General features: G+C 38.8%; 3 protein-coding genes across 8 annotated transcripts; 2 read left to right on the top strand and 1 right to left on the bottom strand.

The window, feature by feature from the left end:
- Positions 1 to 1,166: 1,166 nt before the first annotated feature.
- LOC115632031 (CUGBP Elav-like family member 1) lies at positions 1,167 to 87,317 on the top strand. Of its 6 annotated transcripts, none has more exons than XM_030528978.1 (9): positions 1,167 to 1,208; positions 15,328 to 16,415; positions 21,332 to 21,600; positions 23,229 to 23,311; positions 29,506 to 29,554; positions 71,526 to 71,704; positions 75,088 to 75,634; positions 85,595 to 85,750; positions 85,811 to 87,317. In XM_030528978.1, exons 2-9 carry the CDS (start codon positions 15,616 to 15,618, stop codon positions 86,080 to 86,082), a joined length of 2,355 nt encoding a protein of 784 aa, XP_030384838.1. In that variant the 5' UTR covers positions 1,167 to 1,208; positions 15,328 to 15,615; the 3' UTR covers positions 86,083 to 87,317. The 6 variants fall into 6 exon arrangements, with proteins under 6 accessions (XP_030384838.1, XP_030384837.1, XP_030384843.1 ...); XM_030528977.1 differs by lacking the exon at positions 1,167 to 1,208 and adding an exon at positions 10,126 to 10,401; XM_030528983.1 differs by lacking the exons at positions 1,167 to 1,208; positions 15,328 to 16,415; positions 23,229 to 23,311 and having other exon boundaries at positions 21,453 to 21,600.
- Positions 87,318 to 88,924: 1,607 nt separating this feature from the next.
- LOC115631355 (polycystic kidney disease 2-like 2 protein) lies at positions 88,925 to 92,302 on the top strand. Its single transcript, XM_030528072.1, has 8 exons — positions 88,925 to 89,468; positions 89,667 to 90,537; positions 90,591 to 90,822; positions 90,880 to 91,107; positions 91,168 to 91,410; positions 91,481 to 91,734; positions 91,951 to 92,004; positions 92,064 to 92,302. The coding sequence occupies exons 1-8, from the start codon at positions 88,925 to 88,927 to the stop codon at positions 92,170 to 92,172; spliced, it is 2,535 nt and encodes an 844-aa protein (XP_030383932.1). The 3' UTR covers positions 92,173 to 92,302.
- Positions 92,303 to 96,725: 4,423 nt separating this feature from the next.
- Positions 96,726 to 98,321, bottom strand: LOC115631601. The gene is made up of 2 exons (XM_030528403.1): positions 98,304 to 98,321; positions 96,726 to 97,797 (listed from the first exon to the last, which is right to left on the bottom strand). Exon 2 carries the CDS (start codon positions 97,651 to 97,653, stop codon positions 96,970 to 96,972), a length of 684 nt encoding a protein of 227 aa, XP_030384263.1. The 5' UTR covers positions 97,654 to 97,797; positions 98,304 to 98,321; the 3' UTR covers positions 96,726 to 96,969.
- Between the last annotated feature and the right edge of the window lie 3,921 nt (positions 98,322 to 102,242).

The raw sequence follows: 102,242 nt of genomic DNA on the forward strand, positions 1-102,242 counted from the left end.
TTCTGAATTATGCGAAACATGAAAAGTGTCGCAAGAGCCGTCTTCAGTTGGACAAGTGGAAAGCTTAAATTAATTATTAATATATAAATATTTGCGAAAACTTTAGCACCCACAACGGCCAACTAAAATAATAACAACAACAGCAATGGAGGCAATGTGCAATATTTTTTTAATTTTATTTATAAGTTTTTAATAATTATATTTTTTTATGTATTTGTATATTTCAGAAAAATGATTTTTCGCAGCGTTGGCGTTGGCCGCGTCGCTTTGCGTTGCCTTTGCTGTTGTTGATGTTGCTGTTGTTGTTGCTGTTGCCTTCTCCATGGGGCTGTCTAGTTGATCGGATCGGGGCGGATCGGATCGGATCGGCAGTTCAGTTCAAGTTGGACGTTGTCGCCGTGCGTTGTTCAGCGGTCTGTGCTCCTCCTGTGCGCTCAGCTCGGTTTGCGTGCGCGTCTTCGTTCATCCGCTTCGTGGTGGTGACGTGGGCAGAGCCATGTCGTACAAACACGTATGCGTATATATGTGATATAGTCGTATATATAAGTATATATATATATATATGTACAAGTATATATATTCATTTTATATGGCCTGTGCATTTTTTGGAAATCATGTCACTTGCCGCGCTGCGTGCATTTCATTTACTTTTGTGAGCTGCGCGGAAACGTTCGGGAAAAAGTTCAACAAAAAACAACAACAACAAGTGTTTTTCTTTTGATATTCCAGAAAAAATATCGAATTTAAATATATTTGAGTGCAAAGAGTGGAATTTATAATTCAAAATGAAAAGCATTTAGCGAACGAATTTATGTCCGTGTTTGTCGCCTTTCCTACATTGCCATCATTTATCATTGTTTGTTTTTATTGTTTACTATTGTGCGGCGTATGTGTGTGTGTGTGTGCGTGTGTGTGTGTGTGTGCGTGCGCTCTTTGTGTGAGCTGAAAGATTTGACCTCGCACTTCACCCATCAAGTGAATTAACATAGAGTCGCACGATCGCCGATCATTGTCGTCACTTTGCCCGAACAAGTGACCACCACAGCGAGCCACCGAGCCACCGAGTCCCGCACCACCCTCCCCCCCCTGCAATTTGTCACACAAAAGGCAATTTTCTAGTCAATGCCTTGGACTCGTATATGCAATGCGGAAGCGCAGGCCTACGAAATAGCATAAATGCGTATATAATTCGCGTTTGATTGAGAAAAGTAAGTTGGATTTAAATATACTCGTAAGTACAGATGTATAATACATTTATTTATAAAAGCTGCACTGAAGTGGAGGACCGATTTGACACTCAAGTCTTCTACAAGTATAGTACGTGTCTATGTAGATATATATGTACACATAGTATGTGGTTGTTCGAGCAGCAAAAACATCTTTGGCAGCTGTATAGATACGCCCACACGTCGCCCATTTGGACGTATAACAAATCAGTCTATAGAAACAAGCCCCCTTTTTTATTTTCCATACCTGAAATGGGTATATGGGCATAACAATTTTATAGCGCGCTGCACGGCCGTCTAGAAAAATGAATTAAAAAGCTCATTAAGGTACAACAAAAAAAAAAATGCAGGAGACTGTCTAGCTGGCTTTTTCTATTATTTTGAAAAATTATTCGTTTTCGGGCTTTCGGAGCATAGTAATGGGGTGGTTGTGTGTTGAAATAAATACTTTAAATAACTTAAGGATTCAACTCAGCTGTTTGTCAGAATGTGTTTTCCAAAGGGGATCAGAGAACTTTCCATTTCTTTGAAAATAAATAGCGTGTTGAGGATGTGACAATTAGGTCTTTGGCGCTGCTGGACAAACAAGAAGATACATTTTTCTTTGTTTTTAAATTATTGATTAAACTTAACAGCTAAAATGAAGAAACTGTCAAAACAATGAACTAAAGAGAAAGAATCGTCTTCAAAGAAGACGAAGACAGGTCATGGTATCAGCTTTTGGGAACACACGTCTGGTAATATTTAATTAACAGGCTTCAAAAAGTTAAAGCAATCTCAATCGTTCATGAATTAGACTTGCTTTCTAAATCACCCTATTTACCAAACAATTATATTATTTGGTGGAAAAAAATTCCCCCCTAATGAAGAGGTGGAGTCTAAGATTTCCAGCAACAAGCAGGTCATTCATTTATTTGTGTTTTCGTTGTAAGGTCGTCCATCCTCATGGATATTTGGTAGTACATTAGAAGTTTTTTAAGCGAAATTGTTGCCTTATTCTGCTTGGTAGAGTTTGCGGAATAACGATGACACTATTGATAATGTCCCTTAGCTAACATTTTGTCCAGTATCGATAGTTTCGTTGCCAAATATTTCGATAGAGTATTTAAACATGTTATGCGCCATGTGAGTATTACGGCGCCTCCAAACGAATCTGAAGGCATTTTTTAGCAAAGTGAGGCAAATTCAAAACGCAAGAATATGCTTTATCGAATGTTTTTATTAACAACAATTTAAATTAACTTTTGTTTAAATCGGTATTATGCATTTCTTTGGATAACTTGAAATAGATTTATTTATGTTCAAGCAATATAAGTTTTTGTCTCTTTCACAGATTCTTCATCCAATTAAAAGTAATTTTCGATAGTAGCGATAGTGTTCAGAATAGGAAATCGTCAGAACCTTTCAATTTTTAAAGGATTCACAGTTGATGGACTGAGCTGTTATATCTTGTTCCGATTTTAGTTGCCACTACGATGTGAATAATTTATGGCACACTTTTATTTATGGCTTCGGTGTGGGAGTGTGCGGGTGTGGGGGTGTGTCTATGCCTCTTGGCTGATTAAATATGATCGCCAAAGTGCTTGGCATTTGGTCGGATATAGGCAGAGCACGAAAATAGTCGGCATTGAAAACGAAATTAGCGCCCAGTACGTATTCCAATGGGCTAAAAATACAATATATGAACTGGACGAGCGAATATTATTTATTGGATATTCTTTGGACAACTTGTGCGTGCGGAACAACATCGAACTCAGCGGCAAGATCGTCCGACGGACAGACAGACAGACAGACAGAAAGACAGACAGGCAGACATTGTGGATAAACAAAAGCTGTAGCTGAGCAAAGACGAGGCGTGGGCGCTGACTATTAAAATTCCCAAATGGGCAATATATCATTAACTGTAACGATTGACTGACAAATCAGAAGGGAAATGGTGCTAAAAAATTTCAACATTTTGCAAAATAAATAAAATCTACACATATTTCCCCACTTATGCTTGCTATGTTTTGCATTTTGTTTATGCTTTTTTAGTTGGATTTGTTTTTTCAGTTGACAATTGACTGGCGCTTGGACAAATCAATTAAACTTCAAGCCACTTTCCAGCTGTTGCAAAATCCAATTAAAATTCGAAAGCTGCCACAGAGCTGCCCAATCCTCCAAAAACGAAAGCAATTTGCCGGCCATGTGGCATTTGTTACATTTCGCTTCGGTTTTGTCATTACGGTCAATAATTACCGCAAGCATGTCAACCGAAATTATTGCCTAGATAGATTTAAGGCCCGGCACACAACTACTCTACTCCACCCACTCTGGCCCCCACTTTACGGCTTAAGTGCCCGGCCATGTGTTGCCGCAGTGCCCTTCGCAGCCCACTCTGCCGGAAGTAATTACTCAGCTAAGGTTTCTGGCCACTCAATACCAAATACCCAATACTAGCCTCCCTCCCACTCCCCTCCCCACAACGATTTCTACACATTTAATTTATATTATTTGTGCTTCCTTTTGTCTGTCATTTCCACTCAGCTCTCCACCTGTTCTCCTCTGTCTTGGACTGGCTTTGTTGGTCATTTCGTTTACCTGGCCACCAGGCGAGCTTTATTAGTAATTGTTGTTGTTGCTGCCTTGTCTGAATTGATTGTCCTTTTGGCTGTGTAAGTTTTCCTGCTTGCCGTTGTTGTTGTTGTTGTTGTTGTTATTCAACCACTAAACTGTGTTTTGGCTTCTGTAGCATTTCAACCACATTTTCGTGGTTTCCACTCCTTCGATTTTATAGTTTGATTTCTCATAATATTATCGCCAGTCGCTGCTACGTGTCCTCGTTGAAGTCCTGTTCTGTTCTGTTCTGTTATGTTGTGGCTATTGTTGTTTCATGTGGTTGCTCGCCTGAGCTTCTCCGGACTATAATATAGTCGATGGTCGAGGCGAGTCCAGTTTTGTGGGCTGAGTGTGCCTTTGAGCCTCAGCTTTTTAGAACTTAAGACAAAAATGCTGTAATGTTTACCTTTAAAATCCACTAAGTGTTTTCAAGTGACTGGAAATTAATACTAGGGAACTTATTTAGAGGCATTGCCTGATCGATTTTGTGTAAATTCTTAGCTTGTTTAATGATTCAATCATTCAAACTTAATTTAATTTAATTTAAATTAAAACTTAATTTAATCTTTATTATCGAAGGTTTACTGAAGCTTTCTTCCTTCAAAATTAATGTCCTTTTAGGGGAATTGTTTTTTAGAAACTATCTATTTTCTATCGAAATATTCACTAATTCACTATTCTTATCGTAAAAGTAAATGGATATAACGACTTGTCTCTTAGTTGTGAAACAAAATCAAATTAAATAGATTTAAGAAAATGTAAGCCATACTCTACTTGCAAAATGTTTCCAAAATGTTAGCTGCAAGCAAATGCGAGTAAATATTTTGTAAGCACTTCTCAAAAAAATAAAACAATTTTTCTGCAGCTGCCAGCTGTGCTCTCTCTCTCTCCCCATATCACTCTCTTTTACAGAATTTCAAAAAAATGCAAGCAAAGAGTCTGAAATCGTAGCTGTAAATGAGCTTTAGCAATTGGCATATCGGCAGGGGCGTGGCAAGGATCACAAGAAAGGGGATTCAGTGTGAATATTCCTACAGATCTCATTAAATGAATAGTAAGGTTATTTTTATGAAAAAACTTTTTCAATTATTCATATAGTATGTGCAAAATATTATTTGCTTATGGTAATCTTATTTTTTATTTATTTAATCTAACAATGATTTCTACCTTACATAAGTATGTAAGTATTCTTATTGGTATCCCGTCTACAACCATGCATTTTTGTCTAGCAGTTTCGGCAGCCGTCTATTGATTTACTGTTATTTTATTTCTCTGCTATCCGTTTGATCTTAAAAGAGAGCCACTCTCACGAGAGCGTGTGTTTGTGCAAAGGTAGTTTTTAGTTGACCCATGTCGTCTGGCGTTTCTATTTAGCTAGGCAAAATATTAGTAAATGTTTTAATACTAAATTTAAATAGTATTTTAATAAAATTATGCCATTGTAGTGTGTGTATATGTGTGCGGAATTTTGTGTGTTTCTTTTTGTTTCATCTTGTGCATGTGATTTGTGAAATAAAATTAAAAATATAGTACATATATAAATGGAAATCAATCAATATTGTGTGCATACATCTGTACATACATATGTGTAAGTTAGCAATAATTAATTACATTTTTTATTAGGTTAATTTGAAATTTGTTTGCATGTACACACATACATATGCATGTATTGGGACGGACTCGTATGCCAATGTATAACAATTGGGGCTCATATTTGCAGCGAACAAGTCGACACTGCGAATAAAAAGGCACATTTTTAACATGCAGATCAAATTCACTTGTTTTATTTATGTGTGAAAAGAAAATTCATTTGTTTTAATATTTTTACTTTAAGTGTTGAATTTTTTTGACAAAGCCTTTTTAATAAATACTAGTAATGTGTTTGCTTCAAACTCCCCTTTTATCTGTGTGACTCAGAGAGTGGCGCCCTCTTGTTGTGAGTAGCTGCAGCAGTGCTGCCAATTTGGATAATCTTTTTAGTCAGCTTTGAAATTTTTAAAAAGAGTCAAAAGAAGTTTTGGAAGTTCGTAAGAGTTGGAGTAGAGTAATGTTTTAATTAACTTTTTCTAATATTTCCATGACTAAATGGAAATAAGTGGAATGTTCGCGCACAAAAGCAGTGCATTCAAGCACTCAATTGAAACAAACCATCTCTTCTCCCCATCCTGCTCCTGCCTTTTTGAAATTCAAAATGCCACAAGCAATTCGTTCTCTGGCTTTGCTGTTCTTTGTTATAAATTATTAAATTTTCCGCTTAACTAACACTTTCACCGAAACCCGCTCTCTACACACATGAGCACCTTGATGGTTGGCCAGCACATGAGTGTGTGTGTGGGGGGCAGGGTAACAATTGCTTAAATCCAATTTAATATTGATCGCTGCGCACAGCAAATGAAAAGAAGGACAACACACGACAGCAGGACAGTCTGGTATGTGTGTGCTTGTGTGTGTGTAGGAAAAATTGAAGTGCGGCCCAAGTGGATTGAGGGGGAGGGGAGCTCGTGGCAAAAGGGTTACAAGTTACGACGCATATAGAAGAATGAATGGCGATGGCTAACTGGAAACATGGCTGCGAGAAAGTGTATCTGTGTGGGGCACGCACATACACTGATTTAGTTGAGTGTATGTGTGTTGGTGGAGAGAAGGGGGAGGAGGTGGGCGGTGGGTGGTGGATGGTGGATGGTTGGTGTGCATCGTTTGAAATATATTGCGGGCGTTCAGCGGGCAGGTGACCCATTAGCGATTACGAGTACTATGTGCTTTTCAATACATAGTTACAGAGAGGGAGAGATAAGATTTACAGATTAGATAAAATGATAAAAATGTGAGCAGATAAGGAGCTGAAATAGAATTAAAATAGTTGTTTTAGTTGGGGTGCGCACTCAATTGCTATACAGATAGCAGATTCAGATCAGATGGCATGACTTTTTGTACAAATTTGAGATTTCCAAATTGGAATTTCTTGTACAAACTAGTAGCGATGGAGCTTACACGTTCAACAAACAGAAACGGCCGTAAATTCCTGAAGTAAAGTGCATAAAAAACAACAAACAAAATCAAAAGCAATGAACGAACGCAGTAATCGATGTATTTATTCTTCAAATTTGTTGGCATTTGTTTATTACTTTTGGTTTAATTTTTTGTTAAAAAAAGCACTGTTTTTGTTATTATCTTCTGTAGGATATAAATAATATAAAAACGTATATTTGTAAGAAACATGCAAACTTAAATCTTAAAACTCTGCTTTCCTTTTGACAAACAACATTTAAAGCAAACTCTTTGCTTAATCCGCAGACAGTTTTAATTTGATTTTATCAATAGTAAGTTTCTTTTAGCTCAAATTTTTACTAGCGCTCTTCAAAGTATAACAAATATTAAAGTTCGGAAGGCAAATTTGTGGTAAATTCGACTCAAAATTGGGCGAAACTTGAATTGCACTACTTGCTTGTGAAAGTAAATATTTGGATGAAACTTAAGAGACAGGAATTGGTGTTAGTGTTTGACATTTATTTAAGGAAAATATTGTATTTTTGTTACTTCTACTACCAAATAAAGCTTAAAACTGTTAAAAATTGGAAAGACTCTAGCAAGTTGCAGAATTAAAGCACATACTATAAGGTTTTTCTTTGACATGAACACTAAAATTATATTTTCCGACATGTTGTCTATTTATTGTCTATTTGACATTTCAAAGCTGCTCAGTTTCAAGAGTGTTTCGCTCAATAGTCGCGTGTAATTATCCTCACGGATATTTTAAATGTGCCACGAAATTACCAAATTACCGCATAAGGCTCTTCGAGCTGTCTTTCCGGTCAGTTCTAGGTAGCGGAGTTACATTTAAAAATGCATTAATAATTATTCACTAAAAGGTCGACAGCATATGTGTGTGTGAGTGTGTGTGTGTGACACACATTTTACCATTAAATAGTCGCACATTATAATTTGATGGCACAATGACAAACAAACCAGGGACCCTCCGAGCCAGGTCCGCCGATCCAGCGATTGAATGTCCAGACAGAGTCCACACATATAGCTGAATGGCTGTCTGTTTGTTGGTGAGTGTAGGGCTCTCTCTAACCCTTGTGCTATGGCCTCGTCAAACGGCTGTCCGGTCACACGACCCAAGGCACGCACCCCCCCGCACCCCCCTCCCCCTCCACGCCAATGACCACAACAACAACCGCCACCACCCACCATTAGAAATTCATCGATACTTTGGCTACGTGGCATGTTCATTGGTCTGTTTCACTTTATTTTGTACAAGTATATGTATATGTATATAGTATATATATCTATTTTTTCGTGAATGTGCATGAGATTGTTGTTGTATGCTACACACACACACGCATACACAAACGCGTATTCACACACACATACATGTTCGCTGACAAGTGCTGGTATTTGTGTTTACCGTCGGCCGCTTGTCCGTTCGACTTCGACTGGCAAACTGACAAACTGACAAGCTGACAAACCGACAAACAAACAGATACACATGTACCGAACAAGAGCAGCTCCACTTTGTATTTGTATCTATGAGTTTAGTTCATATTTATGGCCATTATAGTGCGCATATATCGGTCGCTCGCGCGTACGCCTCGCAATGAATTTCCTTTCAGTTGTTCGAAATCAAGCGACTCGTCTCGTCATGTTGCCGGCTCTGATAAGAGATGGGTTGTAAAAACTGGTGGACGGCACAAGTGCGCGAATGTTTATGCCCCAAATGTTGGGTGTATACGAGCATACATACTACGAGTATATCTATCTACAGATATGAGTTTTATGTTTCCTCAAAGTACGTTCAAAGCTGCGACGAGTCTCATAAAACGTGTTCAAGTTTCTGAATGCAATTGTTGTGCCGAGCCACAAAACGCAAACAAATGAGTGAGTCAATGGTTTATAATTAGAAGAAGTTAAGGCGCTTAAATGGCCATTTCAATATTTAACAATCACTTGAGTAATTAAATGAATATCGATCGAATCCTGTGGACATATGTCGCTTTCTATTAAGTTAGAAATGTCATTAGAGTGCGAGCAAAGAAACTATAGCGAGCTGTAAATAATTGATACAATATGTCAATTTTAATTGCTCGCAGTTTTTAGATAGATTCAAAGAACTTGCAACACTGCAATTAATTTATGACATGCCTGGCTATATAAATAAATTGTATTAAAAGAAGACTTATCGAAGAAGGGATAAGCTTTAAAAGAGGGAGAAAGGATATCTCCCCCCTATGTTGCTTAATGAATGCAAAAACACCCTCTCCCTCGTAAGTAGATGCAAGATTGAAGTTCAATTTGGAATCAAAAGGTGCCCTAATTTCTTCGACTGTAGATACAAGTTACAATTTTGTTTATTGGTAAGCGTATAAGTCCGATGGAATGTCCCAAACTTGCAAGTACCTGCAGATAGGTATGATATAATAATTACTTTGAGGAACTGTAGGTTAAACATTGCTTTGTTACTGTGATGTTTACATGAGCCAGAAATGCCCATGGACTGACCTGTACTAGTTTCTTGTGAATAAATAGCTTATACTTATATGTATTTATGTAGAGTTATACTTTCTCAAGTTAGTTTCTGTATCTGTATTCTAAAGAAATTCATGCATTCATTCACTCACTGGCCAAGTATTTGAAATGAAGAAGTGATGCTTTCTTCCATGCCGATTGATTCGTCATCAGCATGCACTTCACTTGCCTGCAAATCGTGTTGTGTTTATATATGGATCTGTGTATATATAGTTTGTATATACAAGTATACGACGCACATGTTTGATCGCACAAACACAGATACACAATGAACAGGCAACTCGTTCTGTGGGATTCGCTTTTCGCGGTCTGCAAAGCCACAGTAGCTGTGAGGGAAAAGAATGAGTCACAACATACAAGTATACATAGCTATCCACAAATATTTGGGTAATGCTTTGTGGGCATTTGTTGGTTACCTGTGCCCCAGCTCCAGGCCTCGAGTCAGAGTTGGAAAATCGGGCAACAGCGAAAGGAAAAGCAACAATAATCGACAACAACAATCAGTGGGCAATTACTAGATAAGCACGCGGTTTTATGCGCTTATCAGCGAGCCACAGATAACGCACACAGGCGCAGCTCTTATCTGCCAGACACACACACACACCCACACACACCGCATATAGAGACATATAGGTGTAAAAGGCAACAGATATCGCTCACCAAAAGCATATATAAATTGTTTTTTTTTTTTTTTTTGTTGGAATTATGAAATCCATTTTAGGGCCGTTAGTTGCGTTTCGTTGGCGTTGTCGTGCGGTTGTCTCTAGAGAATCGAGACTTGAGTTACTGTGTCTTGTGTTTGCTTGTGATTGATGAATTACTGTCGTTCCGAAACACTTTTGTACACCTATGTATATGCATGTGCCGCCAGAAAGTCATGTGCTCTAATGTGTGATTGAAGCCCGAGCTGAAAAAGTGCAAAAGCTTAGATAAACCCAATACCACTTACCGCACCTATGAGTCATCCCTTGAATGTGATGAGCCGAATATATAGCGCGTGAAGTGTGCTCCACAAACGTATATAATATAGTTACTGCTCTTCTTTCGGGTATGTTCCAAGTATTGTGACTTTAAATGTAAAATAAAGCAACGCACCAACCATGCTGAGAAAAAACATAAGGCCTTTTTAAACGGTCATACCAACAATACGCAGATAAGATAAGAACTTTGATCAACAAGTGAATGCAGACATGACGTACAGGCTCAGTGCCTATAACGAACAGAAACAATGTGATGTTTAAGTGGAGTTTGTGGACAGAGCTGTAGGAAAGACACAAATGCTTTCGAATTAGGGGAAATTATTCGCTTTTTCCAAAGTAATTTGTTGCAAATTCTTTAAAAACTATTTTAACATACAAGTTGTTAGAGCACTTGATTAAAACCTGAATTATATTATAAAACATAAAGCCTTATTGCTTATTAGCACTGTTTTCGGATTCTTCGGAGCTTATTCTGAAATATAACCAATTCTGAATGTAACCAAGTCAATGGAACTGGACGCGTTGAGCCAGTTGTTGGGTGTTAAAAATTAAAGGGAATTCATAGCCTTAACTTTTAACTCGGATTTTTCGATTTTGACTCCCCTTTGGCACGCTAGTCGCTTTTCCCGATTTTCATCTTCACGTACTTTGCATTACATCTTGTCAGTCTGACTAAGAAGGCATTGTTTTACAGGCTTAAAACAGACGCTGTTTTGCCAACAAAAAAAATGAGTTTTCTTTTTAACGAGGCGCAGAACTCATCACTTAACAATGTCTCTAGTTGTTAATCAAATTTTGGAGCACAAATTCTTTGATTTGCTTAACTTGTTGGTCATTAGTTAGTTGTCTTGATGGTCTTCAATTCTTTCTGGATCCTCTTTATGACATTCATAAGCGAGTGTGTTGTTGAAATGGCCTGTGCTGCTTAAAAATATGAAGATATGTACCGATTGTCGAAACACTCTTCAATTTCAATTCAAGATTTATATTTAATAATTGTCCTCCTTAGGAGAGATCTTAAATAATGAATAAAGTTTAAAAAAATAATAATAATATATTTGTACACTTAGTTAGTTGCAACAATTATTTGCAATTCAATTTTAATTATTAATTTATGAGAAGGTAGGCCGGTTGTGTATCTAGTCTATAGCCTCTGTTTCGCCGCCTGTCTCTTGATCTGGAAATCTACAGTCTCCAGAATTAGGAATTATTATTGAGAATGACGGATTCTTAAACAATTCTTTGCAGCAAGTTGAGCTTCTCAGGTAGCTGTTCGAAACTAGGCTCCCTGTAGAGCGCTGCTTTATTAAAAAGTTAACAAAATCAATAGCTCCACGGCAGCACAGGACTTACAGCAAAGGACTTACTCGTTTATACACAGATATACACACACTCTGTAGGACATCATGTGCTGTCAACAGAATTGTCACTGTCAAAGTGTTGGGCAGACAGGCAGGGAGATTGGAAGACAGGAAGGCAATTGGGGTCACACACTGGCAGAGCCTGAATGCAAAAACAAATGCCGCCACACTAGACACAGTTTGATAATCTGTTGCAAGGGCAGGCAGCATGCATTGGCCAGGCTGGGGGGTACAGACACAGAAATAGGGCGACCAAAGGCAGAATATTGTCACTAAAGTTAATTAAAAAACAGCCAGAGGCACAAAGTGTGTGCACACGCAGACAAACACAAACACACACACACACACACACGCAGATACACAGATACACGCAGATACACGCAGATACACACAAATATGCAGTCTATGCTTTAATAAAAACAGTGGCCAAAGGCAAGCTCAATAGACTGGGATGGGCGGGACGGGGGAGTGGAGGCCCAAAGCTGCTGGATGTCGTCGCCAGAGCCGCGTGTGTAAACAAAGGCAAATAAATAGAAAAGAGATACTCAATAATCAATAGATAAATAAAATTACAAGGTGACAGGCAACACTGACGACAGCAACAACAAGGATGCCAGCAAGGAAGCGAAAACAGACGCAGCAGCGCAGCATCATCATCATCATCATCGTTTGATGGCCAGGATAAGCGCAGCATGCCGCTGGCACAGCGAATGACTACCCTTGCAAGCTGCCTGTCTGCCGGTCCGTCCGCCTGTCCGTCTGCCCGTCTGTCAGTCTGGCTGTCTGACACGTTTGGGTGCAACAAGCGTTATAGCAGTGCGTCAGTTACACGCGCCACGCCGCGGCAAGCGAATGGGGCACACGAAACGGGAAACAGGCAAAAAGCGAACGCGCGCGTGGAAAGCCAAACGAAAATAGAAAAGTGCGACAAAATATGCGAGCGGTGCAATTTATTAAAAAAAAATATGCTATAATAGAAAAAGCGCTGCGAAATTTTTCGCATGATTATCGCAAGCGGACGAGCGCATCAACTGCCAAACGGGTGTGAAAATTGCTTTAAGCTTAAAGCGTTGCATAAATTTATTGCGCATACGCCTCCGGGTGCACGAAATTGGGCGAAATTATCGAAATAATCAGCAAACAATAACATTGCATATGTCTGAGTGCTGCACATTTATATTTGTAGTAGAGTCGAAATCATATAGAAGGTGTAGATGATATACAAGTGGACCTATTAAGCTTTCTTGCCGTACTTCTTATACACAAAACTTTTTAGACATTTGCAATCAAATTAAAGATAGAAGCTGTACGCATTATACTACACGTATGCGTCTTAAAATCTATAAAATTAGGTTAATTTAAATAAATAGAGCCAGGCGGCCGAGGACTTGGCTAACAAAATACTAATAATAATAAAAATACACACATGTATAGGCTTGTGTTGTTTGTTGAATCCAAGGCGGAAAAGATATTTGAAACTTTAAAAAAATGTCCGTGCTTTCAAGAAAAATAAATGCTTTCTGATACTATGAAATATCTTTATAATTATGCGTATTCTCATTAATAGAATAAATTGCTTTTTAAAACAAAAAATTTAAATAAATTCCTTTATTTTATTTGAAGAGAGTTTGATGTTAAACGAAGGCCAAATACTAAGCGATTAAAAATTGAAAAAAAACGTGAATTAATTGGAAAATAATATTAGAAATGGAAAAAGAAGACTTTTAAGATAAAGATAGAAGCAACATAGGTCCTTAGTGCTGTTTGTTTTGAGCACAAAAACGAAATTGTTGACAAGAACTTAGTTGTAATTTTGAATTTACGATTCGAATGAATTGATATCTTTATAAAAAATGTGACAGTTTCTAAACAAAGGAAAGGGGCACCACTTCGAATGCCAAAAAGTTCTTCGAACTCTGCTAAACATATGCGATATCGCTGTGTAGAGCGAGCATAGTACATAAAAAATGTTCATAAAACAGCATTGATTCTCTCACATACGGGTAGAGTACGAGTATATGTGGTGACACATAAAAAATATTGAACATCCCGAGTGGCTATAAAAAGTTTTATTACGATTAACATTTGTGAGGTTTAGGCGCAAAGCCCATAAACATTGTTTATGTCTTCATCTAATTCAACATGTTTCCACTAAACATATAGCACGAGATTAGATGGCATTAGCCAATCAGTGCAAATTCTAACAGATTTTATTAAATTTTAATTACATGTCGAGAACCGCAGACAAAATGGCTGCCGCTGTGCGCAAATGCCAAAAGCATAGTGTGGCTTGAACTCGCATTTCAATGGCCACATATTGACGAACTAACCACAGTGCTGAGCACTTGACTGTCTGCAATGAAGTGCTGCTTCGATAAAGCACTCCATACCGATGCACACACACACACACACACACTCGCCCTCACATGAATGCACTCGATATGAACAGCCAGAGCTGCCACTAAGCAGATAAGCATTAGAGAACGACACACACACAAACACACACTCATACACACGCATTATGTTGGAGGCCTAGCTAATTAGCTAAATTGAAATCAAATTATTTGTTGTCGCACTTGACTTGCCACAGGCATGGCGCCTTAATTAACGCGCATTGCACAAAAGCCCACATATGATGGATTCATATACCAACACATACAGCCGTGGAAATGTGCCCAGCCTTAAAGCCTACGAATATTTCCATAATGATTTATTCTTCACCCTGTTCTACATCGAACTATAAGCTTTAAGTTTAGGCCTTTACCAGCGTTCATTAACAGTGTTCTCGAAAGCTGCTGACTCAGGTGGAAAGGAATGGGCGAAGCAATACAGACAAGTTGCTGTGAGGATTCAGAGATTGGCTGAAACATGGCTTTATCACTTAACACCTGATTTGAGTTAACAAATAAAACCAAGCACTGAAAGAGAACTATCACCTCAACAAAAGGTGAAGGCAGTTCCACGGCGTCCACTTTCTGAAAGATATATCAGGAGAAATAGAGTTAATTCTTCCCCAATCCATTGGCTTTCAACCATCGGTGAATATTAATAGATTTTCATAACACTTTACAACTATCCAATGGCGATTCATTTCTTAAGTTTTATGTTTAATAATTATAGTTGGTACTTCCTGCATAGCACATTATTTAATTATATAAATAGTGCACCTAAAATTAAGTTAGTTTTTTTTTGTTTGCGAGTCATCTTTAAAAATATTGCAATATCATATCAAATATTACGTGTTAAAGATAAAGTGCTGCAGTAATATTTTCCTAAATTAAAACACAAAGACACAAAGCAGCACCTAAGGAGTACCACAGATATGGGTAGAATCGACCCGTAATCCACTATTAATTAATAGTAATGGAGTTGTATAGCTATAATTCCGTAGTATTGCCACCAAACCGTCAGTCAAGTCAGAAAAGGGCACAATTTAAATGTCTCAAATGGAGGTTTTCAGTTTGTATTTGTTTTAGGGTTCTATATATCTACTTGTGTACCTCTATAAGCTTCAACAACTTGCAACAGCTTACTAAACTGTCTGTAAGCTGTGGCTTCAGTATTTTGCTGATATACATTTTTGCTTTTTACGCTCGTGATTAATCTTTCTTACCCACCATTGTTTCATTACAGATCAGTTGTTAAGCACCAACCACAAAGTGGGCTTATAAACAAACAACAGTGAGATAAAATTGTGATAAGCCAGCGAGCGACGGGAGCAAAAATAAAAAAATAAAAAACAAACGAAACATTTTTAATAAAACTAAACCGCAAGTAAATAAAAATCAAGTGAATGTGCAGCAGAAAAAACGCCATAACTTGGCTAAATGTAGTGGAAGCAACAGCAGCACTAAAAGTAATTAGGGCCGGCAACAATAACATTGAGATTAAAAAAATAATAACACCGAGTAAATAAAACAAATGATGCTGCAATCTTTGAAACTGCACGCGGATAAACTGAGCGGCATAGCAGCAACAACAACAGCCAAGGACAACAACGAGCCAGTGGCCGGCGAAGTGCCAGCAACAGCAATGCTAACGGCACCTGTTGCAATGCTTCCTAATGGTATGCCCAATGGCAATGTGTATAATTTAAATAACAGTGGCAATTCAAATAATAATAATAATAACAGCAGCAGCAGCAGCAGCAACAGCAGCAACAGTGTGGATAATAACAATTTAAATAACAATAACAACATACAGCTGCAACAGCAACAGCAGCATCTGCAGCAGCAGCAGCAACAACAACTGCCGCCAGCAAAGTATTTAGAAAATCTGACACCCGCAACGGGCGCCATTGCGGCCGCAACAACTTTTACAGGTGCGGCAAAAAGTTTTCATCCCTACTCGCGCCCCAACACCAGTCCCAGCAAGCCACCAGCAACAGCAATAATGGCCACCTCGTCCTCAGCCGCGCCAACGACAATTGCCAAATCGGCAGCAGTGGCTGCTGCTGCCGGCCTGTCGGCAACATTGTTTGAAACACTTTTGCAAAACCAAATAAATTCCAATGCAACAACGGCCCTGCCACCACCGCCTCCAACAGCAGCAGCAGTGGCAGCAGCAACAACAACGGCTGCAACAGCAGCAACATACACCGCGCCAACCACAGCGTTGCTGCTGAATTCCAGCATTAATTCCAGAACTTCATTAGCCGAACCGAATGCTGCTCTCGGAGTTGGAGCCAATGGCGATTCCGACTCCACAAACAGCCAAAATCGGTGAGTTGCCAACCCCCCTTTTTTATTATCCCCCTTTTTTTATTATTGTTATTTCAGCTAATGACTGTCATGATTTGGTTTGTAGTCTGTGTGCTTGCTAATGCTTGCCAGGAATTGGCGATTTTGAATACCACGAACAAAAAGCAGGCAGCTGAAAATATGTGTCCGAAATTGTGGCAGAAAATTGAAAGCAAATGCAGGAAAAAGATCATTAGATTACAAAAGTTCAGTCCAGAGTTTCACGATTATTTCTTTTATGAAACCTTAAAATGTTTGCAAAGTCCGACTTCCATGCGAAAGTTCGCTAATATTTAAATCCAACTTCTTCGGGCTTTAATCGTTACACAAACCCTAAACAGTTGGCGGACTCAAGAGCAGGTAGAAGCCAGGCAAATGACTTAAAGGGTGGCCCAAATAGTTGTTGATTCAAATGATATTATTTGAAATTTAAATAAAAGTATTTTAATCATTAGCAATCAAATGTCAGAGCACTTATATCTCAAATGGCAGCTAGATCGCTGTATAGAATCTCTCTGTAATGTTTAATTTCAGAATGCTCTTTAATGTGCTTGCCCCGCTCCAGTTATTCAATCACAAGAAAACTTTGTTGCACCAATCACTCCAATGATTGTTTGATTGATGATTGATAATTGAAATTGTCAACGAAACTATGTCGGCTATGCTCTCCAAATAGTTAGTTTCTGATGTCCTCATGGACTTCCTCCACTTTACAGTGCATTCAGTGAACAAATAACTTGCCTTTCCTTGTTCTATCTGCAATTTTTCCAATTTTCTTTTCTGAATTATGTTCATACTTTATATTAAAAAAAAAAAAAATATATATATATATGTTAATTTTCATAAGGGGAAATAGTTTTCCAACATTTTACTTCTGTGCCAAGAAAAAATGACAATACTTGTAACAAGAAAATATTTATTTTTCATTGTGCGCCATTTTCCATTTGCCAGCTTCCCCTGAGCGGAAATTATGAAGAATTAGAGCGTTCTGGCACAGCTATGCCACTCGTATATGAAATGGCGGCAAAGAAATTCAATTAAATTGGAAGACAATATGCCAAATATCTGACTAATGATAATTGGCGTTGACATAAATATTATTAATTAGCAATGACGGCCAGGCTAATAAAGCCATCAAGGGATATATATTTTCACATGATACTACCCCATCAAGCAGAGCTCTGATAAGGCTAATGATCATTGCTGCCCATTGTAATTACGAAATGGTTTTATCTGAACGATAAGACGATGGCACCGCCTCACTCAACCCCAAGTGGTAAACATTCGGGAAACAAAGACCGCGCAGCTTAAAAATGCAAACACGTAGAGCAGCTGAGTTCGTTTCACTCCAAAGGCCGGAAGCAAGTTTCAGCTAAGAGCCGTGCAAGTAAAATGTTTCGCTGCCATTAAATAATAAAGCAAGAATATTAAATTTATGTTGGGTCATTTTTATGAGGACATGCCGGCTGCTAACCGATGCCGATGCCGATGCCGCAGTGCTGGCCGCTGGGTCTGCGAACAACGCGTCATGCTATCTGCTTTGACTCTTGGGCCGTTTTCTATCTGGCGTGGTCTGGTCTGGTGTGGTGTGGTGTGGGCTTTTGTTTTTGTTGTGACAGACGCGCCATAACAAACTGCCATCATAAATTAAATGCCACGTCACTGGTTTGTCGTCGTCGTCCTCGTTCTCGTTCTCGCAGTCCCTGGGCTCGCTGCTCGCTGCTGGCTGGACGCTGGCTTGCCTATCTCTGAGGTGTTGGTGGCGCGTCAAGTTCTCCGTGGGGTGTTTTTTTTTTGTTTTCCAGTTTTTTTTGCTTGCATAACACTAGTCGGCATAAGTTGTTGCCCGCGATCTTTAATGCTATTATTAATTTTGAAGTGGAATGGTGAAAATGTGCTTTGCAGGACTGCATCGTTACTTTTTTTTGTTTAGAGTCTAGATTTGCTTGTTAGTTGGTTTTTGCAATGCTTTATAAATTTTTTTAAGTAGGAATTATACGTTTTTATAGCCAGACCTTTGGCCATATCACTTATTATAATTTATTATCTCAGAAAAAAAAAAAAACACTTAGTTTCCTTTACATAAGATATGTTAATAGAAGGAGCCATAATGCGAAACATCTTTTTTATGCTAGGTATAAAACTTTTCTAATCATTACTGGATAGAAACACGTGTAAGCTTCTGCACATGTTGGGCTTCGAGATTGGCCGAGGACACGCTTGTTACGCCTATTTTCAAGAAGCTCTCGCAAATAGAATGCTCTTATACATTATCTAGACAATACAAATGGATAGACTTTTTTGCTTGTTTATATAAACAATTGATAACTGAATTAAATAATAAAATAAAATAACTGAAAAGAGCAACCCCAATATAATATACATGCACATGTATTAAATATTTTATTTAGCTTTTCCTCAAACTGCATTCAGCTTAGAACAATTTATGTTACCTAAGAATAATTGATTACCTTAATATTTTATATTTATGTTGCAGTCCTCATTTATCTGCGTACGCATCAACTTAAATGTTGTAAGATTTTTAAACACACAACAGCATGTACTATAGTTGTCCAAAAAGGGAAAATTCAAGCTAGCTGCGCAGTCAGAAAGTCATTTCCTAATTCAAAATTTTGTGACAGCAGCTAAAACGTTTTGAAAGCTCGCACCCACCACACGTTCCCAGAGCAGCCCTCGAACGCATGCCGCAGGCGATTTTCTCATTAAGCTCGCGCCACACTTTGGAGCGCATTTAAACGAAACTGAATTATTAATACACCAACCAAACCATCCAGCGCGCCGGCGGCATTCTCGCAGCTCAGACACTGTGCCACAGTCAACCACTAACTGGCAGCTAGTTGGCTACCGCATCCACTTCCACATTCACATCCGCAGCGGCATCAGCATCGGCATCCGCATCCGCGTGTTGATTTCGATTTGGGAGCGCGCTGACTGATTCCCCAGCGGCTGTGGCTGCCGCCGCACTGAGACGGCTGTGAAAATTTGAAAGCAAAATAATTGCCTGGTGGCTGTGCGACAGGTGCGTCCCGCCGCCGTCTGCCATCTGCCGTCCGCCGTCTCTTCATTGTCGTCCTCTAAATATGTGGCACGCAATAAATACCAGCGAACGAATATTTTTTCTCTCTCTCTCCCTCTCTCCAATAAATTGGGCGCGCTGAAAAGTAGGCAACAAAAACGCGCTCCATTTTGATTTACGCTTCAGGCTGCGCCATCAGATTAGCCTTAGCCCTAGCCATAGCCATAGTCCTAAACTCTCCATTACACCCCGGCCCATTTGCATATAACTTGCAGCAAAAATTTATCACTTTGACAGCAACAATTTGGCTGCGACCTCGCCCTCGCCCTCAAATAGATTGAATTTGTTATGTTTTTACGCTCGCCGTGTACGTGACACCGCCTGCCATCAGCCACCTGAGGCAGCATTCAAATGAGAAGAGCTTGGCCCGGTCACATGCATTAAGATGTAGATTATGGTTTGCCATTTACATATTCTAGCAGTTCATAAATGTTGCAGGTGCGGTACTCGTATTAGAACATTCTGACAATTATAGCAATTTTTTTTTTGTGATCGCCAGCCTTTAAAAAGAATGCTTCATTTTGTAATTGTAATTTATTTTCATCAGCTTCATTTTGTAATTGTAATTTATTTTCATCAGCTTTAAGTTTTAATGTGAAAACCGAGGCAAAAACTTGATAGAGTCTTCAAAGAGGTTGTTCTTTTTGTTCCCAAAACATATTCTAGCAGTTCATAAATGTTCCAGGTGCGATACTCGTATTAGAACATTCTGACAATTATAGCAATTTATTTTTGTGAGCGCCAGCCTTTAAAAAGAATGCTTCATTTTGTAATTGTAATTTGTTTTCATCAGCTTTAAGTTTTAATGTGAAAACCGAGCCTAAAGAAACTTGAGAGTTTTCAAAAATAATGCCCGAATTGCTGCAATTTATTTTTAAAGCCAAATTATTTTGAAATAAGCTTTTTAAGACTTGTTATACTTATGAGCAAATAAATATTTTAGCTCATCTAGTTGCATGATTAAGCTTTTAAATAACAAACAAATATTTGAATAATAACAATTATATTATTTTATTTATAAACTGAAATTGCACAAAATAATTAAGTCGGATTCTTTCGCTCGATTTGCAACGCATTTAAATATTTTTCGCATTTTCGAAATCAGCGGCAGCCATTGCCACAACAAGAGTTAACCCGAAACTCAATTAAAGCAAAATTTAGTGTGTGACAACCTACGATATACAGTTTTCTGTTGTTACTGTTGTTGTTGTTGTTGTTGTCAGATGGTTGACATCAACCAAAAGTCAATTTGTTGGCCATCAAAGGCACCCAATAAACCCCAACAAAGTTTTGGCAGCCCACACACACAATCGTCCTTTGCTAACTGACTTCTGAATAGCCCCATGATTGTCCATGGCCAGCCATTACAACGCACACCAACACATACACATACACCCTGCTCTCCCTTCCGCTTGCGCCTTCTCCTGACTGACCAACCACAGAAACAAAACGAAGCGAAAAGTAAAAACGTTTACAACTTTTTAGATTAGATTAGTTTGCTAATAACAATTAGTATTTGTATTTTATGTGCCCAACTGTGGCACTCGCTGCTCATCGTATCGACATTGGCTGGACAGTTTGGCATTCGCATTGTTGTTGTTATTGTTGTTGTTATTGTGTTTTCTGGTCATTAGCAAATGAAGTTAGCCAGCAATGCAGCACATTGTCACTATGTCCGGGCAATAAAAGTTCAATAGAGTTGTAAAAAGAGTTGCACACAAAATTTGGCAAGTGTTGGAGTGCCAGGAGCTGTCCACAGATCCGATTTAACAAAAAATTTATCACATTTCTGTCTTTGCAGGGACATGGAGCAGGACACGAGTCCAGCCGGTGTTTGTGGTGAGGAGAACGAAAAACAGCTGGCAACTGCCGATGCTGCCAAGCTGGAGCCCATGGATACGGGCGGCAACGAACTGGCCAAGGATCAACCCGATGCGGACAATATTAAAATGTTTGTGGGTCAAATACCCAAGACGTGGGATGAGACCAAGCTGCGCAAAATGTTCGAGCAGTACGGTAGCGTGCACACCTTGAATGTGCTGCGCGATAAGGTCACATCGATTAGCAGAGGTGAGTGCTAGAAATCAGCCGCCCACGTGTGAGAGTGTGGGTGTGTGTGTGCGTCCCACGCATACAAATGTGGGATCAGCCGAGAACCTGAACCGAGAACCGACCACTTTTCCCGGGGCTTTTCATAAAATTTTACAATGCCCATGAATTCGAGAAGCACCCTTTTCGGGTGTGGGTGGACGGGTGGAGACTGGCGTCTAATGCGACGCTATAAGCATTAAGTAATATGATTATGTTGATGATGTGCTCGCCAACAACAAAACTTGCCCCCAGAATCCCCAGACCACCATCCACCACATTCAGGTGTTGGTTCTGTTTTATTTTTGGCAAACTTTGCCGCCTGCCTGCGTAATTGGCCATAATTGTGCGTGTGTTACACCAAAACTTGCCACACCCCCCCCCCCCCCCCACACACACACACACACACACAGACACACATATGAGGCAGTGCCTAAGTGCCTTTGTATAGGTTATGGATATGGGTACGAGTGTGGTGTGGGGGCGTGTGTGTATTAGAATAATATGCACATTTGCTTGCAAACTTTTACTAAAGGTAAATTGTATTATGCATATTTATAGGCCTGCGTGCTGCTCGGCTCAATGATTGGATGGTGGTGCCCCATTCATATGCAATATATTCGCGATGGTTGGGTAAATGGAAGAAGAAGCTTATTAGCTAGCTAGAAGTTCTCTCTGTGCAGCGGGAAACCAAATATGAAAAATAAGCAAAACTAGATGTGGGGGAAAACTGTGGAAAGCAAGTTGCCTGCTAACTATAACACATTAAGTAGTTCAGCTTCTAGTATTTTGGCGAGCCTTAGAAACAAGCTAAAGAAGTCTACAAATTGGAATTATCTTCAATAAGCGTCAGATTTATAATGTATGGTGTCATTATGTGAGTATTGAAGTTGAACAACTCATCCAGTATGTTCCATAAGTGTATTGATTCAAATGCAACCAACAAGAAGCATTCCAAGACACGCAGGCAGGTTCCACATTTAATGTAATAGAGTCTTGTCGATCCTCCTTATCCAAACAATCACGATATATTGCGCGCAACTGGTGAACAGCTCGATGTCGAGATACTAGGCGAGGCAAAGTAATCCTTATTAAAATTTTGTTGAAACTCCCAGTTCTCAGTGCGCTGAAGTGCCAGAAACTTTCAGTTAATGCTAAGACGTATCCTGGTGTTCAATAGCGGAATTTGTAATCATAAAATTAAGTGGTAACCCATCCATGGGGCAATATGGAATCGAATCGCCTCCTAAACACTGTCTCTTTTTTTTAAACTGGCTCCTGTTTGCATCTCATTGTTGATTGGCTTGCGCGCTCGTCCCGTCCCTAACATATAGTAAATACGTATATAATATTCGAGAATGAAATTGTGTTCCGAACTGCATGCTCCGTCTATTTGTAGTGCTAGTCAAAAATTGTCCACGCCCACTAAACATGTATCTACATATAAGTATAAGCTAATATATCCTTAAATTATAAATATACTTGTAAGAATGTTTTGGTCCCTAGCTGCTGCCTATTGAGCATTAAACGTATTACTCGTCTGTGCCTTTGTCTAGTAACTGTTGTTTGTTTTCCTTTTGCCAATTTGTATCCTTTCTGTACACTTACAGGGTGCTGTTTTGTCACCTACTATACCAGAAAGGCGGCGTTGAGGGCGCAGGATGCGCTGCACAACATCAAGACCCTGGACGGGGTGAGTAGAAAAGCGCGTCTCCAACTATACATTTATATTTATATAGCACTCTAAGTATTCGTGTAATGCCTGTTGTTTGTGTTCGCGACATGTACGATATGTGTGTGTGAGTGTGTGTTCCCTGTAGTTACCTATAAATACAAACATAACTCGTAGCTCATGTGTGCTCGTTCATTTTTTTCTTTTGAATTTTATTTTAAAACTCTGTCTGTGCTTGAATTATGCAGCTTGAGAAAGGCAGCCGCTTGTGTTTTTAGCTGCGAAATGCCGCCCGCTCGTCGATCGATAGCCCATGACATACAAACTCACAAACACATGCAAGCACATGTGTAATAGTGTGTGTGTGTGTGTGTGCCAGAGAGAGAGCGCATGTTCTAATCGATATGGCAAATAAATTCCTAATGACGAAAGTCCATTATAATCAGCCCCCAATGCTTCTAAGCCAGCCAGTGTTGTGTACTTTATTGGCCTTTAAGATAATGGTAAGCTTACGAACTAGTTCCGATATACAAACTGGAATATTAACATGACGTGATTTATTCAGAAACCACACACGGATTTTGAAGCACAGCCGATGGTCATTTAATGCTTTGCTTTGGAATTTCATGAACTGTTTCACTTCATTTCTTTAGTTTCTAAAGCTTTTTTGTGTGCTTTCAATTCATTTAAATAAATTAGCTTACCTTAAGGATCTTAGCAGAAATAAAAAATTAAAGTGTTAAAAGAAGAAATGAAGGAAAAGTACACCTAACGCGATAAGTATGTAGACCGTGCCCATGTGCTCGAAGAGGAGTATAATATTTAGAATAGAATCTCGTTGGGGTAAACATTTAATTGCCATATATACTTGTGCATTATATTAATAGTTTTTATATTGAAATAGAGGTTCACAAAAATGTAAACTTTCCCTAATTAGCATTTTCAAAGCACAACAGAATTCTGCTGAAACAAAAAATGCTCTCCAATTGGTCTCCTACAAGTATATGTGGCAACATTAATTTCTAATATTCACCGAACTTCAATTTATAATTCAAAAGAACTTAATATGTGAAGATTTCACATTCATTCAGAATCCACACTTGCTGCTTTAATGTAGCATGTTGAGAATGAACTAGGGGGGAGTGACATTGAAAGCACGTCTTAATTCATTTAACATAAATGCTGAACAAACCTTACTATATTCCTTAAAACTTACAATTCCATATTCGTATAATATTTTTAAAATATTAAGTGAAATGTAATGAATTCTCAATGATCAGTAGCTAATGGTTTCGTAGTAGTACGTGGAACCTCTTTCTTAAATCTCTTTCGCCATTAATAAGTCTTGCATTTTTAAAACTGATTCGTTTTAGTAAAAGCTCCATCTGAAGCGTTTGTTCAAGACCATTTTTTTTTTATCAGAAAAACTACAATATAGTTAGCTGCTCAGAACGACTCGATTTGACGAGCTCGAACCTCATCGATGCAGCTCCAACTGAGCATTGCTTGGACCTTCTATTGTGTGACCAACACAAATGTAATCATCAGTCAATTAGTGGATTCAATTATTGAGGACAATCTCATTGTTAACGTATTAAATGAAGCGTTCACGCACAAGTAAACACATACACACACACACATACTCGCAAATGCACGCTGATAGTGTTTGTGTGTGCGAGTGTATGTGGGGGGCCATTTACATATTCAAATTGTTAATGGAAAATCCATAGCACAGGTTCAAATAGGCCAGCACGAAGGCAAGTCCAGTGACGATGCGATGCGATGACGATGACGACGACCACAACGATTGCAAACAAAACAAAGGCTTGCGCCCGAATATCTACAATTTAAGGGTTCGGTGGGGGGTGGAGGGAATTTGGGGGGGCCAAGCAAATGGCGCCACGTGTGTAATTGTCAAAATAATGACCACATGCTAGCAACGTTCCGATACATACATACATATGTACATCCTAGATGAGTGTGTGCTTGGGAGTGTGAGCGGCAGAGATTTTGTTTGTACAAGTAAGTGGCTGCCTGGCCAGTTATACAAATGTGTGGGTGTGGGTAGTTGTGGGTGATGGAGTGCGCTGAGCTTGTCTGATCCTTTAATGCATTTGGCAGTCAGACTGAGTTCAGGCGTCTGTTCTGTGCAGCAGCAAAAACGGCAGCTACTTAATTTACCTGAAATAATCGATAGGTAAACAGAAGTTGAAGCGACGGCATTTTCTCACACAAACACACCCAACCACACAACCACCCAACCACCCATACATACATAGTACATATGTACTTATGTGTATACGTAAGTACGCATGTAGCTTTGTCAACAGCTACAATAAATATTTTGTTTTCAAGTGGGCCTCCTCTCTATGCAGACAATTGGTTGTATCTGTGTGTGTGTGTGTGTGTGTAGGAGGGGGGGGGGGGGGGGGAAGGAGGAGTAGGGATGTGGCAGCCCTTTTGGTTTGTTTGTGTGGCGCTTTAAGTGGCTGACAGCATTTTGGTCACTATTACCTTAACTCGTGTGTTGCTTACATCATGTGTGAAGATTGGCAGTTGCTTTACAAACTCATATATACGTACACTCATATATACATAACAACATGTAAATATATGTGGTTGTAAGACATTAATGCCCCCTCAGCAAACATTGCTAAAGCAGGGTTTTCTTTCCCTAATCGAAGCAAACTTTGATGTGCGAAATATATATATAGTAGTATTGTTATTCATTTCCTGCTTATCTTTTCCACATACTTATATACTTTGATAGTTTCCTTATATCATTTAGTTTGCTGCCATTACAAAGCTCTATATGGTAAAGGAAAACAACTTAAGCTTCCACAAAAATAATTTAAGGCAAAAAACAAGAAATAAAAGATAAGTTTATAAAAAGTTAGTAATAAGGTCTTGTTGAGGCAAAGAAAGAAAAGTCTAAGCTTTATATATAATTCGTAAATAAATATTTTACTTCTTCTTCTTCAATTGGCAACTAAACTCAACTGCTTCCTTATCGATTACTCCTCCTACCCTTGTCAATACAAAGTTTATTAAAAATTTATGCAAAAATATTTCAAAAATTACTCTAAATACAAAAAAGGAAATATAAATAAATATAAATATAATTAACAATACAATCCGAACCTATGACAGTAATCAATTAATATTCCACATATTATTAATTAATTAAAATATGTCCGAAGTAACAGAGTTTTCTTGAAACGATATTTCAACAACAGTGATTGGCTAACTAAAAAATAATAATAAACTAATAAATAATATGTAAGCGATTATCTAAGGATTATTTTTGTTTTAAAAATGGCTTCCAAACAAAATGTCTTTTTGTTGCCTTACTAAATGTCTGCTGGGTTGTAAGATATGCTTTTCAGCCGCAGCCTGAAAGTATGCTACAAAAATGTACACAGAGCTTAGATTATTTTTGAAATTCAATTCAATTCAATTAATTTTTCAACTTATAATTTGAAGCAATTTGTGCCACAAAAGACTGCCTATAAGAGTGCAAGGATCCACAATTGGACAGACAGGAGGCGTATCCTTCCTACTACCTCTTATATAAATTATTTTGTAAAAACGAATAATATTAATGGCCGCAACAGTATGTTGTTTCCGCTCAGCTTCAAATTCGGAAAATGCTGCTGCTCTCGATATCAGTCTCTTAAATAACTCAAAAACCCAAAAAACATCCTAAAAGAAAACTTGTGTGTCCATTTTTTGAGGTTTTGGCTTCACAATAAAGAGCTCTTGCAATTGTATTGTCGCTTTGTTTTCTACGCCCACGCTACTACGCCCAACTTTGAGTTAAGTTGTTAGTCATTGATTGGATAAAGTTATGAAAAGAAAATTGCTTCATCAACCCATCCCATAAAGCCATAACACTAATTTACATAGGGAATTCACCTGCGCTTAATCCCCATCATGACCGTTGCTGTTTTTATACGAAAACGCTTTTAAAGCTTTTGTGCTTTGGGAAAACAAAGCAGCGAAAGCAATGTTTTGACAGCTAATTGACAATTTTCACAGCCCTACTACTACATACATGTAGGAAAACACTCACACATGCTGAGCGGCAAGCGCCAACAAATCGCTTTGTAGCTCAAATGTCATTTATGTGAAAAGGGTAAGGCCGCAGAGTTACAAATGATTTGTATTTGGAACCTTGCGCACTGCGCACTACAAAGGCAGAGACGGACAGACGACAAATGAAATGCCAGACTATAGTATATGAATAGATGTTTGTGTAGGGAAGGGTGTGCGGCACAAAAGAAGCGATGGACAAGGGTAGGCGGACAGGGGACGGGCTTTGCCGCCCTGGTTGGCCACTTTAGCAGTTCAACTGTCAATTTTGAATAATAGAGCAGCAAAATGGTGCAACAATGAGCAATTTGGACAGTCTGGCTAGCTGGCTGGCGGCATGACATTTTCTTGTAATTTGTGCAAAAGCCTTTGGCCGACACACAGACAAACAGACAGACAGAGAGGCGGACCGAGAAGACGGCGCGTTGACGGGTTGGTCCTGCATTTCACTTCAATTTCATTTCAGCACATCAGCAGCATTGCAGCCAACAGTCAGTCAGTCAGTACGTCAGTCACTCAGTTACCCACTCATTCGTTGCTCTATTCATTTATTTATTGCACGACAGTTTGGCTGCAGAACTGGCTCTTCAAACGGACAGAGAGAGAGAGTGTGAGAGAGAGAGAGCGAGCGAGGGGTGAAAAAAGGAAAATAGTTCCAAGTGCTTCATTTTCTAATATGCTTGTAAGTACCTTCTCGTACTGCCATTATTATCATTTGCGCTTTGATGGTTCGTCCTCTCTAGAGCGCAATGAATGAAAAGTTAATTGAAATCAAAGTAATGCCAACCCGTTGGCCATTGCAACTGACAGACGGACAAACGGATAGACGGACAGACAGGCTGAAATGCTGAATTGGTGAAGGGCAAGCTGACAGGCAGGCTGTCCTGCCAGCCATCGACCTTATCAGTTTGCTCAATGAATGTAAAATAAATTAAAATTGTTAAAAGCATCCAATTGCCAAGTGGTAATGGCAATGTTAATGAAATGGCCTCCTCCCCCTCTCCTCTCCTCTCCCCACCCCTCCCCCACATTTGCTCACCATTGCTATCGTTGCCCGCATTCCATTAGTTTTATGCTAAAGAGAACTTCACTTCTCCCTCCTTTTCTGATCAGTTTCATTTCCTTTGATGGGCTTTGCAGTTTTTTTCGATTTATGGTAACAACATGTTTAAATTTAATAGAGGATTGTCTACTAATGATTGTACTAATTAATTGGTATATTTTAAAAGAAATATTGACTTGGGATTGTAAATATATTTATGGATATTTTGCACGTAGGTTGATGCTTCAACAAATTCTGTTATCCCCAATATATTTATATATATATATATATGCCAGAAAAAGGCATCCTAAATGTCTCAGAAAGAAAAAGAACTCATGCTCCTGTTCATCCGTAAAGCTGCTCGAGGAGCCCTAACCGAGTTACCTGTTTTCATTCTCCTCATCCGGTCCGTTCCATTTTTGTCTGGGCACCTAAGCTAGATTCAGATTTTAGAAGAGAATGAGAGGCGTGTTAATCGTAGAAAATTAAACTAAAAATATAGAAGCAACTTCCGCCTTTTCAGGATATTATTCTATTTTAAACCACGCAGAGCTAAAACCACTTCCTTCTTATGAGGCGCATTTTGTATTTGTCGTAGATACAAGAATTTTGAATTAGTACTTTGTGATTCAAATTCTGGGCGCAGCTTGAAATCTAAAGAGTGCCAAGACTGGCATTCTGTCAGAAATTCTGCTTTTGGTTGCAATATGATTGCAATTGCTACTTCAATTAAAGTTCAAAGCACCTGCCCAATTGTGACTTGGCAACCATTTTACGATGCCTTCAACACGTGAACACAATTTTTCACAATTTCTTTGGGACACGAGCATAACTCATATATGCATATGCATGGCTGCATGGAAAACTAATCAAGGCGGCAATTGCAGACTGACATTCCTAATGCTGCTGCTTCGAAGCACGTGAGTGGGATTCGTTATTAGAATGAATGGAAATTTGCCGCCTGCTGCTGCCACAAAAGGCAACTAACATAAGTAATAAAAAAAAGTGACCACTTGCTACTCTTGCTCCTGCAATTATTGTTGTTGTTGTTACTTACTTTGATTCCGTTTCTCCATTGCAGATGCATCATCCGATTCAAATGAAACCGGCCGACAGTGAAAACAGAAATGGTAAGTCAAGAAAAAACTCCCCAGACATGTTTTCCTTCTATATGCGAGTATTCGTACTCTACGCGAAAGGTGGGGTGAGGGCTGTTCAGGTCTGCCGTGTGTCTGCTCGACACAAGTGGCTGGCTGGCTGGCTGGTTGGCTGGCTGGCTGACTGTCCTGCCCTGCGCCTATTGGGTTTAATCACAACTTGTATCTGAACGGCATTGAATGTGCGCGCCTGGATTTGATTACAAAAGTGTGCAGTTAGGGAAAAATAGCCGTGTCTGTGTGTGTGTGTGTGTGTGTGTGTGTGTGTGTGTGTGTGTGTGTGTGTGTGGAAAGCAATGAATAATGCTTAACTGACAACTGATTTGAGGCAGCTACAAGGCTATTGCTGTATTAGTTTGGATTGCATGAATCGATTAGCTGTGTCTGGCCAACTGCATGAAAGGCTTTAGGCACTTGATTCAAACAAAATATAACACTTTTATTTTCTTAAATAAATAAAAACAAGTCAAGGCTAAAAAACAGGCTACTTATATATGATCAGCATAATCATCGACTACCTTCATTTCTCCATTTCTTTCCTTCCTCGTTTAGTCGCGTTAGTTACACAAACGCATACAAGTATTATTCTTTTCCAATTGCCATGCATGCAGTAATCCAAAACAATTTCAATAAGCGCGCCAAAGCCAGCACTGACTGCCAAAGAAACAAATGGGGAAGCCAGCAAATACTTACTTGTCGGAGCACAAAGTGAGCCACAAAGTTGTAAACATCAAGACCCTCTCCCCCACACACACACACACACACACACACACAAATGCTGTACACGTATGTCCCCCCACTTGTGTACGCACACAGATAAGAGTGCAATAAATTGTGGCACTAAAATGTGTGCCCCACATAGCCCCCCATGGCCCACTCTGTCCGCTGCTGGCCACAGCACGCGCAGTTTATTTAATTCCGAGCAGGCAACAGTAACTAAAAACTTAAAAGGCAAACACTAAAAATGCCAGAGCTAGAGCCAGAGCCAGAGCCACAGACAGAGCCGCAGCCAAAGCCACAGCCATTGTACATAAGAGCAACAAACAAAACCCAACTGGGCAACGAGACAAGGTGGCAACGCTGGCCGAGAAGCAAGAGCAAGTCAAACCCAACAATAACAACAATAGCAACAGCAAGAATGACTTTGCTCGCCTGGAATTTTTCTCTAATACGAAAATCTTTATTGAGCGTTTAAGCATTCGTTCGGTTGTTGGCCATGGCCGTCATGCAATGCGTTTCCGTTTCCGTTTGCAATGCTCGCACCAGCTGCCTGTCCAGCTATGTACCTCTAACTGTGTGTCTGTGTGTGTGTGTGTGTTTGTGCTGAATTTGCTATTTCTTGTTATTTTTGCATTTCTTCAACGCACAACAAAACGGCAACGGAAATGTTTTCAAAGTCGTCCTCGTTGCCAGTCTGACCGCCATTTCTTTTGTCTGCAGTCGTAAGTGATTATGTGTGTGTGTGTATATGTGAATGTGTGTGTGTGTGTGTGTGTGTATTTGTGCATGCATAATTGCTTTCCCTCACTTTTGGTGCCACAGTTCTCTCAAGCGCTTCAAAAATACCATTCCCTGCTATTCCCATGCAGTTTATTGTTGTCTTTAAAAGATAATACTACGAGTAGCTTGAGATCTTACACGTGGAAAAAGAGCACATATAAATAAATAAGCAGTTAGTTGACTAAAAATTCTGCAATTGTTGACATCGTTACATCGCATGCTTCTAGAATGTACGTTGCAAGGTGAAAGTTTTCTCCCTGCAGTGATTTATGGCTGCCTGCTTGACTTAAAGCGATCCGCCCAGTTGTAGAAATCTTAATCGGAATGCAAGCAGTTGCAAAACCCCATCAAGTACGATAGAGACAAGCGATGAATTTCTGGTTATCCAGCACTATCGAGTGCTTTCCAACTACCATACGACTAAATGATCTTCGACTGGCATTGCTCTTTTATGGCAATAGCTTCAAGAATTTGATTCTAATTAAGGTTTTTCATATTTTTTTTTTTTTCCTATCAGCATCTATTTTCACTTTAAAGGTCATTTCCAGACAAGAACTTCCTGTATTCAGCACTGAGTATATTTAAGTTGATCTCACAATACATTAATTCAAACAAGATGACCATTTTGTATGCCGATGCGAAGGTCGAAGTACCCTTTGAAGTCCGCTGCTGATGGCAGAGCAACAACTACATAGGTGTTCAGTCATAATTATAATTTAACATTTATAATTTGTATAAATCTGTTGGGAAATGGAGTCCTGGCTCACTTCTTTACCTTCTTAAATGCCTTCAAGCTAGAAGATGGATTTCAAACTCAACACTCCAGCAAGGATTTCAAGAAAGTTAAGGAAGGCGAAGACAATCAAGAAATGCTTACAGTTCCTGTTCAATATATTTGCAATTAGCTTTACGAAGTGACGTTCAACTTGGAATGGACGGTTGGAAATAGCTTCCTTCGTTCGTTTGTTTACTTCTCAGACAGCCCTCGTCAAACATTTTGCTTTGTTCTTTGAAATCCTCAGCGCTGTTTAGTTTTGATTTATCTACACATCTTGCAAAGTTATGGCTCTATATACTTATACTATATAGCATACTCTTCGGTTTACTCGACTGAGCTCTCAATTCGTTCTCTTCCGCGACGACTCTTTTCATGTTTTTAACGGGTTCTACCTATTTTGTTGTTGCGCGAGCATGTCAAGCGGTACGCGTGACAAAAATAAATCACAAAATTAAAAATACGTAACACAGAAATTTTATGGTAAATTAAGAAAAAAATTGGCAGCCAGTCGGGCATTGCGTGTTCCTCGGCCACAACGAGGCCTCGTCGCGTTGCAATCGTGGGTGAAGCCAATTGCTAAGTGCATCTCAAATATTAACCCATCCACTAGCCATTAGCTAGAAAAAAAGAAAGAAAAGTGTGAAGAGGCCCGCAATCCGTCAATTGAACGAAAAGTGACAGCTCCGATATGTGCAGCGTTGCATCTGCAGATAACTGCCTCCGCAACCTGCTCGCAACTGCCAACAAATTAATTGCAACACGCCACAGCAGCAACACAGACACAAGGCGATCAAAAACAAACTAGACACGCCGATGCCACAACAGCGCAAAATGCAATGCACACACACACACACTTATGTATGCATGTATTTGTGCAACAAGTGAAAATCTTTGGCAACTAAGCGAGAATCTCAACAATGGCGCTAGTTGAGGTACTAGTACTTCGAACTAGTTCCTTTTCCACAACAATTCAATTCTAGGTTTGAATCAAGCATTTCTTACATTTGAAATTAAATTAGGACTGGTTTGGGACCACGATTCACGATTTACTCTTTTTTTTACTACGAACAATAAATCTGTAATTTAAAATCGAATAAAAAATGGGACAAGCTAGGAATCGGCTTGTCGTGATTTTGTAGTTCTATGATTCTAGACGTGGACTTTTGCTGGAATTTAAAAGTATATATATTATGAGCTACCCCTAACATGAATTTAATATGTAAAAAATATATAGTTAAATAAATTAAAAATAAAACCGTAAAATAAAAGGAAATGAATTTCCAAACATTATAAACTGGAGAAAGATGCTATAATATTAGGAATAATTGCAAAGTTATTTATAACCAAGACATGGAGGACACATTATAAACTAAAGAAAACATTATAAACTAAAGAAAGATGCCATGCTATTACGATTAATTGCAAAGTTATTTATGACCAAGACATGGAGGACCACTTTTCTAGCACAGTTTTTTCCTACATAGAATTTTGCCAATGACAGTAAAGCGCCCCCAATTTCGACGTCAGACGATTTTATGCATTAGTATGAGCTTCGAGCTGGAAAAGTTTAAAAAAACTTAAATTATTACAAAGACAAAAGTCGAATTGAAAAAGTTAGCAACCGACCAGTTTTGATATTTCAGTTTAATTTAAAGATTTTAATTGTTATTTTATATTGCTTATTTTCCGGATATTCATTAAAAATCTGGTTACGCCCCAATTATCAACCCTTGTTCCCTACTTTCAACTGCTTTCGTCTATGTATTTGTGGTTCCAGTGTTGCCAGTGCGAAGGACTGCAGGGTTGTTTCTCTGCCGCTCTCGTTGTATGGCACATACATATAGTATTGGCGCGTACGGGTGTGTGTTTGTGTGTTTCATGTGCGAAATGTTTTAGCGACACTTGACAAAATGCCAGAAATTCTAAACACTTTTAGCTGCTCGACTCTCGGCTGCCCTTTGGGTTTTTTGTTTAATTTTGCTTCGCCTGCAGGCAGGCGGCTGCTTAGAATTTTTGTCAAGTGTTTACATTTTGAAAGACAGCGTTGCCCACCCAAATACCAAATGGCAGAAGTGCATTTCTCTGCGATGCATTCATGCTTCTTTCTTGCTCTCCCCAGCTCTAGTTAATTAAAAGCACGCGTGCCCGAAAATTTATGTTCACTTGTTTATGAGACTGTACTTATTTCGATTAAGACACGCTGCGTGGCTCGCTAACAAATGAGTTCCTTAATTTGCCAAACAGTAAGGCGTTGACAGGCCACACAAAATCAATTGCGTGACGTTGGCAATGATGAAGACAATGATAATGATGATGACGTCAATGCAGTAAGTGCAGAAATGAATGAAGGAAAGCAACATGAATGCCCGCCATAGTTTGCCTCGCAATCTTTGGCGTCTGCAGCGTTTATCTTTTGTGTGATCTGCGCCGCCAAAATGCATTTTCATGTAAGCAATTAATATTATGTGGTGGCCATTAAAGTGGCATTTTTGAGAGGCACATGTCTATGCAAAGCTGCTGGCAACATTAACACACATTTTTCATTTCAATTACCTAACTGTGCGGGTCGAACAGATATACTTTAAAAGCATAAATAGGCACACAAGCCCGTACATTGCCTTAGAAACAGCTCGATCTTGTTATAGTTATAGGCAAACAATATTATTAATATAAAAATAACTAAATTATTATTATAACAAGTCTAAATTATAAACAGGCTTAGTAGATATCGAAAAATATTTTTAAAATTAACAGGCCATGGCTGTTAAAAATCTTACAATTTTCTACAGTAAGTGCAGGACTATATTGAAGATACGTATGGAAATGAAATTATTAATTAGAGCTGGCAACATTTGAAAGTTGAACTTGTTTAAGAACTTCATTTAAGAATTTTAGTCCCGAATAAAAATTGCAGGCTAAACTTTTCATACTCGACTACAAATTTAGAAAAATTGCATATATTTTATTATTATTGAAATGTTTCCTTAAAAGAATAACTTCCCAAAGTATATTCAAGTATTATATGTGGCTACAAATAGTTCAACAAATCAAAATTAAGAAATTAAGATTAAATTATATTTCCCCAGGGGTCCATAAATATTTTGTATATACTCGTAGTTGTTCAAATATTATCTGTGGCTACGAATAGTTCTTCGAGAGTTTAAAATGTACATACTTATAGTGATAGCGAAATTATTTTATTTTCAATAAAATTTCCCACTTGGTTAGGTTGGTTAGGTTAGGTTAGCTTTATCCGGCAAGTCTTTAATGCTGTCGTTACAGATTTTCTGAATGAATACGCATAATTCGTATTTTTGATCTGAAATTTTGAGGAAAGTATTGACTTTCTCCACTCCTCCGCTTCTCCTATTCAAATGTACATCGGTGTAAGCAGGGCGTTCGAAAACAAAGCGCGTTTCTTTATGCGCTTCAATTGATTTTCGCGCTTTTTCATTGCCTGTCGCTTGTTCGTTTCCCTATATGTTTGTAACTATGTATTTGCATGTACAAACATATACATACATACATACAAATGTATGCGTGTGGTTGTTTGTGTGTATCTTACGGCTCGTTTAGCACTTGCCGTGATTTTCTGTTTAGATAGTTTTATGTGTGCCAAGTGCTCCAAAGCTGGGCAGCGACTTGAGTTTTATTTCCGTACCGCTAATTGTTAAATCTGTTCGCGTCGCGATGCTTCAAATGTGTTAAAGAAAATACATACATAGATACAGGGTGCGCCATCTTTTATGTCGGTATGTAAATTTTCAAGTATGAGATATTTTTATTTAATTTGGTTCTGTACAATTTCTTGAGCTGAGGTTTTCAACACTGGTCTACTCAAGTCAATCGGTTCACTACTGACAAAGTTATTCAATATTTACATACCGACATAAAAGATGGCGCACCCTGTACATACATACTCGTAGTACATATGGACGAGTATATTGTAAGCTTAGTTGGTTTTAATGAGGTTTTTTGAAGTGCGGGCGGAATTCTGGATAAGCGCAAAATTAAATTGAAATACAGTTTTGTGTTCTGTGCTTATGTGTATGTGCATTGAACACATTTTACGCTAAATACCGGCAGAGTGGGCTCGTGCCCTGCTGATAAGAGTGCGGCAAATACGCTGAGTCAACCACCAAAGCCATTCGAATAAGTTTTTATTCAAAACACACATCTATTTATGTACATTTTTAGTTGAAATTTTTCTTATTTCCAAATTTGAAAGCCACTTTAATTGTTTTTTCAAATAAAATATAATTATAACCAAATAATATCAAGATGAAGAATATATATATCAATAAATATTAAATAAAATATAACACACACGTATAGCTGAAATGCTGCCGTGTAACATGCACACCAACGAAACTGTAATACCCCTTCACCCTTTCGGGAGTGCAGTGTATAAACAGCACTCAATGCGAACTCCAAACGTAACCAACAACAACAAGCAGCCGCATGGAAATTAGCTAAGCGGAAAAACAAGAGCCACAAGTGTCAGCGTGCCTGAACTGAAGAGCAGAGAGCGTCTAAACAGCAACAGCTGTTTCTTTGACTTAAGAGCACCACGCAAGAGAGACGAAGACTGATAGCCGGCAAAGCGAAGGCATTGCCAGCCACAAAAAGTAAAGTGCAGCGCAAGTGACATACTCACACACACTTGTGCATGTGTTTATTGTTCGATCAGCCGCTGCTGGCGTCGCACACACAACAGTCATTACTCAAAACCTATTCAATAGAATTTCGAAGCGTTTTGTAAAGCTAAGTTCGCAGACGGCCCGTCATTCATTCAGTCGGTCAGTCAGTCTTTCAACGCACGATCGTTGACGCGCACGCTCGCCGCAACGCGTATGTGTCTCAGATAATTTCTCTATATATCGTATGCGCGCCAATTGGAAGTGGAATTTGAATTTGAATATTGTATTTGTCAAAGCCAAAGTGCAGAGTAAACAAAATAAACAATTTCTAAATTGAATATCGACGTTCGCTGAATGCAAAAACGACAGCAACAACAGCAACTGAGTGAAAGGCCTGCTTGGTATTTTGCTGATCTGACTAACAGGGAAAATATGTACATAAAGATATATATTGGTATGTTTTTCGATGTATACTTTTGTACATAAAAACAACCACCAGCAGCACTTCATGTCTTCAACTAAGCCAATTCAATTGATTCCACGTACATTCAATTGCCGCTGCGTAACTCAATAAATACCAACAAATACGTAATCAATACGATGCCGTTGCCATTGTTGTTGTTGTTGTTGCCATTTAATGAATGCTTTTGCGGACGACAATTTCAGTGAATGATTTGGAAATGATCTGCAAATGAAAATAAAACATTTATTTTGTGTGTGTGTGTGTGCCGGCTGGTAGTGCTGGAAAACGATGTAGGACATTTTGAAAATGTTCAAAAACCATATGGAAGTAATGTGAAAACCTAAAGCTTCCGTATTTATATAAACAGACAAATAAAACAAATGCCGCTTAAAAGGGAATTCCATTATCTTCAAAAATCTGGCTCAGAAATACGAATAACAAAATTTTTAACACATAAGGAAGTAAACAAAAAGTCGGGTTGGGGCTTATTTTTGAGAAGTTCCGAATTCATGGACACCACACGTATCCACATTGTCTAGAATTTCGCGCTACTCTATTGATTTCTTTATTTTGTTGTTACGTAAATTGTCATTGTCGTCCTTTTTCCAAGGCCAGCTGAAATTAATTTGTTATAGCTTGTTGACATTTTCATTTATTTTTTTTTCTAATTCATTAGCAGCTGTCGCTGTCGAGCATTATTAGTGGGATTAACTGATCCACAAATACTAAGACCAGCTTAATTTTACCAATCAGAATTGCGTGTCAATCAGTTATCAGTAATAGCTAATCGGAACAACCTGATTTATCAGAATTAACTGACTGCATACAATGTTATTATTTCTTTTGTAACATAAGCAATTAACACTTCAGCTTCTACTTGAACTGAATAACATGACTTCCAGAACGGAGTCCATTTCTACTGAGCTTCCTCCTTAAATTTCATTTTACGCAGACAAAAATATTGGTTAATTTTTTATAAATTCAAGATTTCTTGAAGGTTTTCGGTTTTCAAGCAGCACATTCATCGTCGTTCGTTTCATAACTCATTCCTTAAATTTACTTGTTTTTTGAATCAGGTAAAACTTTTGAAAACACCATCACCTTTATTATTTCAAGATAGGTATTATTATATATTTTCTTCACATTTATTTTATTCAAACTTTTAACCGATCTTACTTGTTCACTTCAATGAAGGTTCAAAGCATCTTATTTGTATTATAATCGTTTTTAATTTGAATTTATTTACTTTTCAATAACAGTAATTATTGTTAATGTGCGTTTTTGTTTTTGCCTCGCAACACCTACAATTTCAATTATTCGAAAACAGATTTTATTATGCAAAGCAACGTCGTCACGCAATAAACAAATATTGCCAGAAATTCGATAAAAGCTGACAACAATACAAACAATGAAGTTATTGCAAAAATAAGAAACGAGAGGAGAAGAGTATAAATAAATAAAAATGCCAATTGGAACTGTTATGCTGGCTCCGAGCTTCGAGTGCATCGGACCAGACTTTTGAGTCATGCCCCGATCTGGCTAATTATCTTCAACCGGCCACGCTCGCACAACCTGTTTTCCTAATCATTTTGCCAAGAAATTGCTGTGTATGTGTGTGTGTGTGTGTGTGTGTGTGGAGACAACTGGGAACTGGAACTGCGAGATATTAAATCAGCTGTTTGATGTTTTTGCTATTTTGTTTTGCTTTGGCGCTCCAAAGCGTTGTCTTCCAATCGCCAGCAATCGCTGTAATTGTGGCTGCAACAACAATAGCTGCAACATGTAACAAACAAAAAAATTGTAAGATTTGTAATTCTAGCTGCGCGTGCGTGTCCGGCCCCCCCCAAAACTGTATCTGAGGAATGCCAAACCACGAGCCACGCAGCTGGCATTGTCCGCACTAATGTTTTGCGATTGCGTGCAACACAAAGTGCGTTGCATTCATTGCCTCTAACAACGCATTAGTCGTTGGGCGTAACCTGCATTGTTGTTGTTGGTGGCAGTTTGTCACAAATTGTCTGGTATTTGTTGGCAAATACCGCCACATCTAGATAAACAGCTTAGGAATTTCATTGCAATGCATTTATCCAAGTACTGTTGTCGGACTCTAGAACAAGCCCATCTATTCATAATTGATCTTTTATTTTATGAGAGCAGGCCATGCCGCATTGCCTGAATTTTTGCTGCTAATCGTTAGCAGATTGTGTGTGAATTCAACTTAAAACTGGTCTTGATAGATTGGTGTTTTCAAAAATAGAATATTCTACATTCTAGCAATATTCTAGCACCTCCTTGTTTCCAACTGTCAATTTATTTACTTAAAAGCAAGTCTTCTTCATTCGCATCTAGATAAGCAGCTTAGGAATTTGATTGCATTGCATTTATCTAGTATTGTTTATTTTTTATTTATTATTATTATTAAACTTAAAACTGATCTTATTGGGTTGGTGTTTTCAAGTGTAGGGTCTATCAGTTTCACACTTAGAGTTGCAGTTAGACTTTAAAATATTCACCTCCTTGTTTCCAACTGTCAATTTATTTACTTGAAAGCAAGTCTTCTTCATTCGCATCTAGATAAGCAGCTTAGGAATTTCATTTCGTTGCATTTATCGAGTATTGTTTATTATTATTATTATTCAACATACAGCTGGTCTTATTGGGTTGGTGTTTTCAAGCGTAGACCCTTATTATAGGTTCTCACTTAGAGTTGAACTTTAAAATATAAGCAGTTTGGCTACGGCTCTGATTCTATTCTAAGAATAAGGTGGTTCTTCTTCTCAACTGTCAATTCACTTACTTGAAGGGAAGTTTTGTGCGTTCGCCACTTTTAAACATTTTTCTAAGCAGCCCGTCTTCCAATATATTCTAACAACTACTTCTTCTTCTCAACTGTCAATTCGCTTACTTGAAAGAAAGTCTTTTTTAAAATTTGCTAGCACTATTCAAATGCACCCAATTAGTAGGAACTTTATATCGCCCATTCAATTCACTGTTCACAGTCAAACATGAAGCAGGCAGGCAATCGATGACAAGTTCTTTGCAACTCTGCTCCTCCTTTCCTCGAGCTCCTCTCCCACCCAAGTCACCCCATTTCCTCTGCTCAGCCTCCACTCGACTAATCAAGCATAATTATGCAAAGTATTTGTGTTTACGAGTAGATAATGATGTACTTAGTGAGCGATGAAGAACGATGTATGCAAAAACTATGCTTGAACTTTTGTCAAACAACGACTTAGAAGCCAAACAATGCAGCTGGCGGCCAACCAGCAACAACAACAACAACAATGCTGAGAACGACAAACGATTGTGATTTTGTGAGTTCGAGTCCCGTTTAGTTCTCAAGCATGATTGTGCAATATGGAACGACAGTGCAGAAATCGGACAATGCCGTGCTGCCGGCAATTAATTGAAAAAATCACGCACACTTCTGACTCCGAGAACTCTGTCTCTGTCTCTGTCTCCGCCTCAGTCTCTGCCCCTGTCTCTGCCTTTGTCTCAGAGCCTCTCTGTGGCTTGTCGGTCCAAGCCAAGGCGAAAATAAAACTGCAATGAATGACAAGCCATTGCGACCATAACAATGACAGCGATGTTGACTTCTTTGGTCGCATGCACAAATACGGCTAACGGCTAACAATGCGCCATAAGGAGAGATAGCAGAAGAAGAAGAAGAGGCAACAACAGCCGATATGCATATCTACGATCCATTGGAGGGCGACAAGTTCTGCATATTAAAGCAACAATTTGAGACACAAATTACAATTCTGAATGAACTTTTATTATGCAGCCTGTCGCCTTGGGCCTTCCATGAACATGGAATCGAAGAGGGGAGTATTTCCCCCACCTTCTCTCTCTCATCCCTCTCTCTCTCTCTCTCTGTCGCTGTGCTGCCTCCCTACAAGTGCTTGACGCGCGACTCGGCGCTTCAATCAGAATTTTAATTATTGTTTTCAATTATCGAAAATGGTTTTGTTTGGCTGCGCGTCTGTTTTGTCGTTTTTGGCTTTTCAAGTGTTGGGCGTCTGTTTGCATTTAATGCGCCCCCTCCCCTTCCGCCCTCTCCCCCTCTCTCTCTCTCTCCGCTGCCACTTGTTATTATTATTGTTGGTTTCATTAAAACGAAGGCATTTTTATGCGCTTGTACTCGTAATTAGGGGCGTTTTGTTTTCAAAACGCTTGCAACTCAATTGCGGCATATGGTTTATTTTAATTAAATTTCTAGCTGATATGGCAGATATATATACATATGTATCTCTAATGTGGATGCAGCAGTATAGTGAATGGGGGCGTATGTGTTTGGACAGCCAGCGAGAGCTGAGAGTGACGTTTGGCAATGGGAATGGGGCTTTGGGGCTCAACCACGTTAAGTCTGCGCATCAATCATTGTTGCGAGTTCAACGTTCCCAACACAATCTTGACCTACCATATGGCCAGACTTGGATAAATAATGCCTGATCGTTCCTGATTCCAATAAGGAGTCAAAACTTGCTTTTTAATTTGCCTGTGCCCTGAAATTTCTTGCTAGATAAGTTGGATTCTTACAACATATTCAATATTATTTCAAGATATATTCAGAAAGCCTCTCTGAAACAGCCTATACTTGTACGTAGGCTTACAGTGATTATGCATTGCATTACTCTAGAGGTCAGCTGACAATTGTTTGCTCGTTAAAACTTGGGTACATACTCGCATGTAGATAAAATAAATATTACGCCGACCAATGTCGCTGTCAGCAACAACAACAACGGCAACAACCACTGGAAAAAAGTACAAAATTTCCACAGCTGGGGCTAAGCACAAAAAGAAGCCCAAATGAAATACGAGCGCGAATATAAAATGGCTTGCAACTGTAGCTTTTAGCAGCTAAATGCAAAGGCAAAAGCCAAAAGCTGTTAACTGATAAATTAAACAAATGTCGCGGTTGCCGGCAAGAAATGCGAAACGAAAACAAACAAGCCAGCCAGCGACAAAGAGAGAGAAAGAGCAACAGAGAGATAGAGAGAGAGAGAGAGACAGAGGGGAAAAAGCTAAAATCGTGCCAAGTCAGGTAGTCTTGCATATCTGAAGCGGAGCGAGAGCTGGAATAGACTTGACTGTGAAATACCCTCCGCCATATATGGGTTATGCGTTCAATCTTCTTATGGCAACGGCAGAACGACATTCTTTAATATAAGGCATATCGGAGACTGAAGATGAGATGGCATTAGTTATGCCTAATGGCATCCTAAGAGGATCATATAGCTGAGAATTTTTCGAGAATATGTATCAGAGCTGCATTCCATAGTTCAAGTTTTTCAAAAGTACATGTTTTTTGGTTGATTTCAATATTTGAGAGCCCGTTTATTTATCTCAATGATGGAAAACTGAGTTGCGGGACAGGAAATAGAAGAAATGGAAATTCTGAACAGCTTTTCCACAAATTTGTATAATTCTTTCATTTTCGAATTCCATTATTTGATTAGTTTCCGAGTAATTGAAATCTTTCTTAAAATGTGTGTTTGAAATGAGATTATTAATTATTAGTATTAAAATTATTTGAGAAACACGAATAAAAAACGTATTTTTCTATTACACGTTATATAGAATATTAAGCCATATATAGAATTTTACACTCATGCATACCTTGAATTTTAAGAAAATCCTTCAAATAGAAATCAAATTCAGTGAAAGTCCAATAACATTTTGGTTGTGGAATCAGCATTCTTTCAAAAATCAAAAATTTAAAAGAGTTTCGATAATAATTTCTATTTATTTTATTTCACATTCTTTTATATTGTAACCTTTCAAATGATATAGCTTAAGAATGGAAGTATTATTTTCAAATCAATTAAATTTTATTGGCCGTGTAATCCGAATCGTTTAAATATACGATTGAACATGTTTCGCTAAGCTGCATTCGTCCAAGTTTGGTTGTGTGTGTGTTTTTTTATTGAATAAATAAAATGTTATTGTTAAAATCCTTTAAAAGATGAATTTCCACCTCCTATTAATTAGTGAGTTCTGATCGCCAATAAGCATCCCTTTAAGAGTTGGCAGTTTGGGTTTTTTATTTTAAGCTCTAGACATTTGTAGGTAATTGTTGACAGCCATCAAAACAATTACCAATTTTAAGAAATTATGACGGATTTCATCACATGATTTAAGCAAGTCATCTGATTGAGTTGTGCAGGGCGAAATGTTGCAAAAATATTGTGAGTTATCAGCAGAGCCAGCGAATGCATTAAATCCCGAACGCTTCTGCTTTCAAATATTCTGCTAGCATGTGGGTGAGGTATTTGTTTTGTATCTCGCGGATACAATTGCCATTGCCCAGCATTTTTCTAGCACTAAGCTGTTGTCAACGTGTGTGCGCAACAATATATTTGTATAGTCCCCCTCCCAGCACACACGCACACACTTACATGCTTCTCTATTTACACATATCCAACAACAACAATAATAATACAATAATAATTTTGTATTCGAACGCTGCCGCTGCCGCTGCCTTTGCCGTCATCGTGAACTGAGTACACAATGGCTAAAGTACATACAAACATAGATACATACATACTGGTAAATACATACATAATGCCCGTACGTATGAAATGTGCTCGATACATTGGCGCTGTCGCTGTTGCTGTTGCTGTTGCGACGTCGACAGCGGCAGCGGCAGTGGCAGCGGCAGCAAAAGCAACAAAAAAGCTAAGCAGATCGGGCGGCGCGCAAAAAGTGGCAGAGGCAGCAGTTTGTCATTCAATCGTCGCTCGCGCAGTCACAATCGCGTTTTCAGTTGGCCGACGTCGACGTGCAAAACGTTTAGAACGAAACGCCGGCGCATTTCGCTTAGCAGCAGCAAACACGCGCGCATCTGTATCTCACGGATACACACAATCGCACGTCTCCATCTGTAACTACTTGTACTATTCCGATATCATTGACTTCACTGTTTAGCGCGCTCAATTCGCGCGCAATTCAAACTCAAAGCCAAAGTGCAAGCGCTGCTTTAGTAGTAGCTGTGGTTGTTGTTGTTGTTGTTGGTGTTGTTGGTGTTGTTGTTGTACGAGTACATGTTCTTGTTGTTGTAATTATTGCAATTAAAAGCCCAAAGTGTAGTGCATAGTGACGCAAAAAAGTATATCCTATTGTTTGAAAAACATAAAGCAAATAAATGGGTAAATATTGTGACAGCCGCTGGAAATAACCAGCAAAATAATATTTACTCGCACTTCAAATAACAAATACACAAAAAAAGTTAAACAAATTACTAAAAAACAAATTTAAAAATAACTAGAGTTGTTAAATTTACTTTACTTATAAAAAATACGAGTATACATAAAATAGAGGTATACTTGGCTTATGTTCTTGGCTGAACTAAGTTTCTTTGGAATAAATGTGGCTCTCAATCCTTCTTCAGCTTCCTGTTTTCTTATCCTCTTTAAAAAAAATGCTACCATATCATAAACTATCTTAGCCAAATGTGTGAAAGCTTCTTTACTTTTAAAAATAGTAAGCAACTTAGCACTAGTTTTTGATTTATTTGCAGGAAAACTTTTTACAGAAGACTCCATTTGTTAGATTATTAGTCAATAAAATCGAAAAATAAATGAAACTAAACCGCTGTAAGAGACTTGTTAAATGAAAATATTTGCTCTACAAGTTCAAATTGATTCATTTCTGTGGTCGTTGCTGTTGACTTTATATTTCAATGCATCAGACATTTTTCTCGGAAATTGAATGCACTATTTTGTAAAAGGTTTGGAAAATGGGGGGTTTTTTAAGAATGGTGAAGGGGACTGCTGGACAGCCCTTGGAGAAATAATTCAACAATTTAGTAAACATTATTCAGACAAGACAACTATATTGTATTTATTTTTTTGTGTAGATAGAATATTCATTATTAAACATTGTTTGTTTTTATGAACATTTCTTTACTGTGATTTATGAACAGTTCTTTAACTTTAAGTCTTCTCTATATGTCTGTAGGGTATTATTGGTGGCTTGCTGCTTCTCTAAATAGCTCCTTAATGCACTTCAATTTCCAGTGACAACTGCTTGACTTTCTCTATTACTTTTCACAAGTACATTCTACAACTATTAATATATGTATTTCCTTTAGTCGCAAATTCTTCATCTGCTTTAAATAACTTAAAGTAAGAAAACCAACATCATTTTATTAATTAGTGCTTTCAACATTTGTGCGAATGACTGCGTGAATGAATGAATTAGTTTGAAAAGTTGACTATTCTGCACTCTTGTCAAATTTTTCAAACAATTGCAAATGTGTTTAAATTTTCCATTCATTTGGCAAACTTTCTCAAAATATAAGTATTTTCATGTTGAGTTTATTTTGTTGGCCCATAAATCTAAAATGCATAAATCAGGTTATTTTTGATGTTTTTTGTTTGAACAGAATTCTGAAAAGGGGCAATTGGCTCTTTTGCCAGAGATAGTCGCAAGAATTGGCTGCGAAGCGGTTTCCAAACGCGATTCTAACACTCTTATTGAGCATTTCTCTTAACAAACGTGACTATCTGCTGTATGCAATGTATATATTGGCGCCTGAAATAGTCGTCTATTAGCACACGCCATGCCTATTAACTGGCAACAACTATATATAGACCCGTCACCTACCTACCTGTGCCAAATGTGCGCTGGAACTGGAGCTGGGAAAGGGGTAATGTGTCCAATTGGTTTGGCTATACTTCCAGCTGATTATATCACAGATTGTACATATATGTACATATATAAATGAAAATATATTTACCTTTCATAGTGTGTGCTCTTATATTGCTTTGTCATGCATTCGAAACTTTTCACAGCATTATGCAAAAGCCCAGCAACAACAACAGTAATACTATAATACAAAAAAAAAAAAAAGGCAAGCAGCTGAACATTTATATAGAATATTGTATTGGAAAACACTGCGGCTAGCTGTTGTTGAAACAATTTCCGATTCATTTGCGCATTTCAGTTCACGCTTCAGTGCAGCGAACGGCAATGACAACAATACAAACATATGTATGGCCTGTCTGTCTGTATGTCTGTCTGTCTGTCCATCTGTATGTCTGTCTATCTGTCTGGGTGTGTCCCATAACGAGCCATCACATAAATGGCTGGGATCAAGGTTGTAGATGCGTGCCAGCCACACATATCCAACATAATCATCTTCACAGCTATGTGTACTTACTTGTATTTCGCTCAAAATATGAGCAATAATGGGTTTTAAAGCGACTCATGCGAAGGTCGCTGCGCCCTCTAGTCCAAACATTGTTATACAATACTTAATTCTATTGCTAATTAAAGGCCAAAAACATGTGTGCAAATACAAATAATATCGGCAGTCACTGAGCAAGACAAGTGTTATTCAGTCAAGTCTATTCAAATGGAAAGTACATAGATATGAACTACAAGTATATGTTATATTTAGTCGACATTCGTACGTAATGCTTCCAACACACGCCTCCCCATTCTGCCACTCACGTAATGGATTTCTTGGCGGCACCTACAATGAATCATTTGGTCCATAGCCAGCATCCCAAAAGCAACAACAACAACTCGTCTTGTTGGAACTCGAGAAAAATAATCAAACCCGCTTTTGTTGCCGGCCGCGACAAACGGAAATTGTCACTTGTCAATATTTTTGGTCTCTTATTTTATTTTAGCTGCTCCCCGAATATTTTGAGCCGTCAACAACAAAGTGCTGGCCATATTGAACACAAACTGCCAACAGCTCGCACAGAAAGTGTATCCCAAAATATTTAACCGAAAAGGTGAACAAAACTGAAGCGCACAGCAATGAAAACAAAATTTGACAAAAGCTCGCGCGAAAATGTTTCAAAAGTGTTTTCTGTTTTTCTTTTTTTTTTTCAAAGCTGGCTAAAAACACGTGTGACAAAAATCTATTTACGCAAAAAAAACCACAATATTTGGCTTGTTGTTGAGAAACTTTTTCACTTTGAAAATGTATCGCAAATGTGCGTTCAAAATACTTATGACAAACACTTTTCACACAAAGTTGGATGCAAGTTACAGTTTCCTAAACATTTTCAGATAAGCCAGATGAAAAGGTTGGCAAGTCTTTCCGCTTTTCAAATCTCTTAAAAATAATTTGTGCATTCGAAAAAAAAAGAAACAAAAAAAATGTGGCCACAATTTTTGTTAAATATCCCTCACCCCATTGGTTAGACAAGCTGCGTATGTATTTTGTGGCAACCAACTGTCTAGTGTAGTTTTGAAAAGCGTAGCTTTACGCTCTGAATATTTTCATATCGCTGCAACAACAACAACAACAACAAAATAACAGCAACAACAACAGCAACTACAAAACAGACAGTTGAGCTCGAGTGGCACCTAAAACAAAGTTCAAAGTGTAAATGTTGAGTTTTTATGCGATAATTGTTGTTGTAGTTGTTATCGTTGTTATTCCTGTTGTTGTTGTTGTTGTTGCTGTTGTTGCTGCCGAAGCGCGCCAAACAACACGATAAAGTTCAAAGTGTGTGTAAATGAAGGCACTAAAGCATGTACAGAGACCATAAATGCTACGAAATTTGCAATTTGCCGTTTGCCGTTTGCTGTGTTGTGTTCTGCCTTCCATACTTGAAAAGAAAATTGAGTGCAAATTTAAGAGCTATGCGTGGACTTAGGTACTCTCTCTATATATAGAACCCCCCCACATGCGATGAGCTTTGAGCCGGGCTAATCAAACTCTAGTGGGCTTCATCGGAACTCGTTCAAAGGCAAACATGTGGTAATTCGTATCGCTACATGAACAAAAAACGAATAGTGCTCGTATAGAAAAAAAAAAAAACATGTTAAATTAAATTGAAATGTTCGTATTGTCGACAATTTGGTGTGTGTTTGGATTTGGCTTTTTTCTGTCTAGTTATTTATTTGTGAGCGGAGTGCAGCGGAGCGTAAAACAAGTAATTACGAGTAATGTCAAAGCACTTATTGTTGCGGCTCTTTCACCATTACCTCATATAGGAGTTATTACACTCAAAGAAAAAGGGTTTGCATTGCAAAGACGTCTCGTTCCCTGTAGATGAAGGCGCAGACTATATTCAAAGACGCAGGGGTCCCTACTACTGTTGGTCTACACTGCACACGGCCTCTAGTTCTCTATTATCAGCTCGTCTTATTCATTGTTTTCTTTATCATCGATAATCCCCATCAGATATCTTAGTCTCATATCCTTAAAAGGGGATCTTTTCGCTGCTAAGCATAGGGCACAAAAATCAATTCTTAACAAAGCTTCGCTCTTTTTAAGCAGACAATCCTTGGATCACTGACTTATAAAAGTTATTCATAGTCTCGGAAACTGAGTGGAAATGCGAAATTAAGGTGTAGTAAGAATTTCAACAGCCATCAACTATTTTACTTTCTATAGAAGACAAAATTCTATACCCCTAATCGGCGATTCCCAAACAGATTAATTACTTATTCTATTTGAAAAGTTCTCACTTAAACTAACCGCCCAAATATCAAGATTTTACTTTCTATTAAAAACAAAATTGTATGCCCTAATCGGCGATTCCCAAACAGATTAATTACTTATTTTATTCTATGTTTATGTTTTGTTTTTTAAAACATATCAAGAAATGTCTTAGAATTGTTTTAGAATGAGAAATGATGTTGCATTTGTTTCTTCAAGTGCATTTGCAAGCCCTACACTGCGCCTGAATCAATTTACGAAGCACATGTGTGTCATGTAACTTGGCAACCAATCATGGGGCAATACAAATGAACTCTACAATTCTGCAGCTACATACATAGTGTATGCATACCAGTGTACACATATACGAGTGCATACATATATACATAGGTATGTGTGTATCTTGTCACAATTTCTGCCCGATACGAGTGCTGAGAAAAGCCAAAAAGTCGGACAATATTTGCACTTTCTTCTGACTTACAAAACACATGACAAGTTTTGGTTTCGATGTTGTCTTTTCCATTGCCACACACACACATATATAGACACATATTCAATATGCATGGGCTCTATGGTTTATTTACGCATATTTATGTCTATATGTGTTGGCCATGTACAAACAGCAACTCATCAACACTCTGTCAATACGGGAAGACCAACGTCAATTTGGTTCGGTCAAAGAAATTGAAAATAGACAGCCCGGCTGGGCAGAGCAGTTTGTCAGAGTTTTGAAAAAATAGAAAATGCCATGAAGAATGTTTCAACTGCCACACACACACACCCAATACCCAATGCAACATAAATATTTTACTTGGGCACAATAAAAGTTAAATAAAGAAAACAAAAACCCGAGACGAAAACCAATTGCGACAAAGAACGCGTCTGTCCGAAAGAGTCGGCCACAGATATGAGTACCACAACAACCACTATTTGACCAACACGGCGGCTCTCGGGTGGTTTTTATAAATTTATTTTCCCCTGCCCCCCTTGGGGAGAACGAGCGAGAGAGAGAGAGAGTGAGAAAGAGAAAAAAGAGCGAGCAATTGAACATCGAAGCTGAAGCAAAAGGCTAGTATAAACTAAACGTTAGGCATTTAATACCCTTTAGCCACATCAACTAAGGTGACGGTTTTCATTATGAAGGTATTAACTTGTCTTCTGTCTGTCCAACTGTCTACTTAGATTGGGAAAACATATCAAGCTTTCCACAAAACAAAGCAATTTTATGGATTATTGTTTGGGCTCTATCCTTTTACAGATAGACAGAGATGTCCATTATTCATTATTTAAAGAAAACTTTACAATTGTCATTTGTTAATATGTCGAATCTGATAGAAACATATGGCTGCCAAAGAAACAATCGATTTTAGAAATAAATCATTGATTGGCAGTCTTAATATTGACTTTAATTTAAGCAACATCGACTGATATCTTATATGGAATTCCTAAAAAGTGTTTAGATCCGTTGGAATAATTTAAACAATGCTTTCCTAAGAAATTATTCCGATTTATTGAAACAATTTGATTGTCTACTTTCTTTATCAGTTAGACGGAGGAATACCTTCATTGTCATATTCCATCTACAAAAGCTGCTCTCTTTTTCGCTTTTATGTTCAATATAATAAGAATTTGGGAATAGTTTTGACAGTATTTAGACTCGATGGCCATTTCTTTATAATTTTTATTCAAAGAAAAGTGATTTCTCTCTCTGGCTTTCATGCGCAGATATGATTTAACTGATTAACTGAATTTGTCTTCCTCTTTGCTCAGTTGCTATTTATTCGAGCAGTTTCTTATTTTGACAATTTCGACAAATTGAATTCAAATCGGAAATGGGAACAGGCCTGCATACTCGTATGAAACCCAATAGCTTGACAATATCATATAGCACGTCTATCTGTAAGAGTATAGAGTGTTCGATTCGCAACAAATTTGTATTTATTTATTTCTTTGTAACGGCAGGCCATCATTACAGAACTTGTTGTTGTCACACAGCTCTAGCTGATGTTATTGTAAATAAATGAGCTTAAAATTTCACAATTATTTGGTGACGCGACGTCAGTTGTCTGCTTGTTTAGTTGGCTCCAAGTATCGCATTATACTATATTGTGTTGAAGCTGTTGTTTTTGTTGTTTTCGTACACAAATATAGGTATGTTAAAGGTACGGGTTCTTGTATAAACACAGACAACCATATTTAAAGTTTATTTACCTTTTTTCACTTATGAGTTGATACGCAAGCTATTGTCCGACTGATTAGAGCTATAGATACAGGTGCTAAATATAAAGGTACAGTCAACACTCAGGCAATTGAACCAACAACAAAATCAACCTATAAAGTGTTTAAACTATTGTTTTAAGCCATTTGTATATTCTAAAAGAATTTTAGTGCATTTTTTTAAATAAATTATGTTAATCGAAGAGAAGTGAAATTTGTTTAATATTTCATTCGTAATTTTTTGTAGTATTTTTAATTTTTATTTCCATGATCATAGTTTATGGAATAAGTTCGAGTTCCCTATGATATTGGAGCCTTCATCATTTAATGTGCAACTTGCGAGCTATAAGTCAGCAATTGACTTTGCAATATATGTAGATTATGATGATATTGTTCTAGGGTCCAGGTGTGAAGTTTGTAAAGTATTGTATAGGTTTTTGATAAACTGATATATGAATATTTGAGTCAACTTGCAGCTCTATTTTAAGTTGGATGCATTTAATAAGAAGACATACTTAGAACAGACGAACTATAGAACAGAAAATAATCAGCTAAACCTAAAGTTGTATAACTTTTTGATATAACTCGATACGTTAAGTTAAACACACTCTGTGTATGCCCCTTCTTCTTGATTTGACTTAATTCGACTACGCACTGTAATCGTCAAATGTGAAAAATTGGGTGTGGCTGCAAAAATTATGAGTTGTTAGCAAACCACAAGCCTGGCTGGCTCATCACAAAGCCAACTCATTGTAGGTACTATTATGTGTTTCGCGTTAGTTTTTTAAGCCGTTCCCTGTAGTACAATTTCAAAGTGAAGTGTCGTCGTCGTCGTTGTCTTTGTCTTTGTTGTTTTCCACAACTACGCGCCACACATAAATAAATGAATGCAATATTTTGAGCGAAAGTCGTGGAGGGGACTTAACAAGGCATCGAAATCAATTTAATTCAATTTTATGTGCAGGTAATAAATACAAAATCAAATAACAATAAAAATAACTCTGCTATGTGATCGCCATAATAATAAAGGCAAATACCGATACAATACCGCAACAAATACCGAAATGCATTAACGTTAACGTGCATGTGATTTGACCAAAATTGAAAGTTAATAACGAAAACAAATAGAGGAGCCCCAAAGAAAGGGCCACCCAGCCCATATATGGCAAATTAATTAGTTATACGAAATCGGATAATGCGTAGAAAATTGAAAAAATAAATATTGCGGCCAGTGCTTAATACGAAAGTCAATACGCGTCTCAAATGCATAAAAAAAAAAACTGTGCAAAGCTCTGCTAAATAAATATAAAAAGTTGCTGTATTTTAACAATGAAATCGAATACACACAACAAATAAATATATATTTTATTGATGTGTGAATAAAAGGGAGTGCTAAAATATGAGTCAAAATTGCAAATAAAATGCAAATGATGCACAAGTGAATAATTGTGGGCTTTTAATGAGCAATAAAAGCAACAATAACAACAACAACGGCAACAACAACTAAAGCATATAAATAAATGTTGCAGCTAAATAAAAACACACACAACTAACAGCAAACCAAATTAGTTTAATTTTAATGCTGCCCAAGTGGCTCATAAAAGCAAACAGCGCCAAACATATAACACGAGGAACAATATTTTTAAAACAAAAAAAAGAACAGAATAACAATTTACATACGTGCCGTTTTTTTTTTGCTGTGCTGTGCAAGTGTCTGTGGCGCCATCTAGCGGCTCATAAATCGTTGCAATGAAAAATCCAAATATCCAAATGGAATGCGCCAACAACAGCAACAACAACAACAGCAGCAGCAACAGCAACAGTAGCAGCAGCAGCAGCAGCAATGGCTTAAATGGCCGCCATAGTCCACAGTCAGGGCCGGGCTCTGGCAATATCAACGGAAACGGAAATGGCAATGTTAGCGAGCTGCGCGCCACTGCAGCGGCAGCGGCAGCAGCAGCAGCAACAACAACATCAGCAACATCGAGTGCCGCAATGGCAACTCCAGCATCGCATAACAAATTGAGTAACGCGGGCACGCCCCACTCCCCGCCACCGCCGCCCACAAACATGACCACAAATGGCCATCAGTCGTATCCGGCGATAACGGCAACGTATTGGCTGCCGCCACCAAATCCGGCGCCATATTTAGTTCCAGGTAATTAGTGTGTGTATTACTTTACTCGCCCCACAACAACACGGCGCGTCGCTCGTCGTTCGGCTCTACCAAAGCCGCTGTCGATTCCTTTGATACACTAACTCTTAGTTGGAAAATAGAGGCGAAGATTAGCTTTTCATGGGTTCAAGTAAATCTGTTCCTTTTTCTCTCAGCTTTTCCTAACGAGCATCATTTCTTTAAGTGTCTAACAGTTTATCCAGTATTAGGCTTATCAGAAATTCGATAAAAAGAAACTGCAAAGGAAAAAAAAGGGTCTTTAATGCTACTACATACTACTAATACTTAAATCCAGTTCTTCTTTTTAAATTTTTTATTAATTGTTGTTGAAGCAAAACTTTTAAATATTCATTTTCTAAATATTCAATTATTAGCAATACTACATACTTAAAACCAGAGCTCCTAATCGTAGTTAACTTTCTTATGCAACCCAATCGTTAAATTCGACTTATGCCCCTCTTTATATTCCACCCATATCAAGAAAAAACTTAATCGGCAAGCCATAGAACCTTAATTGGTTAATTATTAATATCAAACAACATATATTTCTGTATTTCCTTTACTTGGTGTAGTTAGTTAGTGAAATTTACTTGAAATATTCATTTATGCTGCACTATGTTTAAAAATATATATACTATATGCTTATACTCTAGTATGGTTTCCAAAAACAAATATATAGTTTGGAATAAAATCCATTGAAATAAAATCGTTGCAGCTGCTTTAAGAATACTTTGCTTAAACTATAATGCATTTTATTACTTAATATCGAATTTAACTTGCAATAAAGCTATAAAATCTAAGATTTTGATCTATAATATCCAATCACTACCAATTAAGAGTCTATTAAGCCAAAGGCTATCGAATAATTTTAATCTAACGCCTGAAAACTTGTAGAGTTATTGATACTTCAATTTTGTGAGTAAAGAATATTAGTAATATTAAATGATTATTAGCAGTATTGCCTTTATGTAAACAAATTATTACTCCAAATTATTTGATTATCAGTTATATATGTAAAAGAAAAAAGGTTTAATTTTTATTCCAAAAGGATGTCTATTCTCTGGAGCATCAATGCAAATGCGGAACCTCTCAATTATATGGAGACTTATGTTGCCGGCCTTATTGGAGCGTGTAAGAGTATGCGTTCGTTGGTGTGTTGAAGAATTGATTATTTTCTTGTTGTTGCTGTTGTTGTTGGCAGTATTGCAGCGGAAGTGCTCTCTGCAAATTATATTTTCGTGTTTATTGTAAAGCTCGCGAGGATTACAAACATGCCAGTGTCGTGTTTCAAACAAAAGCAGCACTTCACACACACGCACACACACATGGCTAAGTGTGTGTGTGTGTGTGAGTGTTAGAGAGCACTATGGTGTCTCTGTGTGTGATGTATTTTATTTCCTTTTTTGCTTAGCTCGCAACTAGCGTCAAGTGGAACATGCAAAGCCTGGGAGGGGTGTGTGGGTGTTGGTGTGCGAATGTTGCTGCCAATGGCATCTGTGTTGCATCACACTCTGTCCTTTGGAATATTGTTGCTGTGTGTGTGTGTGTGTTGCTCATGTGTGTACATTTAATTTCATTTGCAAACGCAACTTGCCGCCTGCTAATTAAATTTTAGCTTTGTCAAGGGATTTGCAGTTGGCTGCCATTGTTTATGCCTCTGTTTCTTCCCATCTTCCTTGTTGTTTTGTTGTTTCTGCGGGTTTCAAGTTAAACAGACAACAAGTGGCACTTTGTTTGTCATTACAGACTTGAACGGAGAAAAATAAAACGGATAAGGAAACTTCTCTCAGGCTGGGCTCAGTTTGGTTAGAAAATTAGAATGCAAACAAATTGATTTTTAAAAAAACTAGTTGCACATAAGTGCCATAAATAAAATAGTTCGAATAAACTAGAAAATCGTTATTAATTGCTGTTTGAAAGAATTGGTGGCTAAGAGTAAAGGATTCAGTCGCTCATTGAGCCTTTAGCTCCCTTTTAAATTTTGAAGAAGTATTTCTCAGCATAAATTGAATTAGGCTGAAGCGAATTGGAAAAGCAGCTTCGTTTCTTCTTAAAGAACGCATTTACAAGAATTTTCAATCAGAGAGTCGAGCTTGTTATTGAAACAATTTTTAAATTAGAGTAATGTTTCCGCCAGAGTGTTCCATAAGTGTCTGAGCGCATCCCTCTTTCAGTTTTTGCTGCCAGAGCGAAAAGTCTGACACATTTTCTAATCGAAACGCATGCAAACGACCGTGCTGGGCAGTTGAGGCGGCAACGTTGCATTTTGGGATTGGATGAATGGGTGAATGGCGGAAAGGGGGTAGAGAAATGGGGGGAATGGGGATTTGGGAGTGCTGTCAACATCGACATTGTGGTCTTCGTTGGAGTCGTCTAACTTGCGCATGACTTGCATATTTATGTGATATATGCGAAATGAATTGTTTGCTGCTGCCGTTGCCGCTGCCGTATGACCAAAATGAGAAAGAGGCGACAGCCAACAAATAACGACAATAAATATACAGCAAAAGGCAAAGGCAAAGGCTATAAATAAATAAATAAATAAATGCCAAGTCGATAGCAACTACACAGTATAGTATATACAGCAAGTGTATTGCAGTATATACTTAAAACTTAAAGTCAAAAAAGCAAACGTCGAGCAATTTGTCGCGCTGCAGCAGAGGCGTCATCGTCGTTGTTGGCAGCACAACTAATAATTTTATGAGCAGATCAAATGACGACGACGACGACGACGACGCGAGACTCTGCCTCCGACTGGGAAGGCGACGCCGAAAGGCGGACCACGAACGGGCCCAGTCAAAATGGCTGTCATTCAAAGTGAAGCGAAGCAACTGTCTGCAGTTGAAGACCCATAGTACTAAAATATACACTTGTATCCACATACTACTCGTATATGCGTTACATAACACGCCTGCCTTAGAAATTCGACGGAGAATTATTCGCAAGTTTCTAGATGGGCCAACCAACCAAACTCTTGAAGCCGACTACGTGTGCAAAAGCGTTAACATAAATGTAACACGTTTCGTTGTGGCAACGTTGAAGATGCTGATGCTGATGACGATGACTCTGACGATGAGGACGAGGACCAGGACAAGAACGACTGTCAGGGACGATGTCACGTAGCTTTTGCATGTCAACAGCAGCACTGGCGCCCCAAAGACTTGGCCAGAGCCAAAGCCAAAGCCAGGAAACGAAACTGTCACATCAAAGTGCCAAAATTGTAGCCAAAAGGAAATTACTGACTTTTACCGGCAATGTGCGGGTTTTTTCTTCTCTCCACTTCCACTTGAGCCATTCAGGTATCTCCACATCTCTGAACGTGTATATCTAAATGAAGCGCGTTTTTAGCGATAGCTTGCTAATTAAAACAACACGTAGAATCGGCCACAATTATGCAATAGACTATTAAAACTGATATGAAAATGTGCAAATAAAGCAGCGGAAGAGAAAGCGAAAAACAGAGTGAATTAGAAAGACTCAAAGAAATGAGTGTTTAGAGCCATGCTTTATATAGAAACGTGCAATTGTAAACGCAGCAACATATATAGCAATGTTTAAAATATACAAGTATTTTCTATTTTTAATAAATCAAATCCAAATCAAACACAAAAGTATTCAATTTGGTACCGATGATATGCATTATGTTTGAAATGATGTTAATGAAGGCTCATCATTAGGAATAATGTTGGATTGCTTATTTATTTATGAAGAGAATAAAAATGGCTTATATGAAGATAGCTTATCTAAAATCTAGAAAATAGTAATGAATGAATTTATGTTGGGACATCTTTTAAACTTTCCAACTTTATTAATAGTTTTATGTTATGTCATTGAACATTGTATGTCAAATGAACAGTCGGAGGATTGAAAGCTCCTGGATTTCTTATCATGAATTGAAAAAAAAAAAAACAATCATTCTTTAGATCGCATCAGGTCTCTGAAGATACCTCAGCAGCTACAGAATTTTCAAAATGTGGAGAACAGCACTTACTGCCTCCGCATTGGCTTCAACATTCTTAGATGTGGCTCTTATTTATTCTATTATAATTTAATTGTTGTACAAATTTGTTCTTTTCCACTTTATATATTGTTTTATTGCTTATAGCTTTATTTTAATGAAATATTTCGTATTTAAAATTATGAAAGAAGAATTGAAAGACATTTTCTGCCATAAAGCTTATCTTCGTAATGCTTAATACTCTGTAAAGAAAACACAGACTTGAATATTTTTATGGCTTTACAAGCCTTTGTTTATTTTGTACTTTTTGTTATCATTTACATAATCAAATGATAACATTAATTTTCTAACTAATCTTAATATCCTTGACTAATATTTTATAGGCATATTTAAAGTACATTTATAAACGTATGTCGTGTTCTTGCTTTTCTTTTTACTTTACTTTTTACTTTTTACCTTTAGCCCCAGGCTTGCCAAAATCGAAGATTGATTCATTTTTAGGACAACAAGTTCAGCTGAAGACTCTATAAAGCTCTAAATGATCTTGTAAAAGATTAATTCCATATCAGTTAAATTTATAAAATAATAATCAAATGAATGAGTAGCCCAAAAATTGTATCTGCCACTTTTCTTTGCTTCTTCCTGCTATGCTTCAATCGTCTATAGGGTATTAAGATTCTGTCGAAATAGGTAAAATGTTTGGTATTACGTATTTTCTTTATCTATAGTTTATAAGTGTTTCTGCAATCCATTGTGCCTGCTTCGATTCAGCGAGCGGCCATGTGAGTGTTCGCATTCGCATTCACATTCGTATTGCTAGTCAATTTGTTTGCAGCTAATTTCCTGAACTTTTAGCCATTTGACAATTGCACTGGGCGGTGTCGGCATTGCCTCCCCCTCCACCCCTCTGGCCCCACCCTCCCTCCTGCCATCTGCTATCACTTGGCTCTGCGTACGATGCATACAAAACAAACGTCAAATGGCAGACAAGTGCTCAGTGCCCGTCGAGCAACCGACGAGGGCTCTGGCCTCATGTACGCAACAGTTTTTTTTTTTGCCTCTTGTTTTGTATGTTTTGCATAGACAATGGATAGACGGAGCGAGTGAGCGAACCAACAACAACAACAACTTTCAATGCGTTACAGTTCAATAGCGTGCTGGCCACAAATATACAACACCACATTGATCCGCAGCTGTGTGTCAAATTCCGCTCAACTTCTCAATTCGTAAACTTTCGAAAATCATCAGTGAACATCATTTCTTCAATTTAGAACATTTTCAAATTTCCCTAACAGCTCTGGAGTTTAGAAAACATTTTGGGCAGCCAGAGCTAGCTTATCTCATAAGCCTTCCAAGTTAGTTATATATAAAAAACGATGAAATGTTTCAGGTTCCGATCAGTGTTCTCAATTCCGCAAAACTGTCGCATTTTGCGGTTTCAAAAGTCATCAAACTTTTGAAGTGCAAGTCGAAATTAGGGAGCAGGCCTGATGTTAAATAGAAACAAAGAGGAGGGAAGCTCGTATTGACGCCTGTCTGCTTGCGAATTCATGTGTTTGTGTTGTTCTTTCGTTTGGGGTGATGCGGTCAGGGGGGCCAAATGTTTGCTCGATCGAACCAATGTGTGTCCCATAAGAACGAAATTAAATTCTGTCGCGACAATACAACATGCGGAATACGTAATCAATTGTGCAAGCGGCCGGCATGTGGTATCGATAGATGTATATATGTACAAGTATGTAGTATATGCCTACCATGTAGACAGATATAAGACATACATACGTGATATATGTATGTATATAGCACATGTATCGCTCGACTCGGCTTGGCTCGGCTCGGCTCACTGTGCATATATTTACATTGCATTGTACATAAAACAAAAACGCACAGCACAAATAAAAATACTTTTTGAACTTCGGCAGGCGACAGCGAGAACAGCTCATGCACATTTATTGCCTATTTATCTGAGCACACTCAAGAGTGTGAGTGTGTGTGTGCGAGTGTGTGAGTGAGTCCACAAATGTATGCAGCACATTGTTATGGATGTAGCAAGCGCGCTACTACAGGGCATTGAGGTTATAGGCATTTTGCATATGCACGAGCCCGCTCTGAGGTCTGAGCTATGCTCAGTGCCTTCTGCAATCGAACTTGGTACTCGAAATGGGTGAGGAGGGACGAGATTGGGAACATTAGGAACTGAGGTCTAATGCCTGTCGCATATTTAGCATAGATTGGCAAACAATTTCGATTGAGTACGCACACATGTGTGTGTCTGTGTCTATGTCTATGTCTGTGTGTGTGTGAGTGCCTCTAATGACAGGGAATGCCTGAAATGAAATCAGTGGCAGTTTCCCAAACTAAATACTACGAGTGCTGTGCTGTTTATTCGAATATTTTCGAGTGAGCTTCAGGAGAGATGAAAATTCAATTCAATTCATATTTAAATTGCATTTCAACTAAAAGCTGAAAATGTTGAATGAACAAGTCGTTTTAAAGTTCTTTAATGCGCTGTGAAGCAAATATAAAAGAATTGTAGACAGATTGCTATTTGTTAGTTAATATTTGTAATGAAATTTTAATTAATTCCAAATTGAAAAGCGTCAAAAAACACACTATTTGTATCTATAGTATGATATTATATGTTTTTCTTTGCACTTAAGGGTACAAAGAACTGAAATGAAAGGGTTTCCTTTTTTCATTTTTTTAAAAATATATCTGGCAAATGATTTACGGCCGAAATTTCAGCTGCCCGCGTTTACACTCTGACTTATCCACATACATATGGCAGGCAGTGTTTATTTGCACAGATGACTCCGTTCATTTGTTAATTAATGTCTGTTCTTGTTATATTCGACTTTGCATTGTTGACTTGCCTGTTTCTGTTGTACTTTTTGTTGCTCTTCCATTTCTCATTACTGCTGCTCATCGGAATAGTTCTTGTTTCTGGCGATGTTGCTGTTGCTCTTGTTGTTGTAGTTGTTGCTGCAGTATCTCAGGTAAAAACAAAAACTGGTTCTATGACGCACGTGCCTCTACGGCATAAACACTGCGAGCTGAGCCACTCGGCGCATGTTGGAGCTGCGTATTCAAAAGATAAACATAAAGTACACAGAAACCCGACAGCGTATCTTGTGTCATTTTATAAACACGCCACGCCATGCTGCACATTTAATCTTGAGGTGTTTTGCTTATTTGTGGCACGTCAACCGCCTGCTTGTCAGTCAGTCAGTCAGTCAGTCAGTCAGTCAGTCAGCCAGCCAGTCAGTCATTTAGTCATTTAGTCTGCGACAGCTTCGAATGTGCCCGAAATTCCTCACGTTGTCTGTGACAGTTGTAAACTATTTGAATGCTTACTGTTTGTCGCCAATCTCTCCCTTTCTCCCTTTCTCTCTCTCCTTCTCTGCATGTCTTCTTTTCTGCGTTTCTTTGTAAGTTGTGCCGCCACGCCCAGCTAGAGGCGCACCCCCAGTCGCAGTCGAAGTCGAAGTCGTCATCGTCACTGCTTTCTGATTTGCCTCAAAATTATGCGCCATGCGCTTTGCATAATAAGCAGCGAGCATCTCTGTGGTGGCGGTTCTGAATAGTTTGTGGCTTGCCAGGTGATTACTTTGTTGCCGGATTGTGGTAAGCCGCAGAAGGCGTAGGTATTGTGGTGCCCTTCCTTCGATTTGGCACGCAGCCGTGTAATAAAGTCATTATATATGATAAAAAGGGTTAGCCTAATGATAATGGCCACATGCACTCTCTATAGTATACTCGCGCTTCCCTTTCATGAGTAACGATTCACGAGTATGAACATAAAGGGCCGTACATCTGCACATATACTTGTATTGCAAGCTAGAATTGAATTAATAATATGCTTAAGCTGCGGTCAGACAGACAAATTATTTGCATACATTCTGCGCAAATGAACAACACAAGTTTGGAGATGGAACATGCTAACTAAAATTCTTTATTACAACGACCCAAATGTTAATTAAAAATTTTTGAAATATTTTTGCTTTATTAATAAGTTTGTGTTTATGTTAAATAAAGATATGTTTAATAGGGCTAAGAATTGTCCCTTATAAGACTTTTGTTCCATTATAATAAGAAAGAAGGTTTTTTAAAAGATGAAAATATTTTCTAAAAACCAATATTAGATTTATATCGATTAAGTAGATGCTCGTTAATTTTAACATAAATTTCGATGTAACATAAATATCTTTTAAACAACATACCCAAGGTTGACTCTTAGAGAGATGAATGGAAAATAGTTGCAAAAGAAAAACAATATAAGAAATTAGACCACATTTTGATGTCATTGTATATAAAAGGGATTATTATTAGAATGGTTTTATAGCATTCGCCTTAAAAACAATTAATTAAAGCATTTTGTGAAAATTGGGGAAAGGTTAGGTTGTTAGTCAAAATCCTTAAGCCTCCGAATTACTTCCGAAACGAACTAAAATGAGCATTTAAATTTAAAAATTAAAGATTAATATGGCCACCTATTTTATGTGAAAAGCCATTTACATGCAAACTCTAGCTGATTATTGTTATATACCTACTTCTATAGATATATGCACATAGCTACCCATACATATTAGAATGGAATAAAGCATTTCACACACACAAATGGAGCTGCTTATGTGAAGTTAAGTGGCCGAAGTATTAATAAGAGCAATCTTCTATGCAAATGCAAAGCCAAAACAAACTTGACAAACACACACAGTTCACATACTCCACATATAGGTAGAATTGAAGGGCTTGTCTGGGAATTAAAGGAGAGTCTGAATTGGCTTACTAGCATTCATTTGCGGCTCTGTGGCATTTTGTTATCAATTTGTTAAATATGTACGGAATTAATGGATGAGCGCTTGCGTTTGCAGAGCAAGTAGAGCCACTCATTGAATATCTATTGAAAATCTATTGAAAGGCCAAACAATTGCGGTCGAATGTGTTGATAAGGCAAAGCTTTGATGTTTCGGCAGCACAAGCGGGCCGAGCCGCAACTTAAATGCTAAGTAGTTTTTCATTAAATCATTTAAGCTTTTCAGTTTTAGTTTTGGCCCCATTGCTGGCAATGGCCGGCCAACCAACTGTCAGGCACTTGAAAACACAAAAATGCACTTCATAAATGCAAAAGAAAAAGCAGAAAGAAATGAATCAAGTGGTCGCCAGCACAAAAATAGCAATTGAGATGTGGCAGATACATATATATACTATATATATATATATATAGTATGTAGTACGTACTATATAACAAAATACATGGAAGGGAAATGCTAGCACAGGGCATAGGCATAGCCATTCAATTCGTGCTGCCAGTCTGGGGCAGAGTCGGGCTAGGCAGAGTGCCAGCCAAGCACTTGAGTTGAGCAATTCAGAGGGGGCGTGGGAAGTGCGCACACATGAGCCGCCCAAGGAGTGAATGGATAGTGCAGTGGCAGGGGGAGGGGGAGGGGGAGGCTGAGGGAACGCCACATTTGGCATTGCTGGCGGCAGCGGTAATTGAATGACCGTACAAAGAATTGAATTGAAGCATCGCAGCGGCAGACGAAAAAAGAAAAACACACAAATGAAGCCATCAAGCAAATGAAATGAGCAACAGAAAAAGCAACAGCAACAGCAATAAGAAGGCCGAACCCGACAGACGGACTTTGTCATAGAAAGCCGTTGGCACTTTGCCTACATATCCAAAAAACGAGCAGCACCATCACGATATAATTTTCGCATCCTTTGCGCTGGAATTTAAAGCGCAAAGGAAATTCTGGCGCTCGCGGCAAGGAAGTGCTGAAAACGTAATCGAAACGTGTTCGTTGCCAACGCCAACGCCAACGTCGCCGCCCGGTCCAGTCCCATCCAGTCTGGTCTGCTCTGGTCAAAGGGAGCGATATTTTCCCTTCATCTCCGCTGTTTTATATTTTCGTTTTTTTGCATTAAATTCCGCCCTGAAGGGTCCTGCTGAAAGCCAGCACTAACTGAAGGGGCAGCTGCTTTTAATGATTCCGTACATTAATCGCTGCTGGTTGGTCAGCTCATTGCTAATGTCATTAGCTTTTATTATCGTTAATTGTTTTTTTTTTTTTTTTCTGAATACATTGGCTGTCTGTTGGTAGATTGTCTAACTTATATATTTAAAGCGCCAAATAACGACGTGTGAAGTATTTTCAAGCAGAGCTAGATGCAAACAGATAATAAATAAATATTTTTGGGTAAAAATGGGAAAGAGAGACATAAAATAGAAGCGTTGGGCAAAATAAGAGCACTCCACACGACCCTCAAACAATAGATGGGCAAGGTAGAAAATGAACAAGCTTAATGGCACATGTGAAAGGTGAAGATATCCTGAATTCTCGACCGAGCTGCCTCAGCAATTCGAAAGATTGCTGTTCCCAAGTCTATGGGCATTTACAATTACAATCAACAAGGCTCAGCGTCAATCATTGGGTTCTGTGGCCTAGATTTACACACGGATTGATTCTCTAATGTATATCTACCCAGACAAGTATTCAGGAATCAAACTAAACTTTGTTATATTACTTATTTTCCTTTTTATATTTATGAGCTGCTGGTTATTTATATACAAATCTTAATCAGAATGCTTATGTTTAATGACACTTTGAATTTGATATTAAATACCTCCCTCTATTTTTGAAGTCGCTTAAAAAAATATATTTTGAATATTATATTATGTAGAACTTTCATAAACAAGCTTAGAGCGCTCTGATCTATAGACATCCATTCAGTAACTACAAATGCTATTAGTAATGCAATAAGGGCGTTTTTTTTTCAATCACTCGATTAAGAGTAAACTAACCAGCGAATTGCTGAATGCCAAAGCTGCTACAAAGGTTCTTATCCTATTTTAATAGCATTAGTTGACTGCAAGTATAGGTCTTCTAATGGAAGAAACTTGCTAATAAAATTCTATCAACTGCTGATACACCTTTCAGTTTATATTTCTCAACTTTTAAAGCTCGTCAACTTCTGTCCTGTGAGTGCCGTTCTATTGCTTTTATCTGCTGTAGAGTCGCTGTGCTTTGTAAATTAAACGATTCGCTGACTCCGACTAATATCGCTTTTAATTTTTGCCAAAACAAGAGACGCAAAACACAGTGAGACTTCAAATTTGCAATCCAAACAGCGTTAGTTGCTGTTAGTATTAATAATACCGTCATTGTTGTTGCTGTTGTTGTTATTGCTGAAGCTAAGTGGCAGCGGCCGTAACTTTATTTGCCTGCACTTGACGTTGTTGCTATTGTTGTTTTAATTCCGTTCATTGTTTGTGTGTGCGCTTCGTATGAGGAGATTATGCAGAGCGAGCATAATAAATGAGAGAGTGTGGTGTCTGTGTGTGCGAGTCGACGCCATGTTGAAGTGCATGTGTATCTGTGTATCTGTGTGTGTGTGTGAGGGAAACGAGCAACTTTTCACATATTTGTATCTGTTTGTGTTTCCAAGTACTTGACGTTGTTGTTGCTGCTGCTTCAGCTGCGCGCTGCATAAATATTTATTGCATATTGCAAATGAGTTGCAAAATTGTTGAACAAGCCGTGCAGGGAACTAAATTTTCCTTGCTCTTGCAGCTTTCCAAACACTTGATGATGATATTGGGTTGTTCGCTATTATTCGCCCTCTTGGATTGAACACTGAATTAGAGGTTAATTAAGATCGGCTACAACAGACGGTGCTTTCAAATCCAGACCATTCGGCAATGTTTATTGCCTATGCCCAAGGGGCGTATACGCAACAACAACCATTTTTTTTAGGTTTTTAATTCAATTACTCGACGCGTCGTTCGAAGCGAAGCTGGGCATCCCATTTGCTGTGCATATTTTTGTCTCTCTTTTTTCAGTTTATTTATTTGTTGTTGGTTGTTTTTTCTGCTCAGCTGTCGCGGCTTTCTGCCAACGTATTTGCATAATTTTGCAATAATTGACAAGCGGAAAATGTTCGGCGGAAACGGAAATTAAAACGCAATTTCAACTAATTTTTGTGCACAATTGCGTTGTAAGTTATAATGCGCTTATAATTAACATGCAAATGAGACGACAATATGAAAAAACATAAAGAGAATACATTTGAACAACCGTGGATTTGCAAGTTGGAAACGAAAATTGCTCAAGAAAGCAAAGTGTGGGCATTATTAAAAATTATTAAAATTAAAACAACTGTTTATATCTGAACTACCAGATAAAATATTTAATTTCATAAAAATGTTGGGGGAAAAATAATGAAACGAATTGCTTGGAGAAGGCACAGTAAATAAAATTATTTCAAAAACTAACCAAGTATTTAAATGTATTAAACAATGAACAAGTGAATATATAACAAAATTAAGTTAAATATAGCTTAAAACCTGTTTGGAAATTTATAAAATCTGTTTTAATCATTAATTAACAATATTTATGAAGCACCAACGACATAAAAACCAACCAGAATCGAATCTAATAATGCTCCAAATAAATAAATAAAAGGTCTGAATGTACAATAAAATAATATTTCATTATGGGATAAAGCCTGATTTGAAAGAAGATAGTAATCTTTGGTAAATCTAACCACAGTCGACCTTCGAAGCTGTAAGAAGCATCAGCCACTAAGTGTTTATCGAGTTATAAAGACACTCATGTAATTTCTCAATATTTGTTTTGATAACTAGCAAATGCTATTTATAATTATATTGCCTTTTATTAAAATCAAAAGGCGATGCTAGAACAAAGTGCTGTGGAAAATAAAGCTATACAAGCGATTATAAAAGTTGATAAAGTGCTAAACAAACAATTAAAGCATTTAATGGAAATAAATTGAATATGCGCCCTGGGGGCGCCAGAAAACAAGCAGATAAATAAATATATGTACACACAATTAAAACTCATTTAGTCAAAAACAAATGCTTAATTTTTGGGGCGTTTATTGCCAAATCGTTATCATTACATATGCATTACTTTATAGCTTACAACGGGCCTGCGGCTACGCTTTACTTCACTAAAAACAACTGTAAATTGGCCTCGTGCTGCAAAAGCCGGGAATGTGTGCACATGTGCGTGTGTGTATGTGTGTGTGTGTGTGTGTGTGTGCTTAAATCTGTTTCACATGCACAAGCATATGCCGTGGCATGCAACGTTGCTTCGGATTCAGAGCCAGATTCAAATTCAGCTTCAGCTGCAGCTCCACCTTCGAGCGCATTCTGTTGTCTGCCAACATTTTGCATAATAACAAAGCAGTTTAATACGCAGCGCATTAGTGTGAATACTTATATATATATAGGAGCGTGTGTGTGTGTGTGTGTGTGTGTGTGTGAGTGCGTGTGACAGCTACGATGTTTGCCAACTCTGTCTGCATGACTGCCAGGCGTATTTACTTCGCCTTTTGTGCGTGGAAAACTATGCAATTGCCATAGTTAATGCGTTGCGTTTTGACTTATAGTTGTTGTTCTTGTTGTTGTTCCAGCATATCATTGTATTTGCCTATTTGCATGCATTGGCATTAAAGCCTGCTGCTGCCACACAGCCAGTTCTCACGCCGAAGACTGCGCCTGAAAGTATGCTGCGAGTTTGTCGCTTAGCTCGTAAACATTCGCATTGCCATGCTCGCCTAATTTATTTATACTTATCCAAGTATTTATGTTTGTGTGAGTGTGTGTGTATGAATTATGAATTATGTTAACTTGTTGAAATAGTAATTAAGCCGACAATGCTGGCTCGTTGCGCACAAAAGGAACGGAAAGTTAAAGCTGTCACACTCCTAAACAATAACAGCTCTTAACTAAGCCCAATAATCAATTTTAGTTTTAAAAATATTTTATAAGCATAAAACCATACAATTTTTTGGCTTGAAAGCAGCATTGTTATGCCGTTGATAGCTTTAAAGAAAGGTGGATATAAATATTAAATAAATAAATATTTCTATTAAAATTATTACTTAAATGCTTTATTTGTACAGATATGTTTGTGGTCTTCATGTCACACATAAAGCAACAATATAATCACAGAGTGGCCCGCATATAATTGACATTGAAAGGAATAGAAGGATCAGAATGTTGGCAGATTACTAAGCCTAGAAACTAAGAAATATGTCAATTTTATTATTAGTGGGTAAACTAGCATTTCATTTGCTGTTTTGATGGCCTACATTGTATGCAGAAGTGTATTTAACTCGTGCTTATAAAAAGAGAAAAAGGAGTTTCCTTTTTGTATTCAATGAACAAAGTAGAGTGTATAACGAGTTAGCTTAAATGAATTCAAATCAGTTGAGCAATATTATATTATTATTATATCATGTAATATGGATATTTCAATTGGGAAGCAATTTTCTAGACCAGTTATGCCGCTTTGGTCAAAAATGACCTTTTAACTCAATTATAAATATAAAATAATTTGTGTCTTCAAACTGAATAAGTTGTGCTAGTTTTTTAAATGTTTTTTTTATTAAACAATCGTCCTGCCTACAAGTTTAATTGCACAACAAATTGAATACAATTTCGGCTTTCTTGGTGCTTCGCCAACTGGCACAACTGCCATAAGATAGTAGATTATACTTATAAAAATGTTCGCATGACAAACTTTTCAACACCATTTCCACTCACACATAGTCAGATATATATGGACAGGACGACATTTTGGGCAGCAGGGCAACTTGACACAAAAGTTGATGTCTCAAGTGTGAAGTGAAATATATGAGCATACTCGTGCTTACACAGAGATGGAGGCAGTGGGCGGGGAAGGAGGCGCATAAGTGCAGTTTCCGCTTTTGACTGCGCATATAAATCTTAAGACAGTTAACGACATCATATGGCAAGGCAGCAGCAGATGAACTCACAATGCCGCTTACGAACGAGAGATGCTGGAAAGCCTGCAAGCTCCCAGTTCCGAGAGCTGTTGGTTGCCATCTTGGTTGTTACCAAAAATTACACGCCGCTCGGCATTGCAACTTTATGAGAATTTCATTTGTGCATAATTGTAAAGCGGAAAGCACGAAATGTGAACAGTGTCGGGAATGCTGTTCGAGTATGTGTGTGTGTGTGTGTGTGTGTGTGTGTGTGTATGCGCATATATCTCTGTGGTGTCGTCGCAGTTGAGGAAACCAATTTGTGGTAATTGTCGTGAAATTGCAATTTTTGCAACTGTAATGGGCTGCATCTTAAGTTGCTCGGAGACAGGCAGATGAGAGCACAAAAGTAGAAAAGGCAGGCAGAGTGAAGCACGAGTAAGTGGGGCAGAAGGAGGCACGGAAAGTTGCTGCAAGCAACTGCTGTGTGGCAGTTGATGCGAAGTTTGTGGCAAGCAGCTGATATGATAAGGTGACCAAATGGAAATGGCATGTTCATTTGTTTGAAATGTGTTGGGTTGTCAGTTGAAGGTAATGAAATATTTTATTTTTCCGTATGTATTATGAATAGTTATTATAATTTAAAGACATTATAAGGCATCTTTCCATACCCTGCTAAAGTCTTTACTAAAAGCGGTTCTACAAGTAATACATCCTCTCTGCATATACTTGGAAAATAAATTCATTTCAAAAGAAGTGCTAGCTTCCAATTCATTAACTCTACTTGTAATGTGACGGAATCGATATGGTGTCCAATGGCTCTCTCATTATCTGAGTTTCCAATTGCCAATACACTAACTTGCTGTTAAAGCTGATCCGATTGCCATTAAATTGACAACTTGTGTTGACGATTTCTCATTTATGTCGCAACGCAATGCAGGTGTGCCAACCAACAGGTTCATGGATAAAGCAATGGGTGGGAGCACTGCTGGCAGGCTAACCTCGTCTGGTCCACTTTCGCAATAAGTATTCAATGCAACACCTTTGCCGCTGCCTCCCTCTGCCAATTTGTGGCACGTCAAGAGCAGCATTGCGCATTCGCAGATACCCGTACATACTATATAGTACTGTACTCGTATTTTCTCTTTACCGTCTTATCGAGCAGAATCACGTGCGCATAAAACTTTGCAATCAGCTGCAATCTTCGTGTGAAATACAAAGGAACGAGCTGCTTAACAACCTCTCATCGCCATAGTCATCGTCAACGTTGTTGCTTTTGTTGCAGCAATGCAATAAGTTCTTTGTCATACTTTCGTTATCTGGCCAACGAGATGGTGCTACCGGCTGGTGGAAAAGTTTCAACTTAAACTACCAAATCCATACAATAAATATATAAAATGTTACTTTTTGTGTCACACCTGAACTAACCTCAAATAAATTTTGCACATGTGGCAGGACCAACAAGAAGAATAAGGAGAAGTGGAAAAGAAGAGGAGCAAAGAAAGGCGTGCGTGGAAAAACTTTGCACTGGATAGCACAGTGTCGGAGGGAGAGGGCAGGAGCAGGGAATAGTATTGTTGGCCAGGCTGAGTGCTTTGGGCCACGGAGGCAGCGCAACAATTTCCAATCACTTCCGTTGCAGCGACACCATTTTCTATATTTATACTTTGCGACAGGAAAAAGAAAACAGCAATAGATAAAGAATGGGGCAACACACGCTTAGTTTGTTTTTAGGTGGCCCCACATACAATCCCATGTGTGAGTGTGTGTGTGTGTGTGTGTGTGTGTGTGTGTGTGTGTTGCAAAGTTGCGCATAAAAGTGTGTGTTGCAAAATGAAAAGTTTGCGCTGCTGCTACAATGATTCGATTTGTTGCAATTGCGTTTTTAGTCTTTTGCATGTGAGTGCGCCGAAACTTTCCAGCACTTGTTTCGCCAGCAGATAAAGCAAACACACACCACACACACACACACCACATACACACACACACACACTCGCACAACTGAGCATTCAAAGTTTGTAGCCAGTTTTAAGTTCCCTGTGACCGAGTTGGTTGGCGAAAGCGAGGAGGCGCGAGTCAGGGAGAGACTACTGATAGAGCAAAAGGACTGAGCATTTTACAGCGATTTATTGCTGCAGCTTAAAGCTGTCCCAGCTGCTTGTCAATGGCAATTCGATTTGAATGTGCAGTTGACTTCGAGCAATCGGAAATTGCGGCACACATCGAAACGTTCTAGTGGCATTCCACAAGGCCAACGGTGGTATGGGGAGCCTACGCAGAAATGCACGAGCAACTAGCATAAAAGAATAAAAACTTCACATACATAGTTATTAGGAATTAGCTTCAAATGTTTTATTGTAACCATATATTTGCTATACATTGCATAATATTACAAAAGATTGTTTTCAACGTTTTTTCAGATATGAGTTTAACAAAGAAAAGGCAACAATTTTGTACAATTTGTATTTGTCCGAAAATTAGTTTATTAGTTAGTAAATTGTTAGTGTGGCTCTTCACAACACGATATATACTGAAGATATAAATATATTACAGTTGTGATTCGATATTTTAGAAAACCAAATATTATACAAAATTTCAATACGAACACGCATTCGTAATAAAATATTTAAAGTAATTGATTATAACAAGCACAAAGTATCATTATATAGCTCTTTTGAGAAAGAAATAAAAGCGAAAAGCTGTGTGAATGGAAGCCAGAGCTTTGGAACTCAACATTAAATATATACAAGCAACTACAGACTTCATTTATTCTTCTGTGTTATTTATTTTTTCTTCTCAATTTCTCATTTAATTTAATTTTTAAAATTGAAAATAAAAGTTAAATTTGTAGAAATGTCAGCCACTCATAACAATGATTTTTACCGCAAAAAAAACAATGCAAAAAAGGTAATAAATCTGAATCTTTAATCTTTTATGAGCAAAAATAACGCAAAACAAGTTATGGTTTTGTGAACTAAATCAGCGAGTTCATAAAATAGCCATTTCGTTCACAAGTCAGAAAATAACGTAGGCATTTATTCATTAAACTGAGCTCAAATCTCAAATTACAAATACACAGCTAAGCCAGACGATATTGATTTCGAAGTCGTATAAGTAAAGAAGGTCATCATCAAAACAATTTAATTCGATTTAATTGTAAATATTTATGCGGCAATTTCGATTTCAGGAATTTGCCGAAGACTTCATTACGCATACGCCACATGTGCCAAAATTATGCAGCCAAGCAGTAACAGGCATAAAAAAATGCACATTAAATTCTCAACACCAGCAAGTTCATAAAAATGTGCAGCATAAACTTTACAATTCGAATTATAAAAGAAGAAGAGAAGAAGGAAAACATGAAAGGTAGCGCCATAAGCCGACAAGAGTCTTCAGCATATAATCCTTAAACACACACACACACACACACGTCTATGTAACGGAAAGTGGTGTGCGTGTGTGTGTGTGTGTGTGAGGCACTTTTAATGCCACTTTTATGACGCTCATTTCATAGCACACACACACACACACACACACACACACATACAGACACATAAACAGTCGTCAGGCAGTCGGCAGTCAGTCAGCCATTTCTTCATTTCTACATGGCAGCACTTTTTTATAGCCATGTTGAACAGCCATCGGCCGCCAGGAGCAGCCAGGTGGCAGCAACACACACACTTGCAGGTGTACATTTTTTTATAATTGTAGAAGTAGTTGTTGTTGCTGCTCATTATAGTTGGACCCACATTACCGGCCCTATTTGTCGCTTGTACGGGCCGCATAATGTAAATTATTTTGCTCTCTTCGCATTTCGCATGATTGTTATTGTTGCTACTTGTTGTTGTGCTGCTGTTGTTCTTGTTGTTGTTGTTGTTGGAACATTACAATTTCTACTTCTAGGAGCCGTTTCCCATTTTAATAATTTCAACGCAAGCAAAACAAGAACAACTACCTCTTTATTTTTTCCATCAACACAATATTTTACGTTGTTTTTATTTAGTTTTTCGCAACAGTTTTTCAACTCAACATTCTTTTGAATTTTATTTACAGAGCGTAAACTTTTTGTTGGCATGCTGAATAAAAAATATACCGAAGCCGATGTGAGGCAGCTGTTTACGGGCCATGGAACCATCGAGGAGTGCACCGTTCTCAGGGATCAGGTGGGCCAGAGCAAGGGCTGCGCATTTGTAACATTCGCAACGAAACAGAACGCCATCGGAGCGATCAAGGTGAGTGTGCGAGTGTGTTGTGATGCCAATCTTTAAAGGATAGACAATAGTCACCTGCTTAATAAGTTAGCTTTAAAGAGTTGCGCCATGCGTGTCCTGAGACGAAGTTTCATATTTTTAGTCGTTAAAAGCGGTGCACGGAAGTTGCAATTTAACGAGCTACTTTTCAGCTGAAATTTCATACCTCATACCTATTCGAGCGGAACGTGCGCCTATCAACACACTACTAACCAAAAATACGCTGCCCGGACAATTAGTTACGAAATTGTGTTAAAAATATGTTCTTTTCTAAATGCAATTTCCATGCACTAGGTTCTTAAGAATGCTTTTAACTTGCAACCGCATTGCTTATGTCTTACTTATTATTGGACTTCATTTAAAAGTTTCGATTCAAAAGATTTAATATATACTTGTAGATGAAGAAAGCAGTTCATGTATAAATCGATAGAGCGTTCAATGCAGGAGCATAGGTATTTGAAACTTACTAAAATCTATCAATGAAAGGCTTTCTCGAGATATTTCTGAAGAGATATATAACGACTGTGGTCGAAATCCATGCGAAGCCAAGTACAGAGTACTTTATTTACTCTGTAAATATTTTAAGCTTCCAATGCATTTCAGAATAAGTGCAAGTCCATATTATAAAAAGCTTTTCGATCTGCCAGCAAGTAATGTCATTACAGAACCATTTGCATTGGTTAACATTTTTTGACCGGCAGTGTGAGTAATGTCCGTGTGAATATGTGTGTGTGTGTGTGTGCGGCAGCGCGCAAAACTGTCGCAATGATTAATTGCTGTGGCGGCAAGAGTCGCGCATATAAAACAACGTGATGCCAGCCAGACACACACACACACACAGAGAGGGAGAGAGACACTCACACACACTCAGTTATAAAAAGGCGTAGAGACAGACATGCATGTAGCAACAAAAACCTCATGCAGCTGCAACAATAATAGCAACAACCACAACAACAGGAATGGCAACAGGAAGTAGAAACGCAAGCAAGACGCCGCCACTGGCACCGGAAGAAGTCAACGGCAGCCATTGCCCGAGCAACTTCAGCTGCTCCCTTCGCTGGAGCCAACAGTCGACAGAATGCTCTGCAGGGCTGAAAGGGCGCACAGCGGCGGCCACACTAATGCAAGTTTTGTGCCGGAAACAGGCAAAATTACAAACTTCCGACAGCCAAACACAAACACATGTAAAGCACAAAAGCGCACCACACATACACACACACACACAAACACATATGTATATGGAGAGGCGACATGGGACAGCATGTTGTCTGGGTGTATTGCACATAATTTGTCGCCTTTGCAAGATGAATGTTGTGGGTGGGCAGCTGCATTGCCCAACATTTACACACAAACACACACACACACACACACACACATATATATAAAAGGCTTCACGTGTGCCTGTGTCTCTGTGTGTGTGTGTGTGTGTGGAAATTTAATGCATTTGAAGTCAAATTACAGCATGCCAGGCACGCACGCAATGAGTTTGCGTGCGTAGCCAAATGAATCTGCAAACAGCAGCAGCAGCGGCAACAACAACAATCACAACAACAACAAAAGCAAGTACAGTAACTGCAACATCACAAAGTCATTGCAGTCTATTGACGCTTGAAAGTATGCAATGCCAGTGACTCAGCCCAAAGCACGCTGCGAGCATTGCATTTAATATTAATGTGGCCAGCAATTTATTTTCGCATTTAACCCTTACAGCGCAACCAACTCTCCCCCTCCACCTACCTCCACAAGCCACCACAACCCACCCACTGGCATGCCAGTCTGCATCTTTCCTCCATTTGCGGCTGCTTGAATGAACTTTTTGCCGCTGCATCTTACTAGCTTTTATTTACCGAAACAAAAAACGAAAAACAGCCAGCGAGATAAAATGCATGGAAAAATGTAAGGAAAATGATAACATTTTTCATCACATGCAGATTTCTTTCACACTGCTGCTGCTGCTGCTGCTGCATTTGCGCTAATTTGTCAAGCAGCGGGCGGCTGCCGGTTGCTGGCTGGGGCGGTAGGTAGGAGCTGTCTGCGCTGTTTTCTATGCCACATGCACAACAGCTCTTAATGCTTCATGTTGCATGTCGGGTCATTTAACTCATTTATTTTGAAGGACTTTGGCAGCGCAAAAGTTGCTGCAAGTGCAGATATTTTGACGCAAAATTAAAGAATGGAGTGTGGCAGCATTAAGTGTTTTCTCTCGTGATTATCGTTCTCTGATATTTATTTACTTGTAGTTTAAAAATATCTGCACAAACTAACACTGTTATGCGAAATTAAGCAAACTATAGAAGCAATAGAGCGTTGCAAAGGTTTACAATTATCATCGGGAATTTGCACACAGCTAACTAACTTGCTTACGCTTCTTAGGCATTTATAAACGTTAGCATCAGTAAGCTCCCTTTTTTATTGATGGGCGCTTCTGCCTGCAACTCCGGCTTACAGCCTCAAAATAATGACCCGCAGCTAAGTCGCTGAACAACGTCATCCACGGCAGCAGCCACAACATTTGCTCACGGCGGCTCCCAGCGACTTAATTTACACCTTTTGCTGAGCCCAGCAAACAAACTAAGGCAGGAACGAGGCCAAAAAGCGCAGACACATTTAGCGGCCACATTTAGAGGCAGAGTGCATCGGCAGTCGAATGGGCCGCCCGCCCGCTCTTGGCAAGGCACTTTAGTCACTTTCCGGTTTATGTAGACTTTATCATTGCAGTTGGGCAGTGGCAGCGGCAGCGGCAGCAGTCGCCGTCATGCAACTTCCGCTAAATTGTGGCAACACTGTCCCCCACTTCTCGCAACCCATGGCCAGGCAGACAGCAGCCAGCAGCCAGAAGTGGTCTTTAATTACATTGACTATAATTCTTGCGGCTGTGGTGTAACTTTTATGCACAAACTGGTGCGCCAGAAGCCCAACATTGTGCTTATTGCTGTTGTTGTTGTTGTTACTGTTGCTGCTGGCAACAAAGTAATTAGGCAAATTTCCGAGTTTTAAAACAGGTCGTCGTTGCAAGTAGTCTCTCTTGTTGCCGCCATGTAATTTATACAAGTAATAAGACGGCGAGAAAACTACAGTGGATAATCGCAATATATAGTATATATACTGACTATACTTAAAGAAAAGGCGAGTGTATGCAGCTTACTTGTCCTTCGAAATTCAAGCTGTAAAATTATTAACTAAGCAAAAGTATATAATTGAAATCGAAAGAAGACATTAATTTATTGTAGTTTGCATAAAAATATTTAGTCTCGATATAAGTTTTAAAGAAACAGTGAGAGCTTCATTTTATTGTTTTTCTCACTTTATATATAGCCCATATAGCCGATATTGACTGTAGGAAAAACTTGTCCACTTTATTGCAGGCGCTGCACCAAAGCCAAACAATGGAGGGCTGCTCGGCCCCGCTGGTGGTTAAGTTCGCCGACACGCAGAAGGAGAAGGATCAGAAGAAGATGCAACAGCTGCACGCCATCTGTGGCATCAATGCGCTGACACAGTCGCCCAGTGGCGTGGGCGCCGGCGCTGGCGCCATACCCACACCCACAGCGAATGCCAGCAATGGGCTCAATCATGCCACGGCATTGATTGCTTCGCCGCCAACTGGGACGCGTGCGAATCCCTCTATGGCCGCCGCCTTGGCTGCCGTGGGTGCCCCGCCCCCACCACAGAGCGCAGCAGGTGCTGGCGCCCAAACGGCCCTGGTGCCCACATCTGCTGCTTTGACTGCCACCTTGGCGCCGACTCTGCTCTCGAGCAATCCGCATCAGCTGGGCGCGCATGCGCATCAGGCGGCGCATGGCCCGGGGGCGGCAACCGCCTATCTGACGACAGATCCGACGGGCGCTCTGCAGCTGTTCCAGCAGTTCCAGCATCCGGCTTATGGACTGCATCCGGCCCACTATCTGCAAGGTGAGTGTGATGGGGTCTAGGCTACCAGCTAGTTAAGTAAGCCTTCCAGTTCTCCCAGATCCCACATACGATCAGTTCAGTTCAGCTCAGTTCAGTTCAGATCAGTTAGTTCTCATTGGCACCAACTCGAAACCAACAGTGTAAGCCACCCAGTCAGTGTACCGCCACCCAACTCTCAACTCACCATACTACCCACCTACTTATCTTCTATCTTCCCATTGTATCTCTCTATGCTCACCCATTTGCTCGTTTGAACCTCTCTCGTGTGTTTTCTGTTTTCGCGCGCACCTTTGTGTTTACAATAATTTATGATTTCCTCTTTTTGTGAATTGCAACCAAAATTGTTTGTTTAGTTTAATTGCGTATTTAATTTTCCAAATTATTATCGTTTCTCATTCCGTGTTCTCTCCTTTCTGTGCATATTCTTCATTTTAATTAGCTAGCAATTAGTAATTGTGTAATCTGTTTTTGTGTTGAGCAATTGTTCGAAACGAACACAAAACTAAGCTAGGAATGTGTATTGTCAGCTTAATTAGTGACTGCACTTTGAGTGAGCTGCAAAATTCCTTATAATAATTAATTCGATTAACACCTTTAATTAACATATTATTAAGCGAGATTACATCATTGTGGAAGCGCCAAGCTGCTTATCAACTTTATTTCCACATTACCAATAATCAATTTATTTCGTATTTGTATTTATTTATAAACTTATCCTTGCGTTACAAGTGCCAGATTACTTTTAAGTTTTTACGCTTTAAGTATTAATTGGAGCTTTAAATTATTTTAAATAAACTCTTAAGTATTTCATAACATTATTAATAATTATTATTAAAAGGCATTATTGAATAAGCTATGACAAAGGAATAGCAAGAGATTTCAAGTTTCAAAGTTTATCAGCTTTCAAAAAACAGCAACTATATATAAGAATGTAATTCGAAGGCAAGGACATAATTTCTGAAATACTTGTTATTATTGTAAGGTATTCAGTACCAAACAGCGATGATAAGGACTCTAAAAAGGGCTCTTGTTTTGAATATAAACTTAGCTAAATTTTTTGGCTTCGCAAAAGTCCTAATTGTATACAATTCCAAATTATAACTGACCTAATTAATTTGTATCAGAACAAATTAAATGCATTTCAGTTAACACTGAAGAGCTGGCAGGCGATATTTGCTTTCATTCTTTAATAATTTCCCATAATATTGTCAACCTCCTAAGTAAATACGAGGAGAAGGAACCGTTTATTTAGCAGATCAAGTGACTTTAAGTCTAACAAACTTAAGCCATGTAGACATTTGCTTAACATTTAAAAAAGTAAGCAGGACAACGTTCATATATCTGTGTATGTATATTTTGTTCGTCCTCTAAACTTGTCGCTTCATTTATAACAAGTGACCCGAGCGTTGGCACAAAGTCAACGCAGGAATGACAATGACAGCGAGATGGAACGAGAGGACATCCAAAGGCTGATGCTTAAATAGAAGGAGGGAAGGCAGAAGGCAGAGCGCAGAGCGTAGAGCGTAGAATAGGAAACATGGGCGAAAACAGTCGGGCAGTCATTTGCAAGCGACAACTGTCAAATAATTAATTTCAATTTAAACAACAAAATTTGCATAAATGCAGAAAAACTGAAAGGGATGCTCCGGCCGTGTAAGGGTATGGCTAGGGGAAGCTCCAAGGCAAGGGTGAAAATGCCGGCGTTTTGACAGCGGGCCAAGAGCATGATGAATAAAACAAAAATTCTAATAGGATTAAAAGGTGGGCTGGCAGAGCAAAGCAAAGCTACGAAAGTGGACAGTGATTTTTGCCACAGTTAAGAAAAGGGGAGGGCAGCAGGAAAACGTTGGCACGCAACACTTGTGTAAATACACACGCACACATACACACATACATACACGCTCGTACACAGACAGACACAAACGTGGAAACGTGGACGTGGCGTCAATGTAAACGTGTTGCATATGCAATTGCGCTTCATTAGAATGACCGACGCACAGTGGTTCAAAAGTCAACTGCATTTGCCAAAAAAACCTTTGAAATTGTAGATAAACAATTCAATTATTTCAACTGAATGTCTGCTGCAAACATTCTTCTTATATAATGTTTTTAACTATTCTGCCAGAGTTTGTGTTAAGCCTAAAGAGGGAGAATGCACAAATGGAAACATTCCAGAGTAAGACTTTGGTAGTACAGAGCAGATTCTGCTGCCTTTGAAACAATTCGATATAGAGAGCCTTTTACCTTTTACCTTTTACCTTGAAATATATAATCAAGGTTAAATGGAAGGAGCACAAGGATGAACAGCCAAGTTCGCAGTTAGCTTGTATTCTTTAAAGACAGCTTACAAAATTCCGATTCATGGACAGTAGTTCTAGCAAAGCGAAGTTATATTTGTAGACTAAATTAGATAAAATGGGCCAGCAATAAGATATCAGCAGTGGACAGCAGTTGACGGCAGCAACACAATTTCTTGAATGATATGACAAATGTGGTAGAATATAGTTATTAGCAACAGTGGCAGATAGATTAATAAAGGTTTGTGTAGCGCTGTTATCAGGAGTGGATGCCGATGTATTTGTAGGTACATCAGATTAGTATTTATCGTGTTGGCAATAGGTAGCTGGAAAGTATAGCATAAGGCGATAGACAGTAGCCATTAATGCATAGGAGAGCAAACATATTAATGCTTTGATAAGGGTGGAACCAGCTCGAGTCCAATAGTTTCTTAATCTAAAATCTAAAAATATTTAGTATGGGAGTTCAATACAAACATACTTGTAAGTCTATATAGTTGAAGCATTCGATCTGCACACCACAACCTGCTTAAGCTTGATTGAAATGAGTATACCTTAAAAAATTGCAATATTCAAGTAAATAAAACCCACTATATTTGTTTCAAAGGAAATAGTTTCGATTACTTGTATCAAATATTATTTATATTGGGTTGTTGTCTCCTCTGCAAGCACTAAATGGCAAACAAATCGTTTTATTTGTTGTTTAAAGGCAATATACTATACCTTTTAGACCAAATGCGATGTGGTTTCAGACCACTGTGCGATAGCACAACTGCTAATGTGTGTGTATATATGTTCGTATATGTGTTGGTATGTATCTGGCCAGTCTCGACGACGTGGATATTTTGCGCATAACAAATCGAGCGCAAGGCTTGCAAAAAAGAAGCGGCGATAGCAACAAAAATAACAAGAAAAACAGAAAGTAAGAATCACGGACATCCACAACCGTTGAGGCGCGTGATGCAGTCGTAAAAAAAGGGACAGACGGACTGAGAACGGGGGTCGCCTTCACTTAGAAGTTAGCAGCGGCGTTGGCAGCGCTGGATGCCACTTGAATAACAAATGGAGTTTTTAAATGTCAGAGCGAAGCTTGCTGATGGCTACAAAATGTGCGACGTGCGCACTAAAACCGTTAAGTGTGCGACCTGTGCGCGCTGATTTAACCAATTTGCCAAAAGCGCCAAACTTCTGCGTCTCTCTGCGCATTAAAATTATCTTACCAAACTGTCAGCAACCGGAGCAGAGGTCCAAAGACAGACACAGAGACCGGGTTGGAGACGAGGAGAGTGGCAGGCGTGGGCGGGCAGTCTAACTGCCGGCAAAATAGTTGAAAAGTGCAACAAAATGTTTTGCCATTTAGTTAACATTTTCATTTGTATGCAGCATACGCCCCATTCGCCAAGTTGCCTGTCGCTGACAGAGCAGAGACAAAGACATTGCCACAAAATGGGCAGGCAATGTGCAGTTAAGCAGCCCAATTACAAGTTGTGCAGCATTCGAGCATTTAGTGTCTGCCGTCGCACTGCAGTTACTAATTATTTAAAAGTCTGTTTGCAGAGGTGGCTCCCTTCTGATGCTCACAAAAAATTCTATGCCATGCACTCACCAGGCATTCAGTTTCTTGCTCGTACGGGTGGCATTTTCATGAGACCAGCCATGCCTTTGGGGCAGATATTTCTTGAATGCATCAACGCCATCAAAGCAAAGATGTGAGCTCTCAAGCCCAATAGCCCGAGGTGCCGACTCCCATGCCAATGTCTCTCCAGAATCGCCTTCTTTATGTTGATAATTCTTAAGGTTGAAGACAAGCAGCCAACTTAACGAAGCTGGTCATCTACATATATAAATGCCTCTCCAGTTTAATGTACCAGTTCTTAAGATATATATACTTTCAGCCAATCTAATGTTTCGTTGCAATTATTTGTTTTCATTCGAGCTTTCGGATGTTACAAGAAACAAGAATAAAAAAAAAGAAATCGTTTTATTATGTTTGTTTTGAAGTAACCTTACAGTCCAACTAAATAAAGTAGTAGTAGTACTATTTAAGTTTTAAATCTAATCAAATATTAAATGCAATACTTCTAGGCTTGTTCTGTTTAAGTTGCAATTCAGTAAAAAAAATTCACAGAAAAATTCGTAAATAAATAAGTTAGGCACTACAAGTAGTTTTGGTGCAGATATGTAATTTATTTTTATATATTTTTTAAAAATTTAGTTGATATTTCTCCAGGTTGTTCAAATGCAGTTTTCTAGAATTCAATTTCAGACTATCCTGGGGATAAGACCTCATACAGACACAATATTTGATGAACTTTTAAAGACACATGTTAACATATCAAATACTGTATAGTTTTCTTAGCCTGCCTAAGAAATAAGTTTCATATTAATTTAACATTTAAGTACGCATAGTCTTCATAGACTGTCTAGGAAACAAGTTAATCATACATATAAGTACGTATAAGTGCTTGGGAGTGCTTGCACACCTAACCATACATTTTAATATCAATGCCGGAATAATAACAAATATTTTGCAGTTCATTCAAAGTCTTGCACCGAAATTAGAAATAAAACTTATATTATATGTTGCCTGTTTGTTCAATGTCGTACAGTGTCTGTGCTCATTCTTTGTGTAGGCTGCCCAGCATCGTACTCTTCTAGACACACACAATCACACCCAATCACACACAAATACACACACACTCACAGTCACAGTCACCGACACACACACACACACACACACACAAACACACACACACACAAACTGTAGTCTTCTTAGCGCGCTCGTTTGGTCGTTATGACGTATGTGTTTAGGTTTTGATTTGTGTAGAGGCTATGCATATTAATTTACAACTAAAACCAAGTGCAATAATCGAACATATGTATATGTATATGTATGTGTGCTAGCGCTGAAAAGTATGCAATGCCGCCATAGCTAGAGCTCGCCAGCATTGCCTCCATCACGAGCAGCCTGTAGTATCAACTGCAATTGCAAATTCTTATGTTAATTTCTACATAATTAGTTTTAATTAATTTATGTCTAACTGCATTCGAAAAATTTGCAATGTTTTACGTTTATTTTATTTTGAATTTTCATTTTATTTCCCAAATTTCCTTTATTATTTTTGTAAAAATTATTTTATTTTGTAAATTATTATTCGTTGTAATATTTTACATTATCCACTTTTTTATTTTGTTGACTTATCTGATCAGAGTTTTATGTTTTGACTGCATCCCCTAGTTATAATTTTTTATTTCCCACATGTTTTTGTTTATGTTTAATTTTGATTTTTGTTCTGTTATGATTTTTTGTTGTACTCGTATGTTTAAAGTTGACAAAATTTTTACAAAAAATCGAACAAATTAATTTTTAATTTTTTGTAAATGTAAATAATACAATTGGGTGTGTGTTTTCTTCTATGTTTTTTATATATAAATATTCGTTGAACATTTTTTGGTATGTCTATGATTGACTCTGTGGTCATGTACAAAAATCAAACAATCAATCAAACAATCAATCAACCAACTCAACCAAACCTTAAAACCATAAATCAAAACTCAAACTGTTTGAAAATAAATATGGGCAATGAAATCAGGACTAAATTTCCACCCACCGGATAACAGTGCCCACCACAGCCAGCACGGTCCATCATCCGGCGGGCCCGTTGCCGGTTCCTCAGCCGCAGCCGCCGCCAACGCAGCAGCAACTCTATCGGCTGCCAACGCTGCAGTCGCCGCAGCAGCAGCAGCAGCAGCCGCCGGCGGGCCACCACGCCCACACCCACTTGGCACACCCGGCGGCGGCGTCTCTGCCACCGGGCATGCTCCTGGCTCTGGACCCCTGCTCGCCGGTCCACCCATGTCTATGCAGAATCTGGTAACGCTGGCCGGCTTCAACAGCAGCGCAGCGGCCGTCGCTGCGCTGACAACGCCCCAGCAGACCAACCACAGCAGCAGCAGTCACCTCAGCAACAGCAACCACATACAGCACCACAGCAGCAGCAGCACCACCAACCGGAACAACCACACTCACCCAGGCAGCAACACCACCATTCATCGCCAGCCCTCATATGCCACCGCGGGCAACCTATTGAGCGCCACGCAGGCGCATCAATTAAATATGGTGCAGTTGATGGGTGCGGCAGCCGCTTCGCCGCCCTCCCAAACGATCACGCTCGGCACGCTTTGTAAGTATAACAGTACTTTATACCAAGTTTATACGAAGCCCGAATGTTCCGAGAGTTTCAGTTTTAGTTTACAGCCCTCACAAGTGTCCCTTTAACTCGATAATGTTAGAACTTACAAACTGTTATCCTGACTCATGAACGGAAGATTAGAAATATTTTCACGCAAAGAGTTAAAAGTTCTGCTTCGGCATTATTACAAATATTCTATGATAATAATGATAAATAATTGCAAGGATTGTAAAATGAATTCAATTTGAATTACCCATAACATATTATTCACAGTATTCACTTAGACTGAATTTCTCTTTCTGTTAAAAATCAGATCGTTAGGTCACTTCTACAAGTAGTTCAGCATTTTTTTTTACGTAAAACTTAAATCATATTTTAATTTGATCAAAGAAGCTAATTGTTATATAATATTTAAAGAGAGTAATCGTTAGGAGGCCTTGCTTGTTTCTGCTTTTATTTATAATAAGCAAGTTTAAATGCAAAAGATAAAATAACTTTGAATTTAGGAAACTCTAGCATTCTATTTTTTTAAATTATATTTTTCAAATCAAAAATTGTTGTAATTACTTTTCATATTCCAATGAAATGTGTCTAATCTATAGTAAAACCTATTACTTAATGGCTTCGTATAAACATTGTATATATCAGTATGTTCCCTCTCTCTCTCTCTCTTTCTCCCTCTCCCCATCTCCTCCTTTGCAGCTGTCACTGCGTAAATGTATGTTTGTGTGTTCCTGTAGTTAACCGTTTGTTTTTTGTGTCTACTAAACACCCAATTCCACTGACCATAACATATCCTTTGGCTACACTTATCAATCAAAACACTTGCACGCACTCACACCTACAACTGCGAACCGCGCCGCTGCATGCGATCCAACAACAACAATAACAATAACTCTAAAAACCTGCCTGTTCTGCACAAAATCGATTCCAACACTAGCGAGCGGATGCACTTCACAGCCCACAACCCTCTAAGTTGTAGTTTTAATTAAAAAACACACACATATAGTATTTGTATGTGTATGTACTCGTAGTATATATATCGTCATATCATTTATGTTCCTTCCTGTGCACCCCGTGAGTTTTTCTAATTTAATTCCTTTTTTATGTCTGTGTGTTGCGTATACGCCGCGTTGCCCTAGCTCGCTGTGTCAATAAAAGCCATACGACAATTTCACATCAAACAATATACATATGGTACGGTATCAGTGGGAAAGTGCCCGTTGCCAGCGCTCCACACATTTTCATAACGAAAACAATAATAGCAACAACAACAATTCAATGCCATTGACAGCAGATAAAAAAGGAAAACTGCGCACAATGCTCCGTTGATTGCGTCTAAAAAATAACAAAAATGCCGAACAACAATATGGCAGAAAATCGCTGCGTCAGCGTCAGCATCAGCGTCAGATTCAGAGTCAGAGTCAGCCACAATGGCTGCTCAATATTTACATGAAAACAAAATCTTCCGTGGCAAAAATCAAAACGAAATCCTTGCAATCAATGCAAAGCCGCCAACAAAAATTGTCAATATGCAGTAACCGCGACATGAGCGCTGCGGTTGCTAACGTCCCGGAAGAAGGGGAACAGGTCAGATTTGTTATTTTGAAATTAAAATCCAAAATACATGTCCAAAATTTTCAATTTTATATTGAAAAAAATTGCTCCTCTTACATATGAGAGTGAATATTAATATACAGCTTGAATATTACGCAAGCTTTTGTAAATAAAATTATATTCTGAATTAAATAGTATTTCAAAAAGTTTCAAAAGATGTTAGGCAGAAGCTTAGCACAAGCATCAAGGACTAGTAAATAACCGAAACATGATTTTTGAAAGGCACTACTTAGGTATTACTTGTTGATCCCACATGAGATGCAAAAGAACCGACTCTGGGAAATGTTTGATGGTTAAGATGTAATTTTTTGCTTTCAATAAAACAATTCCAAGTTTCGACTAGTGAGGCAATTTTTCCGTTTAAAATGCGAGAAATTGTTGACCTGGAATTATAATTCCATTTCCCTTTATTTCACCGAACAATGGACTAATTTATGATAAGCTCATATATTTTTTCGACTGCATCTTCGATAATGACGCATTTTAGCTGCTCAACAATTTCGTTGTCATTCACGTCATCACGACCATTCTTTAATTGCGTTATATCGCCAGCCCAAAAGATTAAAGCTTGGCTCATCAATTGAGCCATTTCGGAAAGGGTTTCTAAACTTTTTCTTATCACTATGGAAAGGCATATGAAGCTAGCCTGATAGTTTGCTTTAAAAAATCCATCACTTAAAGAAAAGTATGTCGTCTGGCAGCTATATGGTAGTTGAATCCAACAACAAGGCTTCATTACAACACTCTATTTTGCTTACATCTGCTCAGTTTTCCTGAGATGCTCCTCTTTAGTATCATCAAGCAAAATAACATGTGTGAAAATTATAACAAAAGCCGAGAAAATTTATACGAAATTAGCTTTTAGTTTTAGTTGCAATTCAAATCGAATTTAAGGCAGCTCCAGCGGCAGTAAAACTTTTATCAAACACATTTTGCTGTCAACACATTTGTGCTAAAAAAAAGCGTAAAGGAAATGCTTTATTAATTTGCATAAATTGCACAACAATTTGTGAATGGAAGTAATTACAAAATGAAACAACTGAGCGGCAGCCATGTTAAATAAATTGTTCGTAAAACAATTTTTTGTTAGCGGCGGCTGCGCATGAAATGCTGGGATTATAAGGCTTTGATTGCATTTTATTCGTGCAGCCGAAAATAAGAGCAAACAGCTGCCAGAAATATTTACTAAATTACATAAAAGTAAGAATATAACTAAAAAAAAAGAAACAGAAACGTGTGCAGCAAACATCAGAGAGCGCTCCAAAAATGAAACCACCAACAACACTAAAGGGGAGCCTCCAAGTCCGGCACCACACCGCGCGGTACTCCTCAATTAAAAAGAAGCAGGATGCGGTGTGGCGCATAACAATGGCTAACAAATTTTTTATGATGCGCGCAAAAGGATATAAAATTTAATAATGTGAGGCCAGCGGGCGAGCATAAAATAAAACAAAACAATGCCGGAGAACAAAGGCGAGGCCGAAGGCCAAAAAAGATTCCTCATATGCGCTGTTAACTCAGCCCAGTGCCGTGTGCACGGTTTCTCGTTTTTGTATTTATTGTCCAAGGAATGTGTCTGTGTATCTGCATCTGTGTGCCTGTGCCCTTCTCGTATGCGTATCTGTATGTGTATCTGTATGTGTATGTGTATGTCATGTAATTTGTTTTTATGAAAAACAACAACAAAAAGAAGAAGAACAACAACAACAAAATATGTTTGAGAGCTTTACAAAAAGCAAACTGCAAGAACTTCAACTCATCTCAGTTTTGGTTCCGACAGCGAAACTCTGCATAATATTTAATATAATATTTTTAATCAGTTGCCTCTCTGTCTTCCTCCACCCGCCGTCTAGGGCCCCCCAGCGCTGATGCCTATGCGCCCACACTAAGTCCTTTGACCAATGGAGCCAATGGCGCCGCCGCGGCCTGTTATGGCGCTGCCGCCCAACCGCTTAACGCCAGCGCCCTGCAGGCGGCTGCCGCGGGCGTGGCAGGCAAACAAATCGAGGGTAAGTAACGGACGGCACTCATTCATCAAAGCTCCAGCTAACTGAGTCAAATTTTTGCAGGACCCGAGGGCAGCAATCTGTTCATCTATCATCTACCTCAGGAATTCGTTGACACCGATCTCGCATCCACATTTCTGCCCTTCGGCAATGTCCTGTCGGCCAAAGTGTTTATCGATAAGCAAACCAATTTATCAAAATGCTTCGGTTTCGTCTCCTACGACAATCCGCATTCGGCCAATGCGGCCATACAAGCCATGCATGGCTTCCAAATAGGCACAAAGCGCTTGAAGGTGCAACTGAAACGTTCCAAGGATGCTGCAAAACCCTATTAACCATACACCGGATACCCACAACACACAACACACAACCCAAAACCCACAACACACAACCCGCACACAACCAATTACATTGTGCCTTTTTTGTTAGCAAAGTTTGAAACCAAAGGACCAATTACCAATACATATGAGGAAAGGCCTAAAGCCAACTAAATGTATTAACTTTATAGTGCAAAAACCAAAGAAGTACGTACGAGTCGCTCAAAAGTTGCATTGTTGTTGAAATCAATTTTGCTGAATAGGAATTAAAACTGTTACGAGTAGCGCATTATTGAAATGGTCGGCAAACTACAAATCACAAGCTATACTATACATATATACATGTGTGAAGAGTGAATCGGAAAGCGAAAGCGTCAAGTATTTTCAAAGCCAAATAGTTAAGCAAACCCAAAACGGAAACTTGTGTATAAATTCTAGAGTCAAACATAAGTAGCGAAGCAAAAACGTAAAAAAATGGCAAATCAAAACATATAGTAAATAGTTTATGCTGCACATCAAACTATCACAAAATGCAGTTTAGTTGATTAGTTCTTAGCGCTTAGTTTAGAAAACCACAACTACAAAAAACATAAAACTAAAAGTTACTTAGTAAGTAGGATTAGTCTACTGCACACAACATTCGAAAATTCAAAGTAGGAGAGTCTGCAGGCCAAGTTGTGCAAAAAAACAGCTACTGTTTAACTTCAAAAACTAGTTCGCACGCTAATATTTTTGCATTCTGTCTAGAAACAATAAATACACAAATCTTTTAACGCTTTATCCATAAATTATTAGTGAGATGGCACGATCTTTATTGTTCACTACGGCAGCACACACCTTAGTCATTACATAGTAGTCAAGTGCTTTGTATATTTTTGTATTGAACTCCAACTTCACTTATCACTTATCACCCACCCTAAATTCTTAAGTTTGTAAGACTCTATACATACAAACATACATATACTATATACATACATATATATATATATATATATATTAACTTGAAGAAAAGTGCAAAAGCAAGATGCGGAAAAGTGTACTTAAATTGCACTGAAGTGGCCTTTTTAGAAGTAGATTGGCGAGCAAGGCAAGCAAACTTTATTTAAACTTAATACTACATTTAAAATACAAGAAACTCTAGTGTCTTAAAGCTTTTCAGATTTTACGTAAGCTATACTTTATTAAAGATGTTCATATATAACAAATACAAATAAACTTCATAGCTTTTACTTAAATAAATAATAAAAACAAAACTTTGCCCATTCGAGCATTTATTATGGGACAAGCAAGGTCGGGTAGCTTTTAGTTAAAGCTAGCTTATAGAATTAGTGTGGGTTTCGTAATACAAACCTTTAGTTTGAGGATTGAATTATCTGAACATTAATGAGTTGTTGGATTGCCGATAAGACAGTTGTTTGCAATTGCTTGACAACGTTTCAGATTAAATGGTTTGAAGCGTATTCTTTTTGTTGGAAATATCGGAACAAATGAAGGATTAAATGTGGGATAAATTCCAAAATAATTTGATTTTAAAATCGATTCTAATAAGAGTGACAGTTTTGATTTCAGAGATATTTCATATTTTTAATTGTTGCCAAAATTACCATAAAACGTCGTTTATATGAAATGCGTTGTTTAATTGCAAACTTCGATTAATACAAATTCCCACTCACACATTTTTATTGTAGCTTAAACCTTTTCAGATTGCGTTTTTTTGCAAGCATACCGTATAGCCATAAATATAGTATTTTCTTTCGCCGCACAAGCATTTTTTATGCAACTTGACAACGACAACTCAACTGGCGTTGATAGCCTGCAAGGCCGGAGCGAGATATTGTGTGGCAGGTCCCAGTGCGAACATTTATGGCCGAGACCATAAATCAAAAAGAGTCTGCAGCTGCCTCTGCTGCCGCCGCCGCTGCAATTCAAATGTTGGCGTTAACGCATGAAATATGCATGCAGCATGCAGCATGCAGAATGCAGCATGGAACATGCAGCATGTCGTGGCATCATGAAGGCTGATGCATTTCTTGAGAGCTTTTTATGCCCCCCACAACATTGTTGGCGCTGTTGTTGAGGGCGCACGTTGCATTTCATTTGATGGCCAGCTATGAGCTGACCATAATTCTATTAACCCTGCCACCTATATTGCGTAACATACTTTGTTGTCTTATTGGAAGACAATTAATTGGAATTATTTTTAATAAAAACAGGTGTTGACCAAACTATCAAAAAATGCAATCAAATGAACGCTTAGCATTGGAAATTGCTCGGAACTGAGAAGCTCTTTATGTCTATTTAAAAAGTGTAGAAGAGGTAAAAACGTGCTGGTAAAAGCTCAACTCTAATATTTGTTATTAATTTAGTGTCTATTCAATTATAATAAATTACTTATAAATGCTTCTTTACTCAAGCAACTCCATCAAGCACCTCCTGGTGTCTATGGTGCTGCCCATGGCGATCCATCGCATTCTTCTGTTCATCAAGAAAGATGAAAGTAATAAATAAAATTGTTGAAAATTGGGAAATTTTTCTTGTAAATGTTTGCCGCCTTAAAAATTCATTTAAAAGGCGATAAATAACTCATGAATTCTAAGCCATATTAATCAGTCGCTTTTATTTATATGCTGAAATTTATTACGAAGGTACGCATACTGCCTGGCTTATCCAAAAAACGTATTTAAATCTGACGAAAAATGACTCAGAAAAAATTAAATAGTAGACTTTGTTTTTAGCAAACACAAACCTGTCACAGAGCCACATCTAAAAAGGCAGTTCAGTCTAGTCTATAAGTCGAACAATACGACAACTAGAGCGGAAAAAAATTTAGTAAAATTGTATTGATAAGGAAATTTTAGGCATGAGCCAACAACGCGATCAGGAGCCGCGCAAGCAGCCCCCCGCACCGCCCGCGCGCGTTCAACGCCATACGGCGCACCCAGGAGCTGCAGGACCATCGACCGGACAACCGCAAGGCGGAACTTCAAGACGCTCAATACCGTCACCACTGCCATATGGTGTGCCGGAACTGTCAGCTTCTCAGCGGCCGACAACGTCGAAGGCTCACCCGCCATTCCCCGAGGGAACCACGAAAGCGCGGCGTCGATCCACGGTACGAACAGATGTGCCCGAGCCACCGCCAGCGCCACCGCCAGCGCCACCGCCAGCTGGGAAGTCGGGACCGGTGAAGACTATTCCTGAAGTAGGGCAGCGGGGAACTTCGTCGCGGAGCCGACGCAAGAAAAAAGGAGATACCGCTGGTGCTGCAGCCGCTGGTGGTGCGGCTAGCCAGCCAGGACTAAAGCTAAAGACCTCACGCATTCTCTACACCACCGATGAGGAAGTGCGTGAGGCGCTCATTGAATTCGGCATATTTATCATTTTCCTTATACTAACCACTTTCGGTAAGTAGATACCATCAGATTTCAGATACACGGCTTGAATAGACGAAGAGATACATTGTATTCTGAAAGAGAAATTAGAGCTCTGATGTGCTTGTAGATTGTTTTATCTGATGCTATTCTTAGTCGTCTTACGAGTCGCCTTACAAAACCTACTAAGCACTGATGGAAAAGCGAGATTGTAACAGTTTTCTCATTCAGTGGCCCTTTCTGTGCGTCACTCGTACATGTTCTACTTCAACGAAACCATGAAGAAGCTATTTACTACGCGCGAGATCGCGCTTGCGCCTTCAGTGACTATAATGTTTCAAAGGGTGATCACCATAGAGGACTGGTGGGACTATTTGATGTTCCATTTCTTCATTACACTTCACGGCGACTCTCTCCCAGTAATTCCCGAGCTAGACGATCACAACGAAACCGACACAACAACAACAACTAATGCAGATACAGGCGCAGGACCAACCACGCCTGCTGCCCCCATTCGGGCCAAAGGGGATTCACTGCGGTTCGGGCGCTTGGGGAAGCTCTTGAATGTCGAGGTCGATGACAGCCCGCCGGAGAATCCATACATGTTTAACTATCGTGTGCCTCGAGAGACCGTGGATAGCGATAAGGACACCAGCTCGCGTCACGAGGTCAACGTAAACTACAATCATACGGGCAACATCAATCTGCATGGACGCCTATTTCTACAGGAGAATTTGCTACTGGGAGCGCCGCGAATTCGCCTGATTCGGGTCAAGAAGGACAGTTGTCCTATGAATGAGGCCTTTGCCCGGTATTTCAATGCCTGTTATGCGGCGTACGCGTCCAGCCTAGAGAACCGATCCAAGATGCATGGCGAGGCACCCTACAAAACCATGGGGCAGCTGAATGCCATGCCCATATATGCCGAGCTAAATAATTATTACACAGGCGGGTACACAATTCAACTGAGCTACGACAAGGAAAAGAACATACAAAAAATGGAAGATCTGAAGGAGAGCGACTGGATCGATCGGGCCTCTCGCATGTGTGTCGTCGAGTTTAATTTGTACAACGAGAACACATACATATTCCAGAGTGCCAAGTGAGTGGAAAAGGCCTTCAATTGAGGACAATTCTGATCGATAATCTTTGCAGAATCATTGTCGAAATTCTGCCAACTGGCGGTGTCCTGCCGCAGGAGCATCTGCAGACTGTCAAGCAGTATTCGTTCATAACCGAGCCGCGCCTGTTTATGTTGGTCATTTATATATTCTGGTACATTATGGTGGTGTACTATACCCTCTATGAAATCATAGAAATACGAAAGATTGGCTGGAAATCGTACTTCAAGTCGGTACTCAACCTGATAGACTCGTTCATTCTGATTGTAAGAATCCGCATAGCTCCTCTCCTCTTCTCCATTTATTTTGGCCTCCTCCTCTAGTTCGCGTACATTGCGCTAATTTACAATGTTTGGCATACTTTCAAAATAAACTCCCTCTCGTTTGAGGCCCAAAGGGACGAGGGCTTTCAAAGCTTAGACTCACTGTGCTTTTTCAACATGATCTATGTTGATATGATGGGCCTCTTGGCATTCCTGGTGTGGATTAAGATCTTCAAATTCATCAGCTTTAATAAGACCTTGGTTCAGTTCACGACCACATTGAAGCGCGTAAGTCTGCGTTGAATATGTTCTTGAATTATGTTCTCCATTAAACACTTCCATCGGCAGTGCTCCAAGGATCTGGCCGGCTTCAGTCTCATGTTTGGCATTTTCTTCCTGGCCTATGCCCAGCTGGGCCTTCTGCTCTTTGGCACAAAACATCCGGACTTTCGTACATTCATAACCTCGATATTGACCATGATACGGATGATCCTGGGCGACTTCCATTACGCACTCATTGAGAAGGCTAATCGGATTCTGGGACCCATTTACTTCATAACATACATATTGCTGGTGTTCTTCATATTACTGGTGACTAAATTAAATTTACACGCCACGAATGGCCCCCAAATAGTTCTCAACAATTCTGCACCTTCAATAGAACATGTTCTTGGCCATTATCATGGAGACATACAACTCGGTCAAGGGCGAGATAACCGCCGGTCGCAGCCAGCTCGGTTCCTATGTCTATCGCAAGTTGGGCAATATATTCTACTTTATAACGCATTGCGGTAGGAAGCGTCGCACGGAGGTGAAGCATGTGAAGACCACGCGCAAGTCGGAGGTGGATGAGGATGCGATAAACAGTGCCCAGGAACAGCCCAAGGAAGCGGGCAAAGGAATAACGGCGCGCGAGTAAGAAACGATTTCAGTTCCCAAGAAAATCAAATTACTGCTATTACTTGCAGAAATGGCTAATAGTTTTCCAATGTATTGACTCAAAACAACTCTCTAAAATACTTCTTAAAATCTAGAAACTTTCAGTAACAATTTGTAGAACTGTTTTGCCATTAATTGGCGAGATATAGAAACATCAATTACTTTATATATTGTTCACTTGATTTCCTCTAGGGGTGGATACTTCGATGATGTGCCACCGGAAGTAAGAGATAAGGACATGTATCGGTAAGCACTATTTTTGAAGGTATAATTTTTTCAAATACATATTCTTTCTATTTTCTTAGCCTTAACAATCGCGTGTCGTTGCTGGAGGAAATCCTGGAGCAGCTAGTTCTGAATATGAATGAACTACTCAATCGTGTGGAAAGGGAACAAAAGCTGAAGACTGGCTAAGCTAATTAACTGCATGCCCGTTTAGCTGACTTCTTTCTTCTTAGTTTCCGAGTTGTATTTAACAAATGCTTTTCATTCCGTTTCACATTTTGTTGCAACTATCAAATAAATGAAAATTAATTAGCTACTACTGGGAAACTCGCAAACAAACCGCAAAAACCGCAAAAGCAAACACCAATCCACAGCCGGCTCCGCTAGTCTTTTAGACCAGACCAGAAACAAAAGTAGCTTTGGACGTCAGCAAAGCGTTGCCGCGAATTAAACTATTTAGCTATAGCTACAGGCTTGGCTGGGTCTGGAAACAAAAGCGAGGGTGCATACAAGTATAATATATATAGTAAGTGTGTGTATGTGTTATAACCACCACTTGGGTGGCGACCGTCCTGGGGAGGGGCACTGGTCCGTGCTGCTGCCTCGTTTTGGTTGCCACACACGGCTGGCAAAACTGTCACGTTGTAGCCAGAATGGAACATTTATGCTACACTGGCCTTTCCGGCGCCATTTCTCGCTCCTCCAAATTGCATTTCAACAAAGTCTTTGATGTGGTAGCGTTCACAAAGACGAAGCGTAAATTAAGTTAGCGCGTTGGAAAAACAGCGAAACATTGGCCAACAGCGCTGAATAGCCCGAGGGATATTTAACTTGCAACCAACTTATAACAAATATGTTTATCCTCGCACTCTTCTCTCTTTAAGGATGTTGCGATCTTTAATGTTATGAGCTGTGGCAGAAATACGCCTTTCCTTCTCTCTGTGCTTATATTTTATTTATTTTTTTTTATCATCATTTTAGTAAAAGTTAAAGACAGACTTTCTTCACATTCCTAAATTAATTCAGAATTTTAGAAGCAACAACAAGGAATGTGGAATGTGTTCTGAGGACTCACCAACAGCATTCAGTGAGGATGTTATTGTAATTATCAGTTAAAATCCAACACCTCCACCTTATTTGCTTGTTGTTGTTTATTCCCAAATTCAGCAATAATTTAGGCTTTAAAACAACGTGCCAGCAAAGTCCTCTTTCATAATATTTTATCCTTTATCAAAGCGCTGTATGATGTTTCTTTTCGACTGCTTTTGAAAAGCATATTCAACAAAGAGCGAAGGGGAGGCAGAAATAAATGCAAATCAATGTTTCTCTATAATTAAATGTAGAAAATTGCAGGGCAGCTCCGAGCAGCCAGCACAATGATGTCTGAGTGCACCTTTTTTGTGCATTTGGCATGCGCATTGTTTTCATGGTTCGTTTTGGTTGGCATTTTGTTGATTGGATGCCATGGAGATGGAAATGGAGATGGCTATGGCGATGGCGATGGCGACGACGAAGGCAGAGGACTGGAGGACTGGAGGGAGCAGCATCTGTTGTAAATATAAATTGAAAAGTTGCAATGATTACAACAAAAACGGCAGCAACAAGCCGCTGCACAAACACAAAGCAACTCAGCCAGCCGAGCTGCAACGCGGAGAGCAGACAGGTGTAACGATGGCGAGGCAGCCACCAATTGCCACTCAAAAGCAGGCAGGACGTCCACTGACTACGGGCAGGATTACACAAGGACGCAGCGCCATAATTACTTTTATGCTTGCATATAAGCGTTAACAACTTTTATTTGTTGCTGTTGCTGTTGCTGTTGCCATTACTGCCGATGATGATGGCCCGCCAACTCGGAGCCATAATGCACAAATACAGTATGCTGGCCACTTGTGCACTCAATGGGCCCACAATACAAAAATACTACAGAAATATAAAAACACAATGCAAACACGCGAGTACACTGAAAGGCAAACAAATATTCTCCGAGTGCTGCCGAGTGCTGCTGCTGCCGCGTGTGTGAAAGGAAAATTGAAATTGATGCGTAAATATTAAACACACAGCATGCTGGCGTGTGGCAAAGCCTTTAAATTACTCTCCCAAGCATCTACGAGTAATGCGCCATTTAATGCTGACATAAATGACAAATTGATGTATGAGCCAATTCCAATGCCAATGCGGCGTATGCTTAATGGCCGCTTATATGCCAACGTCAAGTGGCAAACTCTTTCATGGCCTGCTCGCGATGTCTTGCTTTAATTAACTAGCTTACGCTAATGATTAAAAGGCTTGTCTTTCAAACAAACTTAATTTTTAAAAACCATTCAACTCATTTCTTGCATAAAGTTAGAGACAATTTAAACTTATATTTGTTAAAAGCTCAATGACATTCTGCCTTCTCAAGAACCCTATTTAATTATTATTTTCATTAATTTATTTGGAAATTTCTTGCTTTTCCCTAAAGATTCTGTGAGCTGTGAAGATACGACTTGAACGACTACGAATGCTAGAAAATTCGAAACATTATTTAAATAATTTAAAAAACCTTAAGTGATTTATAAATCTTGTAAGGAAAACAGCTCGACTCGTGTGCGTAGGGTGCCCCAGAAACGACGGGCTACGACTGCTGTTTCTATGTAGGAATATAAGAATAAATTAGCCCTGCATAACAATTAACAGAATTAATAAGTCCTCATCTTCGTGTAATTGTGCTCAATATAATCTAATTTCCCCACTTCATTTGCAAAGAGTCCAAAAGCATTTATGTTGATTAAAACAAGGCCCCCCATATCGACAGCAGTAGCATAAAATGGCGCGATCTTCACACAACACTCTCACAGAAACGGCACAGAAACGTGAACACTCACCACAGCGGCGAAATAAAGTGAAATATTTGCTATTTGGTTACATCCTGAAAAGCCTGAGCCTAGCTATTTACTACAGCTGTCGGCTGCTGGGGCTCGGCTTGTTCCAATACGACAAAGAAAAAAAAGAATTAGTGGCTTCTGGACGCCGAAAAACAATGAAATTATTGTCCTGGTGTCTCACGTTCCTTTTGCTGTCAACCGATTATTATACATATGTTTTTCTTCTCTGGTACTGGTTAATGAGATTTTGGAGAGGAGACCCTGACTACGCCACCTATACAGCGATATTGGTGTACCTCATCGGCGTCGTCGCCAATTGGCAGTTCGCTCGCATGTTGATGTTGGCGCACAGCCTTAAATACAATAAGATGTGCATTGCGATTGTTAATGAGCTCCTCGCCTTGCACAGAAGAATGAGCAGAAGCTTCGGCTCTTATGGATTCGAATGTGCTGGCCCTTTGCTATTGATTTTTCTTCTAAAAGTTGCCCTTACCTCGATGCAGATCAGGCACATATATTTCGATAACCAGCCCAAAATATCCATGTACAGAGCCGTGTTGTTTGATTTCTTCTATGCCGCCTATTTCGTCTACCAGCTGCTACTCTTGGCTTGGCTCAAAACACTTCTGGACTTTCTTAGACATTACTTGCGATCCCTGCAGCGGGGCGGGACTCCCTCGCTGCAAATGCGATGCAGATTGCTCGACTTCTACGCCCTATATGGGGACATTATTGTTGCGCATCAACACGTCATCCTATTGTGGTTGCCCGTAGCTGACAATTTATTCTCCACCATACTGAACATGATTATGGATTGGGCAAACACTCTGCTTATCATCTTTTGTATGAGCCACACAAGTGCCTTGGAAAAGTGGACTGCTGTGACGCGCAGTCGACTGGGAGCTTGTTTAGCGCCAATAATCAATATGCTGCTTATTGCGCTGAGCAACGATTACATAACTAAAATAAGTGAGCATTTGAAGGACTATGCCTTCCGCATCGAAATATTCAGCTTGCAAGCTGCCGAAGTGTACTTTGCCAGACTTCTGAGCTGTAAGGTTAGAAATGGCAATCGGACACACAGTCCTTTGTTAGATCAACTTTTTTGATCCTTTGCAGAACACTTGCCTTGATCTGCGACAGTATATTCAACCGATCCGGAATCATATATGGAACCAGCAACAGATTTGCAATCGGAAATTTGTATTGTTCTTCGTTTGCTGCACTCTACTCAATTCCATATCGGAACTGCAGTATTCAGTGTCGAGAGGAGAGATGCCGTAAAGATTCAAAATGAACTATTCTTACAGTTTTGAAAGTATGTTTTGCAGTTCTGATATCAGTTAGTATCAATATACGTTACTGCGCATCAAAAGCATTTCAATAACAATACTTTGGATCACTTATTTGTAATTGAAAAACGATTAAAGATTACAAGTAGTTATTAGTTTATCCAAAGCTTATAATGATCAGTTCTAATTATGTATCCGCACGGAGCCGAAAGGGAAAGAAATACAATTTACAAACTCTTTCTGCCACTAATAGTGAAGTAGTGGAGGGAAATACATTTAGCTTTCCAAGGCCATAAATGGTCGACAGTAAAGTCTAATTCCAATCCAATCGACATGGCAAGAACATTACCGACCCAGTCGAATGCTTTCAATTATATTAAACAGATGCATTTGTAGTGCAGTGTTAATATTAAGTTGTGATTTAATTATTTTAATCAGCACTAAAGTGTGTTTACTTTAGCGTAGAAGTCATCGGGGACCTTCTCATTTGAGAGTAATTCGGAAATACCAGCAAGACCTTTCAAAACTTTGACAAAAGACTCCCAAATGCTTAAGTCATAGCCAAAATAAATAAACAATTCCATGATATCTCGTATATGGTTTATGAAAATAAATAAATAGACACGCATGCACAAATCTGCACTTGTTGTGTAATACTTTTGAACAATTCATGACGGCTTATGTGAATAGATGTGCTCAATAAATATGTACATGATCGGCCAAATTTAGAGCGGCTGCTCGAACAATGAGTATATAAGCTAGTAATATGCGTAATATGCTAAAGGCTAAGAACTATGTATATATATAGTAGATGCTATAGGCTAGATTCACTGGAGCAGCGTTTCTGCCATCTCCAGTTCCTCTTCTTCCGGCTGCTGCTGCTGCTCCACAGCCGGTGCGATGGCCAGGGTGAGCTTCTCAAACTTCGGCAGCATTTGGACGTTGCTGATGTCGATTAGCTCGGCATCGGGGTTATAGGGGAACTGTGCATTCGCAGCGGCAATGTCATTGACAGCAATGTCGTGGGACAGGTCTATGGGCGCCAAGTGCTCGAAACTCTCGTCGATGTGGTTGCTGAGATCGTTAGCCGCATCATTCTTATTGGCCAAGTCTTCGGCAAGTGTTTCCCATTCGGCATTGAATGTGGGACTCATCTCGACATGCTCGCCGGCGCCGCTCTCCTCATCGTCCGACGATTCCAATTCCTCGCGCTCCTTCTGCTTTTGCGGCTCTTGTGGCGCTGCCTGAGGTGCTTCAGCTTCAGCGGCCGGTGACTCAACGCCGATGCTCTCAATGGCCGCTGACTCATGGTGGTCTTCGATGTCGCTGTCGCTGTCGCTGTGACTGTCGCTCTCCATCTCGCCCTCGCTGTGATGCAACGTTTCCGTTTCCTCATTAAGCGCAATTGTCTGTGCCTCCGACTCGTCCGCCACAGCAGCAATGTCCTGGGCCAGGTGGCTCACAGCCTCCAACTGCTCCATGTTCTCGATGTCCTCAAGTACGGCTGCCATCAAATGGCTGTTTTCTGGCAATGGCTCGACCGGTGCGCTGTCTTCTTGGCTCTCCGCAATGGCGTCTCCTGTGGGCAGGTGGGGTGCTAGTGTGCTTATTGTTGTTGTTGCTGTTGTTTCTGCAGCTCTGATGTTTGTTGAGTGCTGTGCAGCAGTGTGCGTGTGGTTGTGTGGCATATGGGTGGCAGTGCACGGTGTGTGTGTGTGTGTGTGTGGGTGGGTGGGTGGTTGGTTGTTGATGCAAATAAATGAATAAAAGTTTCAATTATTTTTGGGGCCAATCAAAGCATATGGAGTTTTAGTAAAAGCCGTGTTCCGTACTTGTGATTAGCTGAAGTTATTGTAAGCAACTTTTTACAAAATTGAGTTGTTAATAATGAACAACATTGGCATTCAAAACTGAATTAGCTTTTATAGTTTGAGTTTGCTTCGTTTTCGAAATAACAATTTATTTTATAAACTCAAAGAACGATTTAGCTTGGGAAATTCACTTGGTTTACAAAAATATCTACACAAGCAACAACAGTTAAGAGTTAGCCATGAAATGATTCTGGAAGTGCGTTAAACAATTTAAGCCAAGCAGCATGCTTTTGAACATTTATTTAAATTTCTAGTTTGCTTGCACTAATAATTGTTTTTGTGAAACTTACGCACAAACGGCTGCTTCTTCGCTTCTTGGACAAATGTTGCTACTAAGCTGCGTTTGAGCTCGACTTCGAGTTATATACAAAAATCAGCGTTCTAAGCCTACGCACGAGCTGAGTCACACACAACACTCTCATCTCTCATCTATCTCCCTATCTCTCTAACTCTCGTGTTGGTCAGTCATTCGCTCAAGCATTCATTCATTCATTCAGCAGCAATTAAATATGCGCTGCGAGTATGAATCACCTTCGGCGTCCACCACTCATTTATACATTTGCTCAAAAAAATAAATAAATAAATATGCAAAGCACATCGTCTGTGCGTCCCCGACTTGTCGTTCCCTCATTCATCCATTCAGTCAGTCAGTCAGTCAGTCAGTCGGTCAATGAAGCGGCAATGGCAGCGACAGCTGTAACTATGACGTCGCACAAGTTCATTTTTCTTGGCACTATGACAGCTTCAGGTTTGTTTGAATGCCACTCCCCCTCCAGCCAGCCCTCCACTCACCCACCTTAGATCGTTGCTCACTCGCTTCTAAATTAGACGAAATTCGCAGAAATTTGTATTATTAATGCATAATGCCGTATATTTTACGCATTAGTTGGCCACATTATTTATATTTGAGCGCTTGCTCATTGAAATGTTTTCTGAGCTGAGGCATAAAGATGATTTAATTATCGAACTTGTTATTCTTAAGTGTCTGAGAATTTGAGCAAATGGCGCTACATTTAATCATGTGGGCCTTAAATGTTGCCTCAGTTCATGGAATTTCGCCCTATTTCTGCATAATGCCGATAACTGTCGAATAGGTGTAGTTAAAGAATAAGGCACAAGCATATTCATTTCTTAATGACTTAAAACATTTTAAAAAAGCAGAAATCTAGGCTCAACTCTCTTGAAAAATAAAACTCCGCGACTTAAGATAATTTTTGGGCATTTAACAATTCAGAAAAGAAATTCAGCAATTCGAGTACTTTCTACTGAAATAATAGTGGAGTTATTTCGGATATGAAAAGAATATACTTCTGCGAAATGAGCTTTAAACGGTAATAATTGGGAAATAAATAGAAACAATACTGTCACTCAAGGTCCATTATTTACTAAATTACATTCAGAAATTCCTATATTTCAATCTTAAAGGCTGTAAGGCTGGTTCTGCATTATTTGCAAGTTGGAGAGATTAATCTGCACAGAAGCAGAAAGACTTTATAACCTAATTATATGACTTATTCCGCATTGTTGATATCAGGTAATTACAATTATATTTCTCCATTTAGGATCAAAGAGCAAGATGTCTAAAAGAAGCTGTGATTACAATGGTTGGAAACTAATTTCTATTACTTGTAGGAGCTACTTGTATAACTGCACCTATCTATTAGAAGGATGCAGAGGGAAAACTTATCCATCTCTGCAGAATACTACACCAAAATTTGTCGGACTTCTCGAGATCCTTGCGTTCATACAGACTAACCAATGTCCCATGTGTGATCGGAAACATATAGCTTGTGCGATATTCCACGTCTACTTCTGCATATTAAATATAATATACACTTTTTATTCAAATACGGCTACAGTGAATGAAAAATGTGCAAACTATGCAGCTCTCTGCTTCTTAACTTAAGCCGCTTCCCTGTCCACATATGTTCATATTTTTTCATGCAACAAAAGTTAAGCGCCTTGTCATTATAAATGCACACACACACACACACACACACACACACACACACACACATTGTGGCTTAATCATACATATTTATGTGTTATTGTAAGCTTTTCCGCTGTTTTTGCACTTTTCATGCGAATATTTTGCGGGGAATTCAAAAGGAATGCCGCCAATTCATCTGAATGCAAGCAGAATAGTGGAAAAAAGTGAGTTGAAATGCAAAAGTGAACAAAGTGTAATTTTTACAATTGCAGCAAAAGTTATGAAAAGCTTTGCGAGAGCGGTTGGCATATTTGTAGAGTTTTTAATAGGAAATATTAATAATAAAATTTATATTTACATGTGCTCTGGCAGGACCAGGAAATTGTTTAACAAAAATAATGGCACAACACAAATAACAAACAGGCATATTGCACAATATTTCAATGCAATTTTCGCTCCGGCGGCCATGCCTCCAGCACGATGCCCCAAAGCGCCACTCATTTGCCCCCTCGCTGTATATAGAGATGGGTCTGTATATGAGAGGGTGTGTGTGTGTGTGTGTGTCTGTGTATTAATATTTATAACCATGAATATTAAATTCAAATAAACGAGCCACAGCAAACAACACACACTCACACACACAACCGCAGCTTTCAATATCCGCCAGTAATGATGGACAAAAAAGTATATAAAAATAACAGAGAATCTGGTGTTTATATTGAAATTAAATAAAACATACGAGTATATGACTTGTGAAATAGTTGAAATGAAAAAAAGGCTGTCTCTGTACAAATTTTACATTTTCGCCATTCAAACATTTGACATGTCGCTTAAGCCCTTCAATGGCCATTTATTAATTTCCCACTGATTTATGCATCCAGGAGGGAAAGCTACCTGCACGCCGCACTCGTAAAATGGCCAAAAGTCGCTCGGTTGTCGATTCCGCCACAATAAATTCTCATAAATATTGCAACACGCCTCCGCACGAAATGTGTTCAAGACAAGGATTTATGCACGCACCGCGCCTGACTTTTAATAAAAATTAATTTTTATTACGGTGGCTAAAAGTAATTAATGGACTTTAAGCCGCATATATGATGCATGTACGCCACTAGGGTCCATACATATAGAACATACACCACAGACTCCTGGACGATGCTGCTCAAAACCACGAATTTATGGCAGAGAAGTTCTGTAATTCGATGAGAAGTCTAGCGAGAGTAATGGAGCAAGTCTAAATGTAAATAGTTAGAGCTTAGATTGCTTGAACCTATAGAACATGCTCGTAGTATGTAAATGCCATTCATGCGCTTTTTAGCCAGGACTATATGCCAGCTAAGATCTTAATTCAATGAGAAGTCTGGCAAGAGAAGTCTTAGTTTTCGCTAAAACTATTTCTGCTATCTTTTCTGTTAAAGTGCTTTTCTAAACAGCCCCTCATTAACGTTTCAAACAATTTAAAATCAATAGCCTACCAGCTTAGATGGTTAGCTTTAGTTGTAACAGTATTTTCAGTTATGATAGCTAGCATCTAATCTCTTTCATAATTTATTTTCCTTTACTATCAGTTATAAACATATAAAACAAATGTAGATATAATTTCTGTTCTCTGTCTTTTTTCTTTCTTTGCATAATAGGAGATTGTGAAAAGTTTTACAGTTAACAAAGAATATATATTTTTCTCAATATAAATATTGCCTATAATTTATTGAAAATGTTACGAATTTTCTTCTTTTTTTTCAGCAGAGAAAGAAGGACATGAAACAGAACTTAGACTAAATACTGCATTCCCATAGAGGCCAAACAAACAAATTCTTTAAAAGAAACTAAAGAGTCGAGAATGAAATTGATTTTAAAATAAATCGTTTGATAATTGAAATTAAATTAATTTACAAAATATTTGCATATACAATACTACCATGTCAGCTTTCTATTCAAGTTTTGAAACATAATTTGAATGCCAAAATTGACATAACTGAGAACAAAAAACTATAATCAGAAGTAATAACAAATCTATGCAGAGGAAACTAGCAGCAGAATAAAAAATCTAAATGCACAATTAAATATTTTGTCATGTTAATAAAATATTTACGATTGTGGTCTGCCAGTTTATTGGCCTGGCAAATTAACAAAACTTAATTATGGCATTTGTAAAGAAATTAAAAATAAATAAATTTCATAATGAAAAATGCATTCGAGTGGTAGCCGTACTTGCTGTAACAATGCGTTTGTGTGTGTTGGTGTGTTTGTTTGTGTGAAAAGCAATGCCGAATAAAACAAATGCTGCAAGCCATAAATT

Source organism: Scaptodrosophila lebanonensis, unplaced genomic scaffold (genome assembly GCF_003285725.1).
Source record: "Scaptodrosophila lebanonensis strain 11010-0011.00,11010-0021.00 unplaced genomic scaffold, SlebRS2 tig00001412-arrow-pilon, whole genome shotgun sequence".
Taxonomy (NCBI): domain Eukaryota; kingdom Metazoa; phylum Arthropoda; class Insecta; order Diptera; family Drosophilidae; genus Scaptodrosophila; species Scaptodrosophila lebanonensis.

What these genes read in the sequence shown, in the direction of transcription:
- LOC115632031 (XM_030528978.1), top strand. Translation starts at nt 15,616, where the DNA reads ATGATGCTGCAATCTTTGAAACTGCACGCGGATAAACTGAGCGGCATA. An exon ending in CGACAGTGAAAACAGAAATG is followed by an intron (nt 29,555 to 71,525) that starts GTAAGTCAAGAA and finishes TTTTATTTACAG; the next exon opens with AGCGTAAACTTTTTGTTGGC. An exon ending in ACGCCATCGGAGCGATCAAG is followed by an intron (nt 71,705 to 75,087) that starts GTGAGTGTGCGA and finishes ACTTTATTGCAG; the next exon opens with GCGCTGCACCAAAGCCAAAC.
- LOC115631601 (XM_030528403.1), bottom strand. Translation starts at nt 97,653, where the DNA reads ATGGCAGCCGTACTTGAGGACATCGAGAACATGGAGCAGTTGGAGGCT.
- LOC115631355 (XM_030528072.1), top strand. Translation starts at nt 88,925, where the DNA reads ATGAGCCAACAACGCGATCAGGAGCCGCGCAAGCAGCCCCCCGCACCG. An exon ending in TGGTGTTCTTCATATTACTG is followed by an intron (nt 91,411 to 91,480) that starts GTGACTAAATTA and finishes CACCTTCAATAG; the next exon opens with AACATGTTCTTGGCCATTAT. An exon ending in AGAGATAAGGACATGTATCG is followed by an intron (nt 92,005 to 92,063) that starts GTAAGCACTATT and finishes CTATTTTCTTAG; the next exon opens with CCTTAACAATCGCGTGTCGT.